General features: G+C 36.2%; 2 long non-coding RNA genes across 3 annotated transcripts; both read left to right on the top strand.

The window, feature by feature from the left end:
• The first annotated feature begins 39884 nt into the window (after positions 1-39884).
• LOC104693138 lies at positions 39885-84897 on the top strand. 2 transcript variants are annotated; one of them, XR_005604066.1, is made up of 14 exons: positions 39885-40062; positions 43179-43225; positions 44628-44807; positions 50705-50911; positions 58237-58467; positions 63818-63921; positions 67149-67338; positions 69859-70162; positions 71104-71193; positions 73376-73521; positions 76882-80108; positions 82087-82264; positions 84089-84208; positions 84507-84897. It is a non-coding gene; the product is annotated as an uncharacterized LOC104693138 (long non-coding RNA). The 2 variants fall into 2 exon arrangements; XR_005604067.1 differs by lacking the exon at positions 63818-63921.
• A 382-nt stretch (positions 84898-85279) lies between these two features.
• LOC120411620 lies at positions 85280-95391 on the top strand. Its single transcript, XR_005604069.1, has 6 exons — positions 85280-86351; positions 87452-87496; positions 88073-88131; positions 90630-90742; positions 92692-92841; positions 93668-95391. It is a non-coding gene; the product is annotated as an uncharacterized LOC120411620 (long non-coding RNA).
• The last annotated feature ends 48788 nt before the right edge of the window (positions 95392-144179 follow it).

A 144179-nucleotide genomic window follows, 5' to 3' on the forward strand; every position in this document is an offset into this window, starting at 1 on the left:
AAAAATTCCTATTAAATGGAAATTTATTTGAATTAAAAAGGCCAAAAGAGTGTTAGGTGTTTTCAATTAATAATGTTCTGGTCAAATTCATTTTGCAGGTTCGTCTGTAAATACTACCAGGTTTACATTTGTTAATGTCATGCTAACCTGGAATTTTATTAGGGAAAAAGGTGCAGCTTGTTACAAATTTTTAAGGAAAATATATTAAAAAATGCTACCTTTTAACACAGTTTTTAAATACTTTTACATATCATTTTATCATACCGACTTAGATGTAAGTTTCATTATCTTTATATAGATAGAATATTTTGAAGCTGCCATTCACTTATATATGTGACAAAATGTAGATCTCAAATGACTTGCTGGAGGGAACGCCTTTTTGCTAGTGTAGTAGGACAATGAACAAGACAGAATCAAATAAACCAAAGCAGTCTTGATGTTATAACTTTATCATTTACCTCTGCACTCTGAAGGTATTCAAACAGAGATTTAGAGAAGACAAGACTTGACATAGCCGTCATTTTATCCTATGATGTTACTATATTCTTTTCTTGATCTCATTAATTGACAGTAAAAATGATATAGCCAAACAATAATTTTGCATCTGGAGATACTGAACTGGTTGATATCTTCAACTTAATGTAAAGGAAAGAAAAAAGATTATTCTGCTGTTTGGTGTCTAAATGACATCTCAATTTTGAAATACATGAATAACTTGAAAACTATGTGATAAGGTTCTCTTTCCAAAAAATGCAATTTTCTGGCTTGATTAGGAACACAGAAATCATAGTAAATATTGATCAAACAACTATCTTCAAAACAGAGATAATGAGACAATTGTTGAACCATCAAACAACCTCTGGAGATTAATTAATAAAAATTGAAAAATTCAATGGAGACACTTCTATGAGTTTTAGCAATCTAAACCCAAATATTTATGACTAGAGCAGACACCTAAAATTTGGACTGAAAAAGATAGATGAAACAATTCCAAGTACCAAAAATGCTTTCAAACTTTATTTGAGCATGAATAATTTGGAGTACCCAAAATAAACTATGAGTGGATAGCACACTATAGCTAATTGAAGGTTAAGTGTGTCCTGTTTAATCTTGAAAAGTACATCATTTTGTCATCCTTTCAAAGTGTAAAATAATCCATCAGGAGTTTGAGATAGGTGATTAGTGGATTGAGAGCAGCCCTTGAGGAGAAGGACTTGAGAGTGTGAATGAAAAATGAAATATGACTCAGTAACATGTGCTCACAGCTCAAAAAGCCAGTTGTATCCTGGGCTGCATCAAAAGAAGTGAGACCAGCAGCCTCTCATGAGGCTCCACCTGGAGTGCTGCACCCAGTTTTGGGGCCCCCAAAATGAGAAAGACATGGTTCAGTTGGAGCAAGTCCAGAGAAGACCACAAAGATGATCAGAGGGCTGGAACACTTATCCTGGGAGGATGCACTAAGCGAATTGGGGTTATTTAGTCTAGAGAACAGAAGGCTCCAGGGAGATCTTCAGGAAAGATGATGAGGGACTCTCTTTTGGGTAGTGTAGGGGTAGCATGAGGGCTAATAATGGTTTTCCAAGGAAAGATGGTAGATTTAGATCAGATATCAGGAAGAAAGTCACTGTGAGAGTGGTGAGGTGCTGGAACAGGCTGTCCAGAGAAGTGGGTGACCTCTGGAGCTGTTCAAGGCTAGGTTGAATGAGTCTTTGAACATCCTGGTCTAGTGGAAGGCACCCCTGCTTATGGAAGAAGGGTTGGAACTAGATTATCTTTAAGGTCCCTTTCAACCCAAAATGTTCTATGATTCCTTCTCTTGATTCAGCAGTGGCCATTAAAAAGTAGTTTGAAGATATTCTTTAACAAACAGTATGGAGATAATTTGGATCTTCATTCATTGTGAGTGAAAGGAAAATAGCAACTGACAGTATAATACCCAGTGAGAGTACTCATATACAAAATCTCTGTGGTTGTGTGTTTAAATGAATGAAGTGACTGTGAGAAAGTGATGAAAGTGTTGAAATGGGTAGGTCTGGGGATGAAAAAAATAAGAAAAGGCTTTGTAATACTGCTTATTTCCCTTTAATATATTTGCTGCTATAAAAGGCACTCCCATTCTGTCCTTTGGCTCCAGCTATGTGTTCTCAGGGCCTTTGCTATGCGGATTTGAGTATTTAGATGGCCTTGAGAGGAACTGGAGGGAATTTATTTGCTTGATAAGAAACAATGGTGTTTGTATTATGTGTCATGTGATTGCTGAGAAAGCTGGAGTGCACAGTGAGGGAAGAGAGAGAAAGAAGCCACCCCTTTACCTGGTAGTCCACCCTCATACCACTTTAACTGATTATGGAGCTATATCTAAAGTTAGTGTTTTGGATCCAGTTCCATGCATATCTTCATCTTACTTTAAGAACACTTTAAGTCTCTCAAGGCTTAGAGTATTAAGAACTGCATAGTCTGAGCTGGATAGAGAAAAGGCTAAAAAGAAAAGAAAAAGTAAATTAGGAAATTAGAGATAAACAGTAGTTGATTGGGAGTGACTAATGAGAAAATTTGCAATATATCCACTAGCTGAGCCATTCAAAGTGAAGCATTTTGCACTGTCATAGTGATGATTAATTTAGGCAAATGGAACAAGGATGAAAAGGAAGAAAGGGGAAAATGCCAGCAGCATTTGGGACTGAAGGAACTTACTGTTTTTAACAAGGGCTAACAAAGAAGTGAGAAGCACCTATCAGACAGCTGATGACAAACTCAATTTACCCAGCAATTGGGAATGTGGAGTAACAGGGGATACAGGCCCAGAAGATATTGGAATAAACACTACTACACAGCAACAAGAGTAAGTTTGGGGGTTACATGAGAACAAGCTAATAATAAATGAAATATTCCTAAGATTTTGTGGCATTTTCATGGGAGTAGCATGAGACTTGTTGCTTTTTAGCTTTCATACATCAATCTTATATTAAAAAGAGTTGAGCTGAACCACAAGATTGCACAGCTATCTGTAGTCCTTGAGGGTTTCACTAAACATCAGAAGTGTCTCTATGCTCTATTAGCTCAACAGTGTATATGTCCATCCTGTTAATATGTTTATATGAACAAAAAAATGATCTTCTCAGATTTCCAGCCTTAAGTTGTTAAGTAAGTTGCTTAGTCTGTCATGTGTACGTAAGTCATTGGTAGGTATGAAATTTGAGTAGTTGTAGTTCGCAGATTTTAACCAAATCTAAATTGAGAGCAAGGTATAATACTTTTAACGCCAGTGAGACAGATTTTAATTTTCTAATGGAAAACATTTAAAAGTAGCAAGACATAAAAAATTCTCAGTCATAAGATAAATTATTGCCCAACCAGATAGTGTCAAGCAGTGTCAGGCATATTTGAAAGGCTAAAAAAAGCCACATAAGGTTTCCTGCCACTTTGGAAAGTAGAATGTATGAATCACTGAAGGCAAGGCAATAACTTGTACCAAAGATAAATATTTTCTTCAGATGTGCCAGAACAGTAAAATGTTGGAAAGGAGGGGGGGGGGGTTTGTGGTTGTTTGTTGGGGTTTTTTTAATAAATTCTTGCCAATTCAGTTTTTCATACAGTTGGAAAATTGCAGAATAAGCACCCAAAGACCAACTGTGGTTTCAGGTTTTGTGGATGTGGAAGTCAATACTTTTGTTCATGACAAGAAGAGAAATATGTAATCTAGTTAGACCACAGACTTGGTTAAGATTTAAACAGAGGATAGGTAATATTATTTCAGAGCAGTTTTGGAAGTACCCTACTGGAATTCATGGAGCAGTGTGAATAATAGTTACTGCTGTGAATAATAGCATCACTTTATTCTTGAAATTTGGCAGAGGCCCTTTTCATGCTACAGATGAGTTCCATATAAGGATATAATTTTTCTGAAATTAGTATAAAGAATGCACCCTAACTGCTGTTACAAAGAGGCATTTTCTAACATGTTTTCTGCAGTGAAAGATACAAGTGAATTAAAGCTCCAGTCTTGGGCCAATACAGGATATTTTTTGTTTCTGCTCCTGATGCTGTTGTGACTCTGCGTGTATGAAGTCTTTTTTCACAGCAAATTTCAGGTGCTGTGGCAGTATAGACTGTGCCCCATGAATATTTGAGCACAAATTAGTACTTCTTATTTAAAGACTCTACCATGACATCTGAAATATTTACTTACAGTTTTAAGTGACTTGGCATGCCCTCCTTTTCAGGAGGATGAAATTGCCTATGTAGTCTGTTTTCCAGTATTTTAGTAGGAAAAAAAAAGATAAATTATTCAAGCTATAAATAATCTTTAACTGCAGAATTTTCATGCATTTTTTCCTGACAGTAAACCTCCTTGCATCCCATGAATTGCAGGAAAACTTGTGTTAATTTATACAATATATTTACTGCAATTTAAAAAGCTTTATTAATTTGATATTTTTCTCTAGTATATAATCTCATATCTGTAATATATATAATATTTATGATATAAATAATACAATTTCTATCTAAAATTATATGATCTGATAAATCTAAAAGATCACCTGATATTTTTCTCTTTGATTTTTAATAATAATTTTAAAGATTGCTTACCTTTATTAGATATAGCCCATTATTAGTTGCAAAGGTCCTAAACTTTTTTCTTTCATTAGGGGGTTTGTCTTTCTTTCTTTCTTTCTTTCTTTCTTTCTTTTCTTTTCTTTTCTTTTCTTTTCTTTTCTTTTCCTTTCTTTTCCTTTCTTTTCTTTTTTTTCTTTTCTTTTCTTTTCTTTTCTTTTCTCTTTTCTTTTCTTTCTTTTCTTTTCTTTTCTTTTCTTTCTTTTCTTTTCTTTTCTTTTCTTTTCTTTTCTTTTCTTTTCTTTTCTTTTCTTTTCTTTCTTTTCTTTTCTTTTCTTTTTCTTTTCTTTTCTTTTCTTTCTTTTTCTTTTCTTTTCTTTTCTTTTCTTTTCTTTCTTTTCCTTTTCTTTCCTTTCCTTTCCTTTCCTTCCTTTCCTTTCCTTTCCTTTCCTTTCCTTTCTTCTTTTTCTTTTCTTTTCTTTTCTTTTCTTTTCTTTTCTTTTTTCTTTTCTTTCTTTCTTTTCTTTTTCTTTTCTTTCTTTTTCTTTTCTTTTCTTTTCTTTTCTTCTTTTCTTTTCTTTTCTCTTTCTTTCTCTTCTTCTTCTCTTCTTCTTCTCTTCTCTTCTCTTCTCTTCTCTTCTCTTCTCTTTCTCTTCTCTTCTTTCTTTCTCTTTTTTTTTTTTTTCTTTCTTTTCTTTCCTCCCTTCCTCTCTTCCTCCCTTCTTCCTTCCTTTCCTTCCTTCCTTCCTTCCTTCCTCCTTCCTTCCTTCCTTCCTCCTTCCTTCCTTCCCCTCCTTCCTTCCTTCCTTCCTTCCTTCCTTCCTTCCCTCCTTTCCCTCCTTCCTTTCTTCCTTCCTTCCTCTCTTTCTCTCTTTCTTCCTTTCTCTCTTTCTCTCTTTCTTCCTTTCTCTCTTTCTTTCTCTCTTTCTTTCTTTCTCTATTAATAATCCTGATTTAGACTTTGAAGACAAAGCATTCACTTTTGCTACTCCATTAGTCTAATTTGTAAAAAGATCTTGTACAAAATCTCTAGTTATGAATATCGCATTTTGAATTTAAGTTTCTTTTAAATATGTAGCTATTCAGTCATCCACTTAATGAGGCACAATTGCCTACATTATTGAGTTAGATTCTGAAATCTCTATTTAAAAGAGGTTTTATATTTTTTATTTTGAATAGATTTACTTTGTGTGGCATGCTGTGATAACTTAATTGAATAGCTAATTTATGCAGTAATATAGTCTGTGAAAAAAAAGTATCACACCAAAATATGAGTCAACTGATGGGCAGTTAACTCTATCAAAATAATTTATACCTAGAAGCATAAAGGAAAAGATTACTAGGGGCAAATCAGATTATCTTTCTCTGTATATAACATACTTGCTTGCATGCAGCTAGGAAGATATTGCTAAAGTATCAAAGATACTGAAAGTACACAGAGAAACATCAAAGACATTAGAAGTAATTTTTATTGCCATATAGAAGCTCCAGAAAAGAGTAATAGTCAAGTCTTCTAATACCACCTTCATCTTTCAAATAATAAATAACCCATTCTTCCCTTTTGAGAAGCACACTCAGGAGACATGAAAGCTTAAATAAAACATCTTTCCTGCTGACAGAAGGGCTTTTTTGGCATAAAAATCAACCTTAAAAAAGAATGGCATGCATTTTATTTCTAATGCATTATGTAGATTCAAATATTAGAGATTATTACTGAGTTATAAAATAGAATTAAGAGAAGTGTTACCAATAATAAGAAAAAAATAAATGGATGGCTTGAACACAGATCCTTGGCTTAACACTTAAAAGAAGAGGTAGCAGCAAATGTAGCAAATATTGATATCAATTATAGGAAAGTTTTTCTTAAATGGTATCTAAATATCTTAGAATTTTTCATATCAGATAAATATGGATTAATTTTTATTTCCCCTATTGTCTCATAGTAGCAGGATAAGTAATCTGCTGTTTGGTTGAGCATTTATTGGGTTGGACTGTCTTTTTAATCCTTTTCATGGTTGTTACAAAGCATGGACAATGTGATTGGTGGTATATTTTCTCTAAAAATCTGTTTATTCATTTAAAGTCTTTTCATTGAACTAAAATTAACCTTTTAAAGAAGAAAACAAACACAGTCCTTGATCAAAATATTTTACCATCCAAAACGTAAATATAGACATGAGAAATTGCTTATTACTAAACCAATTTGGCTAATTAGCTTGAATTTCAGGGCAGGGTGGGACTCCAGCCAGAGAATCTTGGGACTTAATATGGCCTCATATATGTGTGGTCTCACAGTTTGGTTTTTCTGGCTATGTTTTACAGAAGTGTGTCATAAGCCTGGCCTAAACAGAGACAGTTCACCTGGTGCATCTAAATTATATCAATATCAGGCCACAGATGTCATCGAAATACTGAAAACATGTAAATTCAGTTTTTAAGTATGGCTAGAATACAACCTCTACAGCATGCAGGGTGTCATCTTCATCTACAGCTGATTAGGCTTTGAAGTAGTCAAGTCTTTTCATAGGTGATAATTTTATCATTTACAGAAACAACCCTCTATTGATTATATTTTTTAAAGTTTTACCTTATTCTAAATAATCTTTTCACTGACAATGACTGATATAGATACTGTTTTCAGCCTATAGTATGGATATTTGTTTGCAGGAGAGAAAATATTTATCTTAAACTGTTCTGAATCGAGTCTTTTTTTGACATTTACTCTTATAGCTGGAGAACATGCCCTTTGAATTTACAAGTACAGATCTAAGCTTAGATAACAAAATGCTATTCAATATTAAAGAGAGGTGGAAAGCATTTGAATTTCTGGAAAATTATCTGTTCCCATAACTTCATAATAAGATAAAAAATGTGCTGAGAATAATTTGAGTGCATTTTAGAAGTAACTGGAAGGTGTAAAATTCAAATTATTACAGTAAGTCCAACTACAGTGGCTCCCAAGGTTAAATCTCATTTTAGACTGAACTTTAAATTTTTAACACATCACTTATGTTAGCGCTGAGATTTCTAAGTACTTCCTGTTGTTTTAAACTCATCTCTGGAAGTCAATTCAAACTTTATTTTTTTACTTCATGAGAAAATCAGGGATAATCTGGAATACGCTTGACAATGCCACTTTAAATACATGTTTAAACCTGTTTACACCTTAAGTATTTTCTTGCTGAAAGAATAAAATCCTTAGTGTGGTAACTAAACTGGCTTCATGACTTTTCTTTCTGGACCCAGGACCCAGAATCATGTTTGTTCAAATTTCTTGACATATAATTCATAATTTGGACAAACATGTTCCATCTGTGAGAATAGACCAGAAGTAATCTGAAAGGCTTGACATTAATTAATCTTAATTATCTGTCAGTAGAAATCATCCCTAGGTTGCAAATGTTTGCATATATACTAGCCATATTAAGTTTCCTAGTCTGCAGAGAAAAATAGGAAGTTTTACAGCAAAGGCCTTTTAATCCTGAAACATTTGTCTGAGCTAAGTCATATGAGTAGTTGCTCCAAATTTACTTGTTTCTCTCTATCTATCTGGCAGGAGGGTTTGTGTTGTCCATCGTGTGTAAGCCTACAATGTAGTCTTGTAAAGCTTGAAACATACCAGTCTCATAATAAAAATATTTTTCACTATATTCAAGCTGACTAATGTTTCTGAAAACTCAAAAATCATGAATATTACATTATTTATTGCTAGTATTGTTTTCCTGTTGCTTAAAATTACTTTCAACACATCCATACCTGTTTAGCTCACTTAGATATGTCTGTGCTAATTGGCACCATGCAATGTGGACCTGCTCAGAGTGGAGAGGTTGTTTTTTTTTAGAATACTTTGGACTTGGATAAGGCCAAAGGTGAAACCCAGATGTTTGCATTGTCAAAATAGTGTAATTCTTTGAGCAGAGGAAAACAGAATGGACTATGCTCAGCTTGTTAGTCCAGAGCCCTGAACACTTAGTATGATCATCATCATGAGACATCACAACACGAGGCATCCCTATGGGCAGGAGGAGCCCCTGCTCCCAGCTCTCATAAACTTCTAGGCACAAAAGAAAATAATAGTGTCTGAATCATCAGAGGCTTTGTCTCAGACCATACTGCTCAAGCTCCATCTTCTTTCCCCCTCCTTAGACTGGTATGGCCAGCTATCTTAGCTAGGAATGCAGAAATACTTGGCTTTGGATACAGCAGCTGTCATGACTCGCCTGGGACTACCCAGCCTGTGGCTGCAGAGAGATTCAACCCTGAGTTAATAGGATTCTATGATACACACCGACACAGAGGAGCTTACCTTATAAATTTCTCCTTTTTTTGGGGGGGGGGGGGGGGCGGTATATGCAGCATGAGGAGTTCTAAGGGAGAGAAAGTCCACTTTGGGCAAAAATTAAGTCACTTTTATATCACAGAGACATAAAAAGACATTGAGCACCCTGATTCGGCAGCCAGTACATAATGTTATTTTCTATTTTTTGCCTGGAATAGCCAATAGATAACAATATTTTCTATTCTTGCAGACCGATATTTATGTTTACAGTCTGTTTTCCTGCTTTTGCAGTTACTAGTTGTTATGGGCTCTTACTCTGTCAGGATGTTTGTCCCTTTTAGTTGACTATCCTTCCCCATTTCACAGGGTAAATTACCCTTATAATTCCATCTTTTTGAAATTACTCATGTTATCCCAGGATGTCTCTGGTTTCTAGGTACCCAGCTGTACTTCAAAGATGCCAGCTGCAATTTTCCAGGATGGTTCTGGTTCACATGCCTAGTTCCCAGGCTGGTAGGCATTTTGTCTGTTAGCATTTCAGCAGACATTTTCTTCTGTTCAATGACTATGCTCTTCCATTCAGGTCATCGTTCTGGCTGCTCACATCCATAGCTTAAAAGACTTGGCCAGGTTACACCAAAACAAAGTTTAAAAACCTCTTTTTTCTTATCACCTGTACAGAAGTACCGAGGACTTGTGCACAGCTGACAAAGAAAACTGTAGGCGAATATGAGACTTTATATCATTTCCGTTCAAAATAGGAGTCTGACTTGGAAAGGCTTACGGTCTTCTTTCTGCTCAGCAAAGGTGTAAAAGTGTGCTGCCTTGGGAAGGAATGTGAAGAATGGTCCATAGATGTATGCCATTCTCACTTAAGTAGTTTTGAGGAAGATTCATGCCCCAGAAAGACACAATGGAGTTCTGACCAAGAGCCTTTATCAAGGGGCAAATGTTTGCTTGACTCATTAGAAATTATGTTCCTTTCCTATTGTGCTTAGCTCTGCCCAGGGTGTGTCCACACTCCACTCTTCTGCCTGTGGGTATAGGCAAGGAAAAAAGGAAAAGTTGTTACTTCCTCTGGGCCCCTGCTCTGTGAAGCAAAAACTACTCTCTTAGGTGAACGGTCCTCAGTCCTTACTTTCAAATACTAAAGCAAACACATTTCAACAGCCAGAAGGATCAAAGAGACTTAACAGGCTCCTGGCCTCTGGGCAGAGACAGGCACCTGCACAGCCTTGTCCTGAGGGGAGAGTCACAGAGGCAGGATGAAGTCTTGCAGGGCACGACAGAGGCACTATCCTTCTCTGCTGTGAGATGTGACACCATGACTCACTGGAAATTGACAATGAAGGAACTGCAAGGCCAGACTAGGACAAGAAAGCTGGTCTGCTTGTTGCCTTCCTTCTCTTCCTTCTCTTTCTCTGAATCTCTAGTCATCCTCTTCCTGCTGCTCAGCACCTATAGCTGGTACAGCGTCAAGCAGAGCTGGAGCCAGTGGGTGCTGCAAAGTGGAGCAGCAGGCAATGACCTCATAGTGGCCTCCTTGGGCTCTTCCAGGACATTTCACACAGCAGAGCCGTGTCCCCTGCACAGAATCCCAGGAAGGGGTAACTCCAGGCTGTAGTGGCAGCCACCAGCCATGGGCTCTACCCCAGGGGTGCACACTCTCAACTATTGTACCTCTGGTGTACACCTGCTATGGGTGTGGACATGGGTGCATCCAGGACTGGGGGCCCTTGGGGTGTCCCTGCCCTGGTGCCAGGGCCAGTGCTTGGTAGGAAGGGCAGCTGGAGTCTGAATGTCTTACTTGGGCTTCAGGATGACCATGGCATCCCTGTAGATGAGTAGGTCTCCCTTCCTTGCCAAACTGCCCTGTGTCACCCACACGTGCTGACAGAGCAACAGCTTGGGTGATGCCAGGATGGATGTGCATTCTTGCACAAGGGCCAGGGTCATCCCTGTAGAGCACACAGCACTGTGCATGAGAAAGCTGGCTGCTGATGGACTCAACTGTGCCAGCACATCTGGGAGCTGCAGGGAGGCCCACCTGAAAGTGCAGCAAAAGTTCACCTGGCCCATCCTGTCAAGGACAGGAGCAGCAGCACCTGGGACATGCTGGCAGAGGTCAGAATACTGTCCTGGTGGATGGAATGAGGCTGGGAAGGTGGGTCCCATTGTTGGATAGTGCTGCTTCACAAAAGTCTGATTGTCCCCAGTGAGAGACCTGGCACAGCACTGTCCCTGCGGGTATTGGATCCATCGCAAGGACAGCACCATGTCAGCACAGCATCTCATTCTTATCTCAAAAATCATGCTGGGAATGGTGGGACGGTGGAGGGACACCGAAGAGCTCTCCCCAGTATGTTTGTGGCACTTTCTTACTGGGAACCCAGATCTGGGCACAGTGCTGAGCAGATGTGAAGTGTCACCTCCTTCCAGCTGTTGGCAATGTTTTGCCTAGTGCAGCCCTGGGTACCACTCTCTGTTTTGTGGCAAGGTCATCTTACTGGTCTATGTTCACCTTCGTGTCCTTCAGGACCCCCAGGGCTTTTTCTGTCAAGCTGCTTTGCAGCAGTTTTACCAAGTTGATTTTGGACATAAGTATGTGTGAATATTTTCCTGCCACCTGCAGTCAATCACAGCCTCTTTCTGCAGGTCTCCCTGTGCAACTGCTGCAATGTTTGGAAGGTCATGTTTTCTCTAGCCAAAGCAGTGGTCCAAATGGAAAGGGTGTCTCTTGTTAGGGGACAGAGAGAAAGAGGCTGTACCTTGGCAACAGAGTCCAGAGACAGTTTCCACAGACCAGCAAGTAACAGCCTGGGATTATTTACAAAATGCAATGTTTTGTCAACAGTCAGCAATATTGCCGTAATATGGGGAAAAACAAACACACAAATTAAAAAATCACCCAAAGAAAGCAGAGATATAAGAAGTACAGTTAAAAGGGGAACAAGTGAGCAAATATAGTTGTTCAATGGCTCTTGCTGTGTATTTTTCAACCTCTAAATGCTGAAACTGGTCTCTCCTCCTAAATACTGCTGAGAAACATGTTCTTCAGGTGAGCCAACAATGTCACCTGGACAAAAAACATTAAATAGGTCCTTTCATTTGTATATCTATTACCAAATTTAGTATCTCATGTATTATCCTGGTTAGAAAAGCAAGATGCTGATGGCAGTTTATTTACAGAACAAGAGTGTGACGGGCACTAACTTCCTTTTGACCTTGGAATATCAATATCAAACTACAGACCCTTCTTTTTGGAAGTCTTGGCAGAATATTATTCACATCCTAGTATTGATCCTGTAGCTCTAGGACTATTTATTTAAAGGAAGGCATAATTTTTGAAAAAAACATGGACCTAATACCTTATTTGTCATTCTCTTCCTCTCTTCAGGCTCTCTGGAGAAAAAAAAAAAAAGAAACTAACAGATTTTTTTCAGCATGTATTTTAGTTTAGATTAAAAGAGGATGTTATGTCAAACCCATGAGGACTGATGGTTCATTGGTTGTTTTATGTCATGGAAAAAGTAAAGCCACTTTTGTTATGAGAAGTGTCTAGTCTTGACTTAGCTACTTTGTAAGTATATCTTCTCAGTTACAAGCAGTCATCAGGATTGTTCTCACAGACTTATTTTAGTATTTTAAAGGCAAACAGATTGGCAGTAACATGTGCCTTTGCCTAACAGTATTTATTCATATAGACTGAGGAACTAAGCAAAGTACAAAAACTCTGTCAGCTCATACTCATTGTTTTCTTCCTTCTGAAATCATGATATGCAGTGAAATGAGGGGAGGATGCTGATGCACCCCTGGATTTCCCTGGGATTGGGATGAGACAATCAAAGCTTATGAGTTCAGAAATTTCTCTCATCTATCACTAAAGGCTTGCCCGTAGATAACTTTGAACCTCAGTGACCTGGAAATGGAAAATCTGCTTAAAGGATAGTAGACATGCATAATTCTCCCTAGCTTGACATGCTGCACAGTCTTCTACCATTTAGTTGATTCAGAGTGAATGAGTTTCTGTCAATGATTTGGTATAAACCTGAACATGCCACTATAGATGTAACAAATGATTGATGGTAAGATTCACAGACTGGGCTTACCAACTGTAAATTGAATGGGGGATTGACCTTTAATACTTTTGAATATTTATATGTTTTATTTAGCCCTAGATAAACCAAACAAAACTAAACAAAAACAAAACCAAAAAACTCCAAACAACACAAACCCAAAAAATGAAGAAATAATAAAAAAATCCCCAAAACAAACCCCAAGTACTGGTGGCAAAAATGACAGATTTGTGAGATTATGGAAGAAGCGGTATGATCTGAGTTTCTACAAAAACATCTCCCTTTGGGCATTACATTGATATGCATGAGCACTATTTTATTTTCAGAAGCAGACAGGTGTCTAATAGAACATTTTAATAATTTCTAAGAATATGAATCTTGCAACTGATTGAAAGTAGAATGTTTTACATAGCTAGCATTGTAGCATGCCAGTAAAATCAATAGAAAATGTGAATTTTAAAAATACAGGAGTGACTATGAAAGTATTTGAACAAGATCCCAATGCTAAGAAAACTATGGAAAATAAATCTGTTGCAAATATACACATGAAGAAAACTGTTATCAGTTCAACCATTCTCTCCACGTTTTACTTTTCATACAGATACCTTTAAAACATTCATAACATGCAATTATGGACTACTAATTGCTCATTTGCAGAACTTTCATTTCTATAGATCTTGAATGCTGATATCTCACAAAAACCTATATATGAGAAAAGCTGCAGTAGTGCTCTTATATTTTTTATCAAAAAAATTAGTATCTTCAATAAGAGTCATCACAATGGCAGACATCTCCTAGTTCTCTACATTAGCTTTTGCTGTTGTAAGATCTGAGAAATGACTGATGAGCAGCAGAAGCTTGCACAAATGGGATGATCATAAGATTAGGTATTGAGAGAAGGTGTAACGGAATGTCGCACCAGAAACTTCCCCTTTTCATTTTCATCCAGACTAAGCAACCCCAGCTCCCTCAGCCACTCCTCATAAGAGCTCTCTAGACCCTTGACCAGCATCTTTGCTCTTCTGTGAACAAGTGTGCATGTTTGACAAGTTTAAAACAAGCATGTGTTTTACAGAAAAGCTTTGTGCCAGATCAGTGCCTCATTTTGCATTATTCCTCCTTGTAAAATAAAAGGCCTGTGATATTCTTAAAAATAATTTTAAAAATATTTCTTAGCTTTAAAACCCTGAAAATTACAAAAAAAAAAACAAAAACCAAAACAAAAACAAAAAACGAACCCCCAAACAAAGAAACAAACAAACAAAAAACCCAACAAAAACAAAAAAACCCCAAACAACTCCTATATTATGGCAAAATCTTCAACTTATAAAATCTGATACTTCATTTTGAAGTAGACACAGAGAAATTCTACCATAAAACAGCTGTGATTCTAGTACAGGGGTCTGCTTTTTCATTTATTTCCTTCAGTTAGCAAACTCTTAGGTCACATAGTTGGATAAAGTTAGGATTCAGTTTGGTTCTGTAAAAAAATAAGTTTCACTCCACAGTAGTTTGTGATTCACCAACAAATAATTTTGAACTATTTATTCTTGACATACTTACATAGAAATTGGCACAATGTATGAAGTTCATTAAAAAAGGTTACGACAGAGAGACTTTTCTGGTAGACAGTGTGTTAGAAATAGCCCCAAAATACAAGTGGCTGTAAGGAGAAGGGCAAGCCTTGTTACCTTTTTATATCCATATGTGCCTCATTCTGCTTGGTTTCCTCTGTGCATCAGGGCAGCCTGTTAATTATTGGTTTTTTTTTCCTTTCACACAACACAAGGTTGTAGGTTAAGCCATTGGACTTGCCATAAAAATGTCTGATTTGTGTCCCTTGAAGTCAAATGACTTCGTCTCACATCATAACCAAGCACAAAACAGAAAAATGAAAAAACAGAATTCAATGTGTTTCTTCTTTGTAAGGATTCGTATTAATTTCTATTTCCAAGATATCTCTTTTCACTTTAAAGAGTTTGGCTACTGCAAAACTAAGTGCTCCATCAGTTATCACATAGCTGTGATTCTGTATTGCCTGGAAAAAATGATCACATTCATAGAATCCTAGAATCAGAGACTGGTCTGAGTCGGAAGGGACTTATAAAGATCACTGAGTTCCAACTCTCCCTCCATTGGCAGGGACATCTTCCAAAACACCAAGTCATTCATATGCCCACCGAAACTGGGCTTGAATACTTCCATGTGTGATGCATCCACAGCTTCCCTGGGCAACCTCTTCCTGTGCCTCACCACCACCACAATAAAGAATTTCTTCCTAATATGTAATCTAAACCTACACTCTTTCAGTTTAAAGCCATTTCCCCATGTCCTATCACCACATGCCCTTGTAAACTATCTCTCTCCAGTTTCAGACTCTTCTCACCAATCAGGGAAGAAAGACATATTCTTCTTTTCATATTTCCCTTGAAAGCAGCTATTGCAAGTGATGTAATATTTCTACTATTGCTAGTGATGTAACATTTGCTCCAAAATATGTTTTCAAGTTCAAAGCCATCATATGAATGCAATGGTTTTGTACGATTATACATCTACCAAGTATCAACCTTACTTCACAATTTCCCCATACAGAAACCTTTGTATATGCATATTTATACAAAAACATACACAAACACATACAAACAGACACAAGCATAGTATGCATATTAATTAGAAATATTCAGTATAATTGGTGGGGAAAAAAGAATGAAAACCTCATAGACTAGGGCAGCTTCAATTATCAGTTCACAAAATGTGAAAAGTGCAGCTCTATCACCTAGTTGAGCAGGGTCTTAAAGATCCCAAGGGTCAGGTTTGTTCACTGGGTGTTTTCTAAGGTTTAGATTGTATTTGGCATTTTAGCAATCAGAAATTGATCCCTAACACACTTTCCAGCATGTTTTGGACCGGAAGATTCAAGCTGCTGCAAGTAATAGAGATGTATCGGCAAACCTACCTGGGAAAGTCTGTATAGCTTCTTTCTTCCCTGTACCTGGCCCAGCTAAGGCTATTACTGCCTATTGATTCCTTTCATAAGCAGTACATTTCATCAAAATCACCCCCACTCATGAAATTGGTACAACACATGAGGAACATTTATTGTGCAGTCTATTATTGTCCCAGCTCAGTGAACCATCAAGAATGAAGTGAATCACTGAAGCAAAGCGAGTTGAACTACAAAGTCCTGAAATTAGTAAAAAAATGAAAGTATGTTTAAGCTGAGGGATTTTTATTTAATTTTTAGGAAATAATTTTTCTGCATTTTCCTCACTTTTGCGTTATCTTCATATTTCAACTTCTGCAGTGCTCACATATTTAGGACTCTCCCCAAATCCTGTTAGAGAGTGTCTGCCGGTTTTGATGCATCCAGTGTTGCAGAAGAGATTCTTTTGATTACCAAGAAGAGGTGGGACGGGCCAGGGCTTGGCTGTGCTCACTTTAGGGAGTTGGCTACCATGGAAGCGTGAAGGCTGGAGGCTCCAGGAGGAAGAGGGGTCCCTCCATGAGGTTTTCCAGGGGCAGGCACTGGCAGTCTGGGCTGTTCCATTGCCCCAGGCAGGTTCAAGGCGTCTGGGTAGTATGGGCAGCCCCAGTTCTGGAAACTGTGCACCTTCAAGGGGATGGTAACAGACTGAAGCCAGGCTGGGACATGGGCCTGCTGCTGGGGGGTCAGGCCAATGGCAGAGCAAAGCAATGGCTTTGAATGGCAGGGGTGGGAATTCAAGTGGACGCCGTGCACAGAAGCTTCAGCTTGAAAGCATCTCTCACAGCTGGAGAGGGAGCCCCTCTGAGGCTCCCTAGCAGAGACATTTGGGAAAGTTAGTGAAGCACTTTCCATTGCTTTCTTTTGCAGTGACCAGCAACACTCACTCTAGCTTGGTGCTGAACCCAAAGAGCTGTACCCTGGGGAGGAGGGAACCCAGAGCCATGACACTGACCCACATTTCTAGCAAAATTAAACCATAATGATTTTACAAGTAGCCTGACCACAGAGCAGCTGAAATAAGAAATTTCACATGATCAAATGAGTTTAGAATGACTGCAGCCTCCAATGGCTGCATTAAAAAAGAAAACCTTCCAAAGCAGTAAAAGCTTAAATAATATATTAAGTCCACAGCATCAAATATGTATATATATATATAACTCTATTTAACACTCACCATGAGCTAATTTAGTACGATTTACCATAAAGCTGATAAACAAGGTCAAAAGTAATTTACAAAGGACTTGAGTGTGAACTGCAAGCCATGTATATGGCTGGAAAGGTGAAGCAAACTGCCTGAGGTATTAGATGTGGCTGACAGATCAGAAAAGGGTTCCGTGTGAAATGAGATAAACAAATAATCTCCAGCATGGTGAAAGAAGTGTTTAGAGAAGGCAGTAGGTGTGCTTGCTACACTTTGAACAAGGATGAGAAAGGCAGAAGGATTTTTCTAAGCAGACGCCCACTTTCTCACTTTCAGTGCTCAAAACAATGTGTGGATGCCAGGAATTTCTAATGCATTGTAAACAGGGAAAAGGTACTTATGTTACTTGCAAAAAGCTCTGAGGCAGAGTTTAAGTCCAGCATCCCAAAGGCTGTAAGTGTAGAAGAGTAGTACAGAAACAGTGAGTGTCACAAAGAGAAGCATGTTGGGGAAAAAATCTGAATTTAGGGTATTTTGTCTAAGACAGGACAGATAGTAACATATATGCAATCTGGGGATGCCATAGATGAACTCAAAAACTGAAGCTGAACACAGAGCAAAAAGGCCATGCAGAACATTGTGAAAAAACCCTCCATCAGTAACGTCAGGAAAAAAAAAACAGAAAAATCATCCTCTGTGTGGCAATCTGAATCAAAAGCAATCAGGAAATGCAAGCACTTGCCAATCAGTAAAGTGAGGTTGAACAGTGAAAAAGAACTTCTGACAGATAAATGCTTCAGCCTCATCTACAAGGACTTACTAACCTCACATCAAGCTCTTCCACCCTTCCTCAGTGCCGAGCATCATTCTCCACTACAAAAATAACATGGCTCTTTGTAGGTCAGAATGGCAGAATGGGAATCTGAATGATTTGTGACGCTGAAACAAAGAGCCCTTTATCCTAGTCACTGGTGGAAATACTGTTCAAGTAATCATGGTTTGTTACAAGAAAAATCAGGTGAGATGACATTGAGCAGATTTAAATGCAAGCTTTTCAAAGTTAGATGGCTATTGTTAGTGACTTACCGGAGGAGTCTTCACAGATGATAGAGAAAAGCAGGCATCTCCAGAGGGTGATTCTTTCACCTATTTTAGACGCTGATGTTGGAGTGGATTTATCACTCTGTGATAATGCCAATTCTTCTCCATTGACTCTAGAAAGAAACTGTGTGATGACTGTAGACTAAAATTAATGACTCTTAGATGCTCTAAACTTAGTGAGATGAATCCCTCATTAGATTAGCAAATTAAAAGTATAGGAATTTTGTCTTGCCCCTCTGCACATAAAGTGAGTTAATGGATTAGCCAGACAATCCCTAGGTGAAAATAACAAAATCTTCAGGAAAGGTCTTTGAAAAGAAATGTGCCACTTTTCTTAAAAAGTCCTGAAAAATTAAGGTTTTTCTTTTTCCACAAGCCCTTTCAAAGCTTTCTTCTTACTTTTTTGTTTTTAGAGGGGGAGGGTGGAGGAAGGACAAGAATCATATTTTCTCCCATGAATTTAAGATACTTTACATGTGACAACAACATTGTTACTAACAATATGGTCATTCAAGAATCACCTTTTGTTTAGCTTGCATAATTTAATGGTGGTACAACGTGTAGATGTTTACATATATTTCTGTATTTGTCTCCAAGTTATCTGTAGTAATGTTTCTAATCGGATTATCAATTTAGGGCAAATCTGACAACAGTTTTCTTTTTTATTTATATAGCTAAATAAATAAATAAAAAAATAAAGCTAGAATTCAATTCTGTGCTGCAAGACAGGGTGGCCCTGACACATATATACAGTGTTAATAAAGAACCTTATCAAGAGCATATCTGTATAGCGGGGAAATCTAGCTGGAGCAATGAAAACCAGAGCCTTGGGAGAGCTAATATTTAACTAATCAGTGATCCAATACTAGAACTTATTCCCAGAAGCTTCTTTTAATTACAGGCATAGACCTGAAGTTCCTACTGGTTTTGTGAAAGGAAGAATCTGTAGGAGGAGAGACCTAAATAAGTGCTTTTAGTGACAGAAAACTTCTAATAGGAACTTTAAAAGCAGGAAAGTGACTGGATATAAGCCTTCAAATATTGTGTCTCCCATAGTAATGCTTGGTTTATTTGAAGACTGATCATGTTTTCTGCACACAGCTTAGACTTATTTGGCTTATTAGCCTTTCTCACATTCAGTGAAAGGCTAATAAAAAAATTCTCTGGTAGTAATGTTGTGTAACTTTTTTTGCATCTCACATTTTTGTTCACATTGAGATGTACTTTATCTGAATTGCCCTTAAGATTTCAAAAGGGACAAACTCTTTTGAAGTACCATAATTTTCATCCATGGATGTCAAAATACTTTTCAAGAGGTAAAATCATCAGTTTGGCTAAACTTTTCAGACTTAGAGCTTATGGGACTTTTCCAGAGTCAGTAATACTATCAACAATGTCGATGGCCTCTCAGTAAAAGTTAATTGACTGGGAGAAACACACTGGAGTCCAGATGATCTATTCAGTGAGTGTGTCCTCTACATTAGAAATGCCAGGAGCAGCCTGCTATGTATGTGTCTAAGAATACATCTGTGAATGTTATGAATGCTGTATAGTACAGTAATAAATATTATGCATGAATAAAATTATTTATCATCTTGGAAGTAATTTCAGATAGACATACATTGAAGCCTTGTTGTGGATCTGAGTCTTTTTTTGTGGATTTTATTCAAAGCCTTAGAGGGTGCTGCATACAGGTTTGTTTTTTCTGTAGCTCAACATGCTAGTTTCTGCTACAGCTTCTTACAAAACAAAGAATCAAATCAGAAATGGCTAGGGAGAGGAACAACAGCTAGAAGGTGAGACAAAGACATAACAGGAGAAGTAATCTCAGTTGGCAGGTCCAGCCAGCGACAACAGAGTGATATTGTGGAAATCTGTTGAGAGATTTTCAGGACACTGCTGTCCACACACAAACCAGGGTACACATTATGCAGCTCATAGCACAGCCTTCTACGTTACTGTTACTCTCAAATGCCTGTGCATGGCAGAAATAGTTGCCCTCATATCATTTGTGGTTCTGTCTAAACAGTAGCCAGCCATTTTTATACACTTAAAATTGGCTGAAAGGACTGTGATTTTAAAAGTTTTCAAAATGGTAAATAAATCTAACAATCTAGGTAGTGACAGAAGTTATCATCATTTGTCTGACCCGAACTTCCAAGAATGAGAGGTGAGGTGTTTTCACAGAAATATTTTCATTTTTCTTATCTTTGACTGTATAAAAAGAAAAGCAGAATGAGTGAGGAGTAACAGCTGATTTACAGAAGTGAATGTTCTGCATGTGTTATTGTTCAGAATTCCAGAAAGCTGCTTCTGAACAAAACTGGACTTGGATCTACTTCAGTTTGCAGAGGTTTATGTGTTTATTCTGTGTACTTTGCCCCACCTCCTAAAGGCAGTTTGAGGGCCTAAATTCATTGAAAGAAATCGAAGCTAGGTGCACAAATACCTTTGAGAACCCAGCCTTGTCTAATTATATCCTATGAAAACTCTGAGGTTATAACCATCCTAGAAAATTGAACAATGCCAGGCAGCACTCCCAGATACTGAAAGATTTTTTACTGTTAAATTTTTAAGGTAGTCGCTGGCATGATTTTATCTTGTGCCAAAGGATTCTTGGCTGCAGCTCATTGGTTTGCATGGAAGTGGAATCATTCCCAGTATGTAGTTTGGATACATGCACCTTGTTCTGTTGTGTAAGAGTTCATTAGTGGGGACATGGGGTCTTTCAAGCCAATTGTCCACAGTGCCAGAAAGTAGTCCTGCATATATTTCATAGACACAATCTTAATGGCTCTGGGAGAGGTTCAGCAGAGCTGAAGGTTTAGGGCTGCCTTTGAAATAAAGTGAGAATTTCCTAAGGAATAGAAAATTCACAGAATCACTAAACAGGAAATCAAGAAAGACAGGAAAGCAAAATTGACAGACTGGGAAAAATCATGTGTGTTACAGCGGGGATTACTGTAACACGCATATACCAAACCAGGAGTGCCGTGGAAAAGAAGTATATATGGACAGATTCGTGGTAGATGTTTCAGAGATGTTAATTTCTCCAGCCACATGGCCGGGGCTCTCCTCAGGAACTCCCCCAGTCACGGGACCCGAGGGTCCTTCCCACACAGGGGAGCACAAACCAACCAATGGGGAACGAGGCTGAGCAGGGGCAGGGAAACCTCATGTCTCCCCCCCAGGGCCCCTCTCCCAGGGCTACATGGCAGGGGGGGAGACCCCAACATCTCACCCGTTTTATTTTAATAAAAGGAGAATGAAAACAACTGGATAAACATAACAAGAACAGTTTCAAGACAAAACAAGCCACCCTCCTGAGCCTTTAAATGTCCAAACAGATTCTCTGGAACATCTTAGGGCTGACAGAAGGGAGACAAAACTCTCCGAGCATGCTTTGTGGGGAAACTGAGGCAGGAGAGGGTTTAATTTCATCCCTCCCCCTTTTCATCCCCCCCTCAGCATTGGAGAGGAATTGTAGGGAAATGGAATTGTATAGGGAAGCCATGGGGTGAAAAATGGATTAGGAATAAACTGGGGATGGGGTAAACTTAGGAAAGGGTTCATATTGGGTATAGGGTAAAAGGGGAAAGTAGGCTGTGGGTAGGGAAATTGCTGGGATGGATATTGTTTATCCCCTGTATCATCTCGTGTTATAAATCCATAGTTGTTTTTTACATTGTACCATTTCACAGTTCCTGTGACTTTCGTGGCTACAACTCCTCCTATCACGTGCTTGCATGTTCGTCGTGGCTGCTGGTCCCGCGTGGCCGCCGCCTCGCCGACTCCGACATCTCGGTCAGGCCCCCGTGTTGTGGCTGCTCCACACCCTCTGAGCAGCGCTGCTCCGGCGCGTGTCTGGGCTCTGTGCGGCCCTGCGTTGCCATCGCTGCTGGCCCCGTGCCCTGTGAGCGGTTCCGCTCTGCAAACTCCACGCTGCTTTGAGAGCGGCCCCGTTCCGGCTCGGCGCTGCGCTGCGCGGCTTCTCGTGTCGCTGTGGAAACCGCCGCTTCTCCCTCCGCAGGGCTCTCCGAGCCGTGTGCTCAGAGCGGCCTGCCACGCCGATGCCCGGTTCCTGGCTGCTCGTGGCCCACGGCACCCGCAGTGCCTGCGGCATCGCTCCCTCACTCGCAGTCGTGCGGCCGGGGACCCCGAGACAGGGATGGGGTCCGCGATAAGGCGTGCGCTCCTGAGGGGGCCGGGCGCATCCAGCACAGGCACCTCCGCTGGCACGGCTGCAGTCACATGCTCCTGGGATGGCGGCCGCGTGGTCTCGGCCGCGGGATAAGTATGATCTGCTTTAGGAATAATGGGACCATACAAATGCTCCTCAAGAGCTTCACTGATTATAAGGGATGCACGGAAAGCTTCTATCGCTAGTCCATGTTCTGTTTGATCCCTTACCTTATCCCCGATCTCGTGCCAGAAACACCCCTGACAAGATCCAGGAGGTTCGATATCAAAAAGTAAGTCTCGAGAAATATAGGAGAACCTTTTGAAAAGCCAGATAAAAAAATGTTCTAGATCTCCCGGTTACTTCTAGATACATTTTTTTCGGTAGCTCGGAGAGCCCCATTTCCCATGATTCTTCCATAGTCCAGAGAGAATATCCAAACCAAGATGAGAAGAGAGAGGTCTAGAGTGGTATTCTGTGTATGAATATCGTGGTACACTATAGAAAAATGTTTAGTAATTATTAATATTTTCCACAACAAGAAAAAGCCCAACAAATATAAAATACAGGTCCATGCTGGTTTGAATGTTTGCTCCTAGTATTTCAATTCTAGCATAGATTCTATTAAACCTGTTCTTTACTCTTGAAATACTCTCAAGAATACACACCCTCTGTTATTTTTCTAGGGCTTTTATGGCACATGTTCTTTTGTATTGCTTTGATTATTTGCTGTAGGTTGAACAGAAAATTAGTTTTGGATGTATGTAATTGTTTTTACTGAGATTGTTTAACTGGCTTATCTTTTTGGGGTTTTTTTATAACATTGCAGATAGAATAAATATATAGTATGTTTATTGTCAGATTTACATATGTTCCTTTGTTTTGTTTTAGTTGTTTGGTTGGGGTTTTTACCATGATAATTTTTTTTTTTTTTTTGAGTATACTAAAGAAATAGAGGATAAAGTCTTGTGTTGTATAGATTGGAATATTTTCCATTTTACATCCTTGGTACAGGTAGAAATTTCTAAACCAATAAATCTGGGAAATACTGACTTCTACTACAACATTCCCCCAATTTTCTTTTCCTTTTTCTCAGAATTTGAGAAATTAAAGGCGTGATCCCACTGAAATTAATACCATATATTTCATTTATGTTACACCCTTGTATACGCACAAGGGTGCATATTTTTCTGTAATAATCCATTAATAAGCGTAATTTCACAACAAAATATTTTACATGGACATTGTGTTTTAAAAACAGATTTTAATGCTCTTTGAAAAAAAAAAAGACCATAGAAAGAAAATTAAAAAAACAAGTCTTTCAACTTTTTCATTCAGGAAAGTGCTTGCAAGACTGAGATCTCTGCCAAAGAACTTCTAGGATCCTCTAAAAGCTGTTTTAAGAAAATACATTTACCTGCTATGATTTCAAGAGTTCCAAGTACCATTCCAATATTCAAAATATCTATGTGTTTTTTTTATTAACTTCTTGAGAACATTTTGCCTTACAAGATTGTTTCAATATGTTTTTTTAACTGAAAAACAATCTTTTTAAATTCAAATAGTTGGGCTTACTTCTACAATAGTATTTTTTCAGTGCTTAGAGTGACATTTTCCCAAGACCAATATATTTTTTGGAAAGTTTGTTAAATCTGTTTGTTAAAGGTGTTAAAACATGAGAGGTATCATGGTTTTCCTTCTCCTTTAGTACGCTTTTCCTTTCTAAGATATTCACAGTATATATATTTTTCTTCTAAAGGATTGCTTTTATTATGATTTAAAAGGAAAGGTCTCTCCCTAGCCATTCACCATGTTTTAAGACCATTTTGACAGAGTGCATAAAACACTACAACAGGTCAAAGATTTCCACGATACAGCCCCTCTTCCTTGCTCAGGTGGTTAATAAAGCCTATTTGCATGGTAAATATACAGCTAAAATTAGGTTGCACTGTGAACTGAATTGATGACACTTCTGCATGCTGATCTGCACCCTGTGATTTCTGTTCTTATTTGACTCCAGTCACTTTATCTTTTATATTTTTATAAAACATATTTATGAGGAAGGAGTTTATCCCTTCGTGGTAACTGGCTTTACACGCTATTTTCTCCATTTGCTGTTGTAGGAATCTATTAGCTGTTCCACCACTTATGTGGTATTGTCTGCTTGAAAATTTTTCCATTCTTTTCTATCTTTTGTCAAGAATATGAAACAATACAGGATACCAATGTTAAAAAAAAAAAAAAAAAAAAGATACTTTTATGTCCAATTGCTATTCTCCAGATCCCAGGAAAAGTCATTTAACTTTCTGTGTTTATTGTGGTGATGACCCAGGAGCTTGGTGAGCCTGGCAGACTTGGCAGGCATTCTTGACAGCTTGTCAAGCCTGCGGCTACTGCATGTTGTCTTTTCTCTCAATTATTAATAATTAATTAGAATCCATGGTTTTTTAATGATGGACTGATTTAAATGGACTGGTTTTTGGGGGCTTCTGTTTTTTTAAAACATTCATTTTTTGAAAGCAAGAGAGACAGGTAAGAAGAATGATGTACAAGCCTTCAAACAAGTCAAGAAAAATCACTGGAGGAATAAAGGCTACACTACACATACATTTATTTGTGTATATAAGGATGCATTTGCACACAGTGCATTTAGTCCCTACTGGCCAAACACAAGTGACTAAACAACTTTTTGCAAGCCCAGAAAATCAAACACTGCCTGAAGCACCTCATTTATGGATTTACCATGCACACAAAGCACAAATCCCAAAGCTGTATTTTTTTTTGTCTTAATCAGTTGATATGCTCTGTGGAAATGTAGGAAAATTATGGCCCTAATTTTCAAAGACACTACAAGGAGCCACAGAACAGACAAGGGAGAAGAAAAGGATTCCACAGTTAATTGATGTGAATCCAGTTTTCTCCTGTTATACTTAATTTCCATGTATATTATATATTATATAATATACATTACCTATATTACACATTTTACACTATTTCCCGTATACTGCATATTGTATTTTGTATACTATATATTATCTCTATTTCTACTTTGTATAATTCCCCCCATCTCACCTTTTGTTTTCTTGCAGAGGCCCAAGGTCAGTGAAGGGTCCTGAAGGTGCTGAATGAGAGGAAGAAGTCCACAATTGCCCTCTGAAGTGCAATCTCCAGCCTTAAACTGGACATCCGTGTTCCACACCCAGTGCCTAAGGAACATGTTTCTGAACAAAAGGCAAGTCCAAATATTCCCAACAGGGTTGGAGTCCCTTCCTTTGTTGATATTAGATGCTTTGTTACCAAAACCTGTCTCCCTATACTCAGGACTTAGAAACTGATCCTACGCAGGGGTATCTGCATAAGACACAATGCCAGCTTGGTTTCCAGGAACAGTTCATCCACAGAGAAACAGAGGTTCTTCCGGGGTGTTGTTGTTCTCTTGTATGTAGGTGATAAAATACCAACAAAGAAGTGATTTCACACTGTGCATGACAGCTCTATACTCAGCTGCAGCCCTTGTTATACGAAGCTTCCCTGAGAGAAATTCTATTTAGTCTAGTAAATGCAATGTGTTTTTACTATTCTTGGGAAAAAATAAAAATCATCAGGATTCTTCCATGCATTTATTAACTTTTAGACACCAGTACTTTTTTTGTAACCATTTAACATTTGTGAAAGTTCTGTTTAACTGGTATTAATAAATAGCACTATATATACACATCATCTTCCACGCCTTCAGACTTGACAGTAGTATCAGCAATATCCACCTGGGTGGATAATAAAGGGTGACCCAAAACCTAAAAAAGGCATTTCCACCTACTTACAGTCTGTAACTTGAGAATAACTGTATTAAACATAAGGGAATTATCTAACAGAACAGTTCAACATGGGAGTAGAAGTATCGTCTTAGGTTACTTTTGGTTCTTCTCTTATTAGTGCTAGGTGAAAAATATCAGGAGATTATGATGGTGTGAAAGTTGTGCTCTCTTAGTTCTTTGGAGAGTCATCCTATTAGAAAGAAAATGTATCAACACAAAAGTATTATTTATATTTTCTGATTAACTGAATTAATTTGCTGAATCTGCATTCCATTTGAGGACAAACACTCAGTTGATGGATTGAGATTTCTGGGGCAAATTAATTACTGGTAGGACCAGTCTAACTTGTTTGCCATTTCATGTGGAAAGAAATCTCAAGATCTATCTGAACTCCAGTGTTGTTCCCCTTATAAGAATTAAAGGTTTCAGTTTCCAGTGTCTTCCTACAGTCACTATTTGGTGAAATGATGGTACAACAGCAAAGATCAGAGATACCATTTTCTGACAAAAAGATGGGAATAGGTCTTGACAGTTTGACTGCCTTATTTCTGTCTAAAGCCAGTAGCAACTGTGCCAATGTTGTTCTGGACAGTTGCTTTTATCAAACTGTTTACAAAACTTCCAGTGATGTGGATCAGACACTGACTCTAGATGATCTATTTGACTGCTTCACTATTCTTACTGCTAGAATAGATTTCTGTTTATGAGTGTGCAACCTAAATCTGCCTTTCATATAATTCCTTAAGTTGGTGTCACAGTGGTGCAAAGAAATAGATCAAAACCTCTCAGAGAAAATGCTTTCTGTAATCTTTAGCCAATATTATCTAGAACTTCTTGAAAAATTGTGAGATATGATTTTTAAAATTGTAATGCCTGCATTTGTACATATGCTGGAAGCTGTAATACATGGATTATGTAACTGTTGACATGATGACCTTTTACAGGTCCTGTGTATTATACTGTATGCATATATACATTTCAATGCAAAATAATAATAAAATATACACAGTTTTTATAGCCCAGGGTGTAAATGGCAGATTAATTAATTGAATAGTAATCCAGAAGGAAATGTATTCTAGTGGAGGCAGCGGAACACTCCCTTTCCAATTGATCATATTTAGTTAAGAGGATTGGCAGTAGTTTGTAATTCACTCAGGTGCTGCTTTGGGCAGGGTCTGTGTTACTTAATCTAATAGCTCTTTTTCAGCTTTGATGTTGATAAAGGCCCCTGAAACTCATCTTCCTTAATTGTATTATAATAGAAAGAGTGCCCTAGGGACAATAACAAGGAACAAACCCCAAAAGACTGAATTCATTTGCTACAATTGGAATGTGTTAGGCTATGTGATGAAAGCTCATCTGTACACCCACTAAGAGAGACATTATCAGGTGGAGACTTAAAAAATACCCTTCCATGTTACTCCCAGGTCTGTCACAGGAGCCATCAGCCTATCAAAAACCCCACAATTCTACATAGGATTCAGGGGTTCAATGGCAGATGTGGGAAATCCAAATTAAGACTGAGAGGAACAGATAGTATGTCTGGGCTTTTCCCAGGGCTACCTCAGGAGAGCCTCAAACACAGTGTCCAGAGATGAAATCCATCAAGATGTGGGAACAGAGCACCTTTTGAACTGAGGGGAGTTACTGCTGAGAAGTATGGGACACTTTCTGGGATACAAGGGAAGAGCATTTTGGGATGGCACAGGACTTCTTATGGGAGGTTTAGAGGAGAAAACAAAGGCAGAAAAGGGGTGGATCTAGTTAAACTGAGGAGAAATGAGCATTGGAAAGTAGAGGGGTGAGGGAACGGAAATGGTTTGGTATTTTGTCATATGCAAATATTTTGCAGGTCAGTAAACTTGTCTGCAAGGGATCAGTGCAATCTGCCCTATTTTCTCATTTAACTCCATTTCTAAATCATTTCCTGGATGAGGGACTCTCTGATGCACTTGTGTGTATGAGTTCTGAGTGCCAGCAGCTGAAGTAGGACCTCAGGTCACATGGTCACATGGATGCAGTAACTGGAGCAAGTATGGATGAGTGCTAGGATAGTGGGTTGAATCTGGCCACCAGCTGAACTTCCACCCTATCATCTCTCACTCGCCTCTCCCACAAGATGCGGAGAAAATGAAAGGAAGGCGAAAAGACTTGTGAACTGAGATAATGAAAATTTAACAAGGAAAGCAAAAGATGTATGTGGGAACAAAACTAGAGGAATTCATTCACTGATTCCCATATGCAGGCATGTGTCCAGCCAGTTCCTGGAAAGCAGGGCCTCAGAATTCCTAATTCCCCCAGAACTAGGAAGTGAAATGTACTCTCTTCTTCTTTCTTTGTGCTCTTTTATGCTGAACATGGTTTCATATGGTACAGAGTATCTGTCTGGTCAGTTCGGGCCAATAGTCCTAGTATGTCCCTGTTAACATTTAACATTTTTGGTGTCTCTCCAACCAGTAGAAATCTACTTCTGTTCTTAAATATAGGTCTGGTTGTTCAGAGTTAATATAGGTAAAGTGGGAATAGACTTCTCATAGAGGACACTAGACCTAAACGTCCTCAGACTTATAATTTGTAGAAAAGCAAGAACGGAGAACATCTGATTCCTCATTTGGCTTTTTCACCTCTCCTCTTCTGAATATATGACTCCTGACTTCAGTAGGGGAAGCAAAGAAGAGAGTTCTGCTCCACCATTCTGAAACCTGAGGGGTTCCCATACTCTTGACCTTGCTAAAACAAAATTTCACTTGTTGACATAGTGTGTCTGTAGTTAATGTACAAATGAGATAAAACAAAAGTCTCATTAAAAAGGTGACAGGGCCTGTCTTTAAAACAAAGCAAAACCAAAAAAAAAGAAAACAAAACAAGAAAGACATGAGGCTTTGGTGACAAGAGTGAACCAGCACTTGGAAGGTCAGTCAGTGTGTCTGTAGCCACAAACTAGCAGGTGCAATATTAATGAAAGGCAGAAGAGGACCCAGAGCTCCGTGTGCCATGCCATTAATTCTCTGTATTGTCTGGATATTGATCATAAATAAATAATTTTTCCATTCTGCTGTTGATTAAAATGTTAGAAAAATACAAAGTTACAGGAGCAGAATCTAAAACCATACCATAGCTATGAAAAATCCATAAAAGGGGTCAAAACATTTTTCCTCCTGCTTAGTCCTTCTTAGATTAATACAACCTTCTTGTCACATGGATTTTCAAAAGGATAACATGTCTGAAAGATGGTATTTTAAGTTTCCATCTGCAAGTGACAAATCATTTTTCTTGAGCATTTGTATTATATTGTATATACATTTGTTTTCACTTTCTGCGGTGTAAGAGCAAACATGTACAGCAAAGTTTATATAAATCATATATAAGCTTACTTATATAAAAATTTAAAGGTGGCAAAAATCAGTTTCTTCCTCAGTATTGAGTCTCTGGACCAGATTTAGTGTGCACTTTATTTCCTTTTCCAACTAACAAAAATTAGAAAGGTAAAGAAGATTTTTTTGTTCTACTGAAGCACTTTTTAGTTTTTCTCTCTCAAGATTTATAATATCTTCTCTACAATGTAAGTTCCTACAGCCTTTATTACAATGGAGAAAAATGGTAGATTGCTCCTCTTAAAGTCTGTTCAGTGTCTTTACATGAAACTGTAGAACATTATACTGAGACCAGCTGGCTCTTATGTGAGGTGATAACATCCAGCTGAGAGGTGGCAATAAGTAGCTGGTAGGCAGTGACATCTTAAAACGACAGCCCTTTCTGAAATAACACCAGAATAGTGGCTCACACTGCTGTCTTTCAGCATGATTTATTACCTTTCATTTAGAGATGCACCTTCATGGTTAAAAAAGTTTTGGATGAAAAATAACTTGTGCCTGTGCACTTGGCATGTCGCACTTTCAGTGTAGTTTTTCACAACGTAAAAATTAGCTATTGCAAAAACTATATTTGAAATTCCTGAGTAACTGTTCCTTCATACTGAGAATATTTCTAATTTGTTACGGAAAAAAACTATCCCTAATACAGCAATTAAATACATGAACTTAACTAAAATAAGCAAAGGAAGAAATTTGTAAAGAAATTAATACAAAATCATTCTTATTTTGAAATAAAATATTGATAAGGAAATTAAATGGGGAAAAAAGGTTCTTTGGATAAGTATTAGTTATGTAGAGAGCCTGTGACCACAGTATCTGAGTGCTCATTTAATAAGAAAACAATAAAAAAGAAAATAATATGAATTCACACCGTATTTAATATACAAACTGAAGTGCATTCATTTTGAGATGGTATGGGGAACTCAGATCTTTTCCCAGTCAAAAAAGAAAGGCATTTTTGTGGTTTTTTGACTGAGGAAAAAGAAAACAAGCAAACAAGATCCCTCTAAATCTTTCTCAAATAGAGTAAAAGGTTGATAGTTTTCTGGAAAAAAAACCACCAATTTGAAGCTTTTTGGGGGCAGGAGGGGTTGTGTTTGTTTTTCTGAAACTTTTCAAAAAAATGATATATCATCAAAACCATGAAAAATTAAAGGATGCTGTAGAATGGAATACTAGAATTTATTTCCTTTAATAAAAATTGTTTTCTCTGTATCCAGTAGTGTTAGAAAAGGGGAAAGAGATGTTGCATTGCAACGCCTCCTTGATCTCACTTTTCTGTTCGTCTCTGTATACATGCTAACATTGCATCTACATCTCACCTCTCTAAGACTTTGAGCACTTGCCTCTGATTTTGGTACTCCTCAGCTGCTTCAGACCAAAAGGCCAAAGCTGTGGCTGGAGTTTGAGGTGATGAACAGTTGCTGTGGTCTAAGCCACAAGTTGCTTTGTCATATGAGGTAGCAGAGTGTGTTTCTGGTGCATGGTTACCCATTTTCTCTTTTGCCAAATGGGGTAGCTGGGATTTGAGATCCACCTAGCAGCAATCAATGAATTGCAAAACAGTGAGTGCAGCTTGCTGGGTGAGAGATAAAAGGAGCTTGGTTGTGAGCAGAGGAAAGAAAGGGAACAGTTACAAGCAGCCTTCAAGGAAATTGAGCTTTAAGAACACGAAAACACTAAATGAACCGCATAATTACCTGGGGAAAGAGGAAGCAAAAATCACAGAATAAATGGATGCAACAAAAAAGGAACATTTTAAGTTTGTTTATTTATTTATGTACATGTGGTTTTTTTAGCATCTGTGAAAGGTCTCAGTAGGACATGGAAAGAGATAGGATAAGCTGAGATTCAGCTGAAATATTAACTGGAATTTAGAGAAAACACTAAGAGAAATGTAAGATATCATTGATTGTTCCTATGTTCCTTTATGGCTTTATTAGATTTTTAATTTGTATATTTTACAGTAGGAGATATGACAATTTTTTTAATGTCTTTCAGGGAAAGAGGAGTTTTTCTCCAGTAAGTGCTGACATCTCAGTTTATATATATGACAATGCTGCACAAAACAAAACAAACCAACCAACCAAAAAAAAAATTAAATCTAATAACGCACCTTTAACAGAAATCTTTAAAATCAAAGTAGACTTGAGACAATCACGACTGACAAATTTACATGAAAGTCACCAAATTTCCGTTCATTTACAGCATTTCTCCCCTACTACATCCATTTTAAACTTAAAACACATAACATTTGTTATGAACACATTCTTCTTATTCCATAATCTATTTTTGATAAGAAGAGTTTTTTAAGCTTCATAATACTTCAATCAGAAAATTAATTAATTAGGCTTTTGTAATGTATATCATCCTTAATTCAAAGCTTTATTTCTTGAATAGCACACTGAATTTACTCTAAAAGATATTATTTATATGTCTTGAAAATACTCTACCTTACAGAATAATTTTAATATGAATTTAGTAAAAACTTCACCATTGTGTTGGGGGTTTTTGCACTTGAAGCAGCAATGTAAATTATGAAGTAAAAGACCTTAACAACAGTGAAATCAAATTGGTAAACCTGTGGGTCTTTTTCTCCGGAAAAGTTCATACTACGTCTCTATGATTGTCATTCACACAGTCCTTTGAGCAAATCTATAAAGCAGGGGGCAGAAATTCTGCTATGACAAAATATATGTTCTACAAAAATTGCAATTAATTCTATGTCATGGTTGATCAAATGCATTAATTAACATAACCAACCCCCCAATCAAGGGAAAACTCACATCAGCATAGAAGACATAAGGCAAAATTCCTCTTTCTAATTTTTCTGAATCATATTGAGATTATTCAGTACTAAATACAGTGTTTAAAAATCCAAACTATACAGAAGCATATTATCTTTGCTAATAAGGAAAATAAGAAATTTAGATTGTGTAAATAGGAAAACGGAAGCCTTTTTGAGAATGATTTTCAAATTATCTCAGAAATCTGCCCACATTAAGTCATGCTCAGATCTGGCCATTTCTCTATAAACAAGATTTCTACAGGGAATGAAAAAGAGAAAAGAAAGCTTAGAGCATTATTATACTCATGTGACTGCCTGAATGGTATTCACATCTCATGAACAAGCATGAACATTTTCAGTCATAGAATTTGCCTAAGTGTCATTGTAGTTAGTGGTGATTTAATTTGTGTAACAAATTAGTTCTGAAGACTTGATTGTGTCCTCTCAACATAGGCATGCAGTGCTGTTTCAGGGTGACCTGTGACATCCTATCCAGTGTCCAGCTGATGCATTGGGACTTAAGCCTTCTTAAGCCTTCTGTATATTTTATGTCAACTCTGACAGCTATTATGATAGATCAAATCTGTGACAGCCTAGGGTAGTCAAATACCACTAGACAATTCATTTTATCTGGAGGTACCTATTGACTTGATCCAAATATCACTCTAAGATTTCAGGTTTCAAGGGAAATCCTAAAAATTGGGACCATATTGACAGATAATATGGCAACATGCCTCCTATGCATATGTCTCTTACAGATATGCCACCTCTCTGAGCTGGGGGAAGGGAGTGGGCATACACCTTTTAAGTATGTTACTTAAAATTATAGATAAACATTTAAAAAAATGCTGCTTAAAAAAGAAGTCCACCTATTATGTTTTCACTGATTTACCATTCTGAAAACACTTGTAGCAGATTTACAAATTTCATACGGATGTACAAAGCTTGTACTTTATTCTCCTGTGCTTCCTCAGCCCATACTGACATTCACAACAGAATAACAGCCTATTAAAAAAACCAAAGACTAGTAGAAGTCAGCAACTAAATTCTTATTTCTCAGTATTTTTGCAATAAGTAACATGTTCAGCTTACTCCCTAGTACCTATTGGGAAAGCAATCCAATGGTTGAAATACTCTTTTTTCCTCAGCTGGAAAAATTGCAACATATATTTTATAGATCCCTTTGGAAAACAGGATTCTAGCTGATATCTAGAAAAGATACCCCAATAATTAAATTATTAAATGATCCACCATTAAGTGTGCTCAGCTAATGATGACAGCGAGGATGTAATTTTAAGTGCTGCTGAGTGGGAAATACTACAAGACACTTGCCTACAAGTAAGGCCTGGGAGGCAAATCGTACTTGGGCAGATGAGCAATATAAGGAGAAAAATGTTAAAATATCTCTAAAGGGCAAGGCAAACTCACACTCTGCTGTTAGAAATATTCCTTATGCCACGTTTGCAAACAGCTATCAAATTACTAGGAACTGGGAAAACCTTTGAAATAACATAAAAGGGACAGGTGAGTTCCATCTAAAGAAAATAAAATTCAAATATAAAATAAAGTTTATGACCAAGTTTTAAACTTAAGACTGAGGAAAATCCAACAGGTGTACAAAGGTGAGGTAATAAAATCTCTGCAGTATTACAAACCCTGACAGAAGTCAATAACATTGAGGAAGGTAATAGCAATATGAGCAATCTCTATGAATAAGACTCTATTGAAACAAAGCACATAAAAAATTTGATAACCAGAACAGCACCAAATATATGAGTGATTCTATGTGAATGACAGAAAAGTAAAGAATTTGGTAGCCAAGATCAAAGTCCCAACTTTAAATAAGAGAATTGTGATACTAGGGGTGGAAGAATATGATGGAAGCCAGGTAACCAGAGCAGCACTGTACCTTGGATGTTAGCAGATGATTTACATTAGGAATGGCAGAAGCTGTATGTGTGGAAAAGTGGCACTGTATGTTAAAAGAAAGATTAGATTAAAATACAGAAATACACAGAGCAAAATAAACACTGACAAGGAACATAAAATTTATTTGTAGAAAAATCCTGCACCCAAGTAGTATAACCGTAAGGCTGTACTATCAACATATTGGAACACTTAGATATGAAATACTGGGGAAAAATATTCTTGCCGGTGTAATTAATGATTATTATAGCTATTAAATTTCCTTAATGAAGTCAAATAACATATGCCTTTTTGTTATCAGATTACTTTCTCTACATAGAATTCCAGGAAGCTTTCTGGAAAGATTCTCCAAAAACTCACTATGGTGTTTCATAGCAACAAAAGGAAGTTGCACAGATGGATTAATTACTACATAAAAAAAAGGGCAAGAGAGGACTAGTTGTATCACCTAGTCTCCTGGATTCAAGTTTAGGAGAATAAACAAATTTCAGAGACATTTTCTCAAAGACTTCTGCTGGTCAATGTATTCAGTTGACGAATAGTTAGGTGATAAAGCTTACAGATAATGTGTGATTACTGAGAGAGTTGCAGAAGGATCTTGCACTTCTAAGTGTCTGCTAAATATAATGGCAGACAAAATTTGATGCTGAGGTGAGAAAAGTACACATGAAGAACACCAGAAATTTCATGTCTACAATTATTTGCAGTTATTTCATATAACTTTATTAAAAAAAAAACAAACCCACAAAAAAACCCAAAACAACAAACCCTCAACCCAAAACATAGCCTGAAGCTGAGCAATGATTAAAAATACAATTAGAATCATTAGGAAAGGAACAAAACAGAAGTCATAATTACCTCACTGCATAAATCTAAGTGGATTCACATTTTGGCTTCCAGTTTCAATAAAGACTTTCCTGCCTCAAAAAAAAGGATATAGAAGAACAAAAATAGTTCAGGGAGAAAACACAAGATGTTCATATTTATGGAAAAGCTTACATGTGAAGAAGGGTTGAATAAACTAGGATTCTCCAATAAGGAAAAAAAGAAGACAGATGGTATTATTACATGTATCTGTTAAAAAATTAAAGCCCTAGAGACTAAAGAGGTGTTTTAAAAGACAAAAAAGTCTTTGAACTTTTAAGTTAAAATAACCCACCCACACAATGAGAAAAAGAAAAGTTTTGATTTATTTTCTTTTTAAGAAAGGGACTTTATATTCACTTTTCATGCCTTCAGGACACCGGTAGACTTTTTAACCTCTTTCCCTGTCTAGAATTTTGTCAGTCTGTACTCCAGATCAGCTCCAATATGGTGCTGCTGTCACCTTAGGTCAGACTGCTGGGAAAAGAGCTGCATGAGAAGCATTAATTGCATTCCCCCATCCTTCATTTCAGAATAGGATTTAAGTTCACAGCCTTGCCCTTGCCTGATCTATATTGCAAGTGTACCTATGCTTGGCTGCGTGTCTTGCTAACACTGACCTGCTAACTTGACTGGCTGCCTTGATTATTGCCCTGCTTTGACCAAGTTTGGGCTTGCTCGTCAGCCTGGGCTTGTTGAAACTGGTTATTGCTGACTTTTCTGAGCAACCTGTTCAGGATCGCTGGGATAAGCCCTTTCATGGGGCCACCATCTCTGCTTGCTTTGCTGTCCCCCTCAGCTCTTCTCCCACACAGAGAAAAATGATGTCATTGGATACCGTGGAGGGCAGAAAAAGACCTATGCCTAGTTCCTCTGCTTATGATAGAGGATTAACTTTTATACTACTTTGTATAAACATTGGAATGCTTTCTGTAGAGGGTTAGGTCAAACCATTCTAATGGCCAGGGTCTACAAACCCTTGCCTAATAGGTAAATACTCTTTATTTATGTTTTCTGTTGGTATATTTGTTTCTGGTAAAAGGTGATTAGTTGATCTATCTATCTATCTACATATATATATATATATATATATACACGTAAGTACAAATACAATACCAATTGCAGTATTTCTTGATGCTATTTAGTGAAGTTCTAAAACTTTAATGCTTTTTGCCATATGGTTTCACCCAGACTCTTCTATGTTCTAATGCAGTTTAATAAAACAGATCCTTTTTCTGACCAGGAAGATAACCATAAACTATTTTTAAATAGGTCTTCAGGAACAAAGAACTAGTAAAAAAAGAGGAGAAAAAACCCAACAGATAAAAGCACTATAAGTGATCATTTTGTTGGGGAAAAATAGTTGGGGTTTTTTGAGCAAAACTGTGAACTTTGGGGACAAAAGCAAAAAAGTTAGCGAATAACACACATACACTTTGGTAACTGTAATCATAAGTTTGTTAACAGGGAATTCATATACTGTGATATTCAATGTCTTATACAGATTTGAACTCAATTCTATTGGATTTTATCTGAAATCCTTAAATTATACATTATAGGACATTCTGGAGAAAATTTCTGTCTTTCAACAAGTAGAAGTTTACACATGAAAACCTTTTTTTCTGAAATTATTGCAATGCCAAAATTATTTTTAAATGTTTCAATTTTTGTAATTCAATCTTTTCCAATACAAGCAAACCAGCACTGCTCAAATGAGTTTTTTTGACTAGTTGTAGGGTGTTATAAAAAAAATAAATAATATTGACCCTTAAAGTATAAATAAATAAATACAGAAATTTGAGATCAAGCAATAAACATTATAATCATACAGAATAACCACAGAGTTCTGCACTCGCCATTAAAAATATTTCCCAACATATGATTTTTAATGACAGCAATAGTTAAAGAGCAAGCTTACATCTCTTCTAAATTTAGTTTTTTGAAAAACATAAATGACAGCAAATCCTTTATTATTATTCTGTATCTAGCAGTAGTCCTTGTATTTTAAAAAAAGCCTGTTCCTTAATTTTTAAAGAAATATCTGTCCAGAAGTCTGGACTAACATAGTACAATAACAATATCTCTGTGGAAAGCATGGCTTAGTAATCCTTCACAAAAGATGAAAGTTTCTCATGTAAAGTGTTTCCATGGGAGAAAGTTGTTGAGTTGTTTAAAAAAAGTCTACCTACATGTTTTAAGTTAAAATGACTGTTTCACATTACTGTTGATAGACTAACACAGTGGTTAATATTGAGAACTGTCTGCATACATGGCCTTCATTAACACCATATAATTATACTGAGATTTCTTGAGCTTGACTTGTCAGATAAGATCTTATCTAGATGAATGGTTTTTCTTGCTTTGAATGCTTGAATGAATCTGAGAGTCATTTGGCTCTTGGCAGCCTACATTATGACATGTTATCAGCCAAATAGTGCAAAGAAAAAATGTATTATTTCAAAGAAGAAATACATGATAGAAATATTTTAAAGTGTAACAATAGCTGTGTTGGCTCTAAGGAGAGAAAAAAAAAAAATTACAAAGCGGAGACAAGTCCAGTGAAGAAGAACATCTTTCTTCAGAAACTTGCAACAAGGTTACCTATCAGTGAACACAGCTGTCAACTATCAATCCCCTGCTGAAACATTATTTGGAAAAATAAAGTTAAAGCAATTCATGAAATGTTTCATTGTCCTCATCCCCATAAATTAATGCAACCACTTTTGCTGTTATTGTCATTGTCTTCTGGGTGTTTCTTGACACTTTCCTTCAAGGGTAGTCAGATGACAAATTGCATATTGAGATAAAATGCTGGATTTTTTTTTTTTTTTCCTATTTCCCTTTAATTTCATCCTCATTATGTGGCTGTGTCATTCACTTGGTTACCTGATTTTGGGCAGTCTTAGCACAGCATAGAAATGCAGTTGTTGTTTCTTAAGAAAACTCGAAAACTTACAGAAGTTTGGCCAGTGTTTATAGAATAATTATATTTAAATTTAGTTCATCAGTAGTGGGATAAGTTGCTGCCCTAATGTATAAAGACACATAACAGAAATTTGAAGGATTCATGTGGTGATTTGCTGTAGGCACCTTTTAAAAATACTACCTTGTCCACTCTTTATATTGTCCTGAATATAAACCACATAAAGCATAGTATTTGTTAGGTTTTTTTAGTAAGTGTACTTATCTCAGGGAATCATGGACTCAGAATAGATGGGGTTGGGAAGGGACCTCCAGAGATCATCTAGTCCAGCCCCCCTACTGAAGCAGGTTCACCCAGAGTAAGTTGCACAGGATTGCAACCAGGTGGGTTTTGAGCATTTCTAGAGAAGACTACTTATTATACATGCAGTCACATCTCTCCACGTTTTTATACCAATGTAACTTACGATTTTTCTCTGCTTGACATTAATACGGATTAAAATATAATGTTAATTAAAACCACAATAATTTCTCCTAAATAGCTCTATCTGGGCACTTTGATTATCTCTAAAACAAGAAAATATCATGATTCATAACTTTTCTTTGTCTGTGAGTACAGACTATTTGGTCTCTGAATCTAAATTTTAAAGAACATGCATACTACAGTGAACAGTCAGATTTCTTACAGGATTGTGATCCACTTTGAACTACTGGGATCTTGTATATGGTTGTGATCCCTAATTTTGGAATCTGTGGGCTAGACAAAATCAGAGTAGACTCTTTTGAGAAAAAAAAAAAACAACTACACCACGCAAACCACACAAAACTGAAAAAAACCCTAAAACCACAAAAAAACCCCCCAAACAACAAAACCACAACAACTATATGCATTTCCATAACGAATTGATGGGGAGCAATTCTGTGCTGCCAGACACTGTTTCTTTAGATACCAGGATCACAGCAAGCTAAAATAAATAGTTCTACCATCTGATATTGGTGCTTGTTTTAAATCTTTAGAAACAGTTAAAGCAGACAATTTTAAAGTATGGACAATCTCAATTTTCCCATTTATTCTATGTACAAAGAATGTAATGAAATATCTTTCTCTATGTCCTCTCTCACTATTCATTGAATGTCATCTTTTTAGGACGTGGACTAAGTTATATCCTGTCTTACCGAGGAGTCTAGCTCAAAAAGAGAAAAAAACATCTTTTGAGAATTCATTGCTACAACAATGTAAATTATGCAAATATTTTATGGCATTAAAGCCTCAAATAATAAAAAGATATATTTTCAGTGCTAGCTTGCTGTAATATGTGTCCAATAAAGACTTGCCCATATAAAACTCTTATCTCCAAACTTATTACTGCAGTTAAAATAATCACAAATGCAATTTGATAATCTGTCATTGTACAGTTATTTTGAAATTGAAAATAACATAAATGCTTCCTATCATTATTATTTAGCCCCTAGGTTAATTGCTTATGAATGATAGACTAAGCCTCTAGACTTTATCCTCTTGAGAAGATACTAATGCCCTTTTGTCCTTTAATTTAATGCTGTGTTTCTTTTGGTTTTAAAGAAACAAATACTACAACAAAAAAAAATCTATTAATTTGTGTGCCCCTTAAAATTGTGTTAATGCTCACAACCGTGGAAATCCTCAATCCTATGGAAAGTTAGATTAATTATCAAAGAAAAACAGTGAAGATATTCATTGGACCTTCTCTCTCTCTTTCCATACCCACAAAAAGTAATGTCTGCCCACTATAATTGTTTTTCTATCTCTCTTTTCATTTCTTCAGACCTTTCAACCTAGATCAAATAACTAGACTTAAGTATTTTCCTCATTTTTCAGGCATTTTCCAGAGTGACTTTAAAATATTGTTGAAAAATTTTTCTGTCGTTATAAAGTGTGCTTACACTACAGCAAGTGATCTAGATTATGCACCAAACTGTTGGAGGAGGTGACAGATATTTTTGAATCTTAAACTGAATATTGTAGCAATGCAGTGTGAGACTCCTAACAGAATCATGGACCTATAGTAAAGCCACTGTAAGCAATTACCATTTTCCATTATGCGTGATAAATACTATTTTTATACTCTTATCAATATTGCTTTCAAGTCATTGCTGTCTCTTGTTTTCACTGATTGCTGTGTTAGCAGACTGGTGACGGGCTGTGAATGACTGCAGTCAGCATTGGCAACCAGCAAAGATCTTTGTAGAGGGATAATATCCAATGTGGGGATAAACTAGAATAAAATGCTGGAAACAGGACCTTGCACCAGCAAATAGATTGTTTTCCTACACTATAATCCACTCGGGGCATTTTATCAGATTATTTCTGTATTATACCTAGATTAGCTAAATCTGGATAGCTAGGTTTTTGAAGATTTGGACAACTTCCAGACATTAAATGCAAATTTCCCTAATTTCTCAATATGATAAAAAGTCTATTCAGTTTGGGAATCTACTCTCTAAACACACTTTTTGATGCATGGTTAAGACAGTTTTATGATTCAGTAACACTGAAACAGGTAAATTAATAGGACCTTTAGAGATTTGTTAATCAAACTTTGAATTGTGGATAGTTTATAGTTCTTAGCAATACTTGACATTTAAAGTATATAACACTTTACAAACATTGAATAATTACAGTCTCAGCTTCTTCAGGTGCTAGGAAAATCATTTTAGCATTAATGTGCAGACAAGGTAACTGAGGCAAAGGCAGCTTTGCAGTTTTGGAATATCCTGCTCATTGCAAAGAGATAATATCACTATCCACACCACATTGATCTGGGAATTTACAAAAAATGCTGAGGAAGCACTGGGCAAGGTGATACTATGCTACTATTTTTCACAGTATGCAGTGTAATGGTGTAATATCTGTTACTGAGAAGTCTGTATATTAGTTGTAAGAATAAATTGCCCAACAATAATTTCCTCTACCAGTGAAGACGTACAGGCTCAAAGGGAAATCCCATTCATCTGCTTTGGATGGGAAGGTAAAGAGGGATTTTGGAGTATACATTGTAAAACTAGAAAGTCAATATTAAACAAACAGGCGAAAATAAGATCAGTAGGAATTTTATATAAATGGTAAAGAACTAATAGCTCTGGTAGTCTATGTCATTGCTAAGCAAGTTTTATTGGTTCTTTTTGTTATTTGTGGTTTTTTAAGAGTCTTTGGAAAAGAGAAAATAATGTGTACATATTATTGGCTAAAGCCAACATTTAGAGAACTATTACAGTAAAGCTCTTTGTACATATTAATAACTCCACTGATATTGACTAGATCACTCATGTAAGCAATGGTAATCTAAGTATGTAAATTTTCAGGACTAGTGTATGGGTTTAAGACATCCTGAAGTTTATAAGAAAAATATTCTGTTGGTTACATCAGGTTTTTTTTTTGGTTTGGTTTGGTTTTTTTTTTTTTTAATTTTTATTTTCTTAGTGTTCCATTATCTTGCTTTAGATGCAAATTATTGTACTGGAAGGAAATTTCCAAGAATTAATTATGGAATTACAAAAAACATGATTTTAATATCATTCATTTTTACAATGAACTTATCCTGAAAAACTCACTCTGATTGAGCTGATAAGATAAAATAATAAAACTGTGAAGTCATCTAAAGAAACATTATTCACATTATGAAAATTAACTTCAGTTATAATTCAGAATCAAATATAAAATTTGCTTTCTATTGAACTGCATCTATTTTAACAGCTACTGAATAGAACTTCAGATTTTATTTTGTAATTTCTAATACATTTTGAGATTTTTCTATATATGCTAGTTACTTCTTGAACAGCCAGCTGCATTCAAAATGAGAGACAATGATATACTCTCTGAGGTTGCAAAAAGCCCACCTGTTTAGGACGTCCTATCCTTTAGGATAATTCATACTCCACTTTCTTGAAGACCTATTTCACAAGAGGTTTCCCATAACTAAACAGCATTTAATCTCTCAAGATAAAATTAAATTCTTGATAAACTTAATCAGATAAAACCAATAAATTTTCCTGCTAGGACAGACAGAGATGTATGTTTTTTTCCGGTAGAAATTACCTAAAAAACCCCAACCCTCATCACTTTTACATAGTGTTGAAAATTTTGCTTTGATTGTTCTTACATCCATTGGCTTATTTGAGTGAACTATTCATAGTAAACAATTTACAGAGTGAATTTCAGTTTGATTTTTCACTCATTTATTCAGGTTTTGGTTTTTTTCCCTTATTCTGGAAATACTTGGCAAACTACCTTTTATTACATTGCTGCATAGTTTATTTAAAAACAATCTGATAGGTCAATTTCATAGAATCATCATAAATGTTAGAAAAACCTCCAAGAACAGTAATTCCAACCTTTGACCAACCACCACGTCAACAAAAACATAGCACTGAGTACCACATCCAGTCATTTCTTGAATGCTTCCAGGAATGGTGACTCCACCACCCCCATGGGCCTTCCATTTGAATACCTGACCACCCTTTCAGGGGAGAAATTATTCTTGATATCCAACCTGAGATTGCCCTGGTGCAGCTTGAGGATGTTTTCTCTTGTCCTGGTGATGGTTGCCTGTCAGAAGAAGTCAACAGTCACCTGGCTACAACCTCTTTTCGGGTAGCTGTAGAAAGTGAGAAGATCTCCCCTGAGCCACCTCTTCACCAGGCAAAACAACTCCAGCTCCCTCAGCTACTCCTTACAGGACATTTTAGACCTTTCTTTGGACACACTCCAGCACCTCAATGTCTGTCTTGTAGTGAAGTTTCCAGCAGACACACGGCAATTTAAGGTCTCTCATAAGAAAAAGAGCAAGTGATCATGAAATATCAGCCAGCTGCTTATGAAGTACTTCATCCACTTTCTGTGAAAGTATTGTAGTTGGCCTGTTTTCTTTGGATATGCCTTAATTTTTATCTCATAATTAAATATTCATGCCTCACAGTGTGTGATATCAGTATGATACTGATTCTGATTTTGGAGATGAAATTGAAAAATGTTAGAACAAGATGAGAGAACAAAGGAGTTTGCAAAACAACTCTGTGAATAAATAGAGAAAAAGAAAAGTTTTACAACATTGTTCTTGACATTCAAAGAACATCTCTAGATACATTAAAAAATTCTTGACACGCTTCTTGAATATTGTTTGTTTTATTTTGCAGCATGCACAGCCTGCAGTTACTGTATGATGACAACATAATTCAGGTTGGTAAGTAAATATTAAAGACATACATTGATCAAATGAACATGGAATCTTGAATTATCTCAGCAAAATAAGAGAAGGATAAATAATTAGCTCAGTTGGTTCAAGCAGGGTGCTAATAATGCCAAGGTCATGGGTTCAACCTTATGGGCCATTCACTTAAGAGCTGGACTTGATGATCCTTATGGGTCCCTTCCAACTCAGACTATTCTGTGATTCTGTGAATTAATGCAATTCAGAATTAAATACTGATGCTTGATTCATACTTCTTGAGAAATAGCATGTCTCTAATGCTGACCAGAAATTGCCTAATAATATAGATACCCATTTGTTTGATAATGAAAAATCAACTGTAACAGACATATTTTCAGTACTGAAAAAGATCGTCTGGGTTGTCTAAAATTTATGTCTGATTAAAAAAGCCCAACTACATAAATTATGTAAATTATATTAAATAGCTAATAAAGTAAAATGACAATAACATATTCTGTGGCATGATCCAAAATGAAATGGGGTCCTTTTATTTTTATTTTGTGCTTGGCCATCTTTACTCAATAGCTCTCATTAGTTTCCGTCTTCTTTGTGCGAAAGGGAAGAGGACAGAAAAACAGTGAAACAGTATATTAGTTAGGGAAAGTCAGGGAAACAGTATATTCTTTCTGGTCATTTAAAGGGTTAAGAAAATTATGGTAAAATGTTACTTATTTGTAACTCTGAAAAAAAAAAAAAAGAACATGAAGAAACAGAAAGAATACTTCATCTTATATTTTTGAGGCAGAGTCCAGGGTAATACAAATGACTTGCTGAGCATCTGTTTGGGGTGAACAAAACAGCATAAACATATTGACAGAGGAAAAGCTCAGAAGACGTATTTTGACGGTACAGTACAAACTCCTGAACTGAGTTCAAGGCTGCAATACTTGTTTTTATTTTCATCCTTCCTTTTGCATAGGCAATTTTCAGAGATTTTTGCTATTTTACACAGTTTTATGTTAAGACCATTTCCTTATGGATGAAAATGAACTGAAAGAAAAACATACAAATGCATGAAAATTGTGCTTTGGTGGGTTCAGTTTTACTTATCCTTTTCTTTCCACTCTTTATTCTGTTCAGTCCTCCTTTGTTCACCATATGTAAGAGCAAATATTACAGCCTAACTCTTCTAGGTTACATAGGTGCTACTCATCAAAATTTTCTAAAAACCCTAATATTTGCTTTATTGCTCTATCAAGTGGAAAACAAATTTCTAGATCCCAGAAAAGAATTACTAAAAACCAGTTTCTTTATTCAACCAGTCCATTTATTATTTTCTGCAGAAAATTTCAGGTAATAATTTCCTACAATGTAACACCTGTAAAAATATTTTTTTGTCATTTAATACAATGATATTTATCTGATTGTTTTACAGCTGACTGGATGTTGGGATATACTTAAAGAACAGGACCCCACATAGCTCCATAGTGCTCTGGAGATATACTCCATAACTCCCACATCTGCTCATAATTCAAAACCAGAATTACAACCTAAATCCAGAAACTTCTGATTTTATTTAATGAATGAGTGAGAAAACCTGATGTCCTGGTTTCAGGTAGGGTAGAGTAATTTCTTCTCAGTAGCTGTTACAGTGCTATATTTTGGATTCAGAATGAAAACGGTGTTGATAACATGCTGATGTTTTGGCTGTTTGTTGTCACGTTTGTCCTAAGTCAAGGACTTTTTTCTTTGTCTCATGCTCTGCCAGCGAGGAGGGACACAAAAGAAACTGGGAGGGAGCACAGCTGGGACAGGTGACCCAAACTGACCAAAGGGATTTCTACACCTAAGAATGTCCTGCCCAGTATATAAACTGGGGGCAGTTACCCAGAAGGGAAGAAGGTCTGGGTTCAGGAAGCAGGGTTTGACATCCGTCAATGTCTGCTGAGAAAGTTTATTGTACATCTGTCCTTTTTCCATTATTATTATTATTACTATTAATCATCATCATTACTATATTTTACTTTCTTTTCAATTATTAACCTGTTCTTGTCTCAACCTGCAACTTTTACTTTGATTTTTCTCCCCATTTCACCGGTGAGAAAAGCGGTTTGTGGGAGCAGCTGAGCGGTGCTTAATTTCCAGCTGGGTTTAAACCACAACACATGGTTCAGCTATCACTATATCTAACTCTAAAATGTCACTCACTTAAAAATGTCCCTGCTTCTTATAAGTTTACAAATGCTTTATGAATGTGTCTAGCTCCTACAAGGCTGAATGACTGGCTTAGGGATGGCCAGTATAATCTTTCATATTTATCAAGTTCTTCAAAACAGGAGGGAGGTATTGAACAATTACCATGGTTACAAGTTCAAATATTACCACCCAAAACAAGAATTCAAGCTAAAAATTTAATTATTCCTGAATTATTAATAATTACATGCAGCTTGCAGGCTAATAATAATAACAACAACAACATCAAAATCTAAGTTCTTATTTTAAATGTCTTGAAATCCCACATGCCCCATGAGGAAGGCAGAAGAATCAAATTCTCAATTAGAAAAGGCTTAAAAATAGATTGAAAGTTGACATTAAGTTGAAAATGTCATGAGTTATCATCCATTCCCCTGCTCTACTTCTTGAAACACAAAAATTAAATCAAGCAATCCCCCCACTCCTCCAACACCACAAAAAATAAAAGCCACCTCAAAGCCCAAAATATACTGCTACTAGTCTCTTTAATTATCTTCTAGCAATATAAAAACATCCTGAGTTTCATAAAACAACAAACAGTATAAAAGTTAAAAAGGCATTTTCATATTAACATTTGCAGGAAATAAATTACTCTGATCTTATACTGATATTTACATGAAGCATAATTAATACTTCTAGAGAACTAGTAAAGAGTCTTATGGAAACTTGCTTCGTAACTCTATTAATGTATTTAATTGGGTGCTTCATTGTTAAAATGAAGAAGCATTAATTAGACATGAGAGATCTGAAACCGGACAAAAGATGTGTTTGGATTCCCAGAATAGTTTATGAGACTTCTAGAGTCAGAAAAGTGAAGTAGAGCTTACTAGAGTATGCAGAAAATTAAGAATTACCAGATGGTTTTACACAAAAGCTAGGACACCATTTCTCAGCAGCATAGAGAGATGCAGGCAATGAGACACATAGAATTCAGACTTGGCCAAATAAACTGTATTTTAAAAATTTTATTTGACTAATTATATCAGATACCTGTGTCAATTAAACTCTGATTGTTTGGGTTTTTTTAAATTGCTATTATAACTGTTAAAAGATGGAAATCCTGAGAGGTTTGGATTTTACAGAGCATTGAGACACTGGAATGAAATAGCTATGGAATTTGTAACCCAGAGTTATGGAATCAGTCCACTGTGAAAAAGATGTGAAAGACTGGAACTAAGGTAGTCAACAGATTATGTTAAGAAGACAGCAAGAATTAAGTTCTGCTCTAGAGGAAATTTTTCTCTCCCCTATCATGAGCACTCAGGTAACCTGAGCATTTCATTATTCTAGGACTAGCTGGAGGTTCTTCCTTCTTATATGCAGTAGACAAGTGATTAAAGCACTCAGTGATGATGGGTACATGCAAATTAAGTATTTAATAGGATAAAGAGATGGATGGTAACTATCTTCAGTGGCTGTTCATGAGCACAGTTGCACATAGTATGTGACAATTTTCTGTCAAAGCCACAGGTTTTTAAACAAACCTGAACATTTTTCAAAGGTTTAGCACAGATCAATCCATATTAAATCACAAACTATTTGGTGAGCTAGGTGGCCCCTTTAGAAAGAGCAGAGGCAGAGAAAGATCCCAGCTCACAAAGATGAATGAAAGGGATTGGAAGTGGACAGCCTCCTTCACAAATAAGTAGGTGCTTGGTAGAATTCCTTTAAAAGCAGCTCTGAAGTTTCAGACACGGTAAAATGGAAACCGATAACATTTTTGGACCATCGACATGTTATTTTTTTAGAATATATTATTAATTTGGTGCTTTAATCAGAATATATAATGAACACCTAGAAATCATAGTTGCTATTTTTTTCAGAATGATTTGTTTTGATGGCATATTCTGCCAAGAGTAACCTTTCCTTCACACCAATAAAACCAGTCAATATTTCCCTTAAATTGTGTGTTTGAGCTCCATGAGAGCTTGCTCAGTAAGCAGTTTAGAATTATCTTTCTGAATAGTCTGCTGTTAGTCTCCATTATGTCAAGTTTGAGGGTATTACAAAAAGAGAGAAAGATAGATAAGAGAAACAGATATATTTCATTCGTTTTGAATCTTCTTATGTTGTTTACATATTCTGATAGTGCAGAATGACTCCTGCAGTATGTGCAGGAATCAGCTGTGGATACATCTAGCAGCAAATGCTCCTGGTCATCAGTTTCCATATCAATCCCACAGCATCGTGAAGACATTAACTGGAAGAAATTTGAGGGGGGATGTTTTGCCAGAAATCTGAAAGCATTAGTGTTTTTATACTTTTGCGTCAGGAATTACCTTTGTGGGCAGCACTTCACTGCTACAGCAATCAGTTCCAAAGGATACAACTACTTTTCTGCTCCAAGTTAACAAATAAACAGTAAAGCATGAGACAGCTTTGGCTTTATCCAGGGACGTATGAATTAGTATTGATATAGGACATATTTTCTACCCTTGAAGAATAGAGAAACTGAAGAATAGATTCTGATTATTGGCTTCACTTTGATATTTAGCTCTGCTTTTGGATCTACAGAGATACACACTATACCTGAATATGTGTTAATTACCGTGTCCTGCTCTCAACGTGAGTTTTCTCTGTCCTAATAAATTGAGAAGGATGTATCTGTCCTCTGTGTCCTGAGAATATTTTGCCAAGATTTTTCCTTATGGTTCAGTATTGCAACTTATAAATGCTGAAAAAGAGTTTTTCTCAGTACAACTGTTGAAAGAATTGTAAGAAATTTTTTATATAATATTTTGATAAGTCCCTGACCTCCAACTGGAGGCTAAAATTTACCAGGTAACCTAAATGTATTTCTTTTAAAGTTCTGACTTTGTGTATACACATAATTTTCTAAAAATTAATGTTATTGGAATGCTACCTCTGAATGGTAAATAAATCTGAATATTTTTTTGCAATGTAAATTTTTTCCTGATCTGATTCCATAGACTATCTGAATAGGCTAATCCTACTCCTCTCAAGAGGAAGAATATTTTATTTTGTAGATTTTTGTCCACCCAACCTGGGACCATAAGTTGCTATACTGGGATAATTAGAAGGGGGTTGAATCAATAGGAAAAGGCCAAGGTATGTTTTCAGCTGGAATTGCTATCAGAGAAATAGTGCTGTGAGTCTGTACCTGAAGTTTTTTATGTTAATTATTTTTTTAGAATAATATTCTTAGAAAATAATCTAATGGAGTGCCAGCAGTTCTGTAGTGCTTTTCCAAATATAGTTTTGACTTCTTTTAAAGGGAGAGGGAATGAGAGGTCTAATCTGAATCAAATGGTTAGCCTTCTTCTAGAAAATATCAGTTGACTGGACCATAATAGCTCTTTTCAATCTATATTCAATTATCTGTTAAAACCAGCTTATACGTGGCCTGTCTAGCATAGTAATGTGGTGATCACAGACCTAAAATTACTACTCTAAATAGGCCTCTTACAAGACAATATACATGGTTATCTCTTTTCCAAAAATAAATACAAGGTAGAGCCATCCCACAGCAAGATCTACTGATGGTTGCAGGTAACAAATTATAATTCTTAAATGAATTATTTTGTTCCTTGTAACCTAACTACAATTACCTGAAATGGCATAAATGACACAGACAAGTCAGAAATATTTACTCAGATGATAGAGAACTTAAATATTCTTACAACTAAAATTGTAAGAATATTTTGGATTCAGAAATTTTTCCTGCAGCGGAGATTTAAATGTCAACGTGTGGCAAAATAAGTGAAGATTTTTTTGCCACATGCAAGTGCAGTAGTTGTCCACCACTTGCTTTCAGCATGGTCATAAGCTGGTAAACAAGAGGAAAGGGGTGGTTATATTCAGAGGATTATGCATGTATATGTGTATCATCTACATCAATAGAATCAATATTGTGAATGTCCCCTGCTGAGAAAATCGTCTGCATTAAAAAGCCGAGAGGTAAAGAAATCAAATATAAACAAAACGGAAGTTTTTGGAAAGAGAAAGCTTATTGCTGGAAGCAAAAATGTTAAAGTACATGATGGTCTCTAGATTATAAGTAATGGAAGTTCTTCTTTTCTAATGAACTATTCAAATCTTTAAGGAGCAATTGAGACCACCAATCATAATGTTGTTTCAGTGTTATTACTGTCAGTGTTATTACATCCCCATGTTGTGGGCATGGTGTTCAAGGATCCTGTTTCTCTTTTATAAAACATAACACTCTTGGGTAACTGGTCTCATTTAAATTCAGGTATGATGAGAAACATTGTATATTGTATAATAGTGCCTTACTTTTTTTCTAGCTTGATTTATTACTTTCACAGGGAAATGAAAAGTAGGCTCTTTTTTTTCCCCCATGCTAATGAGCCATGTAAGCTAAAGTGAGCAGGGGAATGTGGTAGTCTGTGCTATGATTTGTCTGCTCTGTTCTTTCGTGGCTACAGTCCTTGCCTTGCAGCAGACTTTGCTCTTCCTGGGAGACCATATATGAGGCGGCGTGCTTTCGGGCTGCCTACACAGTGGCTACGACTGGGGGTTGTGACTGCTAATAAAATGCTCACTCTAGTCTTACCTCTCAGTTTCTTGGTAGCAAACATAAATGGGTTGAAGTAGTCCTATATAGGAAGTCAGGGGTTTTATTTAATGGAAAAAAGAGGAAATTTCTTGTTTCAACTGAAACAGAATGAATGTGGTATTTTTAAACAGTGTCTATATCAGCAAGCAAATGAAAGATTTTGGTAGGGAAAAAAAAAACCACAGTAATTTCTAGCAATTCAAGGCCAAGGAAGAAGAAAACGAAAGTGTGACGTTGAAAATATTAGTTTGGATGTAATTAAAATGACCCTACTACTTTGAGAAGACTGAAAATTATAAACAATGGGAGTTAAGTGATGAAAAAGTGAACATGCTATAAATATTAGGGGGTGTTTATACTTTTAATCATAACACTGCATAGGTCCTTTCTCTCATATTTTTTAACATGAGACATTGATAATCAATGACAAGGTCTTCAGAGAAGTAACCTTAAAAAAGGACGAAGAGCTTCCCTGTCACTGCAAATATTTAGACAGTATCTTTGCACTTGAGGTATTTCAGAGATGGCTCAATGCCAACATGTTTTGAAAAATCTCATTCCATGACTGTTGTAGTAGGAACTTCTTTTTCGCATTTCTGAGGTTGTTTCCCTGTGTTTATTTCCCTAGGTGCCTCTTTCCATTCTCTGTTTTTTCCCCCTCTTCTCCATTCACTTTCTCTCTTGGCTTCTGACCTAAGACTGAAATCAATTGTTTCCTACAGCATATGGCACAGACAGACTGAGATGAAACAGTTTATCCACCCCTGACCAAACTCAAGAGAACCAGAAAGAGAAAGACACCTGCCAAATTCATCCAGATGGTATCCCAGACCAGAGAAGCAGGCCAGGGCCCAGAGCTGCACCTATTATGCCAACCTGCCTGCTCAAGACCTGCAGATATACCTGACCTGCAGTGACCCCAGCAGAGAGTAAGCAGAAAGTGTATTTTCTGAATCTTCTCATTCTGTTTTTCTATTGTTTCATTTTGTAAACAAAAATAGCTCTCAGAATAACATGGCTATAATCAATGGAGAAATTTTATCTTATTAGTGGAAAAAAAGTTTAATGAAGTAAGAGAAACCAAGGTCCATTCTCTGAAAGAAATGCAGTGTTCCTTACAACCATGGTATATATGCATTTTTTCAATATCTACTCGAGTTTAAATACTTTTATTTATTTTTTTAAATTTAATTTAATTTAATTTAATTAATTTCAATTCAATTTTATTTTATTTTAGTTTAGTTTAGTTTTTTTTGTTTTGTTTAATTTTCTGAAAAACAGAATTAGATAATGTTTTTACTATATTGGGTCCACTGGGCTCATCAAATAACAGTATACTCAGCAACTACCTCCTTTCCTTTTTTTTTTCTGGTTGGTAGGGATGAGTGGGACGTGAAGATGATGAAAACCAAGTGTCATTTTTTAGTGTACATGTTAAGAAATTATCTGAAAGTTAATGGATCTGGAGAGCTTGAGGGTTCACATTTGACCTGCTTATAGTTATTGGTTCAGGCCTTTCGCAGTCATGTAGCTGTTGAAATTCAACAGTTATTCTCAGTTTCTAGTAGAGTCAGCATCTATTTTTTCACCTACCAATTTAATCATAGGTTTTTGGGAGTCTGGATCCATAAAGAGACTTAAGTATCACAATGCTGACTGTTGCGGAAAACCTAACTTTTAGCCTTCCTGCTAAACAGGGGAATCCACAGCCCCAAGTCAGTTTTAAAGGTTCTCTAAGCAATACATAGAGAGAATTAGGCACATAAAAACTGGCTTTAAAGAACCAGAATTTTCAGTAGGAGACTGTTTAATCCACCTTTTGTGAAACATGAAGGTCAACATATTGTGTATATGTGTCCTTATTCCTTTCAGGCTTTGGCATCTTCCTTTACTCAGATATTTATCTGTGAATTTTATCTTACATTAGTTCATGCACAACTGGTCTTAGCTATATCTGACCTCAGATCTGAGAAAGAGGAAGATTTGGATGAGTAGAAAAGTGAATCTTTTTGGCAGCTAGAAAAATGTAGTGGCCAAGTGTTTACAGACTGTTGCAAGGTATGTAGTCTAAATCAGTTTCTTATTTTCTTCATTCCAAGACTCATCCCTTACTCAAAGGACCAGTTATGAAAGTATTATGTGATAACATTCTATCATGCTGAAGTTTTGCCAATGCATGAAATATTTTATCATGCCACTGTGAAAATAGCAAGGCTCTCATATGTTGACGAAGTCATTATCTTCTGAATCCCGAGTTCTATTACTTGCTCCAGTAAACAGTTGTTAATTTTATGCACTATAGCATGACTTCAAAAGGACACATCCAAAAGAGGACTGAAGTTCAAATAAACTTAGTTCTTCAAATTAAGTGAAAATCCTGGGATATCCAAGAAAAATAAAAGGAAATGTGAGAGTTATGAACTATGAACTGTATTAACTATGGAAATTTTAAAATTGTTACAGTAAACAGTTTTTTAAACCCTCTTTGCACAGGGATAAGTAAGATTAAGAGGTCGGAGCACTTAAGTACCTTTTACAGAACAGACATAAAAGAAGATAATTGCAGTGGAAGCAGAAGATAGACATAATTGTTACTAGAGATGTGTGTCTATTAATGAGAAAGTGTACAAAGAAACAAGGCACAGAGCATGCACCTCATTCAATCATTAAAAGACAACAGGCAGCCATTGATGGGCCTTAAGTAAGTATAAACAGTTTGATAAGAGATTAATTAAAGAAACAGAACAGTCAACAATTAAATAATTCTCACATTTGAATGTTTTAGGGGTTCTGAGGAGGGAAAAAAGGGATATTAATAAAAGGACAAACTCTTTAGTTATCAAGCCCTGAATAAGAGACAATGTCTAGCAGCAAACATGAAGGAGCCAGTTTGTGACTCAGAGAGCTAAAATTTGCTTTATTGTATCTTGTTTGTTCCAAAAGAATCTCGGTACCTCTAAATTGTCATTTTAGAGGTTAAGTTGCGTAGGAGTGAGGATGAACAGCAATATTTGTCTGACAGTTTAGTTAGCATTACTGCAATGAGGGAGTCAAGTGTCATCCTTAAAAGGACCACACAAAATATTGATCTAAACCCAGCCATTGTTATGGGCCACAGTGAGGGCACTCATGATGACAGCTTGAGGCACATTAGCCAGCAAAAGTATATCCGTAGTAATTCAAGTACAAGGCACTGTTCCTGGGCTGATCCGGTGTACCTGTAACCTTCACTAGGTTGAATGTCTTCCACTTGCCCGGGGCAAAGTACTTACTTTCTGTAATTTTATATGTATACCTTCTGTCTCTACTTATAAACCCAAGCAAAGACACAGCTCATCTCTAAACAAAAAGTTTACTTTTTGTTGAAGAAAGGACTACATCTACTTAACTCTTCTCAAGGAAGTCTTTCAATTTTAATAAGCTAGAAGATGGCCAGAATAGGCAATATCTATCAACATTTTAGTATCAGATAACCTAGAGAGGTTTTTCAGTCTTCCAACAGATTTTTCTACATTCTGCTGAAGAAGTCTGGCAGCTACACTGGAGGCCTGACATTCAAACTTACCTGAAATGTAATGAGATGACTCCATTTTTCTCCTATACAAAACCTCTGTATACTTTCCATGTCTGCTGAGACAACCCAGCCCATCCTCAGTCTCATAATTTCTTCTAATTTTTCTTTGGTTTTCCAGATCTCCTAATGTTTTTCCACCATCAGTATACTTCACTTTGAAAATCAGGTGTATGCCATCCAGTTTTGTTATTTGTTTCTTGTGTTCTAGAAGGATGATTAAAACAAGCAAGAAAACAGAAACAAGGATATCAACTTTTTTTTTTTTTTTTTTTTTTAATTTCTGCTGGAAAGATAAACCAGATTACTTCTCTTCCACATAGCGTACAAGACATGAGAGGAGATGGGACCTTTCCTAATGAAGACACATCTGCTTCACCACTGATTGAATAGCCTAACAAGATTACTGCTGGAGCCTTGTCTTTCCTTAAAAGTTAGTTCACCCAGACTGATAAAAGTATAGACCAGCTTTCCAGCTCTGTAATATAGTGCAGATGTCTCAGTGTTCCCTATGGACAAAACACAGACACGAGTCTGCGTAGTGTTACTGTGATTCAGTGTCATTCATGCAATAATGTTCTAAGAGAACATCTACAGCTACACATAGATGTACACTCCTTTATATCTATACCTCTCAGGTTCTTGTATATGAAACCAAGCAGGAGTAATTTTTAAACCATAGAGGAATGATTTTAGGCAATTACGTAATGTCTATAGCTTTCCAGTAAAAATATTAAAAAAAAAAATTAAAGCAATTATTTTGTATGTTACAGCTGCCAGTCTTAAAGAACAAAGTATTTCTAAGTTGTCTGAATAATTATTTAATATCTGTTTCTGTTGTCTGGACCATCTGCACAGCCACATGACCTCTTTTAAAAAAGGATTTGTAAGAACTTGAGCTTTACTCAAAACAAAAATAAACAATTTGCCATTGCTGCTCTAAAGCTGTTAAGAACTTTACAACCTGAAATGCTTTGTAAAGCCAGAAAGTACCCTATCTTCTTTCATTATTCTTCATCCTCTGAGGCTGGTACAGAACAAAGATGAGTCTTGAACATATGACTATTTTTATATCCAGAACCATCTCCAGCAAATAAGTTGTATATCTCACTTGCTAACAAAGGTTAATAAAACATGCCAACAAAAGTTGAATGAAGTTGTCTGAAGACCAAAATTTTTCAATATAGCTCACTTAACTTCCACTATACTTAATGTACAGGACACAAAGTGCTTCAGATTCTTTGTGCAGTGGATGTAAAAATATCCATCTTATGGTCCTTATGGTTTTGTTTGATTGTTACTATTGCAAATAGACACACACCAATTCATAAAGGAACATTTTAATGTAACAAGTAAATTACAATTGAAGAACAATCAGAATCAAGATTTCTTGGTTGAATGTTGAACCTCTGAGTGCTGCTTTGGCCAATAAGCCTTACCTAAGCAATTTTTTGGAGGACTGGGGAGCAAATATGGTCCACCTATCATACCACCTTACTGCTGAATTTATATATAAGTGATGGCGACTGAAGCTTAGGCCTTGTGTGTCTGACAGAAAGTGCAGAGGTATGTTACTAGGTAGCAGAAAACAGAATGGGTCTTATTCCTGAGAACAGAGTTGTCCTGAATTAAATATAACTCAGGAGTGCCTCTGTGCTTCAGTTTAGTCAGAAGGGAAGATGGTGCCTGAGTTTCACTGGGATGGTGCACTGAGACTTTTCAGCTTTAAAGCTGTCATGCTGTGAGAGCCTGCAGAGGCCCTACAGATAAAGCTGTGTAAGGCTGACATTTGCTGAATACAGTCCTTAATGATCACACTAGATCTCTCTGAAGCCATTTGTGATCTGAAAGCTGGAAAAAACACCCTTTTAAGGGAAAAGGTAAAAAGCTGTAATGAAGATAAGAGGAACCCAACAATTCACATTCTGCATTTTTTGGAAGAAAGTTGTTGCCTGTGATCCCAAAGAACTGAGTGTTATGTCAGCTTATCTGAATAATTTTACCAACAAAATAACAGAGCTAGTTTTGCCAATTTAAATTCCATCTCACATTCCATTATGTTCTCAATATATAGTCAAACACAAAGATGAAGGCCAGTTATTTTGTGAGTCATCTTTTGTGAATACACTGCTTGGACTGCAGCTGCCTGTATCTTGGAAAAAAAGCAAAGAAAGAAGAGCAGGAGAAATGGAAAAGTAATGCTTACATCTCCATTTCTAAAGCATTTATAAAAGACAGAATTAGGGCAAAGACATGGGTAAAAAGTATTTATTCTCACTGTAGCTATGGTACAAGAGAATAGTTCTTTGGATATCCAAATGAAATGAAAAAAGAATTTGAGGAAGTAATGGGGGGATGTCAGTGTGTTTTTTTAAAGAGCTGAAAAAAGAATATGGGAGTAGCAGGTCTTAACTAAATGATTCATAGTGAACATTGAACTCTCAATCCAGACTTTATTAGCTGGTGAATCATTTGTGGCAGATTTTTGCAGATACATTGTTTCTTTCAACAATAAAACCTATTATGTCAGGAAAAGCATCCAAATAGTATTACTTGTGATTTTATTTGCTTGTCTTTGGTTTATGTATTTCTTATTGTTTTCTTACCCTCTGCCTTTTCAGCATGTTGTGCTGAGACAAATGGGTACATTTCCTTTAAGTATGTTTTTCATCCTCAAAGACTTGTTTTGTTTTGTTTTGTCTGCCTGAGAGCTGCAAAAGAAACAAGTTGTTGTTTGGGCACAGAGCAATAATAAAACCATTGTACTGTTAGATGTAGTAGTATTAAAGGACAGGATGCTATTGCATGTTTGTGATATTTGGAAACAGTCTAGAAAAGGCAATTCTGAATTTTTAGCTCAGAATAACATTGCAAAAATTAAAATTGAAAAAAGGGGATCATCTGACACAAAGATGTATTAAAATTATGCATGCCATATGTCTTAATGACACTAAAAGTAAAACATTTCAAAGAAATTTTAATATGCCAATATATCTTTCAACGTCATATCACCATCTCAGCAGCAGCATCAGTGAAGTTTAGTTCATATCAGCTCTTTTAGACATCAGCTCTAAAGTTTTATCTTCACTCCTCAGTAAAGGGGTAAACTGTCTTTTCCATCCCACCTCTCCATAAACACCTGCAATTCTCTGGCCTTCCTTCTATATTGTAACTACTGAAAATGCCACTTCACTGCCTGCTGATTTCTATACAGGATATTTGGCAGATTTAAACAGAATATCAACATTTTGGTTCAGATCATCCTAATACTTCTGAAGTGAATTCCCAAGTCTTACCACAAAAGGTGTATTTGTTTGAAACATACTGAGAATATTAGCAAGTGCAGACAAGAGTCCTTTTGGAGGGAAGTTAACTGAGTTCTCCATTCCAGTCAGTTACCAAATGTGCAGCAGTGATTTATAAGGATCTGAGCCAGCTGCTCCACACTATCATGAGTTTCTTCAACACAAATATGTCCTATTAGAAGTATAAGTACTGTCACATGTACTATTGCCCACTACCTCTCAACCCTTTAACTAATGAACCTTATTCATTCATTCACACTTCCTTTCACTCAAGTTAATTTCTGTCTTTTTCATGCATTTGTAGTTCAGTGATATCTTACATATTTTGTCTCACTCGATTTTATTATTACCCCTTTATTATTGCTGTCTTGTGCAAAGATTCGACAAGATCCCAGATGGGTTCCTGAGGAGATGACAGAGCTCATTCCTAAGGAAATGACAGCACCAAAATTTATGCATCAGTATAATAACCTTTTGGAAATATCTAACTGCCTGTGGGCAGCAAGAGTAGGCAAACAATGCCTCAATTCATCTCAGAAGATGAAGACCCTGTTTATGAAGGCTCAGTAGCACCACCACAATTTGGGTGAAATGCAGAAGACGTTCATTGATTACAAGCTCTTGAACTGAACTTCGTGGTGGAGGGCCCCACCACCACTGCTGTCTGACTGCATGCTCACACCTGAGACCTTCGGATTTCCATCTGGGGAAGTTTAGGAGCCTATCTGGCACTGCTTTGTTCTTCTCATTTCTCACTGCAGACAAAAGCACATCAACCTTTCCTACTTGCTCCCTGCCACAGATTGTATCAGGAACCCCCAGTGTGAGGATTCTAGTTTTCAGCCTGAAAAGAAATTGTGGTGTTCTTCTGTACCTGTCATTGTTACATGTGCAGTGGGAGGGAGGAATGACAGCCCTAGTGTCAGAATTGCAGAGAGATGACACATAGCACTGAATCATAAAGGCTGTTTTGTCTTTAAAAGCTGTTCTGAGGCTCTGAGCTGTGAGGGAGTCTTCTGCCTGGCATTTAGGTGTGTCAAAAAACACCTGCCCAGCCTATGTCCTGTGTGAATCTAATTCAGCCCCGGTACTAAGCAAGCCATAAAACTGCACTCACCAGAGTCCTCTAAAGACCTATGCACACGGTTCCATGTCTTTTTCAAAAGCAGTGGGTTATGAGCTGATGATATGATCAAAGGGCCACAAATGGGATGCTTTTCTGTCATTTGGCCTTTTGATTCTCAGCCTACAAACTAGAATGACAAGCAGGAGAGAGGGTATTTTGATTCAGGGTACAGAGCAGTTAGTGGTAGAGCTAATGTTTGCTGTTTGTAATGCTCCCCTTCCTCCTCCCTTGTTCTTTTTTCATCATTCACAGGATACTTCAGCCCTTGGTGGGCTATTGAGAGCAAGCAGTGCCAGAGAAAACCTGCTCCTGGGACTTGACTGGGTCATGGATTTCTCTTCATGAAATTTTAAGCAGCCACTTCAGGCTCAGGTGGCTAATGGCTTGCAGGAAAGACAGCAGGTGAAGGTTTTCATCTCTTGCTTTAGTAGACAGTCTGCAGGCAAAGGCTCGGCTGTGAGTTGTGAAATTCTTTGTGATCAGGTGAGGAGGGAGAGGAGGGAGGCATGTTTTGCCATATTTGCAGACACACTATGATTTCTAATGATACATTGTTTCATTGAATGATCTATTTTCACTTGGTTTGAAATCAGAGTTACCCTGCTAACTTCTAAGACCTCAAGCACTTTACCTGAGAATGCTCGGAACAAGAGATTTTTATTTCTTTAATTTTTTTTTTTTTTTTTTTTAGGATTTGTGTGTATGTACTCTTATGGAAGAAACCAAACAAAAATTAAGAGATTACCATTAGTGTGGGAATTGTATTTCTTATAGAAAGCACAATATTCTTGAAGGCACTTGGAGTATCCTGCTCCACCCTCATATCCCCACCCCTGCCCCTAAATTTGTCATATAGTCCTAACTACCTTATATTTATACAACCAAAGGTACACACCACTCTATTAAGGTTTATCTTTTTCTTGCTCAGATACAACATCTGTGAGTGATGTGAGTAGGCAACATTTCCCAGTGAACCAGCCAGAACCAAATATGGTGAATTATTGTCACGATCTTTTCAGAGAAAGTAGTAAAATCCCCACAAAATTGAGATAGGAATGTGTAATTAACCACATTGACATTATCCACAAATTTATCAGTAGATAATTCAATAGATGGGTACCACATTGTTTAAAAGCCTGTCACTAAAAGCCTGTAATTTTTTCTTGGTGTTATCTATGTTATCCAAACAAGAAGTTTTGAAGAATGGCATCCAAAGTCTTGACCATTATGTTGCTCAAGATAGTGGATTTGGTGATCATAAAATTGTCAGGCCACTGATCTGTACTAGTTCAGTCTTGCAAGACTTGACAAGAGCAAGGCAGAGAGAGGCACTTTCTTTTTAACACAGGTGTGATTTTTCGAAATGTTAAGCCATGATAATGAAGTAGTAGTAGCTCACAGTGCCATGAACTGAAAGAAGAAAGCCTACAACAGTGACTACAAAAAGGGTATTACACTCATTGCTGCTATTCATTCCATATTCCCAAGACAACTTCATGCTGGTATGTAAATTGGACACAGAATAGAAACAGGCAAAAACACAAGCAGGAACTAACTCCATTTCCACTTACGAGATTTTTCTTTGTGCCATGTTGGTGTGGGCTATGATATGCTTCTACCATTTGCCTGACACAGAAAAAGGTCAGTGTGACAGCTGATAATGTGGTCAGGGCTGCAGAATTCCTTTACTTTTTATGGCTTTGTATCATATGTAAAAGAGAAATATTAAGTAGGAGACAGAACTAAACTATCCTGAAGTAAAACAGAAGACCACACAGACTGTGCTGTAAGGACAGAGTTTCAGTTTATTCACTCCTGTTGTAACATTAGGAGGTAATTACCTGCTAATGTAGAACTAGCCAATGAATCCTGAAGGCTGTGTTAAATTTTCACTTTGGAAAATTTAAATCTAAATTTTCTCTCCATAGCCCTGTCTTCAAAGCATCTAATTTCATATGGTTCCTTGGACATGAAGAATGATTCCTGTAACGCTAGAAAGACTTAGCAGTGATAATGCAGACAAAAGCATGTCAGATCAGTTTTATTCATGGAGAGGGCCACTCTCTGAAGAACAGTGAGAGTAACCAGCAGGGGAAAATATAATTAAAGAAATCCTTCCATAGTCCCCTTCAATTTTCTCTTTAGTCAATGGAATGGAAAATACATAATACTTATATTCTTAGCCACACCACCAGACCAATCCCTAATATTGATAAAAATTATTTACCTTTGCCTAACTGTAGCTTTGATTTTGTATCATCATCATAGTGTTCAAACACTGTACAGTTCAATCAGAGCTTTGCAATGAGGAATAGAACTATAGAGAAAAACTCTGTATTTCCTATTATTTCTTGATAGGTAACAAAACCCCAGAACAAGCAAAAAAAAAAAAAATGTTAGGAGACAAATTCTCTTATCCAGCAAGCTTGCAGGTCTATCACTGAAGCTAAGAATCACAGCTGCACTTAGGACATTAAAGAGATGAGATCCAGTCTATATATAGCCCTTCTCTAATAAAACTGCTGTTAGGAATTTAAGGTGTTCTCTTTCCAATGATTATTCAGAATGTATTTTTGGTGCAGCTGGAAATATTTTATTAACAAATAAGCAAACCTGAGGAATGAGAATGTAGCACAGCTGATAACCTTAAAGGTAAATATAAGAATTTGTTATTACTTCTAGTGCAAATGCAGATGCAGCCCTCAACACTAATGTGTGATCAGTGACTAATGTCAGATCAACATGAAAGACTTCAAAGGCAAGAGAAGTTCTCTGATCATGAATCCTCACAGGGTACCATATGATTACATAAAAGTATTGGAGTTTCTGCATAGAAGATGACTGGTTAAAGGTCATAAAAATAGATTTATTTATTGACAAGCATTATGATGATTTCAAAGCAAAGCTATAGAAAATATTTTTCTAATAGTGTTATTTTCTGTCCATCAAGTGACAATTTAATAACAGTTGTTTTATAAACAGAAATGTGTATCCTACCAGTAGGGGTTGGGAAGGCTCACGTCATATTCAAGACATGAAGTAAGTTTGCTCAGACTTTGAAATACTAATGTTAAGAAGAAAGTGCTTAAACAACATGCAGAAAATAGGGTCAAATTCTACCAATTGTTTTGATGTGAATCTGGGGTATTTTCACCTACTCTGTTTAGAATATTATGGAATTAAACATAAAAGGAGAGGAAAAAAGGGGATTATGTCTAATCACTGGTCCATGGAGTAGTAAGACCAAGTCTGGTACCAGGTTGATATTGGTATAAACCTCGGAATTATTCCAGTGAAAATCAGGAAAAAAAATCTGCAACTGGGTACATCAATACCTCAGGGGTCTAAAGTTCTGATCTCAAGTTTAAATTAATTTTTCACTTGGACAGCACAAATGTACTGGGAATAAAGACACAGTAAAATACTCACTAAATATCCCAAAAGGCAACAGTTCTTGATCTGAATATGTCAGTTCAAATCTATTATATTCATCCCATTAACTCATATTGAGTACACAGAGAAACAGAGTGGAGGAATGAGAAGAGATCAGGCTGTATGGTTTTCTTCATAAACCTGCATGCTGGAGTTAATAAGGAAATAGTAGCAACCATGAGGTAGGCTAGAACAGAAATAACTTCTTTCCTTGGAGGAAGAAGAGAGTAGAAAAAAATTTACTCTGTCACAGTTTTGGTCAGGGCTGAGAGACAGTCTGCACATCCAGAAAATGGAAACATTTCAACACTCATAATGAGCTTGTTATCATCTATAATTTTCTAGACATTGTTCTGGTCCCTGTGTCCATTTTAATTAATGTCGAAATTCTCATTTGCACTGAGAGTATGGTTATTTTGTCTATGTGTTCTCTTATACATTTTTTGTTTGTTTCAAGATTCCTTTCACACCAAAATATGATAGTTACTTCAGTTTGTTTCATACAAATATTCTTAAATTAAAAGAAATTTGCTCATCTAGGCAGATTTGTAGGAATTTTCAAAACTTTAGCATATTCCAAATACCCAAATGGATTTTGTGGCTTTGACAACAAAATTCTTTGTGCATAGAGCTATGAATACAGTTATATTTTTTAATGATACATAGCAAATCAACAAATACTTTTACAATATGGGATGATGACATGTTTCTCAATTTGTAATTCATTATACCATGAAAATGAAGCTTTATGGTGTCATTAAAATGTATATAACGTAATAAGAAATCAACATTTATTATAAAAATAATTATTTGAAAACAGCCTGGCAATATGACAAATAAATAAACCTATCATTTTTATATTATTACAGTAACAATAAAATGCAATGTCTGAGAAAAACATAACAACTCAATGAAAAGAATAAAGCCCTATAATCATGTCCTTAATTATAGAAGAATTGTAACAGCTCCAATTTTCCTAAACTCATTTTAAAATCTACTTTTGGTTTTTAACTCATACAAAGTGATTTGATACTTGAAGTGTATATCGTATATGTTGGTATTTGCTTGCCATTCAGTGTTGCATTTAAATACTATTCTATAAAAAAGAACTGAGGATAAATTCAAGCTGATAATTTGGTGTGTGTCAGGTTTTGTGAATATTACCTATCTAAACATTTTGAACGGAGTACTGAGAAAATAATACACAATTCTGTGATGCTTCCTCGTACATGGAAACAACCTGTTCCTCTGTAAGTTCTACGAGCTCAGAGGGGCTTTTCATGAAATGTGTATTTGAGATTGGGAAAAAAACACCAAAAAACCAGAGCTATTGAGTACCCTAAGTGCAGATTAAAAGGGGCAGTTCCAAAGAACTGAACAAATATGTGTGCTTGTATAAGCATTTAGAGAAATTCTGAAAAATTGGAACACCTTTTTTTTTTTTGTCTTCTTTTTTTTCTTCCTACCCCAAATATACCCTATCAGGGACTTATATGTCATATGACTAATTATATAGTGTAGATAAGACTTTCAAATTAAACTGAAATTTTCATTAATCATCAATATAAAATAGATATCATTTTTTCCTCTTTAAAATCTTGAAGATTAACAGAGGGATCACTTTCCAGAACTACGTAACAAAATTTGGGTGTCTTACACAGATATCTGTATGAAAGGTAATTATCTAATTCTTTAAACAGGACAGACAGTGATGTCTGCAGGGCAATTTATCTAACCAGTTGCCTATTTGGGAGGAGATATAAAACTTCTTACACTCCATTAATTGTGTGGACTGGATCTTCCAGTGGAGATTAAGTTTCTTATAAACAGGAATTTTGGGTTTCATCTCATCTTACTTCAACCCTTTACATCTTTTTTTTGTATAAATAGGTTCCTTTTATACAGAAACTAAAATTTTTAAATAAGAGTATCAGTAAAACAAAACATTATTTTTGTCTTTCCCTGCCCTCCCCCACCAAATCCAGATTGGCCAGATATTGCTAGTGAGATCCCTGAACTGGGATGCTGTCACTGAGCATCACGAGCAGAATCATTTCATGTGGCTCTCACGTAATACTGTTCTCAGGTGACTGTTTTGCATACAATAAAAGAGTAGGCAGTTATCGTATCCTATTATTATGAGCCATTAATCAGACATTTCTGACAGTTAAAAGTATTAGTCTTCATATCTCAGCAAATAGTTGGAATCTAAGCCTCTTGTTGGAATTCTGTCTCACTATGTGAATCAGAGTATTTTGGGCTGCATGTTGGGGTGAGTAAAGACAAATATTGCATAGAAGAAAAAGATGGAGAAACCTACATAATGTACCTAGGATACAATAATTAATGTTTTATTATACTGAAATAAGCGTGAATAAATGATAAGCTTTTCTTAACACAGTGAGCTGAGAAAAGGGTCAGGAGTCTGAGGAAAAATATCAGGACTCTAAAGAGGAGTAGGAGAATTGATGAATAATCAAAGTAGTCTCTGAGAAGAGATATGTGGTGAGTAATCTTGCATTTCAATTTTTCTGCCGTGCTAGGATATTAGGTCTGTCTTTCAGGCCCAGAAAAATTTCCCCCAATGGTAGTGGAAAAGATAATGTAAAATATATATAAATATTAGAGCAATAATAAAAAACCATACAGTTTTATGAACATTTCAAGGTCAGAGAAAGGAAGAGGCTAATTTTTTTTACTGCCTCTTTCTTCTCTCTAATGCATAGACAGCAATGTGCAGAGTACTCTAAGCACACTACTTCAAACTCTGCTTTAGAGATGGCGGGGCAGTGAATGGTATCAAAATAGATCACTGCATCATGAAATGGTACCCCAGTGAAATGATGAGAAGTTGTGCATTAATTACAGTTCTGGTGGGATGGGTAACTCAACCAATTAAGATACGAGCTCAGTTTTAATGCATGTTTTATATTCAGAAAGAAAAGGGTACCAAAAAACCCCTCAAAAAGCATGCCTCTCAGCTAAATAAGATGAAGCTTTGAGGGAAGGCAAAGTCTGTGTAGTGACACAAAGGAAGGATAAAGCTTTTCCATAGTACTATTTATTTGTATGTCTAAAAGACAATGTGTGGCTGATAAAACATTCAGGAGGAATCATACTATAAAGCAATGAAACAGTACATCTTTGTCTTCTGGGACATCAGCCATAGACAGCGATGTGCACTGTGCATCCACTCAAGCAAGTTTGTTTTCCTTTCTGATTGAGTTTGCATGCTGAACGCTGATAGCCCAAGCAGGTAATTAGTGTCAAGCAAGGAGTTTGAAATGACTTTTTTTTCTACAATGAGTATGAAATTTGATCTATATTGCTGGTTTATCTGCAATATTATAAAGAATTTAGACCTTATGTCTTTTTAATCATCTTTTAATAATCTATATTTTTTTAAGAATCAGTTCCTTATGTTCTCTGGAACAGCTTTATGTTAGCTTAGAGTAAAAAGATAACTCAGAATATTTCAAAACACCACATGAGATGATTACTTTTTTTTTTTACCAACAGTGATTATGTCAAAGAAATTACTGAACTCTAAATAATTGTACACTTGTTTTGTGCCTATTTTCACAGTATGTGTTTCCAAAGCTTTAGTTAAATCCTGCTAGCACATGGCACTAACAAGAGGAAAGATTTGGGTTAGCACCTCAGGCTCACTAGCAGAATCTAAAAGCTAAACTTTAGGGACAAGGGGATCGTGCCATGAGCATGACTTAATTGAAAGAAGATAAGTAACATTGCGACAAAACTTTTGTCCAAAAATGAAGAGCTCAACAAAAATTCAACAGTCCCAGGGACCCTAGAATGTTACTTTTCAGCTAATTTAGACTTTCATTGGTGTAATGCAAAGCATTAAATTTTTCCACGGTTTCTTACCAAAACAGTAAATCTTGCCACCCTGACTTGCCAAGCTGAGGACCAGCCAAAATTAAAATGGTCCTTTCCATGGCAAAGGGAGGGGGAAAAGAAAAAGGTGGAATATGTAGAAAAAATAGAGAAGAATAAGGGACAGCAAAGAGTGCTAAAAGCTGTCATACTCTTCTCACTATTGCCATGGAGGGATAAAGACAACAAATGATGCTCTAAACCACATAGCATCTGCCACCTTCTGTTTCCCTACCACATCTTTGGTAGCAGCATCTGGCTTGACCTTCTAGGGCTCTGGCATGGGCAAAGGAGGTAAATTACTTGTTTGTCCATCTCCAGTGATGTGGTCCCCTAACCAGCTGGCAATTGCAGTGGTGCCTAAGGGTTTCATTGTCAATGTGTGTATCATAAAAGGAGTGAAAATGTCCTTCCCATCACTTGACAAACAGGAGGGGCATAAAAATACCTGAAACAAAACCCCATTGCTGTCAGATATTACAGTTTCACGTAGTTGTTGGGATCTTCTTCCTGTAGTGAAACTGAGATAGTAGAAATTACATGCCAGATGAAAGATCTGATTTCATATCTTAGTATTTCTGACTGAAACCTGTGCCACATGATACCCATTAGCTTTGGCTAACTTTTAATGTAAATGACCACAGAAAAGAGTTCTGTGTAGAAAAAGACAAAGACTGTTTTGAACACAGCACAGAGATCTCTTGCTTTTACTAAGTAAGCATGTAAGTAATTTCTTATGAAGTTTGGATTTCCAGAAGTAAAAAAAATCAACCCTCTTTCTCGTCTTTCTCTTGCCTTCCTCTTACTTTATAATACTCTCTGGAAGTGTTGTGGCTTAACCACAGACGGTAGCTAAGCCCCACACAGCTGCTTGCACACTCTCTCCCAGTGGGATAGGGGAGAGAATTGAAAGGGTAAAAGTGAGAAAACACATGGGTTGACATAAAGACAGTTAAAAGGTAAAGCAAAAGCTACACATGCAAGCAAAGCAAGATGAGGAATTCATTCACCACTTCCCACAGGCAGCCAAGTTCCGGAAAGCAGGCTCTGCCACGTGTAACAGTGACTTGGGAAAACAAACACCATCACACTGAATGTTCTCACCTTCCTTCTTCTCCCAGCTTTATATGCTCAGCATGACACCATATGATCTGGGATATCCCTTTGGTCAGTTGGGGTCAGCTGTCCTGGCTGTGCCCTCACCCAACATCTTATGCACTCCCCTACTCCTTTCTGATGGGGTGGTATCAGCGGCAGAAAATGTCTTGATGTTGTGTCAGCACTGCTCAGCAATAACAAAAACATCTCCATATTATCAACTCTGTTTCCAGCACAAATTCAAAACACAGCCCCATACCAGATACTGTGAAGAAATTTAACTCTACTCTGGACAAACCCAGCATAGTCAGTTATATAAAACTTCAGGACTAATACAAAAAGACAAATAGAATAGAAATACATTATGAAAGGAATTAATTACTTTCATCCATAGCTTCACTAGAGAACTTCCTTAAAAATCTAAGAGATCCACTGGGTTATTAGAACACCTAAGGTAACTGAACCTGGAGAAAACTTTTGTTTTCCCTTTTTTATTGTTTTCTGTTTTTCCAAAGTTCTTTGTCCTCTTTTTGCCTTTATACCTGTTTAGTTGTCAGAATACCTCAATTCAATGTCAATATTATATTGCTATGTGGTTTTTTGTATACTACAAACTCTTCATTCATATTTCTATTTCTAAAATGTTTTGAGATATTAAATTAGACATTTTGAGATTTTAAAGGGGATTTGATTATTTGTTTATATCTCTATTTTAAAGAAATTCTCTTATCTTTAAGAACACCTCAATCAGTGATGAAAGATTGTCTTTGACTCTCAGTGAGCTGTTTAAAGCCTACTCAGTTCTGGTGATAATGTGGCTTGAATTCCTGAAGTGCTGACTTACTCAGCTTCCCTTATTCCATGAGGTGCTACCAAAGAAACATGGGGAGTTGATACATCCATGGATGAGGAATTTAATGTTTAGAGGTAAGTAAATATTGTTGAATTTTCTGTAGCAGTTACATATTTTTGTGGATTTTTTCTATTATTTTTATTTTTGATTTCCATTCAGAGTTTTAGATATTAAAATTAAACATTAATCAATTAAGTTCCAAAGTATGAATTAATAAAATATTGTTTTCATAAAATCCAGATAAGGCATTTATCCTTCCCTCCGTAATTATGTTGATTCCCTGGTATGAAACCTAGTATTTTCAGATGGATATGACAGGAAAAGCAAGAAGCTGATCTGTTGGGAGGACATAATTTGAAACTGTATCTACAAAATACACAGGAGAAAAGTGAGTAGACAATGATGAACAAATTGTTTGAGTCAAAGGTAGCAATACTTCAGGACTAGGCTGGCAAAAACCCATAAACAGGGATATGAATGAAGATGAACAGGATTCTTTGGCAAATGACTGTAAATATTTAGCTGGTAGCTGTCATTTTATCATTCTGGAGCACTGTGACGTTATGGTGTGTTACACAATACAACGACCTTGAGGTTTGACATAATGAATTTTTCACTTCCTGTAGAAAGAGGAACAGATTTTGGGTTGCTCCAATTATAATTCTGTTTGCTCTGTACGTAGGGATTGTACTGCTACCCATAAAATGTGCTGTTTAAGCCTCTTCGTGCATCCGGCTAGTCCTGCTTCTGAGCTTTAATAACAACCTTATAATTCAAGCATCAGGAGTGCATATGCAGTTCAAAGCAGGCTTATCTTCAGACATAAGACTATAAGATCTGCTCTTCCAGCCACTGCTTTTGTGGGGTAATTCTACTAAAGAGTATGGAAATACAGAATATTTTTACGGAATTTGACTTTAAGATGCTAACTTCCCAAACTGTCATTCAAAAAATAAATAAATTTGAAGGAGATAAATGATATTGATGCATGTATTTTCTAAAACTCCTTTTAAGAGATTGTGAAAAAGCAATATGATTTTAATCTGTGGCCTTCATACAAACCAGGAATTCAACATCGGATTAGAAGGAAAAAAAAGATATTAAACATAAAGTGCTTGATCTAAACCCATAGAAGGCAACAGGCATTTTCATCTGGCTTTGGCTCAAGTTCATGTTTTTCTAGTGAACGATACTTAGCTGATGGATTTTATATTACTGGTAATAGAGCAAACTTATCTGTGACCTGTAGAAATGCAGTAAAACCTTTTAAACCGTTAGTGTAGCCTCTCCTAGTCTTCACGATGTTCTCTGCTGTAGCAAGATCATGGAGCAAGCCAACATGTCTGGAAATGCATCTAAGCCTATAAGCGTAAATATTTTTGTGCATCTCTGTTACTATTGTTCATAATGCATAAAACAAAACAGCCTAAATAGTGAATTAATTTTGATTTTTCTGTTTAGTTTCTTAACCTAAGGATAATTTTTACTTCTTCGCTGTGTGCTTCCCATCACAAAAAGATTCATATTGCAGTATCCTGGATCTGCTCTTTTACTAGAGTGCTGATCAGTATTGATACCAAATCTATGGTCTGTAAGATAATCACAGAATCACAGAATGTGAAAGGTTAGAAGGGACCACAGGGAGTCATCTGGTCCAACCTCTCTGTTCAAGCAGGGTCATCCTAGAGCACATGGCACAGGATTGCATCCAGATGGTTCTTGAATCTCTGCAGTGAGGGAGACTCCACAACCTCTCTGGAAAATCTGTTCCAGTGTGTGGTCACCTGCACAATAAAGAAGTTCTTCCTCATATTCATGTGGGAATTTCTGCACCACTTTCTGCCTATTGTCCTATTGCTTGGCAGAACCACCAAGATACTGGCTCCATCCTCTGGACACCCTCCTTTCAGATGTTTATAGACATTGATGAGGTCCCCTTGTCTCTTTCTAGGTTGAACAGGCCCACATCCCTTAGCCTATGCTCTCAAGAGAGATATTCCAGTCACTTAAATGTGTAAATACTCTTGGGAACAGCCACATGCTAAAGGAAAAAGGAAAAATTCTACAATTTATTTTTCATAGTGTAAGGACAGAAAGCTATTGGGAGTCTTCAGCTTTTCGATTATATTAAAACTAATTCTTACTCTTTGATGACCAGTAAGGTCTCTTCCAAACCAGGCCAAATTTTGGCTATCATCAAAATTTGCCCAAAAAAGGGAGTTTCCCCACACCATACATTTTAAATTATTCAAGCAATTTTTTTTTTTAAACATTAAATGTAACTTGAATAATCTTGCCTTTTTTGTCACATATTATCAGGGGGAAAATCAAACCAAATTAGAAATCTACTTGTTTTAAAAAACGAGTAACTGTAGTCTACTTTTGTCACTTACATTTATATTTCTACACCCAGATCAAGGAACAACACACCACAGTGCTTATTGCATTAGCTACTGTAATATAACATGGGCTAACTGGTCTGCATAACTTTGGAGTAAGCACGATATCTGTTCTGATTTTTAACATTTCTCTGCTACTGATTTAGTCACTGACTAAACAGACAACATCCTGTCTTGATCTCCTTTTCCTTACAGCAATAAAAACTGCAATGCTTTACAGCTTGTGGAGATCCCACATTCTGTACAGGCGAAGGTGTAGCATCCTTCCCATCCCTGTGCTCATGTCTGTCTCGTGTGTGACAGTGTTTGGCTTTGTGCTTTCATGTGCACTGTCTGCGCTTGGCACTGGAGGGAAGAAAAGCTCACAAAGATTTGTACTGAGAGCTACAAAATTCTGGTGGGAATGGATCCTAGCACCCCTAAGGCAAGAGCTGCCCTTGCTTTTGAATAAGAATTATAAATGTCTTCCAGTGGAGTTAAAGTCTGCATTTGGAAACAGGTAAGGTGTTGTGCATTCTCCTCTCTTGTTTGTATCAGTGAAAACTTTCCTATCAGTCTCTAAAGCACAAAAATCTGGATGATCAGTTCTATTTACAAAGGCATACTAATTAAAGCTTGTGTTTAAACAGTATCAAGTCTTCAAGGATTTTTCTTTCCTGTTAGTATTTATTTCATGATCTATGTGTTTTTTTCTCCCTGAGGCAATAATGATCAGTGATTTTTTGGTAGGAATTCTGGAATTATTTATTTGTCATCTTTAAAAATCTGGTGTCATACTTGGCTTTTTTCTAGCGTTTCCTCTCCCCACCTCCAGCCAAATGCCCATGACTTCTCAGAATACTTGTTAATGGTGGCTCAGTAAGCTAATTAGCTGATTTCCTTGGGGAACTCTGAAGAAGGCCAAAAGATTCAAATGATGGTTACCTAGAAACAAGAAAAGTGTATTAAATTAAATTTTGTAGATCGGTATGAGCTTTCTGATGACAGAATTTGTGTGCTTTTAGAGAAAAAAATTCCAGTCTTAGGTTTTAATTATGATCATCTTTTTGCGTATCTCCATACTTCTTACAGTCATCATTTTGACAAGCATAAACATACATTTTCTTGATGAAAATAATTTTCCTTTCATGATTACACTTGCTGACTCCTCATTACTTAAACTGCTAGAAAAAGATCTCAAGGGAGTGGCTTAGTCTATTCCCTTAAGGTCAAGAGCTTCACAAGTGGATGTAAGTAATTGAGTTATAGGGCAAAGATGAGTAAAGCTTTTAGGAAGTTAGGAATAAAAATCCTCTTGATAAAGAAATGGATCTAATTTACAGAGTGTTATTTTAGTACATAAATTGTCTAATTATATTGTATCTCACAGGCAAATTTCATATTAATTGCTAAAAATGAGGGACCAATTCTGACCCAGTTCCCATAATCCTTTTTTCACAGAGTGGAGGAATTAGGGGTTCGATAAAACTGATTCTGCCCCAAAAATGAATTTTGAATTCTGTACGTGCTTGATTGGTGATGTTTTGTCACGTAAGTATAGATAAGTAGTTGGGATGGCAGAGCACTATAGTTTTTTAGGGAGGAACTTTCAGCATCTTGGGTTGCAATTCTTCTGAACAGGTATAGAAATCTGTTTACATGTACAACTCAATCACAGGAAAATCAGTGTAGGAAAATTGGCACTTTTAGGTCACCACTTATTCCACCATAAAATACTTGTGTAAAACAGACTAGATGAATCTTGCCCTAGAGCTTCTTCTGGCTATAAAGGAAGCTCTTAACAACCTAGCCAGTCATGGTGATATTTGTGTGAGACCTTCACAGTGAGGGTTTAATTTAGTTATATTGAACTATATTGAGCATGGGTATGTAATGTTGTACAGGTTCACCAAGAGAATCCTGCATGGGAAAGAGTATGAGTCCACACTGTGTATGTTCTCTAGACAATCATTTGGATGTCAGGTGGTACACCTATGGTATCTCTAATGAGACTATGTATGGGTGACTATATTGATCTGATAACATTATGTGACTACAAACACTCTCTCAGTACACTGTTATTCACTGAGTATCATTACTTTGCTTCCTGGCACAATTGCACCATATCTTTTACTGTCTTTTAGTCCTCTGATTCAAACTTCTTGGAAACCCTTACAATTCTGTCCCATCTGTAATCCTGCTGCTTGACATGGGTGGAAAGTTTGTGCTTTTACTCCCAGATCACAATGCAGTCATTGAATAGCGTTGCACTGCTACATCAAGGATAACCTGAAAGGAGAACATTGGAAGAAAAGAATTTTTATGGAAATTAACCAAAATAATTGCACTGTTAAAAAAGTCAGCTTCCTGGGTATTAATCGCTAAGCTTACTCACAGAATCACAGAATACTCTGAGTTGAAGAGACCCACAAGCATCATCCAATCTAACTCCTAAGGGAATGGCCCATATATGGATTGAATCCACAACCTTGGTGTTGGCAGGACCATCCTCTATCCAGCTTAGTTAAAATGCAATCTTTGTCACTGGCTACTGTGCCAGTCACTGCAGAACTAAAGAGCCTGCCCAGGACTGATCTGGGAGCTAGCCCTTTGACACTAATGCCTGGGTCATTGCTTTTGACTCTCTCCAATTCAAGAGTGGAAGATGACTGATACTTTGTTATTACTGCAAATTATAGTGTTAATGAGCCACCATCTTGAAAAAGGTTTCCACAGACACGGATGACAAAAGTATCCACAATGAAAACCAATATTTATTACAGAAAACATAGTTTTTACTTGTTACTTATACTATTTCCACCAAAGATTTAAAATAAATGAGATCTTAGTGAATATTTGCCAAGATAGGGACTTCTACCACTGGAGACAGTCTAAGTGTATTTATCCAGTTAGAGGTCCTCATGCTAGCCATACAAGTTGTAGGCTAGCCGTACAAGTTGTACCTGAGTTACTGTTTCAATTTTTGACCCTTATGAATATTTTTGTGTACCCACTGCAAATGTATTGCTCTCAATTATATATAAATTTCTAAAAAGTTATCATTAAAAAAATATTGCACTTTAGAAAAAACAATCATAGTTATTTGCTAAAGAACAGAAAGGAAATATTTATGAAAACTTGCAATTTTAGTCAGAGAAGTCAGTGGGACTACAAAAAAAATTGAGTCGGTTTCATAAATAGTCAATATTTCCGCATAAGTGGGATCATTTCAGAATATTAACAAATATTTCAACTCCAGAGGTGCTAAGAAGAGACAAGAATATGGAGGAGTGGCAGACAAAGATGTGATAAGCCATATAAAATCACTACAAGAGAAGTTAGAAACAATAAAGTGTTAAAAAAATTCAGAGCCTATTGATTTAGGCCAAAGAATGATTCCATAGTTTTTTACCATGACACGGAAAGAAAACAAAGAAAAGGAATGTAGGTGTTAAGGAGATTGAGAAATTTATTTTTAATGAGTTCTGTCTGATCCTTTCCCTTCCATCATAAATCTAGACAAGAAGTAGTAAATAGCTTTAGTTTGCTGGCCACGCAGCTTGACTTGAATATATAAAATTCATTGTACATTATTCAGAAACTCAGAAAAGCAAGGCCAGAATGGATCATCGGATCATCTTGTCTGACCTGTGCTATAACCCCACAGAATTTTACCCAGATGAGACCTATAATTTATGCTTGAATAATACATACAATAACATTTCTTCTACAGCTTTTCTTCCCAAATCTTCTGAGAAACAGCTAGCCTCATTAAAGAATTTTCTGAACTCCTGAGATAACTGGAAGACCCAAGCTACCAAGACCTGAAGACAGAATGGTACCTCACCCTCGGTCCTGAATAACTTTGGCTAAGTGAAGGTGAAAATTATTTTGATATCATTATTCATGTGTGCAGCATTCAGAGGGTTATCTCTTTGCTTAGTAAAATGTGATCTGACCTTGTAGTGAGCCAGTGCAGCAGATCATAATGATGAGACAATAATTTCAAGCAGAATTTAGGCAGAGTTTAACCAGAGGTTTTATTTGTAGAGACCTGTATGTTACCAGGAGTGTCTGCTGTTTAACCCATGTGTGTACCGTGGCTGTCTTTAACAGTATCACCTCTATTTCATAGAATAATACAATAGTTCTGGTCAGAAGGGACTTTTAAAGGTCCAACAACCATTAAATGAGCAGAGATATCTTCAACTAGATGAGGTTGCTCAGAGCCCCATCCAACCTGACCCTGTGTGTTCCCAGGCATGTGGAATCCACCACTTCTCCATGCATCCTGTTCTGGTCTTCCATCATCCCCATTATGAAAACTTTTTTCTTATATCTAATCTAAACTGACCCTCTTTTAGGTTAAAATCATTACCCCTTGTCATATCACAACAGGCCCCGCTATAAAGTTTCTGTCCATCTTTCTCATAAGCCCTTTTTTAAGTACTGGAAGGCGCTATAAGATTTCCCTGGAGCCTTCTCCAGGCTGAACAGCCCCAACTTGCTCAACCTGTCAATACAGGAGAGGTGCTCCCACCCTCTGATCATTTTTGTGGAGTTCTTCTGGACCTGGGAGCCACTTCTAAGTGCTCATTTCTATGGAGATGGGTATGAGTGTATTATTCTTACTGAATCTGAGTGTGTCACCTAGAAAGGTTGGTATCAAACAGGTAAAAGACTGATAACTGTTCACTTGCAAGAATATTCTAGGAATGTGAAGAATAGTGAGAATTTGAACTTCACACCATGCCATGGTCAGCAAGCAGGGGCTTGTCATATGCAACAGGAGCATCAGAAGATATATATGTTATTTTCCTACCAGTTCTGGGTTTTACATCATAAATCATTAACTACCCTTGCATGTCTCTACTTTTCTTACTGAGATTCCCAAATGAATTTGTACCATTGTGGTGTATATAAAAAGAAACAGGAAACATACACTGTTCCTTAAAGTTCATTCAAAATGTTATTAGAAACTTCACATAACCATTATGCTGCGGATCTTCCCACTTCATCTTTCTCTGTCCTTACTTTACTAGTCATGGAATTATTGCTTGTTGTGCATATAATTTTTGTTTGTCTATGAAGAACTCTTTATCTTTCCACAGTTCCTGTCAAAAAACTGTCTTTTTTTCAAGCCTTTATTGATGGTCATTTCTTCTCAAACTAGCAATATGAATTTCAAGAACACTGGCAATTTTTGATAAATTAAAAGCAGCAATATTTTTACACCATTACATATAAATCTGAAAACATGTAAATTAAGAGAAAATGAAGTTTGGTTTTGCACCAAAATTTAATTTTTTTTCTACATTTACTCATTTGACTATGGTTAACAGATTGGAACTGAAAAGGAATTTTCTTATCCATGTACAAATTAAAATTGTCTATTCTTTTTTTCCCCTCAGATTACAAAAGGAGTACTCTATACGGGAATTGAGCAAGCAAACAAAGAAATGATCCACAAGTATTTTACATGAAATGACCATAATGATCGCTAATTCATATTATAAAACATGCCATTTTTCCAGACTGGGTAAAAACTGAAAAATGAAATCTCCTTTCTGTCTTACGAAGTTCATTGAATTAAACCTTTTCCTTAAAGGAAACCACATTATATAACAGTTTTCTAATGTAAAAAATTTAACAGGCAAGTATTGGTGAAGAGTGTGCTTGATAAATCTTGCTATACAACGGAACAACCCTACTGTCTTCTGTAACATTACCTTTTGAGAAATGTCAGTTATGCATGAGAGTATCCTACAAATTTTGAGATGAAACTAAGCCAGAATCCTGTTCACATTATTCATACATGACTTGTGGTTCACTGAACTGTAACAATGCAAGCCATTTCACAAAGTCTTTTAATGCTAAACTGGCAGGGCCACTTTTGCAAGGCTTTTCTATGCCAGCTCAATCCTTGATCTCTTTTGTGTAGAAATGCCAAGAATATCAACTTTTGTTTATGAGTTCTAATAGACATTATTTTTCATTTGAGAGCAAGTCTGAAAAGAGCATGTACCCTCCAATTCTTTGTCTCTTTTAGCTCTTAGCATGATACTGAAATATCAGAAGTAATTAAAGAAAATTATATCGTAAATCCCAAGATAAAAGTGTGACTAATGATTAATTCTCTGGTATTTTGTCAAAACCCTTCTCATAATTCCAAAGCTCTAGTCAATATTCACATAACTAATTCTCCCTAAGTAAATTTTTCTTTCCACTAGGAAAATGTTTGTGTGCTGCTTAATAAATAATTTCTTAAAGTTCCAAGTATATAGTTTGTGTAGTTGTTTTTCTTTACTATTTTGATCAAAACTTTGATTTTCAAAAGAGTGTGTATTTTGAGAGTCACACTAAGGGATTTAATTTTTACATATATATGTATTTCATTCTGGCATCAAGAAGATGAAGAAGACTTATTTTCCATAAAGGTATAAAAATCTAATGGTACCTTTTATCTGATTTACACTTCAGTTAAAAGACTGAAGGCTTTTTCCAAAGAAAGAGCTTTCAGAATTATGCTTCTTACACCATAAGTGCACAAAGAAAACAGGTACAGTAAATTCAATTTTCAAGTCTCCTTTTCTGATATATACTTACTACACATGAGTTATTAAACTATTACCTTGCTGTCTTTCTTTCAAATCCCCAGCTATTCTTACATCTCATTCTGTTGCCCATGTTATCTGTTGCTCTGTACGTCTTTGAATTCAAACTACAAAACTAAGCCAATAAATTCAACTAATTTATTGAACTACAATGCTTTCATCTAAGCAGGGCTTTTAATGGTCCATATAGGAACAAATTTCACTGGTTATTCTAATGGAAATTTTTTGTCTGTTGAATTTTTTCCCCTCTGTTAGTTTTAACTGACTGTATTTGATGCTCAAGTTTTGACGCAGTCTGCTTTTTATATTTTTAATATTGATTAGAATTTTCAATCTGAATGAGTTTTCAAAGACACAAATTAATCAGCCTTTCAACAACAATTATCAAAAACTATATTAAACATTTCATTTTTCACACTGCAATATGAAATCAGGAGAATTTCAGTTTATTCCTTTGGCTACATTAATTTATTTATTTTGGCTCTATTTTGTTATCTTAGATATGCATTTATTTATTTTCTAGACATAGAAATAAAAATGTGAAACAATTTACAGTACTCAGAGACTACTGTGAAAAAGAAAATGTTTACCTTTTTTCTTTTTTTTTTTTTTTTTTACTATAAAGGTCATTGAAAAGTGGAACAGGTTGGGCAGAGCATTGTGGAGTTTCCATCTGTGGAGATTTTCAAAATAGTCTGACTGGACACACTCCTGAGCAACGTCCTTGTGCAGGGAAGTTTGGCCTAAATGATCTCAAGGATCCCTTACAGCTTCAGCTATTCTATATGTCTCTGTTATTTTGCACGCCATTTAAGATGTTAAAATATACTCTTATTGTTCTACTGAGATTGAGACAGAGATGAGACCACAAAAAGAGCAATCTATTTCCAACTTGTTTAGACTTCAATCAAAATTTTATAATAAGGAATCATATTTTAAGGGATGAGGGAGTTTTAAGTTGTCAAGAGGAACAAACGTGAAATGAATTGTATTATGGCAATATGATGTTTCAAATGAGTTCACATGAGAAACCTGCAGACTACCTGTTGCTTGAAAAAGAATGTGAATGTCTACATTTAAGAGGAAAAAGTCAGTGTAGAATTCTCATTCAGCCTTAGAGACCTACCATACAGATATACTTGACTGAATTTCTCTCCATAAGTTCCTTTCCTAATTAGAAAAGGAGGGGAATGGACCTTTCTACAGGCAAAAAATTGGATTCTGTTTCAGACATTGGCATTAAATTAAGATATGCTGTGTCTTTGAAACTCACGGTTTTGGTTTTGATTATAAATGAAATCTAGGGTGAAAGCTCAGATTTAAATAACAGACATCTCTCTTCCAAGGCCCAGAGACCTTAGAGAAGGTCAACCTTTCAGAAAGTTGTTATTAATCTGGGCATATAGCTAATTGTTCCTTTACCACATTTACTCATTTGGAATTTTCCTGTAATGCTGGTCTGAGTTTGCTTTTGATGTATACCACAGAAATTACTCTGGTGAGCTATGACACAGCTCACTTTAACTCAGGAATGGCAAATAGAAATAAACTAAACAGCATAAACCCCAGAAATACCTAAATTTTGATTAACTTTTAGAGACACGGGGATACAAAAAAGAGCTGGAACATGTCCTATGTGTTGCATGTAGATACAGTCTAGAAGGAATTAGCCCTACTTGAAAGTCAATCTATATCTGGAGGCCAGGAATGATCCTGGTATTTAATGCCTTAGGTGGTACAGAGGTCACCAGATTAGTACATAAATTTTAGGAATAGATGGGTACCTAGAGAGAAATTATATCTGACTATGTTTAGACACCTATCAGAACAACAGATCTGTACAGCTCAGCAACAAATGATCTCTATTTATGGACTTTATAGATACCTTCTGGAAAAAAAGTGATTCAGACAAAGATTTAGGTGCATGTTGTGAAGGTACACATCTATATACTTACATAGCCCTGCTACACACCTTGCAGTGTCTACTAATAGAAGTTTCCATCTCTTACAACACTTTTAGTATCTAGGCCAAAAATAAATGATCTTTTAAATTTTAATTAATGGGAATTTCTAAACTATATGTTCTTCTTCAAACCTCACATCCATTTACTGTGACTGGTTGCCATTTATCCCATTTGTCACAGTTCTACAAAATATATAAATATTTAATTATACAGCCAGATGTCTGTAGGTACTTATAGAATTTCCAGGACATTTAATTTCTATTGAATTCATTGAGAATTAGGTATTTTGAAAAGGATGTCAAACATCTCCCTAAACCTTGGTAGGAATAATAGTTCATGATCAACAGTGTTGATCTGTAGCTAGACAACATCCTGCTGCAAAACGTTATCAAATTCTTCAAAAATGTCCACAGAAATAAGACCTGACTATGAACTGCATCCCACTCTAGAGAGAAACATCTTCAAAGGAACTCCTTGTTTCTAAATCCAGTTCCAGTCCTGAAACCAATATTAAGTATATGCATAGAGAGCAACCTGGGAATACCCTAGAATAGAATTACGACTGTCACAAAATTTCAAGACTTCAAGATCCATGTAAATGTCAAATATAAAAGAATTTTGCTTCTTCACTTTTCTTCCTTAAAAAAGAAATAAAAATCAGAGTGGAAAATTTATCCCAAGAGCTAAGAAATTTGGGGACAATTTCACAGGACCAGTCTTGCAGCATTTACACAAGCAACAGTTTCTCCTCCTTCACTGGTGTTCGTTCAGTTACTCATCACTGTTGTGCATGCTAAAGAGCAGGAGCAGAGGAATTTTCCAGCTGCTGAAGCATTTTGTGAAGTTTTCCCTTCTCATGCTTTAGCTGAGAAACAGTGGAAGACAGTTCTGTAAACAAACTATCTCACACCTGCTTGGACTTGTTTTGGTTCACTGCAAAAAATACTGTGGAAATGGATGTTATGCTGCTCAGCCAATCCCTCTGGGAGGCGGATGGTCAAGCATCCAATGGTTTTATGCTACCCTTGCAAACAAAGCTATATAAGCTGAATTATATAATTAAATATAGCCATTTCTGGCCTTTGAACCCCATCCTGGACTTGTGTCATTTCTCGCCATCCCTAGGGACAACAGCAACACACTGTCTTTCGCAAGCATGCTCTTCTAATGGTGTTTCATTTTTAATTATTATTAGTAGTAGTTTCAGCAGTATTAGTGTCAGAAATGCAGGTTTCATCATGAAGTTAATTGAAACAAAACTCTAACTCCAAATAACTCAAAGCTTTGTTGAAGCCTACATCCAAACTCACAGTTACATTACATAGACCGTGCTTTTTATCTGAAAAAAGTGACATAATTTACCTACACCTTTTGCCTTTTCCATTAAGAATAATGAGTATATACATATTTACCATGATAAGACAGAACAAATACTTTTTTTCCCCCTGTAGTACCTGTTAAACCCATAGAGAAACTGTGGAACTTCAGGAATTTCAGGAATTATCCTGGGGCTCTTTATCACCTCTTATTTCCATTGAATGATCTAAAAATTGATTATACTATCTAGAGTATGTGTATGCTTGTCCTCATTTCTAATGAATATTTCAAGTAGTAAGCAACTTATAAATATCAATATTGAACACTTATGTTTAAAGTTAACACAGAATAACACTCTTTTACAGAGAAACTTTCTCAAATTTATTCTCAATTTCTAACTCAGGTTTTCTTGAAAGAAGTCTGCAGTTTTATTTTTTTTCCACACCTTCTTCTTGAGATTTTAAGTCTGTAACATCATACGGGAGAAAAGAAGATGGGATTTTATTGACACCAAAATGTCTCTCCCAATGCAAAAGGCATAATCTGTTCCCCTGTAAAAGGAAAATATATGGTAATGATGCCATGTTTATAACAACCTCTTGTTTTATAATTCATTTCCTCAAGAATGGGCACAGAAATATTTGAGAGATTAGTTACAAAATATATTCTGTTCCTTATGAAATCTGTTCAGTTTTATAGGTATAAAAGAGACATCAGACATAAATAATGCCAGGATTGAACAGTTTTGCAAATGCTGCATATAAGATACAATAGCAATATTCTATTTGTCCTCAAATGCAACTTCTTTGTTGAAGCTCTAGACTCCAACTCAATATAAGACTATCTGATATGAAACATGGATAGAGGCAAGGGAAATTAGGCTTTTGGTGGTTCCAAAACAGCATTTTTTTTTTTTTTTTGTAACCTCCAAAGAGTGTAAATCATTTTAACTGCTAACGCATCACCAGAAAGAAAACCAGAAACATGCCACTTGTCTTTAGACTCTCCTAAATTAGGAATCAAACTTTAGAGTAGAAAGTTACACTCCCTGTATAGTCAAGAGGGAGGCAGAATCTTTCAGCTAATGATTAACACTACAAAAAAATCTCAGTCATAATTTAAGGCGCTAGACTAGTTTAATGCTCTGAAAGTAGGAATGCCATTTACACTGGTAGTCTGGTAGTAAAAAAGCTGTTCCTCAAAGAGTTTCTTTTTAGTAGCTAAGGATGAAATCCAAAGAGCTAATGAGGCTTCTATATAACTCAGCTGAGATCTGAAATACAAACTGAGCAATCTAGTGAGCAGTCAGCTAGCGGCTCAGAAGTCTGCAATCTGTTGTCACCACAGAATCTACTTAGAACATTACATTTATAAACTTGTCAAAATCCTGAGATACCTGAATATGTAAGCACTATCTTGTGCATGTGAACTTGCATAAGTAGAATTGTATGTACCTTATTCAACCCTGAATAAGATTTCCTGAATTAGGAAAAAAAATATATTTTGCAGCTCAGTGATGGGTGGACTCTTATGAGGGCACATTTCCACTCCACCATTTCTTATTGGATAACTGAGGTCGTTTCCTGCTAGAAAGTCAGCTCACAGGGTCTCTTTACAAAAGAGATCTGAGGCTGTGTTTTCCCTACATAATATCATAGGAGCCAAACCTTTTCCCTTCTCGTCCAATAGCAGCATTCCAGTCACATGACAGTGCAATAATGTAAAGAGATGCCATTGCATTATTCGAGATGATACAAGTCTGTGTACTCTACTTGGCATTGATTATTAACTTGAATATATCACTGCAGTCTTGATAAGCAGATAGTGACTCAGGTTCTAGAATTTATCTGGGCAACAGCGGATTAGAACTGCTTGTCTGTATTGCACTGCATGATGGAGAAAGGCACTGACGTGCAATTTTTGAAGGTGGTTTAATTCTCAAAGCTCTGGAACTTAATTTAGCTTTCTTTTTTAGAATCTGGCTTGTATTATTTAGCAGGCTGAACAGTTAGCAACCTTCTATCTTTTAGTACACAGACCATGAAAAGAAATAATGTGTTATTACTGGGACAAGCCACAGAAGACAGACAGTATGAAATTAGAAATAATTCCTTAGAAATTAAAGGATATAAGAATAAAATCAGACAGACTAGTACTGTTTTGGATAGTATGCTGTATGCTATCTAATATTCAGTACTTAGAGACAGCGTGTGGTTGAGATGGACACACAGTCTGAATAGTATGTCTTTTTTCTCCTCCTTTTATGTTTTGGTGACTAAGCAGACAACACATAATATCTGTAGGTTATAAAAGTCCTACAATTTAAATAGTAAGCATTCTTTTGCATGTTAATAAAATATCACCCAGTATTAAATTGGTATTTAATTCGCAGAAAAAATATATGTCAAGTTATAATTTAAAACAAACCAACTAAAAGTATTTTTTAAATCATGATGTGTTGCCAACTTTACGTGCAGATTGAAAAAAGTTTTCACAGATTTCATTTGCTGCTCACTAGTCAGATATATATTTTTCTGTTGTTTTAACAGTATATTTAATGAAAAAGAAAAGCAAAACATCTCCAAGTAAATAATTGAAGTACTGTATGTGAAGCAAGAGTGTTGCTGATCGTATATTACTGTGCCAAATTCTGTTTAAATACATTGAGGAAGAAAATGCTACTACTTATGAAATGCTACTACTTATTTGCTACCTATTACTACTGAGGTAAAGTTCCTCCAGATGTTTGGGGTTTTTTTAAGTGCATAATTATTTGCTTTGTGATAAGGTAGGGTTTTTTTAAATTTTGTTTTGAAAGATGAGTATGAGAAGATAACACCTCTTTCCTTAAAATTTATTCTTTTACTTGAGCAAGCTCTCAAGTTATATTCTGTAGTTGTTGTGTTTCTTATTTTTGAAAAGGAACATCTTTAAGGGATGAATTGTCTGAATTATTTGTTTGAAACATTGTCAAAAGACTTTTTAGTAGAGATTTAAATATATATATATGCATATATATATATATATATGTATAGGTATACCAACCAGAACCAGTAAGGTTACTGAAGTACCTTGAGCAGGATAATCTGCGGACCTCTGCTGACAATATAGACTTCTTCTCTGACAGTATGTGAATCTTACTGTTGGTCTGTAGGTCTTTCTTAGTTTGGAAATGATCCTGTGCCTATTTAAAATCTGTGTTCAGATAAAAGGTTTAAGTATTTTCATCCATTTGATTAGGGGAATTTAGGACACTGTGGAAATTGTTCTCCTGAATAATTGTTACCTGACATCATACAAAAACTCTGGTCTCAGGTATTTTTTTTCCAACCTTGGTTACACTCAAAATGCCTACATGTGCTTCAGGAGCTAAACTTCTGAATGCAGTGCGCCATTTTTACTTTGTTTTGTTATCTAGGAAACAAGTTACCCAATGTCTTAATTGCTTAAAATAAACAGTTCTTTGCTTAAAATAACCCCAAGAACCCAATAGATCCAGCTCTATAGAACAGTCTTGGAAGTTCCAGCATTTTCCCTATGATCACCTGACATATTTTGCTGTAGATAAATCCTCCCTCACATCTTGGGAAAATACAAAAAGAGGAAATGTTCAGATACAAGTGTAACAAAGCACCTGGATATTACTTGCTTTTATTCTACTTCTTTACTAAGAAAGAAGTTAAAATGACAGCCATTTCAAAGGGGCAGATCACAGGCAAGCACAGATTTGATTTTGAATGGATGTCACTCCCATCTGAAAGTCTGGGACTAATACCATGTATTGGGAACTTAAATACCATGCTGTTTATAAGAAGCAAGGATCAAAGCACATAACCCATCCTAATGGAATTTAGCTGCCATTAAAAAGGATGCTGTCAACAGTCAGTAGCTTCTGTTCCTTTAACAATTTGCACAGTTCCTTAAAAATCTACAAGCCAGCAACCATGGAAATTTATAGCTTTTTCTCCCACAATAAGCCAATCTTTTTTTCATCTGTTTGTTCCATGGAAATTTAAATGAAAATAACTTTCTTAGTTATTATCTTCATCTCATTCTTTTTAATAAAGAGTGTTAGGTGTGTCTTGAAGATTTGTTTTGAATGCCACCAACGACTATCTCACCATATAACAGATCTGAAATGATTAAGCAAAGCTGTGAACACACATCAATATTTATTTCCTTTGTTTCAACTTATTTTATTTTTCATGAAAATAATATATTTTTCATATTTTTTTCTAAATTGATTAGTAAATATTTATTCTATATTGTTTTCTGAAGTCAAGAGATCAAAAATGATAATCTATTAAATATTTCCTTTAAAAATAGTTTTTAAAATAATTCTCAAATTCTCCTATGAGTTAAAATGTAGCAATTTGTCTTCTTTTCAATTCTCTTCTTCATCACAACAACTCAAATTGAGGTACATTCCTGACTGAAATCACCTAGCATCTCTTATTCATAATGACAGAACTTCATTGAAATCCACAAAAGAAACACTTGGGCTTTCAGGAGCATATAAAACTGAATTGATTTCCTGATTATCTCTTGTAGTTATAAATCTCTTTTTACCTACAGTCAAGAAGGATCTCAAAAACCAAGAGAATCTCACAGAGAATCCTTTGAAAAACTTGAGTTAGTCTTGCTCTTTGATATACCATGACTCATCTTCAGGTAAGTAACAGGCTTTCCAGTGCTGTGGACTCTTTGATTCTATTATTTAAGTGTGGGATGATTTTCTGGTGGTATATATTCAATAAAACACTTCCTGTCAAACCTCAACTGCTAAAGCAGGACAGTGGGGAGAGGAAGCTGCCCTTTTGTGAGAAAAAAACTGTGCGTACACGAAGCTCTGTCTAGGAACAGGTGTTGAGCAGGCTGAGAGATAATGGGTTGGGATTAGAGACCAGATCAATGTGGGCATTATCATTGTAGATGTCTTCCAACTAATGAAGTTGCATTATATTTGCAGGATATGCTCCTCATGGTAGACCGTAATCATCCTAATATCCACTGGGAGGGAAGCATCACAGAGCAGAATCCACCAAGATAGTTTCATGGAGTGCATTGATAACAACTTCCTGGCAGAGGCAATTGAAGAAGCAAAAAGGGGAGATTCTTTGCTGGAATTCCAGATAAGGAAGGAATAAGTCCAGCTCTTAAGTGAATGGCCCTTCCAGGGATAGAGCCCACAACCTTGGCATTATTAGCACCATGGTCTAACCAACTTCTTCCCCTATATTCTGTACTCGTGAAACATAATGGAAGTCCTGGGTCTAGTTCTGTGCTCTGAAGTGTCTCACTGTGGGGTATGCCCAGCCCCTGCCCTGGAGGGATCTCTGCTGAGATAAGAGATTTCGCAATCGCCCAGCAGGACTCCCTGGAAAGGCAACCACTTTGGTCACAGCGAGAAAAGACAGACCCACAATCCTTTAGGAGACCCTATGCAGATCCTTCATAACCCATTGGTCCTCACCCATCCCCTGTATCCCTATAAAAGCAAGCCCTCTGCCCCTGTGCAGAGGGAGTTCTCGTCCCTGGCTCCCCCCTTCACCGGAGGGGACCCACAATAAAGCTCCTTTCGTGCGGAACCAGCCACACGAGCCTCTCGTCTCTCTCTCTGGTCTGGCTTGGCCTGGAGGCTGCCCTGCAGAGCTGAGCTGGAATCACGAGCTGATAATCACTAAAGAGCTGACAGTCTCTGCAAGGGCCCTCCTGCCAGCAGCTGAGGGAAGACACTGGGCCTCAGGAAGGCGATTCCTTTTGGGACCATCTCCCCGGACCGGTCACCTCTTCCTTGGTCAGAGCCACTGACCCCACCACCAGTTGTAATATCTCACCACTCTCATCATAAATAATTTATTTTCACCAAGAAGAAGCAAATTCTTTTTTAGAAAAAGTAGTGCCTAATACAGAACAAAAATATCCAAACTTGTCTGTATAGTCAATATTTTTTATTTTATTCCGGTTTGACCCTCAGTCCATTACTAAGAGCTTCATGAGCAACATAACTAGGAGCAACGATATTGACTTCTGGTTTTGCTTTTGGTTATTGAATTTCATCTTTCCAGAACTTTATGAAACATTACATCTGTAGTTGTAGTATTCTAAGAATAACTATTTGGTTTTAACAGCAAAATTGCTGAGTGAGTGAGTTATATAAAAATCCACTTATTTCCACTCACTAAACTATTTTTAAAAATTCAGTACAAGGTAGGTACTTCATTATAGTAAATTTAGATTTAATAACAATTTCAAATGTAATATTTTTTATAAGAGAGACCTCAACAAATATACAACATGAAATAAACACTTTGTAGAAATAATCAAAGCAAAATGTAAAATGATCTTCATACCCATTGACAAGTAAATCTCTCATCTGTAAACCTCATAAAATCTTTTTGTTTCAATATTGTTAGCAATTTCCTCATATGACTATCAGCATAACAACACAGTAAGCAATCTTGGGAGCCCTTTTGCAAATATTTATGAGTGATCATGTTAGTTTTGTCCGTGGATAAATTCACTTGACTTTCTGTTTACCTTTTCACAAAGATGCCTCCTGGCTGGAAGAAACGTAATGTCACCTTAATTATGTTCTTGCTTTGGTAGCATAAATTATTTATGCTTTAACATATTTATATTTAGCCTTTTCTAGCTTTCATTTCTGACCTCCAGTGTGTGAGCTCTGAGGAAGCACAGTGGTTAAGGCGTATGACCTAGCAATGTTTACTGGTTTTTTACCTTGTCATATCTCTTTGCAACATAGATCATTGAGACTGAGCAGCTTTGCTAACCAGCCCATGAAGTTGTAAAGGTGAGACTGTTCTTAGTTGCTTAAAGTGGATTAAGATTTTATGCATATCAAGAAGGTCATTCCAGCTGCTACACCTACTTCATGATAAGTGTACAGCTCTGGGGATTGCCAACGGGCACAATGTAGATTGTCAAAGCTAGATCATTAAATCAAAAATTGTCATCATGGGACTGAGTGTCTTAGGAGTACTAACAGTTATAGTGCACCTTTTCCCATTAGCTGTAGGAACTAGGAACAGCCAGTACTTGAAGGAATTACAAGACTGGATTTCAAACTGATGACCCAGTATCTGAAAAAAAAACCATTTCTTCTTCTGTGCCCTTTTCCCAGAGTCAGTATTAACAGCATCAGCTTCTCAACTAACTGTAGTTCTTGAGTTAGGAATCAGAAAGTTACAGAACTCAAATGCTTCTGGAGCCATGGAAAAGATCACTGCCAGCAGCAAATCCAGCAGATCCAAAATGCAGTTGAGCAATTTGTTTAGAGTACCTGTAAAATAATTTTGACCAATCTGATACAGCATACAAAACAAACTATTCAGTTGAAAGATTGCCTTGTATACAAATATTATATATAATTGCTTCTGCAAATGGATTTGGGAGGAGGGAATAACTCTAAAAAAAGTCCAAACCCCCAAACTACATTCATATTCCCATTTGATATCTCTGCAATGCATATTGTGTTTAATAATAGTAAATGTACAAACAGTGGTTTGTACTAACCCAGTCATATTCTGATTCTCAACATGAGTTGGGAAATCAGTGATTTCAACATTTTTCAGGACAGTGGTTGAAATTAGTGAACTAGGCTCAGGCTCCTCATTATTCATGATAATTTCAGGCCTATCTTACTCAGAGTTCCTAAACAATACTTACAGAAGTTTAGGAGAGCTACACGCACTAGCCAGTGAGACTGTTTTGATTATCACATCTAATCAGGACTTACCTGGAAACAGTTTCAGCTTCTAACATTCTTGACATTCCAAACTAAAATAATTATGAAATATGAATGAATTTTACTGTAGAATCCATTTCTAATCTTTTAAGAGAGACATTGTTTGGATAAACCTATAAAATTATTCTGTCTTCCATTTGTCGAAGGAGAAATGAAGAGCAAATGAGAAGAGAAGGAAAGGTGAAAAAAAGGTATGCATATATAGCATTTTCCCCAAGATGATGCCTGAGTGGGACATAATGAAATGACATTTAGCTTGAACCTTTTGAAGAACCAAGCAATCTTCTTAGCTTGAACATAGATGTAGAGCTGGTTTTCTCTCTTTTGCCACTGTAGATTTCCCTTCACCACAAAAAATGCCCAAACAAATGAAAAATAAGACTACCTATAACATCACTCTCTCAAGCCATAACAAAGAGTTCTGGACTTAAGGTGGAGGAGAGCAATGTCTAAAGTTATTCTATTACAGGAATAAGATTCATAGCTATGGGCCATTTCTGAGATGATGCCTCCCACGCTTCTGAGTCACGCTGTTGCAGTTGACATTTGCATTATTTCTCAAAGAATACTTCTATGACAGGAATAAGCAGAGCTATTTCTGTTGATTAGAACAAATTTGAGTAACTAAGGGACAAAAATGAGATTCTGCAAATCTTGGAGATTACACTTACGGGACTCATTAAAAAAAATTCTAATTTTTTTTTGGCGGATGCATGCTAAGTTTCACATATACAGAATGTTAAAGGCAAGCTATTTTCTCATTACAGAGTTAATAACACATCAGATATATCTGAAAAGTGAGAAGCAAAATTATTTCCCTGATCAGGTGAGTATCATTCCGATTACTCACTGATGGTTGAAAATTCAGAAGATGAAGACCTCTAGGAGCAAGAACAAAAATATATTCTAACTAGAAATGAGAATCTGTAATAATAGCCTTGGATAATTCCATTCTGGTGCGATTTCTTCAGACTTTCAGTTCTTGAGGATAGTTCATGAGTATACTACTCATGGCCGAATTATTCATATTTAGTCACAAATTGTAGAGGCTCTGGAGGTGATAAACTGTTCTGTATGAGGTTCTGCTCCTGTCAGGATGTATGCAACATATGGAAACTAAACTGGGTGATGTTTTGTCTCTCTGACAGGTCCTGACTGATATACTGTTGTAGAAACTTGATATATTCACTCAATCAGGCCTCTCACAATAAAATGGTGATCTAATTTTTTAAGTACAGCCAACAGTACTGCTTACATTTTATATATGGTGTCATACACAACAGTAATCTAGAGCATGTCCTTTTACCATTTCTTGATTCAGTGCAACTGTTTTATTGTGATTTGCTCTTCTACTGACCATACTCTAATAATCACACTTGATGAAAATATTAAACATTCAAACTCTGCATCTACATCTTAGGTCTTTGAGGAGAAATTTAATAGCAATTTCCCACTTCAGCATGACAATAGTTTGGAAGTGACTGACCTTGACCCTTGGTTCTTCTATGTGTAACCTAACAGCAAAAGACTTAGCAGGACAGTTATGAGTATGCATAACATTAAATATAATCTAAAGATATTTCAAAGGGAGACATAAAGGTATAATTCATCCTATCAGTTCTGTTCTGGATGAGACAAGATATACATGTACGTGAATGTCTTCTCCTAAGTCATCTGCCTTACAGGACAGAATCAATATGTTGGTTATACAGTGTTTATGCAGTGCAGATGCACACAGAAGCCTGCAGGCTATAACCATGTGATGCTACTGGGTGTACTCCACATCTATACCCAGGTTAGCTCTCAGTAAGAGGTTTTCCTGGAATCAGTTGTACCTATTTAAGATGGTCAGCAATGTAGTGCTGGCTAACAGTGACTACAACAGCCAACTCCTGAGAGAAGGTCATATTTCCCTGCCAAGATAAATTGTGAATTTTGTCTGCTTACCTGAGGAAAGTGCTAAAGACATTTGCATTATAATATATTGTAATAAAATATGTTGCTGCAAAAACAGATGGAATAAATGGTCTTAGAAAGTACACTGCTGAGGTGTCTTCCCCTGAGCAACTGTGAGAGCAGAGCTATACAAATAAGGGCTAGGAAGCAGGAACACAGCCAGAAATGTGTGCACCACTGACTCCTTTACAGGATGAAAAATCTAATAATCTGATGACTCTTCAAAAAGCCCCTGAGTCTACTGCCCACCTGTTTTACTTGTGTGCACTTAATGATGAGGGAATTGTCCCATTCGTTCTTACAACTGCTTCTGGGGTTATATTCAGACTCTTTTGAAAACCATCATGTTACTCAGTAAGGGCAGAATCTTAACAGCATGTACAGTCTGCTGCAAGGAAAGACCACTGGTGGTCAGAGCCTGACCACTCATTGCCCCAAAGACCACTGATAGCTACACGACTTTTAGGGTCTGTGTGTCCAGGTTGAAAATAGCAGCCAGCTGCCACTGTGCACCAAATCTGACAGAACGGCCTTATCACACATGCACAGGGAACTCTGCATTGAACAGACTTGGGCTCATTGTGCACAGAGGCATAAAGCCACCTTACTTTCTTCCCAGGGGAAGTCAGAACTTCAGGCAGAGTTATTTGCTAACTTTAGTGGTGTAACTGTGTAGCTCGGTGATAGTATATTGTCTTTGCTAGTAATAGACCGTAAGCTCTGTACTGAGTTTGCCTGGCTTCAGGGCTGAGGCTTGTCAGGTCTGCTCTGCCTGAAGTTGTCTTGATCTGCCTGCAGCTTTGTTTGACTTGGTTTATCTGTAACAACAATTTCTCTTACAGACCAAGTATTTATGTCTAATTTATTTTACTTTTGTTGTTGTTGTAAGGTAAAAACAATTTTATATATAGAGGAGTTATTAGTTCTTCTATGTAGAATGAGAGGCTTATGACTCTAAAATAATGATGTAGAGCAGAGGAATAGAGGTCTGGTACAATAATATTCTTGAGAGGTGGGAACTGGGGATGTATCAGAGAGAAGTACAGCAATGGGACTTTAAGGGATAGGGCACAGGGTGGCACTGGAGACTCCACAACGGTGAACAATTTAGTGATGGACATTTAAAGAAATACAGACGTGGAGTGAAACTGATCTTGTCAACAGAAAGAAAATAAATACATATTTTTATGACGTATATAAAGGGCAACATATATAGTAATTTATAGTAATTTTGATACAACATGAAACTGTAAGTTCTTGAAGAAAGAGAAAAAGCATAAAAGTGTGTCAATAAACAGATAGAAAGGACCACAAGTGGCTCCTAGACAGAGGAAGAAGCCATTAACATGAGCATCACTTTCCTCACAGCAAAGGACTCCAGCTACAGATGACTCACCAGAGCATCCCCACAACTTCTGCTATTATAGAACCACCAAGTAACAGGAAGAGGGAGAACCTGACACCAGGAAAAGGAGTAGACTGTAAGGAATGTGTACACAACCATTTTAACTGCATTGCAATTAATTTTTTCCTTGTAATAATCAGATCTAGCCTAATAATGACTTTTGAGTAGCACTGTTAAGATTTTGGTGACATAAACAGCATTATTTGTAATGGGTTTCTTTTTTTTGTCCATTCACAAGATTTTGAACATAACAAGAAGACATAAGAAAACAGTCTGTTCAGATTGACTGCTATCTACCTCAGAGTGCCCAAATTATTCAATAAATTCTAGTGAATTAAGTAATAATAATGTTATTAACCTTTAACAGAGGTGATATTACTCTTTGAATAATAGAAAGATAGATAAAGCTGTGTTAGTAATTACCACAGTATATTTCCCATGAAATAAAATTTAATAAAACATGGGCCCTGATTCTACCCATAGTGTTTTGTAATAATTAAATTGCCACCACACTTACTGCTTTTAATGATATTTTATGAACTTTAATATGTATGTAGAAATTGAATATTTTCTTCTCTCAAGGATTAAAAGCAAAAGAAGTTGTTTTTCTGTTTTAAGTCTTACAGTGTACTTAATGAAGGTTGGAATCAAAGAGATTTGCTAAAAATACATTGCCTAAATAAAAAAAACCCACACTATGTACTATACATAGAATCTTGTGTGCTTTAAAATTTCTTTTCTACATAATGAAGTACATGTACAGAATGTGGAAACCTTGTGCTGAAACAAGTATTACATGTGCCCATAAATTAATGTGTCCCCTTAGGAAAATGAAATTTCACAATGTAATTACCCCATTTCTTCACTGAAGACATAAAGGAATTTATAGAACTAATTACCCTGATAATGGAGAGGGATTTTTCTTCTCCTCTTTCATTACAATCCCACCTAGAAGCATGATATAGGAAGATGTAATTCATTGAACTCCTCAGTGGCTCTGCTATTATATATTTATTAGAAGAAACTGAGGCATTTTAATAGTTTCTCTTGAATTTATTCATAAATATTCCCATATAGCAATAAATACAACATTCCAATATAGTACTGGAGATGTTGAAATAAAGTTTTCCTGTTTCAAGTTTTCTTCTGCTAATTTTCCAGGTAAAAGTGCTATTAAGTGAAAAAAAACTACTTTGGTTAAATTACTGCTTTTTCAAGTCTTCTCTTCCACAACTGTTTGTAACACAGTGTATGAAGTGCTACATTAATCCTATTCTTTAGCTTAGGAAAGCTTTCGCTGAAAATTTTTATGGTTATCCTAAGAAATATCCTTAAAGGTAGAAGCTATATGCAAATAGTTAAATATTGATTTTTTTCATAATAATAATTAGAGAACATCTTTCCTTTCATGATCTCAAACCTCTTTGCAAATTGGAACTATTAATGGTTTAGAGGCAGTATTTGCTCTTTAAGACAGTACATATGGGATGGCTAACTAGACAAGAAAGACAGCCTTATACCTAAGGAATGCTATTCCCAATAAATCTTGTCAACTAAAATAAACCAATGAACAAATGAACAAAATTTTAAAAAATAATAAAAGATTAAAGAAAGTAATTAAATAAAAGTCTAGAAGTGCTATCTGTCCTCTGAAAGGTTCCCAAGCTGATATTTGGAATGGGGAGGGTATCTCATTTGTGAGTATGTGGGTGTGTATGTGAGATTTTTAGTTTTGTTTTTTAAAAACACAGTTTATAAAACACAACAAGAATAGAAAAGTTAATAAAGAACCCCATATAGAATCAAAGAATCATTTTGGTTGGAAAATATCTTTAAGATCATTGAGTCCAACCATAAAACTATCAAGTGTACCACTAAACCCTGTCCTTAAGCACAACACCTGCACATGTTTTAAATATCTCCAGACCTGGTGACTCAGACACTTTCCTGGACAGCCTGTGTCAATGCTTGATAGCTTTTCCAGGGAAGAAATGTTTTCTAATATCCAATCTATATCTCCCCTAGCACAACTTTTGTTCACAAACAACAGGTCCAGTGAAATACCTTCCATAGTTGTCGGCCTCACCAGCTGTCTCAGGAAGTAACCTTCCACACATTGCGAGAACCTCCCAGACTCTTTCCTCTCCACTGTACTGTTTTTACAGCAGAAATCTGGTAAGTTGAAGCCCACCACGGGGGAAAGGGCTGGCTTTTGTGAGACTTCTTACAAAATATTATTTTATATTTTATAACTATAAAAAGTATGTCGTCTTTTGCCTTTTCGTCTGGGTTGGTTAACTCCTACCAGGTTATCTGCCTTGTTGGCCTTTCCCCAATTCTTACCCATAAAGACTCAACCTTATCATTACCACCATCATTCAAAACACTCCATAACATGCACAATTACCCCACCACCTCTCCTTCCTTGCCTATCCCTTCTGAAAATTTTCTAGTCATCCATTGTGGCACTCCAGTTGCGGAAGTCAATCCGTTTCCATGATTGCAACTATATTTCTGCACCATTTAAAAATTTTATTTATTTCTAAAAATGGCAAATCTAAAGCAATCAGAAGAGTTAGGCTTCAAAGACATTTAACATCCCCTACTCTTGCTGAATTGTAAGGACTAGTTATTATATCAAAGTGCAGACAGTCATAAAAGAAATGTCAGGGAGGACTGGTTTGCCTGAACATCAGTGCTTTAAAATTCAATGGTTAGAGCTGTACTAGTCATCTTGGGCCTGTGTTATCGTCAATGAAAAGAAGCAGGCATCTCCAGAGAGAGATTAATCTCACCCTATGAAAGGCAAGCAAATTAGATCAAAGCAGTCACCCTCTGGAAGTGCATATTTATCTTCAACAACCATAAATGAAGCCTGAGGTGAACTGCTCAGACTTAGATGTCTAACACATAAATGTTAGGTGAAATGAACCTCTAAAATTTACCACTGAAAGCTCTATACAATATTAACTCCATATCTTTCTCAACTTTTCTTATTTAGCATACAGCACAAGTCCCACAAAAGAATGTATGAACTTGAGACCTCTAGAACAACAGCTGAAAAAGTTTTGCAGCCAGAGATGAAGTCACACATTCTACTGGGCATTGACAGTGTTCTGAGGCATGAATTCCCACAGCAGGGAGCTTGAGTGAAAACGTCCAGATAATCCTGAGAAGCAGATTGCAGTTCCCAAAGGAAGAAGTAAAGACTTAAAAATAAGATGTTGCTACCAATCTCCCCAGAAGAAAAAAACCTTTTTTTGACCTAGAATCTGGTGTTAAAATGAATGTTTGACTAATAGTGTCTAGTCCTGAGATCAGAAGACCAGGTGCCGAAATTTTCAGAATTTACAAGGGAAGCAAAGAAATAAGAAGCAAGAAACAAGAAAGGAAAACTGACCAAAAGTAAGCCTTTCTTCTCATTTCTTACAAATGCATCCAGAAACAGTGAAAATATGGTACAGAAAGAAAGATGATCATCAAGATCACTTTAACTGCCTGGCACAGAAAGAGTTAAAATTTTAAAATTTACATTTATGAAAGTCACAGAGGAATGTTATTTTAAAGTTAACACCAAGTCTCATCATTGAACACGTGATTAAAAGTGTTTGCTGATATCCTATTGACAGTGTTGGTAAAGGCAGCTTTTGCAAAAAGATGATCTACATCTCTCAAGCAATGGTCAAGCAACTGAAAAAAATATACAAAATTAGACAAACAAACATACAAACAAAACAACAACAACAAAAAAGAAACTAAGAAGAAAACACCCCAAACTACTAAATATTTATAAAAATTTCTGGGAATATTTCTGACCTATAATAGAATAAGTTGAAACAGAAATGGAAAATAGATTGAAGCAAGTAAAAAGAAAAAGAAGAAACTTTAGGAACATATTCCTTCATTTTTGATAATGGAAACACTCATTATGCTTTTATATAATAAATGATGTGTTTATATACATACTGAATCTCTGACATCAATCCAAAACAATTAAAGTCTATATCAATCAAAAATTATATTTTAATTTGTTCAGATGTTTGACATCTTTCAAATTTCCTTGAGTATGACTTCTCTTGAAAACCACATTTAGATGGAAGAAGAAACCCTTGGAACATCTAAAAGCTGTTGAGTTCCAGAGATGGTGTTTTCATGTAAAACAAGCAAAAATCTTTGAGTTTATTTGGTCAGGGAGAAAAATGTCTGCTTTGTGCTGTTTTTCTTTCTGTAGAGCTAATAGTTTAGGAGAGAGAGGTAAAAAAATATAAAAAATTAAATGGGAAACAAGAGTCTGTTTCTAAACTCCAAAAGGAAACAAGAGTTGAGACTATGATTTTCCATAGTAAAAACATTTACAAAGGAAATGATGTGGCCTCAAAATAAGAAAAAGTAGTTCTTAAAAATCTATAGAGGAAGAAAATATCAATAAGATCAGAGACAAGTACAAAATCCTGTTTATGGACAGGAACTAATTTTAGTGGTTTTAGATTACTCATTCAGAATATTCAAAGGAAAAGAAAAAAATGGGTGGTGGTGATATTTTTAAATTACAGAGTAAAGGAAATCTTGCTTTATTTAAGGGTAAATTATCATAGACGTAAGAAATTGCAAACCCAGATTTAGCTGGCTTTGTAACTCTGAAAGTTTAAAATTTTCAGATAGTATTTTATAGCAGTGACTTTGAAGCAAATCAAATCCTAATCCCCTAAAATTCCCAAAAGGAAAAGAAATAAAAATATTTGTTGCATAAACTGTTGACTTTCAGTAGTTTGTCCAGCTTTGTTATTTAATAGATGTGGCCTTTACAACTGCTCTAATATTATACCTAAATTTACTTCTATTTTCTAAATTTTGAGCCCCTTGGCCTTCATTTATATGATCCATAATATTTAGAACATTTGGTGGAAGGGTGTAATACTACCCTATCTATATTCTATCTCACACCAAATCTAATTAAAAAGAAAATCTTGTTCTCATTTGCCTCTCTTAATTCCTTCACCCTCCCACCATCTCCATTACTGACTTTGTGACTGAACACTCTAATTTAACTTGTATTCATCATCTGCTTTTTTTTCTGCACGATTTATTTCATATATTGTTTTTATCTTGCATTATTTGATTCTCCTTTGTCTATTTGGGAATAATATATTTTCTCAAAATTAGTTGTGTCATAATGGTTGCAGAAAAACCTGCTGTATATGCTGACTTAAGCCATAGGTGCTAAAGAATTCTTGTCTTTCTGAGAAGAAAAATAACTTTCCAAATTTTTATGGAAAGAGCATTGATGTATACTTCCACTCACTATTTGACATAATGATCATTTGTGTATTATTGTGTGATTACAACGAATCATGATCAGTTGTGTGAAAAACTCATAGTAAACAGTAGTCATAGTAAATACAGATTAGAGATGTAGTCTAACTGATAGATTTTGTTCAGAAAATTCTCCTTTAGCCTTGCTTGGGTACTACAGTGGAAGTTTCAATGTATCAGCAGACAGATGAATATATAGACTGAAAAAAATTCGATATTAATTTTTATAGTGTGGGATAGAAAGTCACATCCAGGGAGCAGGAGTCAAACATGCTGATATGTGAACTAAAAGGAAAAGAAAACTAGTGGAAGGAGAATGAAAACCTTAAAGTGTTAAAGAATATCTGCCTGTGGCAGACTTGAGGAAGCAAATAAATGACAGGCAATTGGGACTGAAACAGAAACTTTAAGGGAGAAAAGATGGGGCACAGTAGGCAAAAAAAAAAAAAAGACAGAAGAGCACATGTAAGCTGAAAATAAGTAAAGAGCAAGATAAAGAGCAATGCACAGAAAAATGTGAAAAATTGCAGGCATGCAGAGACCAGATCAATATACGGGAGATCATGGAATGTAACAAAGATGAACTGGTACCCCGATAGCTCTGGCAGGAAAAGGCAGAGGCAGCAGGAACTATAAGATATTTACATTATATTGTCTTCATAGGGGAGATTATATTAAAAAATATAATTTCAATAGGGAATTGCATTGCTTTCAAGATGCTGCTACCAAAAAGCCCTAGAAAGAGCATTATAAAAATTCATTGAAGTAAAGTTCCAGGGCTAATGGATCAACAGTTTTCAATACAAAAAAATATCCTGCAGAAAAATGTAAATCTAGGTCTACCAACTAAGAATTATTAATGTGTATTTTACTTCCTTTAAGAGAGATTATTTTTAAACGGTCCTAATCAGTTGTTAAAGATATTATTATTATTATTGTTATTGTTATTGCTATTATTATTACTTTACCTTAGTTATAAGTTCATAGCTTTTTGAGTTATTTCCCACCCCCAATCTCTATGAACTGTTAATGGAAATAACACCTGTTTAAATCATGCAATATTTTTCACAACAAATTGTTCTCTTGCCATTACATAAATGACAAGCAGTGATGATGCAGTTGTATAAAACAGATACAATGAAAAAAATTGAATACTTTCATGATTATCCAGGCATATTTTATCTCCTTTGGTTTACTCTGGAGAGCAGCCAACAATCTTCTAACTTGTGGTAGTATAAGAAGCAGAGAGGTGTATCTTGGATAGTACTCTTCAGAGATAAGCTGCCTTGAGGTAACTGAAATACTGGGGAACTTGCGGAAACTGTAAGACTATATGGTAGGAAGGGAGATTAAAGGAAATTTACTCATGCTCCTTGTACTCAGAAAAACAGTGATTCAGCAAAACACCTTCTGAAGGTACAGATTTCCATTTGACTTCCATATTCTCAGAATCACAGAATGGATAAGGTTGGGAAGACCTACAGTGGCTGACCTGGTCCAACCTCCCTGCTCAAGTAGGGTCATCCTGGAGCACATGGCACAGGATTGTGTGCAGGCAGTTTAATCAAAACTGTGGGTTGAAAAAGAAACTTTTTGCATTGTGGCAATATTTCACAGGACTATGAGTATGGTAAGTCGTTGATTAAGCTAAGCCTTTTGTGTGTTTTAAGGAACAGAACTATTGGCCTGCACTTTATGTAGCTCCTAAAACTACTAGAATTAAAGTTTTTTTTCTTAAAACTTCTGGATTAGCTGAAATATCTTATTCTTTTCTTTTCCATTCTATTCAGTGAATGATCATTTGCCAGCCAATAATGCATCCCTTTACAGGGAGGTTTAACAGCTGCCTGCCTTGCTGAAGTTCTGTGAGAATTAAGCATCTAATGCTGTTAGTAAGTGCTTTGCAGATGAAAATTGCAAAGTAAGTGCTAAATATAATTACTGTTATTAGATACACATTCCAATCCAAATGTTTCTTTGATTTTATAGCTGACATAGATTCCATTTGGTATAATATGCAAAAATGGCCTTTATAAGAGTGGTCAGGTAATGAAAGTTCCTGTGATGTTTCTTGCTGAGCAGCCCATAACAATTTGTAAGCTAAGAATCAAATGCATTTTTAAACAAACAAGTAGTCTTTCTGCTTTTAGTAAAAATGCTTTCTAAGTAAAGTAATATTTTCCATCAGTCAAAATGACATGAAAAGGCTAGGAGATTTGAAAAGAATCCCAACAGGAACCAGATCCTGACTGGTAGGTTTGTAAAGATACAGGTCTTTTCCTTTGCACAACCACATAGGCACCAGAAATGCAAGCAGAAAAAGGTTTAGGTGTGTGTCTAAATGCACCGTCAGGTAGTGAATTTCAATGGTTGGTGCACTACTCTGATTCACATAATTTACCAATCTGTTTTTTTATCTTTACAAATATGTAACTTCATATTTGGAGAATCCTGAAGCAACAATGTGTCTTCCTGTGTGCACTCCTTCTAAATTCACGAGTGCTTAAAGGACACCTGGAAATGAAACGATGAGAGCTAGAGATGAGAAAAAGCCATCCAGGCATTGATGAGAGCTCCACTCCACACTTGACTCAAGCATTATTTATGACACTACCAGGATACAGGTTTCTTTGGCTTACTTTTTCAGTAGACATCCATGTTTATTTCCCAGAATCATGGAATCGTTAGGGTTGAAAAGCATCTCTGAAGATCATCCAGCCCCCCAAGGCAGGGCCACCTAGAGTGGTTTACACAGGAACAGGTCCAGGTGGGTTTTGAATGTCTCCAGAGAGGGAGAGCCCATGACCTCCCTGGTCAGCCTGTTCCACTACTAAAATATTTACAGTGCTAAAGGTCATAACTGCAGTATAAGCAATCCCTGTCTCTATTACCCTTGTTTTACCAACAGTAAGCAAAGTTTCTGTTTGCTAACAAAATTACGTGGCCATTTTTTTTTTTACAGACTAGCTGCATTTGCATCACATTAACATAAATATGTAGGTTTAGCTGGCAAAAAAAAAAAAGGAGGGATAGTGCACATGAAGTGGTTTTATTTACTGTTTGGGAAACAAGACGTGGCTATTTGCTTCTATAGAAGTAACAGGTATTGTAAGGTTTCTGCCACACTACTGGGAAGGATGGTGTTTGTGGTGCTGCAGATTGTAGTAGTCTAAAAATAAAGCATTCTAATACTGAGTACTGAGACAATTAGGACCTGTTGTGGAAATAATTATGCGTGAAAATCTTGTTGTTATGCATCCTGGGGGCATGAAATACACCCTATCAAACAGGGAGAACCACAAAAATCCATGAGATATCACTTTGAGTCTTTCATGGCTGATGCCAGTCAGACTGTGCTTCTTTAGTTCTATTCATAAGACCCTATGGGAAATCTAAAAAAAGTGGAGTATCCAGACAAGAAATTTATCGTTATCTTTTTATTCAAGCAACAGTCTAGCAATATCCAAGGCAAGATACAACAAGAAAAATAAAAGCCACTCTTCCACTAGCCACTAAAATTTTCTAAAATGTAATGGAACTGATCTAAAATGTTTACCAGAATTAACATTCCTGTTAACAATGCATTAATAGTTTTACAATTACTCCTCCAAACAGTAAGGCTACTGTTAAAGATATTTAATTCTTAAATTGTAGTAGGAATCATTGATTTCTATAATTTCTTCTAATAATAAAGCATGGCTCCAAAGCATAAAAAGATTAGGTGAAAGGCTTTGAAAGGACAAAAAAGAGATGAATTAGACTGATCTTCTGAGATATCATTGTCTTCTATGGACACAGGGTATCCAGAGGGCACATGGAAAGACTTTCACTCTTCCTGCTGCCATGCAGATTCTCACAAACTTGCACAGTGGATGCATCAGCATGATTTGCTCAGAAGAAATCTGTTTAGCAGAAAAATGATTCCTCGTGGGAGTTACAGCTGTCCCTCAGCATTCACTGATGACATCAAGGTCACAGTCTAATATGAAACTAAGCACTTTTTTTGACTCTTCATTCTAATGATTCAGTGGGCAATCGATATCTTCTCTTATTTCCTGGTCAGGCAACAAACATTTTTAAGGAGGTTTAGGTTTACACACAATTTAAAAACAGAAGCAGAAAAATAATCCGTCTTTTGTTAGTTTTTATTATGAACACATTTCTGTTACTTTTACAGTCACCATTTTTTCCTCTTTACTTTCTTCCTTTTTTCACCCAAGGATGTGTCTTGTAGCCATCCCTGGATTTTGCATAAAAATACCAACTTCAACATGAGCCTAAATAAAGTTATGCAAATTTCCACAGAGACCAAAGGAGAATTTTGATAGACAATGCTACAAGGTCTGAGCCACAAACTGAAATTCACATACACATTCAATTGTGTCTGTTTCCTTCTTTTATCATGCAAGATATAATTACATTTTTATTAATGGTTACTTATTCATATTGTCATGATGATTTCAAACATAAATGTTCTTTTGTGTGGAAGAATACAGCCTAGATGTTTGTTAGATTCCAATTTAATGTCACAAGCTACAACTCTATTCATCTTCTTGTATTCAATTATATGTATTCTTATGTTCCCTCCAGGGATCATCTTATTAAAACTATTAATTGTAATATCAACCTTCAGTAGAATTGAAGCAAAAGTATAATGGAAAATAGAAACAAATCTCCAAATTGAGAACCATCTTGGAGTTTTTTGCCATGTTTATATATAAAAAATGTAAATAGATACATATTAAGGAAATACATATTAAAAAAAGGTGTAGCATTTTTTGTATGCAAATTTGATAGCAGTTTTCATTTGGCTACTGCTTCAGTAAGTCTAACAAAGTAGATAAATACCTTTTCTTTATTGAGAAAAACCACAATGCCTTAATAAAATAAGTGCTCTGAACAACACTCATTCAAAGTCATTTCAGTCTCAGAAATGTGATTGGATTGCTACGATTCAAAGTGCAACAGACTACAGCAACTGACAATGTTGATCTCAGCTAACAACTAAAGTAGTTGTACTTTACAGTTTGCCAAGTTACTGTTATTTCACATGTGAAGTCCCAGTCAGGTTCTAATTCTGATCTGGCTATCACACGGGAAAATATAAATCTTCATGGCCATGATCATAGTAAGTATTGTAAATAAGCATTTTGACATACTCACATGTTAAATTCACATCTGTGTAAATATTCACATTTTATTTAGAAGTCTTCAGATGTGTCTTTAAAAAAACCCCATGTAACTGGATATCTCTGTATAGTGCTTTCTTTAGCATGCTTGCCATTTGTACAATACAGTATATTACTATGGCTTCAAATGGGACATCATGGTCTCTTAGACATGTGTATCTAAAACCAAACCAAACCAGAAACAAAAGAAAAGTTAAACATCTGGTTTTGATCATAGACTTCAATGGTCTAAAGGCCACCTAAAATTTATAGATATATTTAACTTTTATTGCTAAAACCCTAGAAAAATAGAACTTGAGAAATTAAATTTAACAAAAATACCCCAAACATCCTGTTTTATCTTCTCTGACATCTCAAAGACTTCTAGCAAACTAATTTTTATTTATCACAGTAAATACATGTGAAATTATTCTATGATTAAAATTTTATACCAGTTACTCAAACAGGTGCCTACATACTCAGGGCTGTCTAAATACTCACGTATGAATCTTTGAATAAATATTCATCTTCTGCAATTTCTACCTGACTTGAAATTAAATTATGAAAAAGTTTATAATAGAGCAACTTAAATACTGAAAAATATATTCTAAAACTTCATTGTTTATAAACAATTTATGGGTCTAGTTATTTCATTCCTACCTTGTTTTTTGCCCTTTGCCATTTGGGAAAATAGGTCTCCAGAGTTTATTTTTGTTTTGCCTTCACAAAACGCAAACCAAGACTGTTCTGACTGGGTTATTATAGTCTAATTGGTCTGCAAATTGCTGGTGGTCCACACTGTTAAGGGAAGTGGTTTGCAGTTCATCCATAATCCACAGTATGTCGTGATTTCAGTAGAGATTCCCATTAAATGTTCAGTGATGGGAATGTGTGATTTGATAGTGAATTGCCATAAATGTTTTTTTGTGTTTACTTGGCAACAGGCAGTGTTTGAGATTCTACTGTGTGTGTACAAACTTGTACTCAGCCAGGACTTCGTACTGTTGAAAGAGCAGATGAAGGTATATGAAAGTAGACCTCAGCAGTGATGACAAATCAATGTCAGGCATACTCAGATCAGACTTCCCCTATTAATAGGAACAGCTCTCAATAAGCTTCCTCCTGTCCTGTGCTAAATTTACCCTTGAAATGCTCAGTTCTGCATAAACACCACAGCTCTAAATAAAAGACACCACTAGGAAGTCTCATATTAATGATATTTCAGACGTTAGCTCTGTATTTCACTGAACATATCCTTTTGCTTTTGGTTAATTGGTATCATTATCACAAATGTCACAGTTGCTTAATTTAATTAGTTCTTACTCATACATAATAATAATTTTCTCTTTCAGAAAGCCAAATGAAGAAATGCAAGTGAAAACAGTGTTTTGGTTTGGTTTGCCTTTTCTGTTCTGTAAGACTTCTACATAGCTGATTTTAAGGAAATACTTCTCAGAAAAACGATTTCTTTACAAGTAATATCTTTACTTTCCTACGATACTCACAGTTTTTGATCTAAAACCCATCTGTACTAATCAGACATCAATTCACTTCAGTGCTGAATCGTACATTTATATTTGAATGTCTGAATCTTTTCATGACTATTAATCAAATGAATTGATTTTCTGGCTTGCTGTCTTAGGATATTTATGATTTTACTGCATATCCTTATATAATGTAGAAATCTTTGCTTGAAAGTATTTACCATGGAATGAAAACTAGATCATAGTAGTCACATCCTCAATTTTAATTAGATATGGAAGCTGCAAAAAACCTTCCCCATACTCTGCATTTTTTGTTTTCAATTAAATAGTAAGTGCAGTTTTAATTCTATGATAGCAACTCCTTATAGCAAATAGAGGGCTAAGTACCATTTTACCCATTACAATAACTTCTTAAAGTAAAAAAAAAACAAACCAAACCCAAAAAAATCACAAACAAACAAACAAACAAACACGCCTTTAAGTGGCTCCAGAGACCTCTGATAAGAATAGAGCTGAAGACAGTGACTTGCTTTCTAAGTCCTAAAGATGTGACAAACAAACCAAAATATACTGAGGAAAACAGAATTTCTTAAGGTCACATAGGTAATAAATGACCAAGACAAATAAAGAATTGAGGGACTTTTCTTACAGTTATCAGCACTTGCAGCTATTTTGTACTGCCCCAAACCTAAACCTTTTTTCCTCTGCCAGGGATTATAGCATACTTCCCATCAGTCTCTCTTGTGTCTTCCACTGATGTCTGAGCATTTTCTAAATCACGGCTACATGTGTCAACTACCACACTTTAATACATAGGCCTAGAGTTATGTTGGAAAAAATAACTAAAAAACACTACATGTTTTCCTGGGAAAAAAAATTCGGTGGGAACCCTACAAAGGTTTGCACTGGTGAATTATTTTCCATACTGTGTGCAGTGGAATTCAATAGACCCCAATGAGAAGTCATGAAAAGAAATAATTGTAGCACTTATATCACTCTCTATAGCAAGATTATTGATTCAAACAATATTCAACATTTATATTATGGCAAATAAAATGTGGTACTGCAGTATTCATGATGCTACAGATTAAACATGGGAAGAGATCAACTTTAATGAGAAGGAAGTTAAACAAATGTTTCTAGTTATTTGAACACAATTGGCTGTGGAGAAGGAGATATAGTAGCCTTTCTGAATGCACAACTCTCATCTGATAGCTTACAGGTATTTCGAAGATTCATACATATCGGCAAAATTTAATTGACTATATAAATTAAATTGAATCTTCAGTTTTGGTAATTTTCATAGCAAGAAAAGAGATCCAAGAAAAATCAAGCAAGCTTCTTATGATGTGAGACTAGAGAATTTTTATTTACCCTGCAGTCTTTTTAAAAAACAGTACATTTATAATGTGATATTCAAAGTAATAGAATAATTTCTCTCTCCCTCACTCTTCCACCTCTCCCCACCCCTTATATATTTTTGTGAAAAGAGAGATTTGTGCATCTGCCCAGCTGGTCAACTACAGTGAAGGAAAAGCTTCAGAACTTCAGTAGGTTCATGTTTGGATACAAAGTGGATGTTCTTATATTAAGAAAAAAAACCACAAAATGCATAGATAGGCTATTTTGGTACATGATTTGAACACTCTGGATAAAAGCTTAGTCAAGAAAGGTAGACGTGTTTATACTTTTTTTTTTTGTAATTTTGTGGTTTTTTCCCTAATTTTGTTGGTTTTTTTCCTTTATGCTCTGTTTTATAACAGAAGAGCTTTAATACTGTATATTAATTATTTAGCGTATGACTCCCATAAAGTCATGTACAGTTTTCACTACAGAATTTGTAACTAACAGGGAAACTTAGAATCATAGAATCCTAGAATGGTTTGAGTTGGAAGAGACTCTAAAGATCACTTAGTTCCAACTTCCCCTGCCACAGGCAGGGACACCTTCCACTAGACCAGGCTGCTCATCTACCCTGGCCTTGAACACTGCCAGGGATGGGGCAACCACAACTTCCCTAGGCAACCTGTTCCAATGACTCACCACCCTCACAGTAAAGAATTTCTTCCAAATATCTAATCAAATCTACTCTCTCAGTTAAAACCATTCCCCCCTGTCCTGTCACTACATGCTGTTGTAAAAAGTCTCTCCTTCTTTCTTGTAGGCTCCCTTCAGGTACTGGAAGGCAACAATCAGATCACAGAGAAGTCTTCTCCAGGCTGAACAACCCAAGCTCTCCCAGCCTTTCCTCATAGGAGAGGTGCCCCATCCCTCTACTCATCTTGGTGGCTTACTCTGGGCTTGCCACACAGGTCCATGTCCTTCCTATGTTGAGATCCCCAGAGCTGGAGGCAGCATTGCAGGTGGGGTCTCACCAGAGCAGAGCAGAGGAGCAGAATCCCCTCCGTTGCCCTGCTGTCCACGCTGCTTTTGCTGCAGCCCAGGACACATTTGGCTCTCTGGGCTGGGAGTGCACATGGCTGGGTCCAGCCCCTCACTCAGCAGCACCCCCAAGCTGTTCTCAGCAGGGCTCTCAATCCGTTCATCCCCAAGCCTGTGTTGATACTGGGGGTTGCCCCAACCCAGGTGCAGCACTTTGCACTTGGCCTTGTGAAATATCACAAGATTCCCATGGGCCCACTATTCAAGCTTGTCCTGATCCCTCTGGATGGCATCCTGTCCTTCACGTGTGCCAACCATGAAACTTAGAGACTGGAGCACTTTAAACAAATTTTACAATATGTTGGTAAGAAGTTAATTTTAAAAACTAAATGTGTAATGATAGTAAAATTTGATCTTCACCTTCTCTTGAAACAGAAAATATATCAAAAACTTTTCATTTTGTCCTTCTGTGAGGATTTATACAAAAGGAAATTGCTTTTCAAATGACATTATCATTATCATAAACGTTATTATTTTATTTAATTATTTCTTTGTGTTCTGCAAACTGCATATTTCTGTGGGTTTTTTGGTTTCTTGCAGGGGAGACATTTGTATTTCTACTTCATAAAGAGATCTTTCTGGAGAAAGTTTTAGAAAAAAAATAAAATTCTAAGTTCCCTAGAGAGACAAAGGTAAACCAAAAGCCAAGTCCATAAAACAAATATGCAGAGAACTCAGCTGCAAAGGCAAGTGAAAATCTCAGCACCAATTCTGCTATAATAATTCATTTATTATAGGCTTTGCAAAGGAAAAGGGTGTTAAATTGGTAGAAAAAGATAGAGGTTACAACATAATCTGGATCCTTCAGCTTCATAAATGAGTTTTAGCATAAAAAAATAAAGATATACTTGATTCTCAAAAATTCAATGTTTTATATGTACAAAGGTTAAAGACACCATTTTCTTTTAAGCAGCAGAGACAATTTTGTTTTGAAATGCATGAGTAGTAACATACCTTGGTAATGACATTCGCACTAAGTAGTCTGACACAACAGAAAAAGTTACCTAGAAAAATGCCAAACATTAGTCACTCTTTCAGAGAAACTTTGTAGCAAATTTCCTTTTGGACTTTGTGTGTTATATACTCATGTGCAAATGGCAAATTTTAGTCCAAAAGAAAATAAAGGACTTTTTTTTAATCTGGAATCCAAAAGAAAAGACCATATATTTTCTTTCTCTCCTAAAATTGTTTATTCATATTCTCTCTACCAAATCCAGCTTAGCAAAAATTATAAAATATTAGAGAAGGCTTATTTCTTCTAATTATGCAAGTGCCATGGTGCACCATTTGCATCACTTGCCCTCACTGAACAGTCAGAAAGAGCAGTATTTATTGGAATCTTTTCCATTTCTCCTGTTTAGAAGGAAACCATTCAAAGAGGGTGGTCATTTTTTCTCTGGGTGATAATGACAGTTTCTGATACAACCTCAGCTGCAACCGGTGAGACTCCTTGAAGTGCTCTCCTGCTCTTTTCTCATGACCCACCTGGCCCACTGCAGACTGTGACTGACTGATTCCAGGTGACCTGATCTGATCTGTGTTTCTCTGAATGGCCAAGCAGCTTTCCACCTCTAACAACAATTTCTGCATAGCACATTTACTGTGAAAACAGCCAGCTTACCACATGCTCTGACTTTTGACTCTGCCCCAGACAAGTCAAACAGTCAGTATTTTTAAGAAGGATGGAAGGATCAATGCCCTTCTGTAGCTAAGATTGTTCGTTGTGGTTGTTTTGTTTGTTTTTTTAAAGTATATTAAATTTTGAGCTTTAAGAGGACCTGACAGATGAACATATGGGAACAATGAGCCTTTATGCAACAAGAAGCTGGTGAACTGAAAACCACATTATGGTTAAAACAATAGAAAATTAATTGTCATTACTGCTTCATCATAGATCTACAAGAGCCTTAATTCCTAATAATTCTTCATAGTCTCTTATGAAGTCATTATGTATTAAAAATCAAGGTTGCCAATAAATTTCTCAAAGACCACAGTCACATTAAACATATATATATATTTAGTTTTTTAGAAAATATTAAAAATTCTGATTTTTGTATTTTGGGAAGAATTCACTTTAATGGACATCTTTTGTTTCACAAAATAATGAAAAAAAACCCTCAAATATTCTTTATTGTCCTTTGTGGAACTGAACAAAAGAAAAAAAACTTTCAAAGACCATAGATAATTTGTGAAGTTCCTTGCTGTTAGTGCTATGTAAGAGACAATATATATTGAAGGAATATAAAAAAATGTGCCATGTATGTATAGCAGCCTGAAATTCAAGAAGAAAAGAAAATCACTGAAGCATTTCCATATGAGAAAAAAAAAAAAAGCATGGAAGATCAGTTCAGAGCAGCTGAAATATTCAGCTTCAAATAACACATAATCTTGCACCACCAGACTCAGTTATACTGGTTAAGGCTGTACCAATACGATGCCCTTTGAGCTTACTACAGAATCACAAGCTGCAAAAAAACCTAAATGGCATGCAATGACAGGTTTCCAACACTGTGGAAGGTCTTTTAGGGTCAAAATTGCAGGGACTACTTTCAAGAGGAATCCATGCTTATGATTTTTTTCCTGTTGTTGCCATGAGTCCATCAAGAAAGTTAGATAACAAGCTGTTCTTGTTAGTTATGTAGCACTCCTCAAAAATTGAGTCAAGTAAGATTCTCTTGGGTTTTTTATTAATTAGGATGACAATGAAACAAGTAAAGCAATAAGGGATATCATTAAGGAGAACAGATTGAGTCTAAAATTTGTTCCATTATGGAATTTTAATAACAAATTTCCATTTTGAGGCAATGAAATAATTTAACCAGAGTACTACAATGACTCACATTTGTTTGAATTGCTCTAACATCTAGATCTGAGGTGTTCAAGAGACCCATGAAAATGAGAATTTTTAAAGTGTTATATGCCTAGCTTCTCCTAGCTCTTGAAATGTCATATTTATAGGCTGCAGCTCACAGTACAATAGTGCTAGCTCTTATGTAGGGTTATCTTGAAAATTACTGTCCCCAAAAACTTGTGTTGTCTGAAGTGGCAGGTAATATATTAAAATTAAATGAAGTGATAGGTAGTTAGGAGAAAAATCATGTAAAAGCATAAAATTTCTACAGAGGGGTGTGTGTGGGTTCAATCCAAAAATTTATGGAGATATTTATATGTGAAAAATCATACACTCAAGTGCATTAACAGAATACTGGTGTACTATATTCTTACTGATTTTATCAAGTTTAAAAGCAGAGGCTCCCTTGTTTCAAAGATTGTACATCTGTCATAACCAATTGAAACTTGTGACATTAATCTGTATTATACTTTCTGAAGTAAGATATTAGATTTCCTTCCTGCTGTCCATTATTTATTGGTCTAAAATGTTTGTGAATTTAATGGAACTAGATTTTGTCCTATAATGTCTGCCATGATGCAGAATCATGTTTGCTCATTTCCTCTTGCTGGCTGAATAATTATTTTAGCAAAATGGAATAATCTTCAGGTAGTCAATAAGCAAGTCCCAAGCAGAAATCCGTACAGCTTGTAGTATAGGTTATTACAGTTGGATGTCTAAAACTGATGAGATAGCAGAGCTTGGATTCTTCCTGAGAGCACCAAAAGACTTCCTTTTCCAGTCTGCTACAAGGTCTTTGTTGTCTGAAAAACATAAACTCTATATGCAGGGAAAAGTATCTAAATAGCCTGGAAAATTTAGGTACTTAGAAGGATGATATTTCAAACAAATCCTCTAATCAGTTTTTCCTATAGGTTAGATATTCCACAGTGGGAATTTATAGATATGGAACAATGGGAATATCTCTCCCCTAACTGGAAATGCAATCTGATACCAAACTTCTGCTGGTGCTCTCCAGAGACCACTTCCAACCTCAACAACTCTGTCATTGCACAGTTCTATGATTTAACCAAACAAATGCTAAAGAAGAGAAAATGTGGGACAAGTTGCAAATTGATGTAGTTGAAGTTGTTCCTGCTCGTTGCCTTACAGTGGGATTAGATGACCTTTAAAAGTTGCTTCCAAGTCAAATGATTGTCTGTGAACCTTTCTTTTGAGATACAAGGTTTGACACCATAAATAAGGAAAGTGTATATTTTATAAGATAATTGATAACCCTACACAAGTTAAGAATCTTAGATCTGGCTGGTGTTCAAGGGATTTGAAGTTCTGCTTTTCTAAAATCCAGTTGGCTGCTAGGTATTTCTTGACAACAGTTCTTCATCCGTAGAAAGGTATTTCTCACTGACAGCGTTAGTAATCTCTTTCCTAAGGCTCTGATCTGCGTATGAGTTAAAACCTAAAATCAAATACATCCAAAACAAGTCACACTTTCTCAAGATAAGTCAGTAACTGATCCTGAGCAGAACTTTATGTTTAAGAATTACTTTCATCATAAAGAGTAAAATCAGAAATTGCTTCAGCCACAATTTTACAATAGTTTTGAGAGGGCCTTTTCTTTCTTTTCCTTTATTCACCTTCAGTAAAAAATTAAAAGGACTACAGGATCTGACCTGATATATTTTAACATAATTGACTAGTTATGATGTCAAAGTATATTTCTTTATATTCGCCTTATATTATTATTTTCTATGCTGAAAGAATACAGCTTGAAACTATTTAAAATTATTTGACAGGTGTTGAATCAGAGTTAGAAAACAGTGATATCCTTCAGTTTGTTCTACTTTATATAATTTTATATAATTTTTAAATTGTACTTAAACAGATATTAAGGACATTTCTTGACAATTCCTTATGTTCTATTTGTTTTGCTTGTCTGAATTTTCTTTTCTTTTCTTCTTTTCTTTTTTTTTTTTTTTTTGTTTTCATATTTAGTTATATTTTAAATGGGACTTCAGAAATCATTTAATTTTATTTATCTTGCCTCAAGCAGATCTATTTCTAGAATTGCCAAGACTACTTAGAGTAGCAAACCTCTGCGTAAAACTTCAACTCTTCTGGGAATATTTTCAATAGCATCCTGATGCCTGCTTCTGGCAATCTGCATTTCATTGTTTGAGAGCAAATACTATCTGTTTACAAATGAGACATATAGAGATTTAACTTGGTTTCCCCGAAATAGAGATTCCTATTTAAAAAGCAGAATGACAGACAGGAAATCCTGGTACAATGTATTTTAGGCATTCTGCTCCATCTTCTATTTTTAAATTACGCAAACTTTAGGCTTAAAAAGGTGATAGATGGGTCACTTACCATAAAATTGTGTAGTCAGCCTGATATCAATTTATCACAAGTGAGAACTGATTTGCTGAGAGAAAAGCAAACAATTTACTTAGAGCAGGCAAAACAGCCTTATGAAAGAAGAAATGGAACAAAAATGTTAATTTTTACAGGTTCTTATTCAGTTTGATCCCTGTGATTGTAGTAACTGTGTAAATACTAAGAACAAGCATTACTTTTAACTTCCTAACTGAAGCACTTATAAAATTTGCTAGACTAAAACTAAATGCCAAAAGTGAATTGAAGTATTTGTGTTTGCGTAGTTTTGCAATCGTATGGAAAACTTCTACTTTGCAGAAAATATTCCTGTTTTTTCAGGCTTTCCTTTAACTGTTTCCAAAGAGTTCAGTTTGATATATTTTCACATAGACTAGCCGTTATGTGTGGGAAATTTCAATGCAATCCTAGGACTCTAAAATGCTTAATCAAAGCAGGAATTCAAATATAATTGTAGATGTTAAGAGCATTCAAGTGTTGTGGGGGGGCAGGGGGAAGGTTGCAACATTCAAAGGATAGCTGTTTTCAGTTGCTTGGTTGATGTAGGAAGAAACAGGAAGGGAGCGGTAGAGAAAAGAGCAGGGATTTGCTTGTAGCATTTCATTGGGATATGAACAAGTCAGCATCGTACTGCACAAAGTGTAGTGCTAATTTCAATAGCATCAGTCCTTCATAAAAGTAAGGGAGAAAATTAGAGGTTAAACAGGGTTGAATCACAACTTGATTCTCATTCTGTTCTTACAGGGTTACAGTAGAGCCATGACCAAGCAGTAGTGAGGGGCCATGAAGTGATTTCTAATTGAATTAACAATTATTCTATAAAATTAATGTATCTTACATATGTATCAATGCCATTGATACATATGCCTTCAAGTCAAATATTTTACAACCTGATCTAAGTTCCTATCTCAAATACCTCAAAGCATCCTGAATGGCTCGAGCCACCTATCCTTCAGAAAAGAAATCCTGTGCTCCCCATGACTTTGCTAAGCTGGGACTTGAATTGCTTAAGGAATTGTAAAACATCTAGTGCCATTTAAGGTACTTAAGGATGTCTGGGTTAATTGCACAACCTTAGTAGGTATGACACAATCTTCCGAAGAACCATGAGATCTCGAACTAGAGCTCAGGTAGAATAACAGAATAATTTGGTATCAGAATCCTATATTGATGGGCAACAGAAACCTTTTCATAATATTAATTATTTTACCGAAGTATGTTCTGACCTGTGTCCTTCTATGTTTTGGAGATGGTTTTACAGGTTTTGGAAATTTTAATTAGGAAATTCTACACCTAAACCCATCCAAAATTTTTGCACCAATTATCTGACCTTTATATGAGTAATAATGATAATATGCTGCTATCTGGGGAGATACAGTGCTCTCCCTCTTGAAGAAGAAGGGCATAAAAAGTCAAAACAGATATATTTCTCACTGGTGAGAAAATAGATGAGACCATGTGTGTATAGATTTTCTTTGTATAAGTAAGGATCACTGTCCTGGGGTGACTGTATGATACTGCATTCCCTGTCGTCTGCCCTATGCCAGACATGAGTTCTATGCCTTTAAAGCTAGGTCTGGGAGAGGGAGGGAGAGCCAGTGGAATTCCTTTGGCAGCTGCATTCAAAACACAGATAACTTGCTCAACACAGGATTCACACAACAGGATTATTTATATGAAACATTTCTCGCACAATTCAAACATTCACAAAAAAATTTTACTAATGCATGTAGATCTTATATGAATTTTATATATATATATATATATATCATACAATAAATAAATTAAACAATCAATTAAAAAAACCCAAGAAAATTCTATGTATATACTTAGGAACTCCTAGTAAATTTATTTCAGAATTGTTTTTGATAAAGGTCTCATTCAAAACACACTTCCAAAAATTTGCAGTTTTCAAAAGATTTAGAAAGTGTATTCTTTCATTCTTGACAACATCAAATCCTTTTTTCATTATTTATTTTAATACCATTTGTTAAATGTAGCACATTACTTTGTGGTACATTCAGTACAGTTAGCCAAATATAATTAAGAGTCTATCTTGTTTACATTAGGTCAAAACTAGCATGTTGAGACTGTTAATGGGTAATTCACTCACACAAAATACTGCTATACACCAAACAGGAAAATAAAATGGAGTAATTATCATTTGCTTATTTGTAGGTTGGTTTCAAAAATTAAATTCCAATAACTGTTTTAGTGTAACTCAGATAATACATAGATCAACTGTACTCAAGTGAGTTAGAATGTTTACTGCTGTAAATAATGTTGAAAGAAAACTCCAGCTAAATGTGATTACCACAGCCCCAGTCATTCCAAGTGTGCTTTCAGCCTGGGATAATACAGCACAGGTTTCATACTGCTTCAAAATGATCACTCTTTTGCCTTTAGCCCTTCCACCTTCTTTTTTTCTTCTCTTTCTCATGGGCACAGACAATAATAGAATCACAGATTCACAGAATGGCTTGGGTTCAAAGGCACCTTAAGATTATCTAGTTCCAGCCCCCTGCCATGGGCAGAGACACCTTCCACTAGATCAGTTTGCTCAGGGCCCCATCCAACCTGGCCTTAAACCTTTCCAGGGATGGGGCATCCACAGCTTCTCTGGGCCATCTGCTCCAGTGCCTCACCACCCTCACAGCAAAGAATGTCTTCTTTGCCTCTAATCTAAATCTCTCCTCTCTTAGTTTTAAAACTCTCCCTCCTTGTTCTATCATTATCTGCCTGTGTAAAATTCCCATTCCTGCTCTCTTATAAGCTCCCTTTAAGTATTGAAAGGCTGCAAAGACGACTCCGACCTGCTTCTACTCCAGGCTGAACAAGCCCAACTCTCTCAGCCTGTCTTCACAGGAGAGGTTCTCTGGCTATTAGATCACTTTAATGGTCCGCCTCTGGACCCTCTCAAACAGATCCATGCCTTTCTTTAGCCTGCAGTACTTCAGACCCCAGGCAGGGTTTCACAGGGGCAGGGTAGAAGGGTTGGCCACTCCTCTTCAGATGCAGCCTAGGATGTGGTTTGCCTTCTGAGCTGTAGTGCACACTGTTGACCCATGAAGAGCTTTCCATCCATTAGAACCCCCCAGTCCTTCCCTGCCAGGCTGCTCTTGGTCTGTCCATCCCCCAGTCTGAACTGAGATTGCCCCAACAGAGGTGCAGCACCTGCACTTGCACTTGCTGAACCCCATGAAAATCTTGTGGGCTCACTTCTCGAGTTTGTCCAGGTCCCACTGGGTGGCATCCCATCCTTCTGTGGTGTGAACTGCACTGCTCAGCTTGGAGTCACGTGCAAAGCCACTGTGGGTGCACTTGATCTCAGCTGTCTCTGATATTGATGAAGGTATTGAAGAGCACCTGTCCCAAGACAGAACCCTGAAAGTCATTACTTGTCACTGACCTCCACCTGGACATAGAGCCTTTAACCACAGCTGCCTGGCCACAGACAGCTAATTCCTTATGCAAATAAGTAACATGAGCCTAACTTTTCTAAGCGTTCATCCCAAACCCATTTACTTTCAGTAAATGTTTCTGGTGGCACTGAAGAAGGAACTATATTATGTTCTGCTGTAAAAGTTTTTAAGATAATTTTGAAGAGGAATATTTCAGAGTTATAATTGAACATCGCACAATATTTTAGTAGTACTACAGTTAATAAATGAAGAGCCCTAAGAGCACTGCATTATCAGAATAAGCCCCTCAACAGATGTTCCACTGGAATAGCCCAGGGGAGAGACGGTCAGAGACTGGATTACAAATCCTTTAGTTGTAAGTATAGATTTAGATGGTATGATATCCTCTTCATGTATCTCTGATATATGAGATGTATTATAGAGCACAGGCAATTCAAAGATTGTGTTTTCTTTAGGTTTGTAACAGATCTTTATAGGCATATAAAATATATGTTATTGAAGAGCTAAGCCAATCTAGCTCCTTTAAAATATTAAACTTTTCTTTGTGTCTTAATAGTGTGAAAATTTACCATCTTTTCATGAACAGGAAAATGTACACTCAGAAACTTATCTGCAATTAAACTGAGAAATTTTGCCTTCTGGTCTAAATGACTGCTGGGTGAGGTAAATTTCAACTTTTTCCAGACAGCATCCTATCAGAACTTTTTACATTAACCCATCAACCTCTGCTAATTGCTTTTTATTTGCTTTATGGATGTCTAGTGCTGTGCAAGGTGTGAAATTTTACCTGGTGTAATAATTCCATGTAGGAATGGGGCACTACAGTGCTAAAGCATGCTGGATTTAGTATAACCACTGACCAAAGAGCTTCAAGGTCAGTATTACAATAAGGACATGCTTATATTATACCTAACTTGTGAAAATAGGGACATATGTATAAGTTCATGTTTACAAAACACAGTGATACTTAAGAAATTGTTAAAGGCTTTCAGAAATCTTGTTCTAACCTCCTTCAATGTAAAGATTTAGAGATAAAGCAGTGGCTTAGGATGAAAATCAGCATTTTAAAGTGGTGAAGTTTTCTTAATCAACAATACGAATAACGCTCAGAGGAAAGCCAAGTTTCATAGTCATTCTCTAGAAATAAACTATTCAGCAGTTGACCTTAATTATGCCTATAAGTCAGTACAGCTGCAGAATTAGTAGCTAGGTGAGATCAATTTTAAATCTTAGTCTTTTGTTCTACTAAAATCTTAATGTTTTCTATCTAAAGGACCAGGAATAATTATTAATAAGTACCTTTGTGTTTAGAATTTAGACCTTATGTTAATGAAATCAATCTAATATTTTTCTGTACTTGAATAACATTTTCTAGTTTCTGTTACCCTATAAATGATACATAATGTGAAAACTACTGAGAGTAGTAACAAAATGTTTATATAAATTTCTAATTAAAAATTAGTCTATACTTACATATTCATATACTTGAGCATAATTTTCTGGTTTATCTACCTGTAATAGTTTTCTTAGTTAAAACTTATAAATGTTCTTTGAGCTTTCAAATATGTCTGTGTACAATAACAGAAAGATTTACATAATTCTGTGATCAGCAAATACATTACATAAGAATTTTTCTTTAACTTATTTTAGATTTTAAATAATGTTTGTTTTAAAACAAACAGCCCCATAAGACAAGTGATTTTAAACAGGTGTGTATACAAACAAATATAAAGAGAAAAATATATATAAATGATTTTTTTCTGTCTACTAAGACTATCAAAACTACTTTCAGAAAACCAAGGTGTAAGAAAGAAATAAAATTACCCTGGATAATTAAAAACTGTCTTCCTTGATGATTAAATCATTAATTATTTCATGTAGCCAGAGAAAAAATTTATTCAATTTTCTCCTAAAAATTTGTCATTATTTGTTTATTGTTTTCTTCTAATTTCTAGGTGCCCAGTTATCCTGTTCTTCAAGCAAATCTAATGCATGAAGCCAGAGATTAGAATCTACACTAAATAGCTGTATAAAGATAAATGATAAAGTATGTCTGAGTAAAGTGCTGGGTTGTAGTGGCTGAACAGATAAGTGCAGTATCCCACAGTCATAAATGGAATTATAGTCAAGATCCATTATAAACCAGATTTAAAAGAGGAGTCAGCAATAGAAACCTAAAGAGGCACTTGCAGTTTGTTCATACACTGGTGTGTTTAGGAGGTGGGAAAACACATCCTTAGAGTAAGAGAGAATAGGTGTTCTGGCTTAGTGTGTGACTCTAAAGTGTACACAAGTCATGTGCCAACAAGGGTCGGACATCATCACTCTGTAATACAGGATGGAATAAATGTATTACATGGCAAATATGCAAGGTTATAGTCAAATTATATTGATCAGATTTTTAAAACTACTTCAGGAGAAACTGTATCCCTCCCTCATTTCATGATGTTGTCAGAACCTATGTTCTGATTCCATTTTCAGTCCTCTACCCTGATTGCTCCTTACAGACCTCTTCTCTTGATAGAGCAGCAATTTTTCTTATACAAGCGGCAGTTTGAATTCTTCACACTGCTAACATTTATTTCTCTCTTCTTGTCACATCACCCATGCTTTATTACTCTTACTATTATTTTTTTGTTTTTCAAAAAGTTCTTCATTATGGTTGGTTAATAGTGGCTTAGATTGACTACTATTCAGATATTAGCTTTTACTTTCAGTTTCTTGCCTGAAAGGTATTCAGCCAGATAATTTGGAAGCCTGAAACTGCTGAAACCGCCATTTCTTTTTTTTTTTTTTTTTTTTTTTTTTTTTTTTTTTTTTTTTTTTTTTTTTTTTTTTTTTTTTTTTGAGGTACAAATATAATATATAGGGAGGTACACCTTTTTCCCAAGGTAAAAATAGTTTAGAAGAAATCAGTAAGCTGAAACTAAAACCGCAGTGTTCCATCAGGGGTAAGCAGATAAATGTATACTTCAGAGATTGATACTGCTTGAATTTGAATGCTTGATTCATTCTGTTGGAGGGCATAGGACGTATGATCCTTTTGGGACATCTTTTCTACAGCAAACAGTGCCTGAAAAGCAGTTTCAAAAGGCAAAGGTCTATAACAAACAAAAATTCACCCTTTGATTACTTATTGTATTCTACTTGGGTTAAAAGTTGTGTTCAACTACTTAAGACCTCAACAGCTACACTTATAAAATTATATGTGAACCTTATGCATAGTACTACTGATATTTAATAAATATGTGGTTATTTGTATAGAGACCTTACATTGAAAAAACATCAGATAATTCTAAACATATCTACAGGTTTAAACTATTTTAAGCATCATAAAAGATTTCCAAGTTCTACTTCATGGTAGCCTGTTAACCCATTGCTTTTGCGATGCCATGCTTCCCCTCCTGCTCTCCGCTGCCCTTAGCCTTGTCCACTCCATTGGCTTCTCCCTATTGGTTCCTGTACCCCAACCCCGCCTAGGGACTGCCCCTGAGCCCCTGACAAAACCAACCCGCACCCCAGACCATGAGGTCTCTCTGCTTCTGGAGATCGCGGGGACAAGATGTGATTAAAGCTGTCTCAACCCTCATGAGATACCCTTCTCACTTCCTTCATCATCACTGGTTGCAATGCTGATAGCTGACCAGAGCAAGATCACGGGGCCGTCTGAAATGGACTGCAGGATGTGACTGGGTCACACTGCCCTAGGAAACCCCCACTGAACTCTCAGAGAGCTACAGCCTGCTATGCAAAATCAAGCAGTTAAAACACTGCTTTACGTCATTTAGACTTCTGAATTATTGTTCTCCTTAGTTGCTGTGTATGTCTTAAATTAATTTTCTTAAATTAATTCCTTAAATTAATTTTAAGCATTCCATTCTGCAATTCTACTCTGAACTCAGAGATTTCCAGTATTATATTTTACTTTCTAATGTAAAAGACATTAGAAAGAAAATGTGAAAGACTCTTGTGACATTAATTGTGTATCATTCCTTTTTACTGACAACAATTCACTTGATGGTCCTCTTTCACCTTATTTCATTAAGACCCTGTGTTTATTTAGGGAACTAGAGTCAAGTAAGTGCTATTGATGAAGCCTCAACTTTAAAGGAAACAGGAGGTTCAGCTTTTGTGACATGCAAAGGGGTTACATATTGCCTGTAGCACCATTTGGAATTACTAATTTGGTATAGTGTATATGTAATTATTGCTGTTTGATACAGGTTTGCTTTTATCACATTACAGTAAACTAATTTCCATCCATATGCTCGGCTCACACATAGAGTGACTCATCTGACATCAGGAATGTGGGCTGCATTCATGCATTTGATAATGTGAGTATTTTTCTTCAGAATTGTACAACATTATGAGCTGACAATGCAGAAACAGCAATAATTACCTTAAGTGGAACAAGAGAAAATTTTAAAACCTGAAGACAAAATTCTTCAAGTCAAGTATTATTTGTGTATTAATAGAAAGATGTAAAAGTCTGATTTCCCTCTCTGTACACAAAGATACTGGAATACTTTCAAAATAAATGCCTTAATAAAAATGATAGAATTTTTTTACAAGTACAAAATTAAATGAATTGAAGAATTCAATTCTTCTGTTCTCTGTAAATTTATCCTGAAAAGGATGTGGAAACATTTGGGACATTTGTTAAGAGGAAAGCAAGTCCATCTGCTATGGGAAACCTGTCATTGTGCAGATCAATGGGAGAATAGCTTTAAGCAACATTCAAAAGAATTTCTACATCGAACTGAGTAATGACTCACAAAGGAAAATCTTGTGGGGTTTAAACGAGGGGGAATGTGTGCAAAGTTATGGCTAGGAGAGAAAAGAGTGAGAGTTGGGGAACAAATCAAGTTTCATTACACTGAGAAGAAGGATTCTGGTTTAGATTTTTCTCTTTCACATTAATATAGCTAAATTATTCCCTTAAGACAGTTTCCATGCTTCAGTGAATGTTTTTTGTTTGTATCAAACCAAAATTAAAAAGCATTATCTCTTGAAGCTATTATTTAAACATTGCAAACTGTACAACAAAAACATTGCTGATTTTCCATATGTGCACCTAGTTGTGCAAAATGTTATAAATAGATTTTAAATAGCTAACTACAGAGATATTTTAATCTCTGTTGTCTATATCTCTTACCTGGTTTTACCCAGAGAAAGGGCTCTAATGCAAGGATAGCAGTATCCTGTTCAGTGTTCTTTTGACCAGTCTGTCAAAATTCCAAACATCCATCCAAGTAGCATCACAATAAATGAAATGAACCATGACGCATCAATAAGTGTTGTCAAAATAAAGAAACACATTTAATATTTCAGAATACCTCTGTCCTTTATTATGAGATAGGGATTTCATGGCATGAAAAATGTCTTCCAAAGAGACATCATTTCAGTTCAGGACCCCGATTTCTGTGTTTTAGTGGCAGAATCCATCAGGAAGAAGGAAAAGTGTCACTGGCTTCGTTGCCTTGGCAACTTATGTTGCCAAACAACAGGCTGCGTACCTTCTAGCAGGTTTAAACTTTCAGGCTGCTGAGAGACTGACTGCAATGACAGCAGAACAAATACCTTTTGCTAAATGCTTTCCTGATAGCAAAACAAGATATTTTGCGTATTTTTTCACTACCTTTGATACTCTTTCCCATTTGTTTTGTGTTTTGCTTGTTGATGTCATTATCTGTAATTAATCTGAATTCTAAATCCTCCTCTACGTCTCTTATTTTGGATATATAATATTTTCTCAAATTCCCTCATGATGGTGCTTGTTTCCACACGTGGTCCTTTTTACAATGTCAAATGTTGGTGGGATAGCTGAAGAGAACCAATTACTAATTTTATGGGGTTTTTTTCACTTTGCACTTTCTCTTCTTGTGGGTGCTACAATTTTAAAATATTTGTCATAGTAATAAGATAACTGGGTGGGATTAGACACCTGTAGCTACCCGGCAAATTGAAGGACTAATGCAGCTCTTCCTGTAATTGGCATGTCGATAAAGGCTACCTCTGGTGGGATTGGAACTTTAGACGAGCCTGTCTGGAGCAGATGGTGCAGAGCTTCTCTCTGATGTAAGACACACTATTATCTACAGACACCCAGGTGGGAGTCTTCTGATCCAATGTAGATGCCTGAATTTAAACTAGTTGCCCTAGGTTCTTTTTATTGCCAGTGAAGAGAAATAGACACTGTTAGGAAGACATTTATTTCAACCTAATGTAGACTAATAAACTAGGAAAGATGAACTTTGCCCTATATGTTCATATTTCTCTCTGTTGTGTATAAAAGAAGCTTAGTGTCTAACTCAGAGAGAGAGGTCTACTCAATGCCTAAAATTGGATGAGCGGAATCCACTTTTTTAAAGGTTTATGGAGACCCCAGTTATCATTTCCCTGGCCATTAACTGAGCCTCATTTTCTGACTCTTCTGGCCACACCTTTCTGTTCTTAATTACATTAGTAGATTCATTAGTCACTCTCAACCATGGGTTAAATTAATCACAAGTCATTTAACTTGCTTTAAACTAGCAGGCATCTGGGTTTGGCCCAAATTGCTCTATGGGAAGGCACTTCTATGCTATTCTTTAAATTCCTTTTAGTGTTGTGTTTAACTTGTGTTTGGGCATCAGCTCAAGATGCAAAAGCATAAAGTAATTTGTTTCCAATGCAGCTGTCTGCATGTGAGCTGAGTGCATATGTTCTGATTATAATTGATGGAGTTATGGGACATAATGCAGTTGCCAACCTGTGGGCATCCACTGACATTCCACACCCCATAGGATAAAGGAAATTTCAGGGCAAGGTTATCAGATACAGCACAGAAGCAATGGATGACCTGTGTCCTGTCGATCCAGATGGAGGCCATGTGATATAGTTACGATACAATCTAAAAAAATTTTAGAAATTATGACCAGGACACCAGCTGAATTTTTCCTGTAGTAAGATGTTCAGTTGACCAGTTGTATCACAACATCATACAATAATTCCCTGACAACCTGTCAGAAGGATAAGGCAATACAATTCAGTCCAAGCTATAAAGCCAGTAATAGGCTCAAGGTTTATTACATATTATACATTCAAGACTTAAAGCTTTTATTAGCTTTTGTTATGAACAATCCATTCCAGATGGGTATAGGGACAGTGTTTGGAAAGGAAGTGAAGGAGTGGTTTACAATAAATTATAAAAGAAGAGTGTTAATTGCTTATCTAGAAGTCTGATTTCCCAATCTGCATCTGTTCTGGAAACAACTGACTGTTGCTGAAAACAGTGAGGTTACACACAGAGTATGGTAAGAATTCGCCCTAAAGCATGGTCATCTCCTCATTTTTTTATTGGTATTTTTTATAGATGGTTTGATTTGTGTGTGGCAGCAAGTCCCAAATAAATGAATGCACATTTACAGAAACTCATTCTGTTGTTTTCTATTAATTGGGTAACTATAGGAACTCAATCCTTCAGGGATGTATTGCAGTTGCTGTAATGCACTTCAATATTTTCTGTAAGAACCTGGTGGGAAACAAGCTGACCAAGTTAATTCTGTGTGTTTTCAATGTACCCTCAATTTATTTGCATTTTCTTATTTTTCTTTCTGTTTTCTGGGGCATCTGGGTCATTTCTTTCCCCTCTGGCAACTTTGGAACCTCAGTCAATGTAAATTGGCAGAGATCTTTTGATTTCATTGGCAATGTATTAACGTACTTCAGTTTAGAGCAGCTCCAGAGTTGTAGGAGGTGACTGTATAGAACAGACACCTTCAGTAGATATTCAGGACAACAAACTTCTATGCCAAAGGTATAGATGCAGCTTTCTCCTCTGGGAGAAGAACTCACCAAATATGCACACTGTATCACACATATATTTAAATAATGTGCCGCAGAAGTTTTGTGCCTGGTCCCCCTGCATTCAGGGTACTGACACTCATGAAATCCTTTTCCTTTATCAGTCAGTGATCATCAAACTTTTTAGAGCGGCAATTGTGTCTTTTTTTCTTTATCTCTTTCACTCTAAAGTAATTTAGCTTATTTTTATTTATTTTTATATCCCAGTTTTACTTCTTTAATCTCATTCTTCTGTCTATTTCTCCTTACAAATCAAACAAGTGCTTATAAACATCTGCAACGATTCGACAGGAAGTGAATCCTAAATGAAAGATAAATTAAGTCATGGCTTGGGATTTCTCTACAGAACAGCAAGCAGGGAGAATTCTGGTTTATGAAAATGAAATAATTTTCTCTGCTAGCTCAAACTGTCCCATTCACTGCCATAGTTACCAACACACATGTTTTGGACAGGGCAAGTATTTCATAGGATTTTGTAAGATCCCATACAAAAAGCTATAGCCTTCTCCTAAGCATTAAAAGTCTTTAAGATTAAAGCCCTTTTATCTTTCTTGAAAAGAAATTAAAGGAAAGTGGTTAAGACTATAAATGAAGAAATTAAATGGAAGCATTCTCAATTTATGTTATTTATATGCTACTTGAGAAAAAATGCAACATCTCCAATTACTCTTAAACTTTCAGTAGAACATTGGTCCAAATATACTGAGGTAAGGATATATTCTTTGACTAATGTATGGAAGTGAATTTCAAGGAAATTAGTAGAATTTATTCAAATTCTTCATTAAAAAAATACGCAATGAAAATAATAATAATTTACCGTGAAAAACTGTTTTCATGAAAATTTAACCGATCCGTTGGCACTTGTTGGTGTTGTTAAATTTTCACTGTGAAAAGGGCCTAAATTCTTCTGTCTGCTTTCTGTAAAGGAGAAAAAAAAAAGAAAAAAAAGATGTCCCAAATTGGATTTTCCATTTTATTTAACAAGGTTCTTACAAAATATTTTTAAAATATCACATATTACACCTGTTTAAATATTAATAAAATTTGCCAGTGGTGTATGGTGCTTGTTCACCATTTGATATTTGGGTATTGTATGCTTTGTGCCAGGTAGAATCTTATGCCAAAGAGGGAAGATTGCTTTGCTGTTTCCTCCGGAACACCTCTACCTGCTCACCAAAGGGATGGTTTGGAAATGCAGTACAGGGCAAATAGAGAAAAATCCACTCAACACAAGATCCTGCCCCATGACTTCAGACTCACTGACTCCTCAGCTGTGTTTATCTGAACTGAGCTGAGGCTGGATGCACTGAATGCAGCTGCCTGTGACGAAGGTGCTTGCTGAAAGGACTGGAAACTATTCTGGTTGCAAAAAAGCAGATAATATTAGACAAGTCTGTGACACCAGTGCATGAGAGGACAAGACAGAGGAAGAGGAAAGCTTTCAGCAGCACTGAAGAGACACTGGTTTTGAAAGACCCCTGAAAACATAAGATATAAGCAGCAGGAGGCATTTCCTGAGGCATGGATCAAACCCATGCCAAAGCCTGACCGATGACAGAGAAATTATTTTTTTTCTCTAGAAATCACTGGACTGCAAGCCATGCAAAGGAAAGAATTTCTTACAAGGACATAGAAGACAGTAATTTTCGAGACCTCTTGCTTAGTTTCACCTGAGAGGCTAGAATTTTCTCCATTCTTATAGTCTACTTGTTCTTGTGATGAAAAAATAGCCCGAAGTGACTAGATTTTTCTGGATATTTGTTTTTTTGGAGGATGATGGGCAGCTGCACTTCAAAGCTTGGATCAAAACTGTTTTTAGAGAGTGGAAGGCTCTGGAAAATTGTATAATTATTTTTAAGAAAGCGAAAGGAAGAAAGATCAATTTCTTCCTCCCAGTCCTCCGGCAAAGTTGGAAATTCTAAATAATCTGATTGTTTTTACATTAACATAAAACATGTTTTTGCTGTTTGTTTAACCAGTTTAACCTGAGCTTCAGCAAGTCATGTTTCCAACTGAGGTTGGAATACAGGAGAAATTTTTAGGTTGTAATCATAAAGACAATGACATTTACAGAACACAGGGCTATTAACAAGCCTCATTGTTTAGGTACATTTTCTGTCTGCCACAAAAATTGGGAGGTTTTGGTTTTCAATAAAAAGACAAATTAGAAGGATTGTGTATTTTTCAATATTATACTAAGAAAATGTAATGGGTCAATGTAATATAGAAAACATTTTAAAGTACCTAGTGTAGAAAAAGACTAGTGAGTTTTGACATATTTCAGTTATTAGTTGTAACTCACTGAGGATAGCCTTAAAAAATGCATGAAGACAGGTGAAAGAGAATGACACAGACATTCTTAAATAACTTTATTAACACGTGATGATTCAATGGCAGAACTTGTTAAAATATTTTCAGTTAGCACTGTACTAAGTTAAACAATCTGTGTCTGTGAGCAATGAAGTATGATTTTGTTTCATAATAATAAACAAAAAATTCACTGACCATTTTGAATCCACCTTTTAATTTTAATCTCAGCAAGAGGAAGAGAAAGAAAAACAATGTGCATGAATACAGTAAATTAGAACAACAGCTAGAAATTAGGGCTGGAAAACATAAGGAAAGAATTCAGAACCTTATAAGATACTGAATGACATAAGAATAAGAAATGAGGAAAAAGCAATGGTAAATTTTGTAGAATCTCTGATAAAGGTGAAGAAAATCATGAAAATAAATATAAGTTCTACCAACATACTAGAAAACAACATGTTATAAAGCAGTTTCCCCCCCCCCCCCCAATATCTCAAAGTATATTTTTTAAGACAATGTCTAGGATGACCAATTTCTCTTCTGACTTCTAAATACAGTGCTAGTTATGACCTTTCACAACACTTGCAAAAGATTAATACTGAGAAGGAGAAAAACTTTCTGAAAATTACAGATGAACACAGGACACCATGACACTTGAAGAGTCAAGACAGTTTCAGTCAGTTTGACTCTTACTGTGCAAGATTCTTACAATCTAATGTGACTCTGTCATTAGCTGTTGCAAAGTTACCACTCTTTGCATCAGGTAAAGAGTTTACATCAGGTAAAGGCTGCCCCTCTTTGGATCATTTTATTTGGGAATATTTAACTATTCCAAAGAGGGGTCTCAAAACAGGATGTGTGCAGGCAAAGACATAAAGCAATAATTTATTGGCTAATACATGAAAAATGCTGCTAGAGATTTTGAATTCCTGAGATAAACATTAGTGTGCTCAACACCCCCACGAAGGCACTGAAAAGTCTTTGCTGCCCATACAGTCCTTAGTGAAGAGAAGCATCAGACTCAGCTGCTCCCTAAAATGTTGCTAAGTTTTGCTGAATCGCTGGACCCTTGGTTCCTTGCTTTAAGGTATTATCCCTCACTGAACTGCCACCCCATGGAGACCACTGACATGCAACAGACTGACGTTAATGACACCAAGTAACTCCTTGGACTGTTCTTTATTCTCTTTTCTTTCTTTCTTTCTTTCTCTCTTTCTCTCTTTCTTTCTCTTTCTTTCTTTCTTTCTTTCTTTCTTTCTTTCTTTCTTTCTTTCTTTCTTTCTTTCTTTCTTTCTTTCTCTCTTTCTCTCTTTCTCTCTTTCTCTCTTTCTTTCTCTTTCTTTCTCTTTCTTTCTTTCTTTCTTTCTTTCTTTCTTTCTTTCTTTCTTTCTTTCTTGTTGGCAGTTTTCTTCCTGAATCTTTAAGATACTCACACACCCCGTGTCTGTAATTGTACCTCTGCCTGTAATTTTCCCTCTTATCCTACTTAGCTCCACTCTCTGGACCTTCTCATCACTTAAGTATTTCCTCAAAAGTCTGGACCAAATTTGTGCTGCTGAGATATATCAGAGCTGGGCCAGGGTAGTATAGACAACCAGGCCCAGAAGAGGCAGGGGAGGTTGCAGCAGAGGTTACAGTAAGAACAGATTTTATGAGAGCTGAAATTCCATGGCTGGTCTGGACACATGAGTAGAATTGATTGCACAGTAACTTGGCTTCAGCCCACTTTGCAGCAGTGTCTAAGTTAGGTGCCTAATTACTGGAAGCTTCCCTCCTGTCAGGAGAGACAGAGAAGCTTCTCCAAGCAGAGAATTAGACCTTAATGGCTTAAATAAATATCTGTAGATGCCATCCTCTCATTCCCTAACCCTTTCTCCCTAGAGGAAGCTTTGTCTAACAATCCCAGCTAGGTAATTTAGTAAGGAAAAATTCTGTACTTCCTAGGATGAACTTGAGTCTTTACTGACAATAATTTGTTATTGAAAAAAACAAGCATTTACCCTATATTTACTGATAAATGATTAATGCTCAAACTCTTACTCACAATTTTTACTCCTAAGTAGTTCTGCTAAAATCATGCATACCATTTACATAAGTACAAAGTGTTACATACATGTATACAAACCACTTTTTAAAAGGCCGTTAACTCACTCTGCTTGCACTGGACTCAGGATCCAATGCTGTTGCTGACAATTTGTGAAGCACATAGCTGCCTCAAGGCCTCTCAGATGTATAGACATGGAAAGGAGAGGGGTAAAGGGCTGGAGACAGCCTGTGACACAAACCTAAGAATTAAAACTCCTGTCCCAGAGCAGAATTAGGGACCTTGGAAAGTTGAATTTACAGTCTTATTACTGCTGTTGAGATGGGAAGGGTGCTGGCAACTGTGCTGAGAGAAGCCATAACATGGTCTTGGTAAGTAATCACAAACCACACAATGAAGCACCATTTATGGCAGCAAGGGCTTTTGCAGCTTTTGGCCATCAGCCTGAGAGGTCTTCTCTGAATACTGCTGAACTGCTTGTTTCCTGCCAGCAGCTCCTCGAGGTTTAGAAGTACTTGGAAGAGATCAGGTCCTCTGCACCAAGAAAAGGAGAAACCTTCTAGCCAAATGCCTGCCACACAAACCCTGTGTGTAAGGGGTTGAGTCCTCCTCAGTGTGCCAAGAATGGTCATAGCAGGCAGAAAGAGGTTGGCTTTGTGCTACATGCACAGTCCATGGCGTGGTCTGATTGTTGCATTTCCTCAAAATTTGCTCAAGGAAGTAAAGAGCACTTTAAATGCAGGAATCCTCTCCTGTTTTGTGCATGTCCTGAAGGAGGATATATCATGCTTACCCTCCACTACATCTTCCCAGGTCTCTTTGTGTCCAGCCTCTCTGCACAGTCCTTTCACATGCCTGAACAGGCTGCATAAGATCCAGCCAGGCCAGGAAATCTCCATGAAAATGCCTTTGCAAGCTCATACTTAACTTGCTCCATGTAATCAGGGTCATGTCCTGTCCTCATCCAGGGTACAAATACTTTTTATTACCTGAAAAAAGGGTAAGAACCCAGTGGGTGAGTTTATGTTGAGATCTGATTCCCTGAACCACTGGACACACATCAGCTAGAAACTATATAACAAAGTGGTGAGCATGAGTGTATTCATACCATGGTTTTTTCCTGTTAAGTTCTCCAACCGCTTCCCCCTGCAACATGAGGACAAGTCAGGCACAAGGGTCCTTCAAGTGTGCCAGGATCCTGTGCCAGGCGGTAGCTACACTTTTCCCTCACCTTTTTATTTACACTCCCATGTTCTGAGTGCTCATTGAGTTGCAGGATTTTCTCACCCTGTTTCCTGACACTTTCCAAGCTGGGTCACCCCACTGAGGAGGGGTCACTTGGTTGGAGACGTCTGTGTGATGTGGGGAGTCATAACCACCATGGGGCCTTTTGCCCTTCCTGGATGGTGTCAAATCCCAGGACAGAACACTAATGGGAATTTTTATACATTTGATCCTGTGACACACATACTGTTCCTCATTTTCTACTATTTTGTCTCATAGTTACATAATTAGTCTTTGTTTTCTTTTTTTCCTTTATCCCTTTCCCTCCTCAGGGAGACCTCATGTTTAGTTAAAATGTAGTTCTGAAAACATCATTAGGAACCACCCTGGTTCATCAGGGCTCTGGCACCAAAAAAAGGCATATCTGAGCCTCTTTTGCTACAGCCAGGCACATTCTGGGGCACATAACTGCCTTATTTACCCATGGCTTCCCCCATCAAGCCAATTTTCAATTAGTTTCCTGAAGTCCTACTCGGTTATGTTTATGAGCATAATTTACTACTGAACAGGCACAGACTCCGTAAATCTTAGTCATGCAAAAAGTCTGAATGACTGCAATCACAAGTAAAAATTATGCAGGTGAGTAAGGGTTGCAGGATCAGACCATTAATTAATAAATGTCAGTAAAGTGCTTGCAATGACAGATGTTGTGGGAGTACAGCACATTCTAATTAAAACATCAGATTTATTTCCACAAGTTAGTCATGGACTTTGTAAAAGATCAGTGTTTCCAGAACTTAGGAAACTTGAGAAAAATTTCTTTTCCACATGAATTGTATTTATACTGAAAAATTGTATTCCATACATTAGGCAAAATAAAGCAAAATATTGAAAAATGTTAACTGGTGGCTTAGGGCTGCCTGGAGGAGACCTTGAAGTCTACCCTTTTATATTGGAATCTCCTGTGCACTATGTTGAAAGACACTTATTTTTGATTCACAGAAGATTTGAAATAGTGAGTAGTGCTATAAAAGTTCTCAAAAAAATTTTTTAAATACTTCCATTTAATGCATTGTTTTATGAAGTCCTATTTTGGGGTAAGAGGTATTTTAAAGACGAGTTAATCACATCTGATTCCACTTAGCTCTATAAGCACAAAGAGGGAAAAAGAAATGCCAGGCACTACTGTTTTTTCTTCTGGTTCTCAGTACTAGTTATAGAAATGTGATTTATGTGTATGCTGGTGTAAAAGCAGAAAGTAAAAGGACCATGGTTAAGCATTCCCACTGGATAAAAAATAAAATATGTTATTTTGCCACAGAATTACAACATTTGCAAAATATTAGGCTTGGTGAAACATTCAGATTCCCAGAAGAGTATTTCAAGTGCTTTTGCAGCAAATGTTTTCCTCTCCTCTTCCAGCGTTAGGAAGAAAGATTGTCAGATTAATAGACTAGAAGGAGGAGGAGTATTGGATACACTTTTCTGATTCTAATATATAAATTCAACACTTTTTTTTATTATTGTCACTAGAAAAGCAGAGTATTTAAACTCTAATATTTTAGAAACTCCTTTTGTCTCTAAACCAACCCATTATAACATCCATTTTTCTAAAGCAGTTCTCCAATTTGTATTTTTATCTCACCATTTCCCCCTTTTTCCAGTTTTAAATAAATTATTATGTATCTGGAGCTCACACTAGGTAACACCAGGACACACCTATTCCAGAATCAGTGACACCACTATCATGAGGTCTATTTTAAGAATTAAGTGCTACTTAAGGATACAAGTAGAAGAGCACTATTTTTTTTTTTTTTTTTTTTTTTTTTTTTTTTTTTACTATTTATTTATACTTTTTTAAGGAGAAAAATAATATGTGCATGCCAGGTAGGGTTTTAGAAGCTCTCAGAGCTTTATTCTAAATTTCTTGTTATAAAAGGATAGTTCCCATGGTAACAATTACATCATTTGGCACACATACTACCTGAGGAAAACAGAACCATTTAATAAAGAAACACACATTCACCATTGTGTGATGTGAATTGATTTACTTGTTGCCTAATTATGTTTCCTAAAAACAGGAGACTGTGCCAGTTTTCAATGTCAGCATGACCACCTGCCTGTCGAAATTATCCTTTCTGCTCCCAGTTCTTTGCAGCTCCAAACCCCTCTCTGCTATTCATTTCTAGAAGTCTCGACACTGTTCAACTATGATTGGAAAAGAACCTACTCTACCTATGCCATTTCTTTCTGCATGCTCATGCTCTTTCGTCTTCTGATGTTGAACGGTATTGGAGATTTTTTTTATGAAAATAAAATAAAATAAAATAAATTTAAATTAAATTAAATTAAATGCACTTTGACACCTAGAGATTAATGGTTTTGCTGGGGGTATTTGCTTTAAAATGTTTTTCAGACATTTAGCTAACTTCTTGCAAGACAATTTGGATTATACTCTTACAGAAGTTGTGAAAGGACAACTACCTTTTGTGCTCACATCCTCTACATACGACCCATTTACAAATACTACACATGCAGTCAAATGAATTACACAGTAAAGATCTGTAAGCAAGAACTGATGCTATCCAGTACCCAACTTTTCCTACTGGTCAGTATTTTTTCTCCTCCCACCTTTATTTTCCCCATTCTATGTATTTTCATTTAATTTTTGCCTCTCAGACTGTAATCTCTCCTGAGTACCTGTCTCAGTTCTTTGGGATGTTAAAAACCTAATTCTTTCTTCCTTTCCTAACAATTAATTATTATCACCTATTATCTATATGTAAGCTTGAAATAATTCTCTTGACTCCTTCTTAATTTTTGTTAGTTGCTGCATGAGTCTCTGCTTTTTGATAAAACAAGAAAATCCTTCTGTCCTTCTGATTTTTAATTTCTCTAGTGGCTATTTGAATTCTGGCTTTCTTTTACTAGATAAAATTGGGAGTATACTAGGACATGCCTGTGCTTGTCAATCTGGAAAAAATGTAGGGTGGATATTTAAGTGCATTAACCTTCATGAGTCAGGCAAAAAAAAGGAAAAAAAAAGGTATTTTTTCTTTTTTTAAACTTATGAGGGCATACATTTTCTAAACTTTTAAACCAGTGTTGAAACACTAAAATGCACGCAGAATTTGCCCACAAACAACGTAACCCTGAAAAATGCTGCCACAATTCCACTACTGTCTCCTTAGGATAAGTGCTGTTTAAATTCATTTATTTCCTGGGAAATGATTTTCTGATCTATCAAGGCAAATAGGTACTGTGGGATGCAAAATTAATCAAGAAAAAGGAAATGAGGTATTTTTTAGGTTGCTTTTTATCAAAGAAGCCTCTCATTATTACAGCAGACTAAAGTGAAGTCAAGTGGCCAAAGATAAGTGGAAGAACAGAACTTAGAAGTCAGAAAAGCCAGACAGCGCTTCTTTAAGAGAGAGAAGAGCATCATCTTTTGTGGATGACTGAGTTTCACTAACATAAATGGTAAGGTGTTCTACAGAAAGTTCTTTTCTCTTTGTGCTGTATATAGGAATTGCAAAAGAAGCAGCCAAAAAATGCCTTAGAATTTAGGCTGTAAGTTCATAGCTTTTCAGGGGCTATTGTTCACCTGAGCTCTTCAGGTGCATTCAAATTATTTATTCTCAGTGCTAGATACATAGAGAATTATGGTGACTCACTTTTGCAGAACTGCCACTGTTTTGTTCAAGCCTGTATATGACTATGGACTCATAAATATATGACCAGATTCATCTTTCTGATTTGTCCAACATTTTTACATCCTCCTTCAGTGTTAGAATAGATAATGCCTTAGTTTCAAGGGCTTTTGTTTTCCTTGACATTTTTGCATCGCTAAAAACACTTGGATATCTTTTTCAATTTCGTAAAAAGGTTTAGAGGAAGGAATTCTCTCATAATACTCCTAGTTTTGCTGTGTAGTGCCTTGTATTCCCAAGTTCTTACTTATGACCTTTCATTCTGGAGACAGATTACACCTAAACATACAACACCTCAGTCTTCAGAGAAGGGTTTTAGATCAGAAAAAGATGAAATAGAAGTGCAGTCAAGTTAGCACTTTCATTACTTTCAAAGATTTGCAAGTCTCTAGTGCTTTAACAAAAAAAAAGTGATGAAATTCCTGTCCATGCACTTATGTGACCTTGGTAGAACTCCTACAAGAAGTAACAGGATTCATATTTTATTTAGAAACATTATATAATTAATATGTTATTAATCCCAATATGTATGCTGACACTTGAAAGCTTGACTCTGTTGCATATTTTGATGTTTAATTTTTCCTCAGGCTCTAGGCCCACGAGCCTAAGTACTCTTGTATCTTCTGTGAGAAATTAAAGAGGGAATATGTGTTGGTGAGATCCTCTCAGTCTGGCTAACCTGAGACCCATAAAAGTGGATCCCTGCAATGACTGAGTGACTGACAAGCTGATAGGATGCTGATTCCGTGACTACTCTATCACTCTAATTCACCATAAATCTGCCCTGCAGCCAAAAGAAGCAATCTGATTCCCATATCTGCACAGAGTAAAATCATTTTTCCAACCAGATGGCCAAAGAAACAGATTATGTCACTGATCTGGCACAAATGCTTGTTTTCTTGATTTATATGTCACATAGATCAATTTGCATTGCTGCATGAATACTAGTGCTAACAAATGGGAATGTGTAGCTGGGGACAAGAAGTGTGATCATCCTTTTGGACAGCAAAAGTGAATTTATTGCATTTAAAAATAGCTGTATATATGTGAACTAACTCAGACAACTAGATCATAACAACTTCTATACATCCCTCCTAAAATTTTCACCTGTGCTTTTCATCCTGAGATGGATGGACTGCCAAGAGGGAAAATCTTCTCTCCTGCAGTTAGCCTACCCTAACGCCTGGGAGAGCAGCAGTTTCAATTACCATCCTGCAGGCTGTATAGCTCTCTTTAACAGGATGACTGGCTATATTCATGCAAATATAAGTGAGGCCAACTAAGAGAGTTCTCAATAACTCTACTCTCCTTAAGCTTCTGTCACCCAAGACGCTGCTCTGCATACAATGTTATTCAAATAGTTAGTAAACTGAACTCATACTTCAGTTTAAAACAGCTAGAGAAAATCTAAAGTGAAATTCAATGTGCAAAACATTCAATCAAAAACTAAATTGCAATCACAATTGTGGAGCAATTCCAAGAAAAGGCAAGTCTGATAACAAGAATGCAGAGTGATGCAGGCTCAACAATTTACTTTTCTTCTTAACGGATAAATGAAAATTATGTTCTCAGTGCCAGGCACGTCCTACTACAAGGATAATTAAGGCATTGATTCTGATCTAAATTAGAAACACTAGGAAAAGAGAGGAATAGGAGATTTGCCTTTGACTTCAGTGTAGCAGTAATTCACCCTTAAATTTTGTTTTGTTGTCGTTGTTATTTTTTATTATTACTATTATTATTAATAATATTATTGTACAGAAACCTTTCTTCCACAGTCTTACAATACAAGAAACAAAATCTGAACATTCCAGCATTAATGTACGGAAGAAGTATGTAATCCTCCATCGCTACTTTCCTGATGTGGGACTTGAGCATTTTCCATATCTCTGGTCTGGACACACTCTGGCCTCATTTTGCCAGCATGGTGGAATGAGACGTAGATGAACAACAGGCATTCATTGCACACTAATGAAAAGTCTGCATGCAGAGGCAAAGGTGGAGCTGGAGTGTGCCCCATTAGATCTACACAGAGCACGTGCCTGTGTGAGCCAAACCCCAGACATATATCAAGAGCCTTAAAATCTCAGTCTGTGCATGACTGAATAGCTATCTCCACTGAAAACCTGTTAAGGTTGCATCTTAATCCCTGTTCCTGAAATGTGACTTACTGATGCCAAACCAGAAGTCTGTAGAGAATCCCATTCTATAGGTTTGCAGATAAGCAGAGTTCATACAGGCTTGGTGGATACCAGTGGAAGAGATTCATTCACATCTAATTATGCCTATTTTGGTTTAAGTTCTTTCTTGTTATCATAACCTAATCATATTAACTGGTTTTTGAAGATTTTTTCAGCATCAAGAGACTGATTAGTATGTTTTTCTGATATGACTTCTCAGACAGGTGAATTCAATTGAACAGTATGAATGTCTCATTTTACTCACCATAAAAGCAAGATAAATCTTCCACATAATGTAGTACTGACAGTAAAGGACAGACAATAAAAGAAAGAAACAGACAAATATTTATTTGCATTATTTCATGGGCTTGCTTTGACCATGATCGCTGTTCTTTGTTATTTTTTCTCCATGTTCGTTTGAACAACCAGATTTTATTGGAACAAATGCTCAGAGAAAATGAAGTTAAAAGTCATGAGTGTTTGCAGAGGCCAAAAATTTAATTCAGACAAAAATTATCATTATGGAAATGCTTTCTCACTTTGTGAGAGATCACAGTAAATCATACAGGAGAACTCAATAAAACAAGGCAATATATAGGATTGATTTGAAATCACAAGTTTGAAAGAGTAAATACATTTAAAAGAATGCACATTCAAAGACATGAATTGTCTGATAGCATAAAAAAATCAGAGCTTGACATTCATTATATTGCATGGAATTTACAGAAGAGAATTAGGACTAGTTTAAAAAAAATTCTATTTTAACCTAAATTTAAAAGGAAAGCTGTATTTTAAACTGTTTTTTTCTGTACACCTCAAAGCATTTTATTTCCACTCATTTCACCGCAAGATGTGAAAACTCTAAGCTCAGTTCTCAGCTCTATGTTTTCTGTCCCTAGCTGATATACTCTAGACAAGAAGAGTATATTTTGATTTTGGAATGAAAAAAATTAATAGTCAATATTACTCAGTAAGTTTGGTATTTTTGTCAGGGGAAAAACAGAAACAAACAAGTAAAACCTAACAAAACAAAAACCCCAAACCAAATAGTCAGAATTAACTGTAACGAGAAGAATGTTCTTTGAAACTGCTATCTCGCTTTCTCAGTATTTTTATAAGCAGACCAATCTTCTCTCTTGTCAAGTTTTTCCATTGAGTAGGAGAGCTGATGAGTATTGATTCTGTTCACAAATATAGGTTTGTGGTGCTGAAAAATTAAGCTTTGTCATTTAGTACAATCCAATTCTGTGATGCATTTTTTATAATTTTTTTTCAGAGTAAATTATTTTCTCTGAAGTAATCTAGACAATATCTAAACCTTTCATCTTAGCAAGAAAGGAATAATAATAGTATCAGTAAAAGAAAACTAGAGTATTTTGATAGTTTTATGTTTCCTGTAAGACATTTTTTTTTACAGCTCAAGGCCTCGTATACTTTAAACTCCCCAAATAATTCTTATGTGACTTTTGTTTCATTTTATTTTTGTCAGCTCATGTCCTCTACAGAAAAACTCTCACAGAACCATACACACAGAATTCATATGCATGAAAATGATGGGAACAAATTGGAAATGATTTTGCCTGATGTCTGAAAGTGACTAATTCCCCTCTAAGAGTAGCTGAAAACAGTCTCCTGAACTGACCAGGTGACTGACTCATATATAAAGAAAAGCTAGCTAACTAAATATCTGCATAAAACAAGCATCTGTAATTCAGGCTTTGTCTTTGCTGTTGCTATTTCTTTTTAATTAGCAAGAAACATATTTATTTAGCCATGTTTTTGTTGTCAGGTAACATATCCTATTTTAGGCCAGAGAAAATTTTAAAGATCGTACAACTTATAGATACCATGTGCATTAAGTAACTTAACATTGTAAGCAGGAGGAAGTTAGATAATTTTTGAACTTTCTGACTTGATTAGAGTGGAAGTGAAATGTGTGAGTTTTAATTCTTTGCTTTCTATCCACTCAGATGTTCAGTTTTGAGATGTGATTTTTTTTTTTTTTTAATGGTAGTATTTGTTGAAGTGACATAGGATTTGCTAGATGTTCCAATGATTTGATGTGTTTATTGTTCTCATCTCTTGCTGAGTACCTGCAGGCAGCATGTAATTGGAACACACATTTTGATCTTTAGGACTTTTTCTATATCTCAAGATTGGATTATCTGTTTATTTGCTATTGATGTATTTAGCTTTTAAGGACTTTATTTTTTTCTTTTGTTTTGGTGATTTGCTGTTAACTCATGAAGACTCTATAGTTACAACAGCTAGTCTCCTGCAACTCAGACCTGGAGCATCTGAAATAGGGCACAATCACACAGTAGAAATCCACATCTTTAAAGAGAGCAGCAATTATCTGTGCATGACTACCTCCTAACCTGCTAAATGGCTAGTTCAGATCTCCTGCTGTCAGTAAACAACCAGGGGCTGATTAACAGTCTTGTTATCATTCCAAATCCCTTTGATGTATGCTGTGCTACTTTTGACCTCTTTTTTCAGTTCTATGTGTGTTTCTGGAGTAGGTTACCGATTTCAGTAGTGGAAAGAGTAATTCAGCATGTCTGACCTAAAATGGAATATCCCAACTGAATATGAAAGACTCAGTGTCTTACCTGATGTTATTTTAGAAACCATTTTCCAGCCCCCAAAATATACTTTCACTGTGTCTTGTGAATCCCTAAACCTACTTTTTTCCTTTAAGCCATGTAAGTATTTATAACGGAGATTAAAAAAAAAAAAATAAAGGCAGAAAACTGGTTCAAACTGACAGAGTCAGGATAAAATTCGACACCCTGTTAGTCAGGGTGATGGCACCAGTCTGATAAAATGGTGGCTGCAGTCCTCCTGAAGTGATGGATGTGGTTCTGTTGAAGCAGTGATCCTGTAGAAAGGGCCTGCTCTCCCTCAAAAGGTCCAGTGGTTGTTGTGTAGCTGCTATCTTCTGGGAATCCAGTGGAAAGGGTGTCAGTGATGTTCAGAATCTCAGATTATATCCAGGATGGAATGCTTGGTTCCTCCCTCTGGGTGGAGCATCTTACAATGGGATGATGAGTCAGGAGGCCAGGTGTTGATGGGGTCATTAACAGAAGATAGTCCAGAGGGAGGAGGCAAGGAAACACTGCCCCACCTGGTTTCAACAGCTCATGAGGATGGTAATAGAATACACTGCAACCCGGGACATCTACCTAGATGATTGTTATGGGATGTGTATCTTGTCTCTTATGAAGTAAATGAAAGTCATCAATTAAATTTGCGTTATTCACCAAAGACTGTGTAGGCTGTATAGTTTCTGGTAAATAATAGTATGGGCTAAACTAGGACCGATGACCTACATGGAAATTTTTTCTCCCTTTTCTCCAGTTTTCTGCACCTGTTGGTCTGATAATAGCTTTCAGTTTAGTGAGAACAAGAAAAAAATAAAGTTACTGTTGACAACTATTGAAACAAGAAGTTAGCAGCAGAGGTTGATAACAATTGTTACAAGAATATCCAGGGCAACTTGAATGAGGAAAGCAAAAGTTCATTTTCTGAACTTCTTCAAAGGTTTACGGACACCTCAAGGACAGCTTATAAATAATAAACTCTATTGATTTTATGTGAAATAGAAGTATTCTGGCACCTCTTCACCTGAAAAGCATTGCACCCTTATAAGGAACACATCTTTACTGCCACTCTTTATTCAGAGTCCTGCTCAGTTTCATCTTATGCTTTGAAGTGATCCTAAGGACGTAAGAAATGCTGGGTAAGGCTGGCCCAGCTTCATTCAGCCCAGGAGATGTTATCTAGAAGACGCATGAAACTCTAGCCATTTTTTCAAGTCCATTCTCTTTGCGCTCCCCCAGCATGCAAATATGAGAGATGTTGGAAAGAACATCCTTACCAGTTCTTTCGTTAATCACTTTAAAATCTGCATTCGTGGGAAGCATAGTGGCAGCTGTAGAGAGGACTGTACATCTGCAATAAGGAAAACATGAAGAAAGAGGATACCTTCTGGTACTTCTGTTACACTGGAAGGGAAAAGGCAAAATTTCCTGAATAAAAAGCAAAAGAATGACTCTCAGAACTCCAGCCCCCAGCCACAGGCTGCAGCTCTATCCCCACAGCAATGCAGGTCAGTGCCACCATTATAACGTGAGGCCTGCCTCTAGCTCTCTGTGCTATTCAAGGAAATTTTAATCAGGTTAAAATGGGGTTCTTATCTACCAAACAATGAAGGCAGAATAAAGAATACTAAAATAAATAAAGCAAATTACATGCAATTCAAGAACCAGAATGAAACAACTTGGTGATTGTCCTTTTTCTGGCATGGTAATAACATCCATAACTGGAACAAAGTCATCTGTGCAAAAGACAAAGTTCTTCACAGTGTGGTAAAAATTCTTGTATGAACTGAGAATCTCCATGGGTTTGAATGAAGGGCACATTTTTTTAACTTGTTTTCTTTAACATAAACACAGAGCAGTATTAGGAGGGAAAAATTAAATAAAAGGAAAACTAAGGCAGAGAAGGAGGAGGTGGAGCAGACCCAAAGGAGACATAAATATACTTTTCAAAATAAAATACTACATTGCATACTATTCATGGAGAGGCAATGAAAGTGTAGCTTGATAGTCAACAGGATAATTCCTTATAGATGATATCCTGGGTATACAGCCATACAATTTAGCAGTTAAGTTCTGCTTAGATCAAACACAACTTTTGAAAAACTCTTTTGCATGTCTTTCATTGAAGAATTTTCTTTATTCATTTCTCACACTGTGAGTTTCTGAATAATCCAGAACTTTCTTCATCATCTCAGTAAGAAATCTAAGTTATAAACTTCACATTACAGATTAGTAGAATTTGTTCCTAAATTTCAGTCTTGCTTCAAGTGAAGCAAGATTGCAGCCAGCAGAGATTCTATGGATAATCTTTCTAATGTGGTCTTTCTAACTGTTATTCAGTCTTCATTTTGCATTGCCACTTTGCTCTTGACTTGGAGGGGGAAATTACTTTCCAGTAGAGTAAAATTTCTATTGTTCTGTCTGTAGAAAAAAAAAAAGTAACCATTCTTCATAGGCTGTAATAATATGTTTTGGGGTCCAAAGCACAAAATGGTGAACATTAAATGAGTCAATGAGACATCCTGAGAGTTTCTCAGACAAGGAAGCATATAAATGGCTATTAGAACATACTGGTGAAATAACAGTTCTAGTAGCTGAATGTATCCTCTGCTGTAGATAAGACAACAAAGGAAGTCTTTGTAGCTAAATTGTCATAACAAAACCCCAGAATCCTTCTTAGTCATTTCGGATAACTTTTAGCATGATCCTTGTTTAATCTGAATATTTGAAAATTAAACTTTGAAACTGAATTTGGGTGAACACTAATTTTTCACACATTATAGGAGTTTGTTTAGAAATACATAAAGTTAGAAATAACTTGGAACTCTGAGTTGACAGAAAATAAAAATGCCATAAGCTGTTCTGTGTTAGTTGCAACTGAGGTATATTGATGGGGCAGTTTACTGTAAAAAGTAGGTCATCAATACACCGGCATAGTTAGAAAATTAAGGTTCGGGGACAGATATTGACAGACTGAGAAGGAACAGTAGAGGCTAGAAAGAAAAATAAATGTTTGCAGAAAAATGATTAGAGTTGAATCCTAAGGAAGACACTACAGGTTTTTAAAAGAGACTAAGAATGAGCCTTGTTCCCAAATGAAAACAAAAACCTAAGTGTAGATGTTGCTATGAAAGCAGATTAGGATTTCCTAGATGAACAATTAATAAATTCTGCAAGTATTACTTTATTTACATAAATGTGAACTGCAAACAGAGTCTTACACGACAGTTTACTTTTTCTGCCATAAACCCAAACCAAACCAAAGCAGACTCATAATACAACAGCCTTCTTCTCTTGGCAGATATGTGCATTAGGTTTTCCAAAGCCTCTATGGTTCTTCTGCATGCAGGAAAAAAAGGCTGACAAATTTTGATAAATCTATTCTCAGCACCTAAGACATGTAAAACTTATGTTTATGGAAAAATAAAAGGTTAAAAAAAGGAAGGAAAAATAAAATATCATTTTCCCTCATCTAGAAATGAGAGGAACAACAAGAAATCAGGAAGAAAGAAACCTAAGTGAAAGAAGAAATTTAGAACATGAGAGTAAGAGATAGCAGAATGTGAATGACACACATCAGCATTTCTGGAGTTAATAACTCAGGACACTCTTTTGTGGTCTGTATGTCTGTGTTATGTATTCTCTCCTCTGATGCTTCATGTATGCAGCTGAGCTAAAAAATGTCATGACTGTACGATTGTTTTGATATACATGCAGAAAGAGAATTCTCCATTCCTTCCATTGCAACTTACGACTTTTACTTTTTGGCCAGAAACAGCCTGAGTGTCAGTTTATTACTGTCCTAAATGGTATTACTGTCCTAAATGGTAATAAACATGTTACTGAGCTTGCACTTCGTTTCTATGAACACCTGGGAGTGGACAACATTTCTAGACAGTTATGAGGCCACATCTTGAGGCTTTTGTTATTTTTCAATAAACTGTGTTAACTTAATTGACTACTGAGGATGAGATAATTCCACAATAATTACAGTTAACCTGAGAGTATGGCACAAACTGCCTTGTCTTGCTGTTGATTCTAATTCTAAAAACAGAACTTCATTGTCTTGATTTTCAAAAGTGCCCTCTATGTTTCAGTTATCTGTGCATGTTTAGCTGGGGACAAGGCATTAGGCTTATCTTTCATTTTCTGAATATCCTTTTAATTCTGAGCATCAAATCCTTTAAAGTTTCTCTTGTTGGATACTCAGAATTACCAGGTGCTTTTGCAAACTGTGGCCCCACTCTCAGTAGATACTCACTAAGCTTAAGTTACCATCGCTCTTTCTAGTTTTGTGTTCAGAAATTAAAATTGGTATGACCCAGTTCTTACGAATGTGGCACTTGAGATTTACACATCTCTACAGAACTGTCTTTGTATAAAAGAACAACATATCCAAGATGGGTATTTCTGTCCGGGAACTCTTGTGACTGGCAACAATTTGGGGAGGGTTATAAGGTTTCACTGTTTCTCATTGTATTTTATACATTTCTATTAGGTTTTATTATTTTATTATGTATTACTACTATTTTAAAAGACAAAGAGCGATTACAAGGTAAAATGCTGCTTGACTCATCCTCTGGAGTAATGTCATTAGGGACTGAAATGCCAGCTTTAACACAGAAATCTTCGCTGCCTCCTGACACTGAGCCACACTACACCTGCCAGTCTGCCAATCGTCAGTTTTCTTGCTTCTTTTTTTAAAACTGAGCAGAAGCATCTAATTAAGTTTAAAATAGAATGGCCCTGGGAAGAACTCTTCTGAAAGCTGCAGTAGAGATAGCAGCTCATCTTCACTGGGGGCTAAGACTCTCAATACCACATTCTTTCATGAGATCACAAGAGTTTTATGTAAGCAAAAGTGAGACTTTTGCAAAGTCAGCCAACACAAAGCAGCCGTGTAACTAAAGAAAAGAATTTGGTATACATACAGAGGAGAAATTAACTTTGGGGAAGAATGAGTGCCAGGTAAAATGCAAATGGATGGATGAACAGTATTTGTGCTGGCATGGAGTTCCTAGGCCTGGTTTGGCAACAACATAGTTAAAGGGAGAAGAAAAATGGTTTAATAGGTTTCAGCACCATGTTCTGAAAGTTTCATCTTTACTTAGTGGCAAAATCTCCACTGTAGTTATCACAGTCAGTGTAAAAGTCTAGGCCCTTTTTCCAAAGACACCTTCCGCATGAGAAAATGTAGGTCCCACAGTCAGAAGTTGAGATGAGGAATTTTTGGTTGAGTTTGTGCATGAGCTATGAAAATCAGTTTCAGCTGCATCCAAAAGGCCTGATCCTGAATGCCTGCAGTACCATTTGAATTCATTAACTTCAGTCAGCAGCTCACTGAGGATCAGATTGTGATTTTGAGGTACAGGCCAAAACCAATGAACAGTATGTCTGAAAGCTATAGTCGAAGAAAGCCCAAGTAATGCAAATCCCTTTTATTCAGCTCCTTGTACCTAGTGAAGAAAAAGAGCAATTTGTTGTGTTATGTATTGTTTTCTTCATGCTTTCTCAGCTGCATTAGCTAGCTATTTTCTTCTAATTGTCTAGTATTTGATTTTCATAAAACAAAGATGTTATAGCACATTGAATACTTTTTAACCACCCTACAAAAAGAGAATCCTTAATGCCAAAATACCTGTCTATTCAAATGTTGATTTTGTTGAAACGACTAGGGTTATGCTTCCTGGATTTTTTTTTTATTTACTTTATTATTATTTTTCCCATAGCCAGAGATATTGAACAAATCAACAGGCGCTTAGAAAAATCCTTGAGAGTTAAAAACAATTAACTTCTTTTTGCAATAGGCCTAGAAAAGAAACACTTTTTTCCCCTGAAATTTAACCTGGTATAGAGAAAAAGTACTAAGTAGTAAGAAGAGGAAGCATAATCAAATATCAGTTATCCAGTTCCTCCCTTTGAGCATTTGTATTGATAAGATATATGTGGTGTTTGATATTTCCTCATAAAGATAGCATCTCTAAGTGTATGGAAATACTTTCTAGTGGTTACAAAGTCTCTTGGGTATAGAGAAACTTCATTGGCAAAGTTGTAATCTCTTGCTTTGGTTCCTCAGGTACCTTTATTAAAAGCTAAAGTGTCCTCCTTTTCTACTCCATAACTATATCAATGATCAAGCAGAATTCAGAGAATGTAGAGGAAAGATAAGTACCTACTTTGGAGTGAATGTCAAGAAATTATCTTATTAAAACATAGTTTTGCAGGTATCTTATTAAATCATAGTTTTGCAGGATGGTACCAACAATAAACAGCAAGGGAGGAAAAATGGTGTTTGTAACACTTAGACTATCAAGATAAAATCTGCTTTAACAACAACAGGCCTACTTATTTGCTTTGCAGAGCTATACTCATAAAAGACAGAAAAGGCACAATTTTAAATTATGTTCCCAAGATAGGCATATTCAAGAAAATTTACAGGAAGGTGATCCCCCGGCACCTGATAGCCTGCAATCATCTGTAAAATCTCTATTAAAATGGCAGTCATCCTGACTGTGTAATATAAATATCAGCTTCGCAGAAAATGGTAATCTCTTTCTGAAGTGTTTTCCTGACAAAAATTAAAAATTTTAAGAATGGAATATTGCAATGCTAAAGGGAAAAGCCCCCATTGCAATAACTACTATGTTCTTAACACCTAATTTAGAGACTGGGGTACAGGATAGATGCAGCTGTCCAACATAATTTCAGACTGTGTGGCTTTGACATTCATACTTCAAGTTTAAAACTAGTAAATTATTACCTATTTAGAGAAAATAATTTCCTATATATCTTTCCCAAATACTTTCTCCTTAGAATGCTTTCTCCCTACTGGATGGAGATTTGTGATTAGTTCTTTCTCCTGTGTTGGCAATTGTCAGTGATGACAGCAATGTTTCCAGGGACAATATCTCCTTCTTTCACCATTTTCTTTTCCTTCTTCTTCATAAGGGAGGACTGGGAAATGAGAGGAAGAGAGAATAATATATATAACATAACAACAGGGTGTTCTGTTATCCTTACATCTACTCATGACTTACAGCAATATCATAGACTTCTCTTTTTATGATAAAATTTCTTTTTTTTTAATAATTCCGCTCCCCAGAGAGAAGTATTATAAGTGGGTTTTTTTCCATATTTGTGCCTAAACATAAAAGTAAATTCTAGGGGTATGTTTAGCAAATGTACTACGAGAACACTATTAATAACGAATGTTGGGTGTTTAGAGAGAAAAAAGGCATGGTAACTACTCCCAGAGGCTGCCATTAAGATGTTCCTTAACAAAACATCTCACCTGGAGAGCTTTCAAATTAATTCCTAAAAGTAGAAATCTTTCCTTAGCAATTTCTCTTGTAGAAAATACAAAGATTATATAACACCAAAAGGTAAACTTTTAAAAATTTTGTTTGTTATTATTCTCTGTTCCATTCCCCTTTAATTTCTACAACTTTTCTGGAAATTACTTTCTGTGTGGAAGATGCCCCTCACATCAGTGTGCTATCAGTGTTTACACCCCTGGAGCACTGCACTTCATGATGATCCAGCTCAGACCAGCCAGGTGCTGCCCTAGATAGCAGTCTTTCCCTGTGGGCACACCCTGGTTTGTAATGCAGGCATGCAACCTACTTTAAAAATTCCCACCCACATACACAGACACACTCATGGAGTTAGCCTTTTCCTTGCTGAAAGCAAGACTTTTAGGAAATACCCTCAATGGAGTATTCACATTTCTACTTGATAAGCAAATCAGTAACAGGGGAGCCTGTAATTTGGTTTAGTGTGACCTAGCTCTCAGATATGCAGCCAATAATGTTTTTGTTATGTTTATGTTTGGGTTTTGAGGGTTTTTTTTTACTACACAGTAACCATTATGTGATTCTATTTATTAAGCAAACCTCTGCCTCATTGAAATATTCCACTTTATAAACTTTCCAAAAGGCAACACAGTTTAACCAATGTAGAAATGTGCAGGCCTTTATGGACCATTTCTAAAGAAATTGTATGATATGGTGGGATAACCCTGGCTGTATGCCAGCTGCCACCAGAGACATTCCATCAGTCCCCTCCTCAGACTGACAGGTGAGAAAAAAAATCCAAGTGGCTCATAGGATAAGAACAGGGAGAGATGACTCACCAATTACCATGGTGGGTAAAACAAACTCAACTTGGGGAAATCAGTTTAAGTTATTATGAATCAAATCAGAGTCAGATAATGAGAAATAAAAACAAATTTTGAAAAAACCCAAACTTCCCTCCAATCCTCCCTTTCTCCCAGGCTCAACTTGGCTTCCAATCTTCTCTTCTTCCCCAGTGGTGTTGGGGCACAGAGAATGGGGGTGGTGATCAGTTCATCACATGTTGTCTCTGCTGCTTCTTCCTCCTCAGGGAGAGGTCTCACACTCTTCCCCTGATCCAGCATGGGGTCTCTACCACATGGGACAGTCCTCTACAACTTCTCCACTATGAGTCCTTCCCACAGGCTGCAGTTCTTCATGCGGATCATCCACAGGGTCACAAATCCTG

This window comes from Corvus cornix, chromosome 1 (genome assembly GCF_000738735.6).
Source record: "Corvus cornix cornix isolate S_Up_H32 chromosome 1, ASM73873v5, whole genome shotgun sequence".
Classification (NCBI taxonomy): Eukaryota; Metazoa; Chordata; class Aves; order Passeriformes; family Corvidae; genus Corvus; species Corvus cornix.